Genomic DNA, 130,270 nt, shown 5'->3' on the forward strand with positions numbered 1-130,270 from the left:
GAATTCGGGGTGATTGGTGTGTGTGTGTATACTGTGAATTCGGGGTGATTGGTGTGTGTGTGTATTGGGTGAATTCGGGGTGATTGGTGTGTGTGTGTGTATACTGTGAATTCAGGGTGATTGGGACATGTTTTGCTATTGAGATGACTTGGAATGGCACGCAAATCATGCGTTGTAACAATCAACCTGAATTCATCCTATCTATGAGTATAATAATTATCATCTGCAGAGCCACAGCACAATTGTTTACCTAAACAATGTTCTTCCGTAAAATGCGTGCAGTTTTGTTTTTTAACTGCTAGAGGGCCAAATGTTATCTTTAGTATTGTTTATATGACTATATTCAGGTAAGTTGTATTGTTTATTGGACCCTCATTAATTTGTAAGTAAAGCAAAATGCATTATAATGAATAAACATTAATTAAATGCTTACCAAAATATATTGATCTTTCTATATTTGCGGGTTTATTTTTATAGTTTTATTAATGTTCTGGGTTGGCTTCTACATTTTTAGATTTCATTTTTAAATATTGCTATTTAGGTTGAAAAAAATGTATTTCCGTTTTAGTTTTTATTTGTTTCCAGTTGATACTTTTAGTTCTTTAACTTCAACATATTCATATAAGTTTATTTCCAAGGCAACATTTAGTTTATATGTATATATATAGGTCTCGAATGTGCACAGACCAGCCTATTGATGAAACAGATCAATTAAAATTCATCACAATTTTAAACAGCAGAAGAAATGTGTGCATGTACGTGTTTTATTCCTGTCAGTGAAGTTCACAAAGATCATGGGAATGTATGATTTTGACAGTATGTAGTTATGTTCGTTCTTCAGCACTAGATGGCGGCACATTATTTATCTATTTTTATTTTAGATGTTGGGCCAGAAAGTGTTTGAAAAGCTTCATCATAGTCACAGTGCTTGCCATTTTCCTTGAAGAAAAGGTTGTGGCTAAATAACACGATATGTATCCGAATATGCTTTATGCATGTGAAAGAAAATAGAGAAATACTTGGACCAGATGCAGGAAAAACGTCATGCAAGTAGACAAGTGGTCAAGTGTAAAGACCACAAGTGTGTGTATTAGGACCGGCCCATTGTGTAAGCACTCATTTCATGCGTCATTGATCAGAAGAGAGGCTTTTGGGAGCGAGTCTGCACGTCACATCCTTATGATTTTCCCAGAAAAACCAGAGTCCCAAGTGAGACTTTCACTTGAGCTTCAGTCGACAGGCTTTTAGACATCGAGAAAGCTCTCGTTTTATCATTTCCATTTCAAGCTGATCACACACTGGTAATACAGTAAGCAATTAATACATGGAAATTCTTATATTATAGCCCGTTTAAAATATAATGTTTTACCATTTTACTGCATTTTTGATCAAATAAACACAGCCTTGATGAGCCCTGGGATCCCTGCCTGGATTTGACCGACTCAAATTGAAAAGCTTCCCACATACAGCGGTCTCTAAATACACAATTTGGGTTTTAAAGGACACCCTTTGAGGAGACATAAACCACTGCTAAAAGTGATACACATGTAAGTAGCGTAAACGTGCCTATTAAGCTCAAGTACCCATTAAAAGGGGTGATGAATTGAGAAATCGACTTTCACTTGAGCCTTTGATATATAAAAGGTCATGGTAATATAAAAATATCCTGTAAGTTTCAGAGCTGAAAACTTCCTTGTTAGTCAAAGAAAAGCTTTTATAGACACCAGGCCCAGAAAACGAGGCTCTTAAATCAACGACGTATTAGAAGAGGAAACTCCGCCTCTACGGATAAATGTGTACGTCTGCTTCTGTAGCCCCTCCCATCTGATCATTTAGCCCCGCCCACCTGTTTCTGTAGCCCCTCCCATCTGATCATTTAGCCCCGCCGACCGACTCGTGCGAAACACAATGCTGTGCTTCTAAGGCCCCATTTACACTGCATGGTTCAAGGGACCCAATTCCGATTTTTTTTCCTCTCATGTGGCTCAGATCGGATATGTTATGTGAACGTGTAAGCAGTAAAAAAGCGAATGAATTCCGATATCCTCAGATCGGATTCAGGCCTCACTCATATGTGGTAATAAATCCGATATGATTCGGATGCTTGCATCAGCGTCTGCCATGTAAGCGATCAAATCGGATATTCCCCAGTAAATGCGAGTCGTACGTCGTTGAAAAAAGGACGGAGGCGAATGACGTCAACTCAGGTGGACACAAACTGCAATCCAGTGTTGCCAAGTCTGCGGTTTTCATGCTAATTGGGCTACTTTAACACAGTTTTGAGTTGCAATTGGGCAGGTTTTGTTGTGAAAACCTGGCAACCCCGTCAAGGGCTCTCCTCTTTTTCTCCGCCTTACGAGAGAAATGTTTTACTGACTTTACTGACAGACAGCAAAACATTGTGCAATCATTTTGTCTGCGTCCATTGCATATCGCGCTGTTTTACTTCCTTTTCTTGTTAAGAGCGTCTTGGGCTGTTTTGCCAGTGTACAGTGTAAATGCAAATATCGGATACGGGTCGCTTTTGAAAAGATGATGTAAGCGGGTCGTCAAAAAAATCGGATATAGTCACCAAATCGAAATTCTGCATCAAGACCTGCAGTGACAATGCAGCCTTAATTGGATCCGACAGGAATGGTGCAGCACACTTATGTAAGCAAAACACGTTTTTATATATGTGATAGTTTTGCATTGTTACAGATCGTATTGATTATGTGTACGTGTCTAATTGAACATATCTAAATATGCTGTCACGGGCTGGAGAATCCTTTATTTGTTGGGTTATTGCGATTCGGGATCAGACGTGTTTGTGTGTGTGTGTGTGTGTGTGTGTGTGTGTGTGTGTGTGTGTGTGTGTGTGTGTGTGTGTGTGTGTGTGTGTGTGAGAGAGAGAGAGAGAGAGAGAGAGAGAGAGAGAAATCAATTGCGGGTGAATGAGAGATAAATCATTGTGTTTGTGCGATAAAGACGTTTTGAGAGCCCTGTGAGAGAATCATTCTGGTTGCAAAAATATTTATCTGATACATTTTTACAGCAGTTTAATTTAGTGGATGTTTGTTTTCATCCCTAACTTAACAGAAGGGGAGTGAATTTGAACAATGCACAAGGGTTACCAGGTTAGTATTCCTGGGAACCCTTGTGCATTGTTCAAATTCACTCCCCTTCTGTTAAGTTAGGGATGAAAACAAACATCCACTAAATTAAACTGCTGTAAAAATGTATCAGATAAATATTTTTGGATGCACTATGGGAAGAAGGCGAGCCGGCGGAGGCAGTGTGATGCTTTGGCCAATGTTCTGCTGGGAAACCTTGGGTCCTCCATCCATGTGGATGTTACTTTGACACGCTCCACCTACCTAAGCATTGCTGAGACCATGTTCAGCCTTTCATGGAAACGGTATTCTGGTGGCTGTGGCTCTTCCAGCAGGATAATGCTCCTGACACAAAGCACAAATGCTTCAGGAATGGTTTGAGGAGCACAACGACCAGTTTGAGGCGTTGACTCGGCCTCCAGATTCCCCAGATCTCAATCCAATCGAGCATCTGTGGGATGAGCTGAACAAACAAGTCCGATCCATGGAGGCCCCACCTCACAACTTACAGGACTTAAAGGATCTGCTGCTAACATATTGGTGCCAGATACCACAGCACACCTTCAGGGGTCTAGTGGAGTCCACGCCTCAACGGGTCGAGAGGTGGACCAACACAATATTAGGAAAGACAAATGCCAAAACTGTTATTGGGTGATGCTTTTCACAGAACCACCTCTGCAAACTTTAGCATTTGCAAGATTTACAGCCAAGCAGTAAAACCCACAAGCCATTTTTAACTTAAAGAACAGTTCTCTTTTTCTGTTTACTAGACTGGCATATGACAACACTTCTGGTTTGATAGTGGGCCTCAACAACCGTGTTTTTCCAGCAAATGGATGACTCCTTAAGCAATCAGTGTTTCCATATATATACTTCCTCTTAAAGGTGCACTATGTAGTATATTTGCAGTAAAATATCCAAAAACCACTAGGCCGGTGTTATATATTTTGTTCAGTTGAGTACCTACAATATCCCAAATGTTTCCATCTAATTGTAAATTGTGAGAAAATTGCTATTTTAACCAATGACCCAGGCTGTGTCAGCATAGCGTCTGAGGGAGTCGCCTGTCAATCGCGTCACATCTGCGTTACCCTCGGTTTTATTCTGCAGAAGCGCTTTACTCTTAGCAGTGTGAACATGTCACAGCAGCGCCGAGCGAACGCACAGAGTAACGTCAGAACATAATTTTTAACACACTTAAATGTATGTAATATGATAAACAGAGCTGCTTTACCTTATAATCATGACCGGAAAAAGCGGAAGTGCGCGCCCCGGCGACTGTGTCCCGTCCCGTCATTATAAAAGTCCCGTTGCTCACGAGCCGTGTGTTTGTATAACAATCGCTCCAACAGCCGTGCTCAGCTCCACAACACTCGCTCCTGCTCTGCTTTACACTACAGTAACGTTAATAACCGCATCCATGAACGTGATTTCTGCCCGAGTCCTATTTTCCACCAGCTGTGAGGTGAAGACCACATGTCCCAAGATGCTGCGCTCACACTTGGCGTCATCAAACTACGCCTTTTTTTTTTTTTGAATAGGCGCCCTCCAGTGGACGGAAAGTTGCATAGTGCACCTTTAAACTCAAATTAGACTCATTCTTATGTACCATATACGTTTTGAGCAAGCACTGTTTTCAGCAATGATGAAAAAATGTTTCTTGGGCAGGAAATCCTAATATAACAATAATTAGTGAAGGATCATGTGACACTGAAGACTGGAGTAATGATGATAAATTCAGCTTTGACATCAGAGGAATAAATTGCACTTTAAAATGACTGGTGTGCATACGTTTATTAAAGAATCTTACAGACTGCAAACTTTTTTTTCAAACCAAATTTCAGGTTTAAACTTTGAATGGAAACCTACATCTTGATGATCTAAAGCTGCAATGATCTTTGAATTCCAAGAAAAAGGCTTTCCTCAGACTCCCGATAGCCTTCGCAAACAGACATTTTGATCAGTTGGGAAATAAAACTTTTTTTTTTTATTATTGCTGTGGCATGACAGATGTTCAGTCAAACTCGAAAGAAGGAAGATCATCTTGTGCTGACATGCTGCAGTGCATTCCCAAACCAAACATTTCCCACCAAACCAGTCAAAGTTGGCATGAAAGGGTCTATAGTGTGACAAGTGAAATGTTTCTGGAACAAGATTAAAATATAGGGCGGGCTTGATTTTGAATGGAGGCTGAAATGTCTTTATATGTCGTGCACACATTATTTATTCAATTAGTGGTGAAGAACTAATATACAAGTAATGAAAAAATGTCTGTAGTGAATATGTATGTTTCTAATATACTCAGTTTATAAACTTCGAGAATGCAAACTTTGTAAAAAAAAAAAAAAAAAAAAAATTTGATTAAAGTCAGTAATCCGGATTGGATGCACATGGACATTCATTGATGAAAATGCGTGTGAACCCTGAGTATGCAACATTGCATTTGACATTTGAGTGCGTCAGCTGATTCCTGTTGAACTGTACCTGACCGGCTTTAACCAGCGCTTACAGAGAGCAGGCTATAGATCTGCCTAACTAAACCAGCACAATGTTGAAGTTTATTTTATAATAATGCATGCAGAAAGTACATCAAAGAGTAAATCTACACATAAAAGTTAGATATACATTTATATACAGTCACTAAAAGTAAAAAAAAAAATGTTTTTTTGTTGGTTTAACTTAAAAAAGTAAGGAACCTGGTTGCCTTAAAATTTGTAGTTTATTGAAATAAAAAAAATTGAGTTTTGATACAATAAAGGAAATTTGTTTAATAAATAGAAATAAAAAATGTATATGAACCACATAAAAAATTGATAAATCATGAAAATAGCACTATTTGGCATGCTTCACTGCGTCATCAGAAATAAAACACAATTACCCAATATGCTTACAAAATCTTTTAATAATCTTTTAATAAAGGCTGTCGAATCTCAAAACATTTTCATTGTATTAACTCAAAATTTTAATTTCAATGAACTCAAAATTTTAAGGCAACCAGGTAATTTTTTTTCTTAATAATTTTTTACTGTGTATACACACAATTTAAAACGTATCATAATCTGTTTTCAGTAATTCTTGCGTTCAGATTGACTGAAAGTGGTTTTGGGAACCCTTTATGTGTGGCTATTTGCAAATGAATTGGTTTACTGTAAAAAAAAAAGTTGTTTTTTGTTGGTTTAACTTAAAAAAGTACATTACCTGGTTGCCTTAAGCTTTTGAGTTTATTGAAATTAAAAATGTGAGTTGATACATTGAAGGAAATGTGTTTAATAAATAGAAACTCAAAATATGATTGTATCTGAACCACATTAAAAATTTGATAAATCATGAAAATAGCACTATTTGGCTGCGTCATCAGAAATAAAACACACAATTACCCAATATTCTTACAAAATCTTTTAATAATATTTTAATAAAGGTTGTCAAATCTCAAAAAAAAAATTAATTGTATTAACTCAAAATTGTAATTTCAATGAACTCAACATTTTAAGGCAACCAGGTAAAAAAAAATCTAAATAATTTTTTACAGTGTTGGAGATTAATATTTCAATATAAGCATTTTAGTGAAATATAATTAATGTCAACCACCCACCCACCATTATAATGTGTTTGACATGGATCACACCGTGTGCTTGAGACAGGAAGCTAAATCAGGTCATGTCACTAAAACCCAAAGCAACCAGTGAGTGGGACAAACCTGAGCTTATTGGAAACTGCGTGGGTGTTTGTTATCCACCTCCCCAAAAGTAAATGCACCCATGAACATATAAAGAGACTCAGCCGGTTTCCAAATCGCAAGTTTAAATTTTCAGCCGATGCATGATTTGTGGGCCGAGTGCCAGGATCATACTGTCCCCGCTTCATCTGGAGTGAAGTGCTCTATAAATGATTGAAGTGAAGTTGCTTCAGACAGCACCTTATTCATGATAAATGCTCTTCATGCCGCAATCTGTCCTACTAACCTTTAACTCTGAGACTTACATCAGTAAATCAATGAGAAACACTCATGCTTCTGATGCTCAAACATGCGTGCATGCTGTTTAACATGCGTGCACTACCGGACAAAAGTCTGGAATAATTAAAGATTATTCAATGTTTTTGAAAGTCACCAAAGCTGCATTTAATTGTAAAAATTGTGAAATATTCCTCCAGTGTAAACCAGCTGTTTTCTATGTGACTATATAGTAAAGTGTGATTTATTCCAGTGATCAAAGCTGAATTTATCATCATTACTCCAGTCTTCAGTGACACATGATCTGACTTGCACTGTATTGTCAAAAGTTTTGTGACGTCTGCCTTTACACACACATGAGCTTAATCCTGTGGGTTTAATATGGAGTCGGCCCACCCTCTCTAACAGCTCCAGCTCTTCTGGGAAGGCTTTCCTCAAGGTTTAGGAGTGTGTTTATGGGGATTTTTGCCCATTCTTCTAGAAGCTCATTTGTGAGGTCAGGCACTGATGTTGGACGAGAAGGCCTGGCTCTCAGTCTCCGCTCTAATTCATCCCAAAGCTGTTCTATCGGGTTGAGCTCAGGACTCTGTGCAGGCCAGTCAAGTTCCTCCACACCAAACTCCTCATCCATGTCTTTATGGACCGACGCTTTGTGCACTGGAGCGTAGTCATGCTGGGACAGGAAGGGGCCGTCCCCAAACGGATCCCACAAAGTCAGGAGCGTGAAATTGTCTAAAATGTCTTGGTGAAGCATTAAGAGTTCCTTTCACTAGAACTAAGGGGCCAAGCTCAACCCTGAAAAAGAACCCCACCCCATAATCCCCCCTCCACCAAACTTTACACTTGGCACAATGCAGTCAGGCAAGTCCTGTCAATGGCTTCCACTTTGTTCTAATCCCACTATCAGTTGAGCGTGGAATATTTAGCAGTGAGGAAATGTCAGGAATGGACTTATTGCACAGGTGGCAACCTATCACGGCCCCACGCTTGAGTTCACTGAGCTCCTGAGAGCGACCCATTCTTACACTAATGTGTGTAGAAGCGTCTGCAGGCCGAGAGCTGGAGTTATACACCTGTGGCCATCGGTGCACGATGATGTGATTATTTTTCATTTGTGTTTTCTCTTTTGTCTGTGACTACACATAACTCGCTGCTTCCCAACGTTGTTTGTGGAGAACTATCTTCATCCGAACACCTTGAATGTAACCGCTCAAGTGAAACAAATCACTATTGCAACATCTGTAGTGGTAACAGTGGTTTTCTCTCATCCGCGCTAAAGGGGAAATTACTGTGGGCTTACATTGACGTGAAAGCGAAATTTACTTGGAACTGCTCTTCTCAGATAGGAACATTTATTTGATTGGTTATTTTATATTGTTACAAAGTAGGTCATCACTTACACTCTTTACAGTTTTACACCCCTTTACTCAATGCATTGCATCACTGAAAGACATTAAAATCAGGTTGCACAAGTGTTTAACCTTCAAGCACAAAATTCAGTGCAAAATCCTGTGTCCCATTGAACAACGATGTGTAATCTAGTTCAACCTGTGATTATACAGACCAGCTCTCACAGCGCTGCAATTCACCCTCAGCTAATTCCTTCAGAGAGCTTCTGAAACTCGACATTTGAAGATGTGAAATGAAGAAACAATCGTTCATCTGTCGTAATGCTGGGTGATTAAAAGGCTCATTCCACGAGAAATCAGATTTAAATTATGACATAATTCAAAATGCTTTAAATTGGCAAATCGAAATTGACATACTGAGTTCTGACAATAAAAAGTTGAAATTATAACATGCTTAAACATAATTAAAAGATCGACAAAAAGTTGTTCAAAAACGTTTTTTATAATTGTGGTGGATATGGGCTTCCTTTTAAAAATCTCATTATTAAAAAAAAGCATTTATTAAATCAAGCCTTTAAAAACAGATATAGGATATTAAGGTCATTAGCAAAACACTGCATCCGTCAATAGCTGTACACCATTGCACCATAAGCTCTGCCTACTGGATCACCATAAGCTCCGCCTGCTGGCAATGTATAAGGTCTGCCCACTGGCACACAAGCCCCAACCACTGGAACACATAAGCCCCAACCACTGGAACACATAAGCCCCAACCACTGGAACACATAAGCCCCAACCACTGGAACACATAAGCCCCAACCACTGGAACACATAAGCCCCAACCACTGGAACACATAAGCCCCAACCACTGGAACACATAAGCCCCAACCACTGGAACACATAAGCCCTGCCCACTGGAACACATAAGCCCCAACCACTGGAACACATAAGCCCCAACCACTGGAACACATAAGCCCCAACCACTGGAACACATAAGCCCCAACCACTGGAACACATAAGCCCCAACCACTGGAACACATAAGCCCCAACCACTGGAACACATAAGCCCTGCCCACTGGAACACATAAGCCCTGCCCACTGGAACACATAAGCCCTGCCCACTGGAACACATCAGCCCCAACCACTGGAACACATAAGCCCTGCCCACTGGAACACATAAGCCCCAACCACTGGAACACATAAGCCCCAACCACTGGAACACATAAGCCCTGCCCACTGGAACACATAAGCCCTGCCCACTGGAACACATAAGCCCTGCCCACTGGAACACATAAGCCCCAACCACTGGAACACATAAGCCCCAACCACTGGAACACATAAGCCCTGCCCACTGGAACACATAAGCCCTGCCCACTGGAACACATAAGCCCTGCCCACTGGAACACATAAGCCCCAACCACTGGAACACATAAGCCCTGCCCACTGGAACACATAAGCCCCAACCACTGGAACACATAAGCCCCAACCACTGGAACACATAAGCCCTGCCCACTGGAACACATAAGCCCTGCCCACTGGAACACATAAGCCCCAACCACTGGAACACATAAGCCCCAACCACTGGAACACATAAGCCCCAACCACTGGAACACATAAGCCCTGCCCACTGGAACACATAAGCCCTGCCCACTGGAACACATAAGCCCTGCCCACTGGAACACATAAGCCCTGCCCACTGGAACACATAAGCCCCAACCACTGGAACACATAAGCCCTGCCCACTGGAACACATAAGCCCTGCCCACTGGAACACATAAGCCCTGCCCACTGGAACACATAAGCCCCAACCACTGGAACACATAAGCCCTGCCCACTGGAACACATAAGCCCCAACCACTGGAACACATAAGCCCTGCCCACTGGAACACATAAGCCCTGCCCACTGGAACACATAAGCCCTGCCCACTGGAACACATAAGCCCTGCCCACTGGAACACATAAGCCCCAACCACTGGAACACATAAGCCCCAACCACTGGAACACATAAGCCCTGCCCACTGGAACACATAAGCCCCAACCACTGGAACACATAAGCCCCAACCACTGGAACACATAAGCCCTGCCCACTGGAACACATAAGCCCTGCCCACTGGAACACATAAGCCCTGCCCACTGGAACACATAAGCCCTGCCCACTGGAACACATAAGCCCCAACCACTGGAACACATAAGCCCTGCCCACTGGAACACATAAGCCCCAACCACTGGAACACATAAGCCCTGCCCACTGGAACACATAAGCCCTGCCCACTGGAACACATAAGCCCCAACCACTGGAACACATAAGCCCCGCCCACTGGAACACATAAGCCCTGCCCACTGGAACACATAAGCCCTGCCCACTGGAACACATAAGCCCTGCCCACTGGAACACATAAGCCCTGCCCACTGGAACACATAAGCCCTGCCCACTGGAACACATAAGCCCTGCCCACTGGAACACATAAGCCCTGCCCACTGGAACACATAAGCCCCAACCACTGGAACACATAAGCCCTGCCCACTGGAACATAAGCCCCAACCACTGGAACACATAAGCCCCAACCACTGGAACACATAAGCCCCAACCACTGGAACACATAAGCCCTGCCCACTGGAACACATAAGCCCTGCCCACTGGAACACATAAGCCCCAACCACTGGAACACATAAGCCCCAACCACTGGAACACATAAGCCCCAACCACTGGAACACATAAGCCCTGCCCACTGGAACACATAAGCCCTGCCCACTGGAACACATAAGCCCTGCCCACTGGAACACATAAGCCCTGCCCACTGGAACACATAAGCCCCAACCACTGGAACACATAAGCCCTGCCCACTGGAACACATAAGCCCTGCCCACTGGAACACATAAGCCCTGCCCACTGGAACACATAAGCCCCAACCACTGGAACACATAAGCCCTGCCCACTGGAACACATAAGCCCTGCCCACTGGAACACATAAGCCCTGCCCACTGGAACACATAAGCCCTGCCCACTGGAACACATAAGCCCTGCCCACTGGAACACATAAGCCCTGCCCACTGGAACACATAAGCCCCAACCACTGGAACACATAAGCCCCAACCACTGGAACACATAAGCCCTGCCCACTGGAACACATAAGCCCCAACCACTGGAACACATAAGCCCCAACCACTGGAACACATAAGCCCTGCCCACTGGAACACATAAGCCCTGCCCACTGGAACACATAAGCCCTGCCCACTGGAACACATAAGCCCTGCCCACTGGAACACATAAGCCCCAACCACTGGAACACATAAGCCCTGCCCACTGGAACACATAAGCCCCAACCACTGGAACACATAAGCCCTGCCCACTGGAACACATAAGCCCTGCCCACTGGAACACATAAGCCCCAACCACTGGAACACATAAGCCCTGCCCACTGGAACACATAAGCCCTGCCCACTGGAACACATAAGCCCTGCCCACTGGAACACATAAGCCCTGCCCACTGGAACACATAAGCCCTGCCCACTGGAACACATAAGCCCTGCCCACTGGAACACATAAGCCCTGCCCACTGGAACACATAAGCCCTGCCCACTGGAACACATAAGCCCCAACCACTGGAACACATAAGCCCTGCCCACTGGAACATAAGCCCCAACCACTGGAACATAAGCCCCAACCACTGGAACACATAAGCCCCAACCACTGGAACACATAAGCCCCAACCACTGGAACACATAAGCCCTGCCCACTGGAACACATAAGCCCTGCCCACTGGAACACATAAGCCCCAACCACTGGAACACATAAGCCCTGCCCACTGGAACACATAAGCCCTGCCCACTGGAACACATAAGCCCTGCCCACTGGAACACATAAGCCCCAACCACTGGAACACATAAGCCCTGCCCACTGGAACACATAAGCCCCAACCACTGGAACACATAAGCCCCAACCACTGGAACACATAAGCCCTGCCCACTGGAACACATAAGCCCCAACCACTGGAACACATAAGCCCCAACCACTGGAACACATAAGCCCTGCCCACTGGAACACATAAGCCCTGCCCACTGGAACACATAAGCCCCAACCACTGGAACACATAAGCCCCAACCACTGGAACACATAAGCCCCAACCACTGGAACACATAAGCCCTGCCCACTGGAACACATAAGCCCTGCCCACTGGAACACATAAGCCCTGCCCACTGGAACACATAAGCCCTGCCCACTGGAACACATAAGCCCCAACCACTGGAACACATAAGCCCTGCCCACTGGAACACATAAGCCCTGCCCACTGGAACACATAAGCCCTGCCCACTGGAACACATAAGCCCCAACCACTGGAACACATAAGCCCTGCCCACTGGAACACATAAGCCCCAACCACTGGAACACATAAGCCCTGCCCACTGGAACACATAAGCCCTGCCCACTGGAACACATAAGCCCTGCCCACTGGAACACATAAGCCCCAACCACTGGAACACATAAGCCCCAACCACTGGAACACGTAAGCCCTGCCCACTGGAACACATAAGCCCCAACCACTGGAACACATAAGCCCCAACCACTGGAACACATAAGCCCTGCCCACTGGAACACATAAGCCCTGCCCACTGGAACACATAAGCCCTGCCCACTGGAACACATAAGCCCTGCCCACTGGAACACATAAGCCCCAACCACTGGAACACATAAGCCCCAACCACTGGAACACATAAGCCCCAACCACTGGAACACATAAGCCCTGCCCACTGGAACACATAAGCCCTGCCCACTGGAACACATAAGCCCCAACCACTGGAACACATAAGCCCTGCCCACTGGAACACATAAGCCCTGCCCACTGGAACACATAAGCCCTGCCCACTGGAACACATAAGCCCTGCCCACTGGAACACATAAGCCCTGCCCACTGGAACACATAAGCCCTGCCCACTGGAACACATAAGCCCTGCCCACTGGAACACATAAGCCCCAACCACTGGAACACATAAGCCCTGCCCACTGGAACATAAGCCCCAACCACTGGAACACATAAGCCCCAACCACTGGAACACATAAGCCCCAACCACTGGAACACATAAGCCCTGCCCACTGGAACACATAAGCCCTGCCCACTGGAACACATAAGCCCCAACCACTGGAACACATAAGCCCTGCCCACTGGAACACATAAGCCCTGCCCACTGGAACACATAAGCCCCAACCACTGGAACACATAAGCCCTGCCCACTGGAACACATAAGCCCCAACCACTGGAACACATAAGCCCCAACCACTGGAACACATAAGCCCTGCCCACTGGAACACATAAGCCCCAACCACTGGAACACATAAGCCCCAACCACTGGAACACATAAGCCCTGCCCACTGGAACACATAAGCCCTGCCCACTGGAACACATAAGCCCCAACCACTGGAACACATAAGCCCTGCCCACTGGAACACATAAGCCCTGCCCACTGGAACACATAAGCCCTGCCCACTGGAACACATAAGCCCCGCCCACTGGAACACATAAGCCCCGCCCACTGGAACACATAAGCCCCGCCCACTGGAACACATAAGTCCTGTCCACTGGAACACATAAGCCCCGCCCACTGGAACACATAAGCCCTGCCCACTGGAACACAAGCCCCGCCCACTGGCACACTATAATCTCCACCCACTTATACAAAATAAGCCCCACCCACTGGCATACCATAAGCCCCATCCACTTGCACACTATAAGCTCCACCCACTGGTACACTGTAAGCTCCGCCCACTGGCACACATAAGCCCTGCCCACATGTTTCCGTGACGTGTCTCTGTACAGACTTGTAAGGATGTAAACTCAATGTATTGACCCCTTTAACATACACTCACCTAAAGCATTATTAGGAACACTATACTAGTCCTGTGTTTGACCCCCTTTCGCCTTCAGAACTGCCTTAATTCTACGTGGCATTGATCATCAAGCTGCTGAAAGCATTCTTTAGAAATGTTGGCCCATATTGATAGGAGAGCATCTTGCAGTTGATGGAGATTTGTGGGATGCACATCCAGGGCACGAAGCTCCCGTTCCACCACATCCCAAAGATGCTCTATTGGGTTGAGATCTGGGGACTGTGGCGGCCATTTTAGTACAGTCAACTCATTGTCATGTTCAAGAAACCAATTTGAAATAATACAAGCTTTTTTGACTGTAACAGGGTTCTTAGATGGAAAAGAAGGAGGCGGGAACCGGCGAACATTCAACAAACTTTAATTTCAAAATAAATAAACAAAACAAAAGTAAACCGCAGGCAGCCCGACTGCCCACAAACACATAACAAAACATAAATAAAACTCAACGTAAAGTCCAGGCCTGGTCCTCTCTCGTCCTTGACTGGTGTCGCTCGTCCTTAAATGCCTCCGAGCTCCCTCATGAGAGGACTCGAGACCGGTGTGGCTCTCAGGTGACACTCTTTCGCAATCACGTCCCCGGTCTCACTCGCTCCTCCCATGTCTCACTCTTTCACCTCTCCACAGTGACATGGTGCATTATCCTGCTGGAAGTAGCCATCAGAGGATGGGTACATGGTGGTCATAAAGGGATGGACATGGTCAGAAACAATGCTCAGGTAGGCCGTGGCATTTAAACGATGCCCAATTGGCACTAAAGGGCCTAAAGTGTGCCAAGAAAACATCCCCCACACCATTACACCACCACCACCAGCCTGCACAGTGGTAACAAGGCATGATGGATCCATGTTCTCATTCTGTTTACACCAAATTCTGACTCTACCATCTGAATGTCTCATCAGAAATCGAGACTCATCAGACCAGGCAACATTTTTCCAGTCTTCAACTGTCCAATTTTTGGGACCTCGTGCAAATTGTCGCCTCTTTTTCCTGTTTGTAGTGGAGATGAGTGGTACCCGGTGGGGTCTTCTGCTGTTGTAGCCCATCCGCCTCAAGGTTGTGCGTGTTGTGGCTTCACAAATGCTTTGCTGCATACCTCGGTTGTAACGAGTGGTTATTTCAGTCAAAGTTGCTCTTCTGTTAGCTTGAATCAGTCGGCCCATTCTCCTCTGACCTCGAGCATCAACAAGGCATTTTCTCCCACAGGACTGCTGCATACTGGATGCTCTTCCCTTTTCACACCATTCTTTGTAAACCCTAGAAATGGTTGTGTGTGAAAATCCCAGTAACTGAGCAAATTGTGAAATACTCAGACCGGCCCGTCTGGCACCAACAATCATGCCACGCTCAAAATTGCTTAAATCCCCTTTCTTTCCCATTCTGACATTCAGTTTGGAGTTCAGGAGATTGTCTTGACCAGGACCACACCCCTAAATGCACTGAAGAACCGCCATGTGATTGGTTGATTAGATAATTGCATTAATGAGAAATTAAACAGGTGTTCCTAATATCATCATGGTTTAAGGTTCATGCACTGCTGGTTCCTCAGGAAGCCATATTAAGGCAGTTTCACAAACCACCACCGAGCTTCTCGTTTACCGACCACAGAGCACAATAGAGGTTTAATCCTACTGGCTTTCAAGCCGCTCGTTTCTGGAACAAACCAGTAATTCTTTGGGTACAAACAACAACAACCTCATTATCCTACTTTGTGAGGAATTATAGAGCTTTTTGACACAGAAAATGAGAACGTTTAGAAACATGTTGAGACGTTCACATTGAAACAAATTCTGATAAAGTGAACAGAAATGTAAGTATATAACACTGAAAATATAATGGATTGATCTGTGAGGTGGAAAAGAGATTTGGGGTTTTCATTGCTGTGACACTGAACCGAGGATGAAGGTTATTCATCAGAACTGTGACACAAACCCACAAACTCCTGCCCGCTTTCCTCCAAGCTGAGGAAATGTTCTCAGAAGCAAATGCAACGCAAAGATTTGACATCAGTCTGAGATGGTGTGAGATTTCAACAGCTTGATAACCACTCAGGAAATTTATTTCATAATTAGTGCATACAAGTCATATTTTTTATGCATTGACGTCAGGGGTGCCGTCAGAAATTCTGGGCCCTATGGAAAACAAAATTTCTGGGCCCCCTACAATTTTTACAGATAAAATTTAACCCAATAAACATGCCCTGTATACGATACTTAGCACATTGCATTGTTAAAATGTCTAAAGATGAGTACAAAGCCTACAAAAACAAGAAAAAAATATAGAAAGATGTACTTTTTTACATAAAAGGGAGAACATTTATTATCTCAATTGCAATTGCAAGCACAACAGAACATATTGTACACATATTGACATATACTTTACATGAACAAGCTTTAGCTGGGTCAAACTGCTCTATCAGGAAACATCAGCTAGAACTAACCCACAATTTAATCAGTCAAGGAATAAAACTAGCTAGGCCAAAAGGGCTCAAAATCAAGACACACCAGAAGTAATGCCAGGTGTGTCTTGGCATTACTCATTCAACCTATTGTAAGTCAATGTATGTAGTTGATGTATGATGTATGCTTTAAAGCAGCACTAGGTAACTTTTCAACCTTCATAATATATTTTCAAGACTCTTGTGACGATACATCGACTTACAATAGGTTGAATGACACGTCTGCCATAGCCTGATGGGGTCTGTATCGTTTTGGCACGCGATCCGAATCATGAATCGATACACTGAATCATAACCATTTGAATCTTTATTTGAGGACTTATAGCAAACAGGGAAGAGAAGCCAATGCTGAATAAAGTCGTAGTTTTTGTTATTTTTGGACCCAAATGTATTTTGGATGCTTCAAGAGACTCTAATTAACCCACTGATGTCTCATATGGACTACTGTGATGATGTTTTTATTCCCTTTCTGGACATGGACAGTATAGTGTGCATACACTTGCATACGCTCTCGGACTAAATATAAAATATGTTAAACTGTGTGTGGAGGTCTTACGGTGTGGAACGACATTAGGGAGAGGAGTTAATGACATACATTTCAATTTTGGGTGAACTAACCTTGTAAGATGCTTTATGTGTTTATCCAGTCTAATCGAACTCTCCCCTGACTTTCCCAACAAAAATCCCGCCACTTTCAGAAAATATATAAAACTGACATTACTGAGCTATAGGCGTTAAAAAGTATAGCCTATTCAAATGGTACAATGGCATTGCTCAGTTCAATGTGTTGGGAAATCGCACCCACTCATTTTGGATCAACCTGTGCATCACTGCTTTCCATGGCCGAGCTGCTCATCCAAGCCTTACATCACCAAGAGCAATGCAAAGCGTGGGATGCAGTGGAGTAAAGCAGCCGCCACTGGACTCTAGAGCAGTGAGACGTGTTCTCTGAGCGACCAATCACGCTTCAGTCTGACAATCCCATGGACGAGTCTGGGTTTGGCGGTTGCCAGGAGAACAGGACTTGCCTGACTGCATTGTGCCAAGTGTAAAGTTTGGTGGAGGGGGGTAATAGGGTGAGGTTGTTTTTACAGGGGTTAGACTCGGCCCCTTCCTGTCCCAGCATGACTGCGCTCCAGTGCTCAAAGCGTCGGTCCATAAAGACATGGATGAGGAGTTTGGTGTGGAGGAACTTGACTGGCCTGCACAGAGTCCTGAGCTCAACCCGATAGAACAGCTTTGGGATGAATTAGAGCGGAGACTGAGAGCCAGGCCTTCTCGTCCAACATCAGTGCCTGACCTCACAAATGAGCTTCTAGAAGAATGGGCAAAAATCCCCATAAACACACTCCTAAACCTTGAGGAAAGCCTTCCCAGAAGAGCTGGAGCTGTTAGAGAGGGTGGGCCGACTCCATATTAAACCCTACGGATTAACAATGGGAAGCTCATGTGTGTGTAAAGGCAGGCGTCACAAAACTTTTGGCATATATCTGCACTACTGAATGTGTATAAATGGACTGATAATAACTACAATTAATAATTTAAAATAATGAATAAAAATATATAAATTGATAATTAAATTCTACTACTACTCGTGTAAAAATAATTTTAAATAAATTAATAAATCATTTTAAAGCTACACTTTGTTATTTTCCCCCATCTAGCGGTGTAAAGGTATATGACCATCCAGTGAATAATAGTTTCTGTTCCTCTCAATTCTGATTTCGTTTTAACTCCTACGGTGGCCAATTTAGTCCAAGATTAACATGGCAATCCCCCTCTTCACATTCGACACGGTGCCATCGAGTGTTAAAACGCGAAAGGCGAAGCTTGAATTTACGGGTATGTCCCTCTTTGGCTACTGTACTTTCAAGATGGAGGAGCAACATGGCGACCGGCATTCGAACCCCTCACCCGTATGTATTTTCAATGGCATATTATAAACTTACGAGAATACTTTATTACTTAAAAGAAGTAAATATACATTAATGAGCACATATATTTTTGAAAGAACAGTGTTTATACTCACACTGCTCACACACACCAAACGTTCTGCTCATATTTCCCCAATTCTGCATGATCTTCACTGGCTTCCTGTGTCGTACCGTATTAAATTCAAAATTCTTCTTCTCACTTTTAAGTCTCTGCACGGCCTTGCTCCCCCTTACCTCTGTAACTTGCTTCTCCCCTTCAACCCTACTCGCTCTCTACGATCTGCTGATTCCAACTTTCTCGTTGTCCCTCGGCATCGCCTTGCTTCAATGGGGGGCAGATCATTCAGTGTAATAGCACCCAAATTATGGAACTCTCTACCCCGACCACTCCGTTTTGTTGCCACGATCTCTGATTTCAAATCCATGCTCAAAACACACCTCTTTTCTGAATGTTATAGGTCTTAAAGATGTTTTTTTTTTCTTTTTTTTTTTTTTCTCCCTCTCTCACTCCGATTTCTGTATTATTATACTTGCACTCTCAATTGCCTACTGTTGTTCTGTCTACTCTGTTTGTCACTTGGCTTTATTGTTGTTTGTTTATTGTAAAGCGTCCTTGAGCTCTGGAAAGGCGCTATATAAATAAAACTTATTATTATTATTATTATTATTATTATAGCTAAGAATAAACTAAAAAAGTTACACAGTGTAGCTTTAAATTGGTTAAGCTGAAATATCTGAGCTTCAGTATGTGTGGTTTACAGTATCAGCAGCTATCTGTGAGTGTTGACCTTTAAAATAAATCATAATAGTTTCTTTATATATGATCAGAATCAGAAAGAGCTTCATTGGCAGATATGTTTACACACATGAGGTGTTTGTTTGGACAGTGATAAGACACAGATAATAAAAAGTACAAAAATACAGAGTAAGTAAATAGAAAATAACAAACAAACAGAAGGTGTAACGATATGTTATGCACAAATGCAAGGAAATGTAAAAAAGTATGGTGTGTTAAACAAATAAATAAATGTAGAGTTGTGTATTGCACGTTTATGGCTAAGTTGGACATTAACAGAGAAAGTGTGTGAGGGCTCCGGAAGGATTTAGGAACTCAATCTCAGTTTAGAGTTGCTAACTCAGTAACACACTTCGTTCGTCTCCATGTGGTTACACCAACCCAAGCATACAGTGTCAGCTCATTTACAGCCGTCTGCCATTTTCTTCTGGTTTAGTGACTGATATCTTTCCTTCCTGTGCGTTGGTTTGCAGAAATTTCCCCACTCGTACCGATGGAAGAAAGTCCACCTGTGCACTCATGTCCCTCTGAAGGTGTGATTTGTGCTTTGGCTTCAAGTCTATTAGGCAGGAAGCCGCTCCTTGCATCATTCCTTTAACTTTCTAGTTCTTGTAAATGCCGACGGCATGATGAAACAATAGGTCGGAGAGTTATTAAATAAAGTTCATGTTCATTTTTTTCAGTTCCAGGAATCTGAAACCAACCGTGAAAGTGCTTCTGTTTAGCATGCATTTGATTGATTTAATCTTGAGCTTCAAGTCAGATTTATTTACATTTATGCATTTAGCAGACGCTTTTATCCAAAGCGACTTACAACTTAGGAGAACAGGAAGCGATCCGTCAAGAAGAGGCAAAGAAACACAAAACGTGCCCCAAATACCAAGATTTGTACTTAGAGTAGCAAAAACCAGAAAAGGGAAGAAGAAAAAGAAAAATAGGGGAGGAAGTGTTTAGAAGGATTTTTTTTGTTTTGTTTTTTATGATAAGATTAAGTGCTCATGGAAGAGATGAGTTTTTATTTCTATTTCTAGTGCTTTATACAGAATGATTTAAATATTAATAAACCTGGAATCACTAATGCATACTTCATCAAATTCAGGCATGCATGATATATATATATATACAGGGCCTTCTCAAAAAATTAGCATATTTGTGATAAAGTTCATTATCTTCCATAATGAAATGATACAAATGAAACTTTCATATATTTTAGATTCATTGCACTCCAACTGAAATATTTCAGGTATTTTATTGTTTTAATACTGATGATTTTGATCTAAAAAAAATTAGCATATTTCATCCGACCAATAACAGTCAACAAAAAAAGTCAACCTTCAAATAATGATGTTCAGTTCTGCACTCAATACTTGGTGGGGAATCCTTTAGCAGAAATGACTGCTTCAGTGCGGCGTGGCATGGAGGCAGGGCTGGACTGGTAATCTGGCATACCGGGCATTTGCATTTTTTTTTTTTTTTGTACCACTGACAACATGCCCATTGGTTTGTCTTCTGAATTGATAAGGCGAAGCAAGAGAGACCTCCCCTCCATATTAGGCGTTTTTTTCTATTTATTTATTTATTATTTGAGCACATGGAACTGCAAAAGGCGAATATCCGCACAGCGCAGCCGCTGCGTTTAAATACTGCTCTATGAACGGCACTTTGTTTTATACAATCGTGTGATATGGAAACATTACAGTTCTGCGGTTCTGCAGTTGGTTATTATTGCTGAAAACAGCAGCGAGCATGTAGGCAATACACACAAACGTTTCACTTTAGCAGAACCACAACTTACTCTTCAGCTATTAACAGTGAAGAAATATGGTGTTTTGGAAGAAACATTTATTAAAGATGTTGCTATATTACATAAATTAATATTGCAAAATATAAAGCACTTTTATAGAGGCTGTTTTCGTATTTTCTACAGGTGTTTACTTTTTTTTACTTACAAATATAATAGTTTATTATATATGTTTTATATAGTTTTAGAAACCATATAGCCATATAATGAGGAGCAAGGTTTTTTACAGGCTATGTTTTTTACCCTGTGACTACCATGATCTTACATTTAAATGAAACTGGCCTACAGTTAAACTATAGTCTATAGAACAGCTTTACGTCTAGATCCCATGAATTAAGGACAAAGCTTTTTTTCCTCTTTAAAAGTTTTAATAACTTTTTTTGAATAGATTTAATTAAATTTAATAGCCTCATGAAACATAGATATCAGTGTCTTACTGAAATTATGTGTTAACTCTTGAAAAATATGATTGTTCAACCCAAAAATGTGATCATTTACTCACCCTAATGTCATTCCAAACCTAAATGAATTTATTTCTGTGTAGCATAAAATAAAATAATTTGAGCCTGTTTTTTTGTTCATACAATATTCAAAAGGTAGCTAACCAAAAAGGCTTGGTTGCCAACATTCTTCAAAACATCTTATTTTGTGTTTCACTTATTTTGTGTTTCACAGAAGTCATGCAGGTTTGGAAGGACACGAGAGTGAGTAAATGATGACAGCATTTAAAAGCAGTAAATTTACTGCATCCTAGCTCAAAATCATCAGTGCTTTACTGCCAAGGGCATTTCTGTGTGACGAAAAAAAGCAATATTAAGTTTATCTGCATTTGCAGCAAATTCGATAATATCTATCATTATTTGTCCTTGTCGTAGTTTTATTTATATACACAAATTTAAGGCCCCAACCCCAGCAAAAACATTCACGGGGACCTCATGGGCCGGATGTGCTGGGTATACCAGAGCCGAATTTTAGCCCCAGTCCAGGCGATCAGCCTGTGGCGCTGCTGAGGTGTTCTGGAGGCCCAGGATGCTTCGATAGCGGCCTTAAGCTCATCCAGAGTGTTGGGTCTCGCGTCTCTCAACTTTCTCTTCACAATATCCCACAGATTCTCTATGGGGTTCAGGTCAGGAGAGTTGAGCACAGTAATACCATGGTCAGTAAACCATTTACCAGTGGTTTTGGCACTGTGAGCAGGTGCCAGGTCGTGCTGAGAAACCAAATCTTCATCTCCATAAAGCTTTTCAGCAGATGGAAGCATGAAGTGCTCCGAAATCTCCTGATAGCGAGCGGCATTGACCCTGCCCTTGATAAAACACAGCGGACCAACACCAGCAGCTGACATGGCACCCCAGACCATCACTGACTGTGGGGACTTGACACTGGACTTCAGGCATTTGGGCATTTCCTTCTCCCCAGTCTTCCTCCAGACTCTGGCACCTTGATTTCCGAATGACATGCAAAATTTGCTTTCATCCGAAAAAAGTCCTTTGGCCCCCTGAGCAACAGTCCAGTGCTGCTTCTCTGTAGCCCAAAGTGTCTTGACCTGGGGAATGCGGCACCTGTAGCCCATTTCCTGCTCACGCCTGTGCACGACGGCTCTGGATGTTTCTCCTCCAGACTCAGTCCACTGCTTTCGCAGGTCCCCCAAGGTCTGGAATCGGTCCTTCTCCACAATCTTCCTCAGGGTCCGCTCACCTCTTCTCGTTTTTTGCCACACTTTTTCCTTCCCACAGACTTCCCACTGAGGTGCCTTGATACAGCACTCTGGGAACAGCCTATTAGCTGTAGTTAACATTGTAAACACAATGAACATGTTTTAACAATATGTTAATATTATTATTTTGCTAGCATGATGCTAACATAAATAGCATGTTGTTAACACAATTAGCATGTTTTAGAAAGATGTTAAATGATTAGAATGTTGTTAGCATTATGCTAACATAATAAACATATTTTTATCAAGATGTTAACACGATTAGCATTATGTTAACACAATAGGTAAAGTTAATAAACATAATTTCGGGAGGAGTACGCCCATCTAATCTTTCAATTAACACCAAGGTATAAAACCAGCAGCTTACCTCTTCCCCTTTTTGGTTCCTGAAGCATCCCTCCTCCTCCCCTGCTCCTCCTTTTGTACACTGCATTGGTGGTGGTTGAGGAGAGATCCCTGACACGAGTGTAAAGCGCTTTGGGTGTACAGTAGTACATATGAAAGCGCTATATAAATGACTCATTCATTCATTATTTTATTCATTCAATTTGCCTGTTATAGGGGGGCAATCGGAGCTCGGGTAGAATATCCTCTCCAAGCCCCTCTATAGCAGACAGTAAGCCAAATCTGTTTACCACTTTCACTAAGATTATATGGGCACACAAACTCGTGAATTTATTATTAACACAAGTAGCATGTTTTAACGAGATGTTAACTAGATTAGCATTTTGTTAGCACGATGTTAAAACAATTAGCATTTTGATAGCATAATGTTAACACAGTTAGCATGCTGGTAACATGATAGGATATTAACACAATTAGCATGTTTTAGCAAGATATTAACATTTTGCTAGCATGTTGTTAACACAAATAGCATGTTGTTAACATTATGTTAAGACAATTAACATGTTTTAACAAGATGTTAACATTATTAACATTTCAGTAGCATGATGCTTACAAAATTAGCAGTTTGTTAGCATAATGTTAACACAATTAGCATGTTGGTAACATGAAAGGATATTGTTAACACAATTAGCATGTTTTACCAAGATGTTAACATGATTAGCATTTTGGTAGCATAATGCTGACATAATTAGCATGTTAACATTATGTTAACACAATTAGCAAGATGTTAAAGGGATACACCGCTTTTTCATATTAAACTGTTATTCCCTTAACTAAGATGAGTTGACACACACCTCTCTCGTCTCAGTGTGTGCTCTTAATCTCTCTGACGCGCGGTGACGATCTGATAGCATTTAGCTTAGCCCACTAAGCCCAGTTCTCAGAAGTGCTTTTCCGCTATACATTATAGTTCTCCTTTTTAATCCGCTTAGAAATGCGCCACGTTTTATTTTATGTCACCATACTTGATCGTTCAGCTATTGGTGTAACTGTATTTAAATAGAGAAACCGTGGAGGTGTTTGGTCGCTTCTAACTTGATCTCTGTTTGGTACCATAGTGAATGAACTGGGCTTAGTGGGCTAAGCTAAATGCTATCAGATCGTCACCGCGCGTCAGAGAGATTAAGAGCACACACTGAGACGAGAGAGGGATGGATCAACTCATCTTAGGTAAGGGAATAACAGTTTAATATAAAAGCGGTGAAGTATCCCTTAAACAGAATTAGCATTTTTCTAGCATAATGTTAGCATGTTGTTAGCATTATGGTAACACTATTACAATGTTGCTAGTGTGTTTTTAACAAGATGTTAACACAATTAGGTGTACACTGTTAGCCTTTTTGTTAGCATAGTGCTAAAACATTTGACTTGTTTTTATCATGTTTTAACCCTAAACTAATTGCTATTAGCATGTAGCTATTCACTGCAAGCATGTTGAAAGTCCAGTTTGTTAGTATTAGTCAAAAGTTGTCTTCTCATCTGATAATCTGGTTTCATGTTGACTTTAAGAGAAGCTGCTGATGCTTCACGTTTCTCTGGACAGGACTTTATCACACTTTAGGTCAGCACGGAGAACTCATCTGGAGTTAATGTGTGACCTGGCCTTCTTACAGCGGTTGTGAAACGCCTAGCAATGACTGGCCTTGAAGTGCGTCTGGGAGGGTTTTCCTGCAAAAGCAGCTTATCTCAGCGGAGATTGTGGTATAAATGCAGAGTTCAGCTGGAGAGTGTGTGTGGATATGAGCCTTCATCGTCCGTCTGCACTCTTCTGATCAACATGGGTGTGGCATACAGCGTGGGAGAGTAAGTATCTCAGACTTTTAAATTACACTTTCGTCGCTGAATTTGAACCGTGATGAACTTTAGCATCTATTGAACCTTTGCATTGCCAGAGCTGGACAGTAACTAAGCACATTTACTTGAGTGCTGTACTTAAGCACACTTTTTGAGTATCTGTACTTTACTTAAATATAATTTTTCTGTAAACGTATGACTTTAACTTCACTCCATTTGAAAGAGAAATATCGTCCTTTTTACTCCACTACATTTCTATCAAGGTCCTCGATGTCGAAAGTCGTTTCTGTCGCAGCTTTGAAAGTCAGTGGATGATTTTTTTCTTCTTTAAAAGGTGTTTGGGTTTTTGCAGAAAGCCTTTCAGGAATCACTCTTGTAGAGTCTCGTGAAGTTCAATGATTTCACAGCATTTATTAAACACTGATTTATAGTTTAGAGCAAAATGGAGGAAGACGGATGTCCAAATGCTCATTTAGTGGAGTATTCACATAAACAAAGTTGATTCTGTCTTCAGTGAAGGTGAACAGTGTGAGAATATCAGATGTGTATCAGTGTATTGGATCCGTGCATTCGGCCTTAAAGTGACAGCAGCTTTGTAACTTTTCTACAAGTATTTAAATGAGTTTAAGTTAGTCGTCTGCTAGTGTGTCAGATGGAGCGTCACTGACTGGCTTAAACCATGATGGCATAATGTGCATTTACACAACTATAATACAATAATGCAGTGACATAAAGAAGGAAATTTACTTTTGATACTGAAGTACTTTTGAAAAAAAATACTTCTGTACTTTTACTAAAGTAAAAATCTGTTTTTACAACTTTCACTTGTAATGGAGTAATGTTTGACCAGCAGTACTGTTACTCAAGAAATGAAGTTGTGTACTCTGAAGATTGAACTAATGAAGATTCATCATGATTAATAGATTAAGTAATATATGTGTTGCTATTAATTATGACATAATGTATACATTCCCTAATAACAAATTATATTAACTAATAATGTAAATGAATGGATTAATTACCACAGTGGGTCAAAGCCATTAATTTCCTTAACTTCCAGTTGTCTGCTTTAATTAATCATTACCTAATGATTTGCAAATGTTTCATTATGTTATGACTTTACTTGTTGAGGCACATGACTATAAACTAATTATTAAGTAATATGTCATTGTGGTTTTCTGGTTTTGAATTCATTTTGAATTAGTTAATAGTGATGCGCCTGAAGTCAAAACATAATGAAACCTTTGTAAATCGTAAGCTAATGATTAATTAAAGCAGACAACTGGAAGTTAAGGAAATTAATGATTTACGCATGAATTAACACATTAATTTACACTATTAATATATATATATATATATATATATATATATATATATATATATATATATATATATATATATATATATATTATATAATTAATACAATATGACCCATTTAACAAATAACTATTTAATGATTATTTAATCTATTAAGTTAGGGATAATGTCCACCCAGCCGGTTGTTATCGCAGAATAAACCCCTTCAGAGTGATCAGGACCCCGAGGCGAAGCGGAGCGTCACTCTGAAGGGGTTTATTCTGCGATAACAACCGGCTGGGTGGACATTATCCCGCTTATTACACGGCTACTAGTCTCAAATAAATTAGACACAAAATATTGTCTTGAGATTAAATATTTTATTAGCTCTTACGCAAAGCTTCCATGAAGAAAACCAGTTCCAACCTGCTTTAAGCCTTTATCTATTGCTGCTAAATGTTGAGAATGAATGCTGAAAGGGTTAGTTCACCCTAAAATGAAACCAAGCCTATGATTTACTCTCCCTCAAGTCATTATAGGTGTTTATGACATTCTTCTGTCAGACAAATACAATCAGAGTTATATTTAAAAAGTCCAGGCTAACGTTAATCCCAGCAGTAGTTGGAGCTGTTTCTGAAGTCCATAAAAAATGCAGCTGTCCGTCAAATAACGTGCTCCACACGACTCCGATGGGTTAATAGAGCCTTCTGATTCGACTCGATGCGTTTGTGTCAGAAAAATATCCATATTTAAAACTTTATAAAGGAAACCCGCCTTGAAGTCTTCCATTGTAACCCACGGCTGTTTAAGCCACAAGATGGCGCCAGCGTTAAGCACAGAAGTAGAACCGGTCAAGATAACTCGTAGTACCCGTATGAGCGGTGTGTGTTATCTGGAAATAACATACCGCTGGAATGAGCGATTGACCAATCAGAATCAAGTATTTCACAGAGCCGTGTAATAATCATGTAGAATTTGTATTAGTTACTGATGCAGTAATCATTAATAAATGGGTTAGTTCTTCATGAGTCATACATTAACTTGTGATTATTAGTTAAGCATGAATTAATGCATATTAGTGCACCCGCATTGAAGGTTTTACCAAAGGTCCTTAATTCATGAAGAAACTTTAACACCATAGAAGAGCCATTCTTGGTTCCCCAAATAATTTTTTCATCATCTGAACCACTTTGAATCTTTTTTGCAATGCAAAGGTTTATAACATGTACTTGACCCTGTTTACACCTGATATTAAGAGGCGTGTTGGTTGATACACGAGTAAACGAAAAACATTCAGCTTAAACCTGGGGTTTTAATTATGACCCACTTGCAATAGTTGTGGGTCAAATTTCGTAATCATACATTTTAAGTGCTCTGAACTTTAAATATTTGGGTAGCTAATTCACAAAAGTACAATGTAATCGCAAATTTTTTGTAGTGGAAACTTGACTAGCATTAAGCAGCTAATTTAATAAATGCCACCTTGCTAATTGGTAACACAATAGCATTAACATAGCTGATGAATATAATACATTTAAAAAAATTAAAACATAATGAACAGAAACTCTTCTAAACTAGCATAACAAAAACAAAACATTAAACATACTAAATCTCCCACTTAACATTAATCTTGCACAAAAAAAATATATTACACTTAATTTTGCCATTACTTTCTCTTTTGAGTGTCATGGCAAAGCATGCTGGGAAATATAAATCCCAGCCCAGTTTCGGTTAAATTTAAGTTAGTCTAAATTAGAAGAAACAAGTTAAAAAAAATTAAATCAATGAAACAATTTGGATTACTTAAAATGTGTCTGTTTTGAGAACTCAACCAAAACTCAACTAGCTTTTAACCCAATTAAATTCTTTTATCACAAAAAATAAATAAATAACCCAGTGATGTTTAAATGACTGATAAAAGAAGTAACCCACATCTTGGCACCTTTCAACCAACTGTGGTTATTTTAGGTTATTTTAACCTAATTAATTGGGTTAAAAGCCAGTGGAGTTTTGTTTTGTACTAAAAAAAAGAAAAAAAACAATGTTAAAATGACCCAACATAGTGGGTTGGTACAGCACCTACCCAACAGTGGGTTATTTTATAGGGATGTCCCGATCAGGTTTTTTTTGCCCTCGAGTCTGAGTCATTTGATTTTGAGGATGTACTGATACCGAGTCCCGATCCAATACTTCTATAAAACATTAAAAAAGAATAAGGAAGTGTGAAAAACAGATCCAGAATGTTCCTTATTTTTTATTTATTTCACCTTATTTTTACATTCAACAACTCTGATAACAAATAGAGCACTTCCATAAACAGAAGAAATCCCGGGTTCTCTACACAGGCGAATGGCAGGTCACTCGTTGCCATCATTTGTGCGATCTTGGCTGGGATGTCCTACGCCTTCGCTGTGTTTGTTTTTGAGGTGTCGTATCAAGTTTGCTGTGTTAAATGTGGCCTTTTCCTTTCCACCTCTTGCAATCCCAAGTTTACATATCTCACAGTTTGCTATTGCATTTGCAATGTTGTTGTCATCAACTTTATAATACCTCCAGACCGCAGACATACTCGCGCTTTTCGCTTCAAGCTGCTTCCGTTTTCTACTTTGCCAGCATTTAACCAATAGCGTCTCTGCAACAAACTGATGTCTTGCCATTATTGAAATAATAATGAGAATACGCATACACTGTAAAAAATTATTTAGAAAAAAAGTTTCCTGGTTGCCTTAAAATTTTGAGTTAATTGAAATTAAAAGTTTGAGTTAATACAATGAACATTTTTTGAGATTCGACAACCTTTATTAAAATATTATTAAAAGATTTTGTAAGTATATTGGGTAATTGTGTGTATTTTATTTCTGATGACGCAGTGAAACATGCCAAATAGTGCTATTTTTATGATTTATCAAATTTTTTATGTGGTTTAGATACAATAATATTTTGAGTTTCTATTCATTAAACAAATTTCCTTCATTGTATCAACTTTAATGGGTTACTTCAGCGATTAGCATATGGCTTTGTATCAGTAGAAACCCTGGAGTATATTTAAATGATCGTGCTCCCCCCTCTTATATCCCCCTGAGACGAGAGATTTATGCATTTTACTTCTGGAAAAATTCCTCTCGTGACGCAAATTGACGATATTTACGTCACGAGAGGAATGTTTGCCCAGAGGCTAAAGACTACAGCCAGCAGAGGGAGCCATTTCCGCATGTTTTCAACTCGTGCATGGGGAATGGAGATCACACTTACAGCACAGCTCAGCTACAGGCACTCATTTAAACGGATGCTAAGCAATGTAAGTGTTTTAACTTCTCAAATTAATTTCTATGAAAGTTAAGCTTCCAAAGGCATGAACTGAAAACGCGTTGTGAATGTATGCCGCGAATGTTGTCAAGATTACCTCAGCTCTCATCACGAGAGCTCATCAACTCATTTATGACGTTAAATGTAATCGGACTCCTAATCCCAGTCTGCTGTGAGACTCACGCGGCAACTCGATCGTTATATTGAACACACACGTTCAGTATTTAATTGTACTTTCTGAACTCAGTCACTGTAATCCAGTAGCGGTGGCTTTGGGAATGGCCTCACAGGGCAGCGAAGCATTCTGGGAATTGTAGTCTTTAATCCCCATGAGACAAAAATACATTTTCTGTCTTTTCTCAGTCTAGAAGGCACCAAATTCAAAAATAATTTCACATTTCTACTACATTAATGACCCAGTTTAAATACAGATTCATCTTCCCAGCGCTGAAGTACCCCTTTAAGTTAAACCAACACATTTTTTTTTATTACAGTGTATATCCAAGTCCTGCACTGTCAAAAAAAAAAAGGCAAATTGTGAACTTTTGCAGTAAAATCGACTTGGCTGTTTAAGTTATTTCAACTTAAATTATGTTAAACTGACTTTAAAAATGAGTTACATCTTGTATAACTAATTAAAAAAAGTTTAACATTTCTTAACTTATTTTGATCAGTTAAAACAATGTAAAAACCATAGACTTTAAAAAATATAGACGTAGTATCCGTGACGTCACCCATAGGATTCTGAAGAGCCGTTCTGAAGTGTAAAGTAGAGACGAGCTGGGCGTCGCCATCTTGTGAGCGAGTCATTGCACGTCACTCTCGGATAACAGAAGATGGGCAAAAAGGCGGGATGTGGGCGGAGCTTAGATGACACAATGACTATAGACGGCGGATAAATGGCTATCCGCCTGTAACCACGCCCTTAATTATGCATAACTTTAAGGCTTTAACATAGGGGTCAATGAGATTCTGCTCCTTCTGGAGCCGCTCTAGTGGCCAGTCGTGGAATTGCAGTTTACATTACTTCCGTATTGGCTTCAAGAGAGATCGCGGGAGGGTGCCGCTTGGTAACAACATATGTTGTCATAAAATATTGAACATATAATATTGTACGTATAATTTTTTACAGCGTGATCGGGAGGTAATGTCCAATCCCGATCGAGTCTGAGCGCACCTGACTGCACACTTGAGTTTTGGTTTTTACTTTTTAAAAAAACACCAACAAAAAAAAACAAAGATGTTAAAATGATACAACGTTTTTGGAAAATAACCCAACAATATTAAAATGACCCAGCATTTTTGAAAAATGAAAATAAAATTGAAATTGAAAAATAACCGAACATAGTGACCCAATATGTGTAACTCGACGTTTGCATAAATGAAACTAAGTTTAGAGAAAATTGTACTTCACAAGCTTCTTAAATTCCCTGCAACACTTTCTTTCATTTCTTGTTTTAAAATCCTTCCTTTGGCACTATGAAGAAAAGCCTAGGATGAATGAATGAATGAAGGAAAGAAGCGTTCACGTTTTTATAACGTGCTATTGTTCACCCAAAGCGCTTTACGGTCACGTCAGGATGCATTATGTTGGCTCTCTGCCCAAAGCCCTTATTCTCTCAGACGGGTTTCCAGTGAAGTCCTCAGTTACTGTATCTCACGCAGTCTGGATTCATTCCTGGCAGTCTGGATTCATTCCTGGTGTGCACGTGCCAAGGAAAGCAGTTTTAATATCGCTTCCAGATGTGCCTGTGCTCTAATAGCAGCACGACTTGAGGAATGCTCCTGCGAGACCAGAGTCTGCCGTTGACATCACAAGCAATTACTGTAACTTCCAGGAATTGCATCTTTTTATAGTCAGTGCATTACAGTCTGTTAGACCGATGGAGCTTCTGTGGGTCAGTATGCCCAACACACATTTACATGCAAATGAGTTACAGTCAGAGGCGGACCGAGTACACAGCTTCATTACTTGAGTAAAAGTACAGTATAAACGATCTTTGCCGGTGTTGTAAAACAATGAATTTAATGATTAAAAAAGAGTTTAATGATACACAGAGCACTTACCAACACGATCATCATTTCAGAGAGAAATAGTGACGGTGATGCAGATACGAACAAGTTCTCCGTTTAGGATTTGAACAAATTCAACTCAAGCCCCTTTGATGACGTGATGATTAGGGTACTGTTGATCATCTGTCCGTCATCGGCTAAAGCCCGCCCTGATGATCTCATTGGTCAGTGTCTGTTGATCATCTGTCCGTCATCGGCTAAAGCCCGCCCTGATGATCTCATTGGTCAGTTTCTGTTGATCATCTGTCCGTCATCGTCTAAAGCCCGCCCTGATGATCTCATTGGTCAGTTTCTGTTGATCATCTGTCCGTCATCGGCTAAAGCCCGCCCTGATGATCTCATTGGTCAGTTTCTGTCGATCATCTGTCCGTCATCGGCTAAAGCCCGCCCTGATGATCTCATTGGTCAGTTACTGTTGATCATCTGTCCGTCATCGCCTAAAGCCCGCCCTGATGATCTCATTGGTCAGTTACTGTTGATCATCTGTCCGTCATCGGCTAAAGCCCGCCCTGATGATCTCATTGGTCAGTTACTGTTGATCATCTGTCCGTCATCGGCTAAAGCCCGCCCTGATGATCTCATTGGTCAGTTACTGTTGATCATCTGTCCGTCATCGGCTAAAGTCCGCCCTGATGATCTCATTGGTCAGTTTCTGTTGATCATCTGTCCGTCATCGGCTAAAGCCCGCCCTGATGATCTCATTGGTCAGTTACTGTTGATCATCTGTCCGTCATCGGCTAAAGCCCATCCTGATGATCTCATTGGTCAGTTTCTGTTGATCATCTGTCCGTCATCGGCTAAAGCCCGCCCTGATGATCTCATTGGTCAGTTACTGTTGATCATCTGTCCATCATCGTCTAAAGCCCGCCCTGATGATCTCATTGGTCAGTTTCTGTTGATCATCTGTCCGTCATCGGCTAAAGCCCGCCCTGATGATCTCATTGGTCAGTTACTGTTGATCATCTGTCCGTCATCGGCTAAAGCCCGCCCTGATGATCTCATTGGTCAGTTTCTGTTGATCATCTGTCCATCATCGGCTAAAGCCCGCCCTGATGATCTCATTGGTCAGTTACTGTTGATCATCTGTCCGTCATCGGCTAAAGCCCGCCCTGATGATCTCATTGGTCAGTTTCTGTTGATCATCTGTCCATCATCGTATAAAGCCTGCCCTGATGATCTCATTGGTCAGTTTCTGTTGATCATCTGTCCATCATCGTCTAAAGCCCGCCCTGATGATCTCATTGGTCAGTTTCTGTTGATCATCTGTCCATCATCGTCTAAAGCCCGCCCTGATGATCTCATTGGTCAGTTTCTGTTGATCATCTGTCCATCATCGTCTAAAGCCCGCCCTGATGATCTCATTGGTCAGTTACTGTTGATCATCTGTCCGTCATCGGCTAAAGCCCGCCCTGATGATCTCATTGGTCAGTTTCTGTTGATCATCTGTCCGTCATCGGCTAAAGCCCGCCCTGATGATCTCATTGGTCAGTTACTGTTGATCATCTGTCCATCATCGGCTAAAGCCCGCCCTGATGATCTCATTGGTCAGTTTCTGTTGATCATCTGTCCATCATCGTCTAAAGCCCGCCCTGATGATCTCATTGGTCAGTTACTGTTGATCATCTGTCCATCATCGGCTAAAGCCCGCCCTGATGATCTCATTGGTCAGTTACTGTTGATCATCTGTCCGTCATCGGCTAAAGCCCGCCCTGATGATCTCATTGGTCAGTTTCTGTTGATCATCTGTCCGTCATCGGCTAAAGCCCGCCCTGATGATCTCATTGGTCAGTTACTGTTGATCATCTGTCCATCATCGGCTAAAGCCCGCCCTGATGATCTCATTGGTCAGTTTCTGTTGATCATCTGTCCATCATCGTCTAAAGCCCGCCCTGATGATCTCATTGGTCAGTTTCTGTTGATCATCTGTCCGTCATCGGCTAAAGCCCGCCCTGATGATCTCATTGGTCAGTTACTGTTGATCATCTGTCCATCATCGTCTAAAGCCCGCCCTGATGATCTCATTGGTCAGTTTCTGTTGATCATCTGTCCGTCATCGGCTAAAGCCCGCCCTGATGATCTCATTGGTCAGTTTCTGTTGATCATCTGTCCATCATCGTCTAAAGCCCGCCCTGATGATCTCATTGGTCAGTTTCTGTTGATCATCTGTCCATCATCGTCTAAAGCCCGCCCTGATGATCTCATTGGTCAGTTTCTGTTGATCATCTGTCCGTCATCGGCTAAAGCCCGCCCTGATGATCTCATTGGTCAGTTTCTGTTCAGGCATAATTACTCCTCTATGGATCAAGTCCAGACCGAACTACCCGAGCTCAAATGTTGAGGCTACTAAAGTACTGTACTAATAGTAAATGTACTCCGTTACAGTTCCCGTGAATGCTTGTATAATATGCATCTGATTTGACCTCAGCTTTTGTCTTTGGCTTCCTTAGAGTCGACCATCTGTACACCTTCTTTGTCCAGTGGACTCCGGAGACGATCTACAGTAAACACAGCAGCAAGCAGGATTTCCTCAAGGTCCATCCAGAAGCCCTCAGTGTGATCGACACACTGCTGAGTAATTCGGCAGCCAAAAACTGGAAGGTAAGTGGCGAATGTTGCACACAATTCCAGTTTGTTCTGTATTAACATGGTCAAAGTACACTGCACTTTCTAGAGAAATAACCCAACTAGCTTTTAAACCTGAGAAATAAAGATTAGAAGATACTCAAAACATTTAATATAAATAAAGTACAGGCCAAGAGTTTGGACTGATTGATTGATTGATTGAAAGCTTGATTTCTGAAGGATCATGATCACTGAAGACTGGAGGAACCATCCTGAACATTCAGCTCTGATCACAGAAATAAATCAGCATTTAAAGTAGAATACATTGAAAACCAATTATTTTAAATTGTAATAATAGATCACAATATAAAAAATAAATAAAAAAATCTGTATTTTTGATCAAATAAATGCAGGCTTGTTGTGTCCAAACTTTTGGCCTGTACCAGTCGTGTTAAATGAGGTTTTATTTATTTTTATAAACATTTTATTATTATTGTTATTATTATTAAATTGTAAAACATATTATTGGTTTAACTTTAAAAAAAAGTAAGTAACCTCTTAAAAAATGTAGTTTATTGAAATAAAAAAATTGAGTTGATACAATGAAGGAAATTGGTTTAATAAACAGAAACTCAAAATATTATTGTATGTGAACCACATATTTTTTTAATAAATCATAAAAATAGCATTATTTGGCATGTTTCACTGCGTCATCAGAAATAAAACACACACAATTACCCAATATGCTTACAATATCTTTTAATAATATTTGAATAAAGGTTGTCGATTCTCAAAAATGTTCATTGTATTAACTCAAAATTTTTAATTTCAATGAACTCAACATTTTAAGGCAACCAGGTAACTTATTTTAAAATATTTTTTTACAGTACACAAAAAAATTAACTTTTATTTTTATAAATAAAAATGATTTTATAAATAAATATAAAATTTCACCCAATGGGGTGAGAAAAATAACCTTGTTTCTGTTCGGAAACAAGATTTCAATCAGAAATAAGATTATATTTCTCACCCCATTGGCAGATCATTTTACCTGTTTTAAGCAAAAACTCACTTCATTTTGATTTTATTTTTAAGAAAACAAGGAAAAATATCTAATGCGTTTTACTGATCTAGTAAATGCTTTTTGATTTAAGAATTGTTAGATATTTAGACTGGAAACAAGACAAAATTACATTTTTTGCAGACAGGTTTTCCTGTGGGTGCACCTTTCCTGGATTCTCAAGCGAGCAGAAGCATGCTTTTATTTTCTGACCATATTTGTCAAAGCTTCCTCTTCCTCTTCTGTGAGGTTTTATCTAAAACGAAACTAAGCATGAAATGTGAGATGGGTGGGTGGAGAAATGTGGTATAAACGAACCGCTCACAGCTGCTCACAGAACACACTCAGAAGAAATCACTGAACATGAGGCCAGTGCAAGAGAGCATTAAGATCCTTTACTTTGCCAATGGGTCAGAGGAGCCGTTTGTGGAGGTGAGCTTTGGGGACGAGTAGAGCACCTCACTGTAACTCACATTCAGTCACTAATGCTTCACATCTGTTTGTTTTCCTCCAGATCGTGACTGTAAATCAGCAGAAGCGGCGTCCGAGTGTTTACAGCTCCTCAGATTCGGAGTCTGCGGAGCTGCTGCCGGTTTTAATAGACCACGGTCAGATCATGAACGAACACCATCTTGAACAAGTAAGTGCGCTTTTCTGATCCAATCACGCACGTGCTTTAGATGCTAGCACTGATGTAAATGTGGATCTCCACAGCTGGCGAACGTTTTATAATTCCCATTTCTGAAGTCGTGATTACGAGCTTATCACATTCAAATTTTGCATTCACATCCGTGTGCAATTTTTTACCTACACTGCAAAAAAATGCTTTTCTTACTTAGTATTTTTGTCTTGTTTCTAATCCAAATCTCTAAAAATTCTTAAAACAAGAAGTATTTACTAGACAAGCAAAAGTAATTGCCTTGCTTTGGGAAAAAATAACTCAAAATGAAGAGAGTTTTTGCTTAAAATACGATAAATAATTTGCCAATGGGGTGAGAAAAATAATCTTCATTCAAACAGAAAACAAGATTATTTTTCTCACCCCATTGGCAGATTATTTATCTTATCTTAAGCAAAAACTCTCTTCATTTTGAGTTATTTGTTCCCAAAACAAGACAATCATGGTAAATGTTCCTTAATGTAAGATTTTTTTAGAAATTTAGACTAGAAACAAGACAAAAATACTAAGTAAGAAAAGCATTTTTTGCAGTGTAGATGCAATTTAGAAAAGCCCAATCAGGGACAGGAGTTGAGAATTAGCATAACTGCAAAAAATGCTTTTCTTATTTAGTATTTTTGTCTTGTTTCTAGTCTAAACATCTTAAAATTGTTAAAGCAAGAAGTATTTACTAGACAAGCAAAAATTATTGTCTTGCTTTGGGAAAAAAATAACTCAAAATGAAGAGAGTTTTTGCTTAAAATAAGCACAATAATCTGCCAATGGGGTGAGAAAAATAATCTTCATTCAAACAGAAAACAACATTATTTTTCTTACCCCATTGGCAGATTATTTATCTTATTTTAAGCAAAAACTCTCTTCATTTTGAGTTATTTTCCCTCAAAACAAGACAATAATTTTTACTTGTCTAGTAAATGTTTCTTAATGTAAGATTTTTTAGATGTTTAGACTAAAAATAAGACAAAAATACTAAGTAAGAAAAGCATTTTTTGCAGTGTAGAGAAAGGTATTTACGAGAGCAGCATTAGATGCGAGCACTAGGCCTGTCACGATAACTACTTTTTGTTTCACGATATATCGTCCCATAAATAATTGCGATAAGCGGTATTATTGTCATTTTAAGACTATTTTATGCCACTGAATATATAATCCTCATATAATAAACAGCAAATGAATGCAAGTAGACCTACACTCTTTCAAATGACAAACTTTTAATTCTTTAGATCATGGAAATTAAGGGTAAAAAATATATTATCCGAGATAAAAAATGTTTTTTTTAATAGATAGTAAATAAACATTTTCCTTTGTAAAACGGTTTTAACTCGTCATTCTGCGTTGACTTTTATCCTCTTAAACTCCGATGGACCCTGTACTGGGAGGGTAATGACATTGTCATGTATATACTTTCTAGCAGGCCTAGCAAGCATTAATGTAAATGTGGATCTCCACAGCTGATGAACCACATTCCGGCTCGGACTCGAGGTTATCCGTGGAGGCTGGTTTACAGCACGGCTGAGCACGGCACAAGCCTGAGGACACTTTACCGGAAGATGGGAGAGTTAGACAGACCGGTGCTTATGGTCATCAAGGACACGGACAACCAGGTGAATTCACAGCTGCATATGTGTAAAGTTAAAGAGTTAAAGGGATAGTTCACCCAAACATGAGCCTGTTATCTGCTGACCCCCAGTGCATCCAACATGTAGGTGTGTTTTTTTTCTTCACTAGAACATAAATTAAGATTTTTAACTCACCCGTTGCTGTGTGTCGGTCATAAAATGCATGTGAATGGGTAACAATTCAATGAGAGCAAAAAAAAAACATGCTTAGACAACATGCACAAAGAGCCCTGTGGCTCATGACCACACACTGATATCTTGAGACACGAACTGATCAGTTTGTGTGAGAAATCGAGTCGTATTTATATCATTTTTTACCTCAAATACAACCCTATATACAACAGAACACGCTTCACTTCTGGTAAGGTCAATAATACATGATCTGGATATATGACCTTACCGGAAGTGAAGCGCATAATCGTAAACAAATATATAAATACGGCTCGATTTCTCACACAAACTGATCAGTTCATGTCTCAAGATATCAGTGTGTGGTCATGAGCCACAGGGCTCTTTGTGCATGTTGTCTAAGCGTGTTTTTTTTGCTCTCATTGAATTGTTACCCATTGACATCATTATATGACCGACACACAGCAATAGTTGAGTTAAAAATCTTCATTTGTGTTTGACTGAAGAAACAAACACACCTACATGTTGGATGCACTGGGGGTCAGCAGATAAACATCACAGGCTCATTTTTGGGTGAACTATCCCTTTAATGTGATAGTTCACCCAAACATTACAATTACCCCATGATTTACCAGTGAATGCATTAACTGATTAAATGTCTACTTTGAATGCATTTGAGCGTTTGGCACATGCATCAATGCAATGAAGTTAAGATCTATTTTATGCAAATGGAAGTCATAATATAATTGCTTGGTATTAAAGAGTTAGTTCACCAAAAAATGTAAATTGTGTCATTAATTCCTCCTGTGGTTGGACAGCCGTCAGACCTCTGTTCATCTTCACACACAGATGAAGATATTAGTGTTGAAATCCGATGGCTCAGAAAGGCCTTCATTGACACCAATGTCATTTCCTCTCTCAAGACCCATAAAGGCACTAAAGACGTCGTTACAAAGCCCATCTCACTACAGCGGCTCGACAATCATTTATGAAGAGGCCAGAATAGAGTTAGTGCGCAAAAAAACGAAATAACGACTTATATAGTGATGGCCGATTTCAGAACAAAGCTTCGAACCGTTATGAGTCAGTGAATCGATTCATGATTCAGATCGCATGTCAAACTGCTGAACATTTCCTGGCTAGAGTAGGATACCGAACTGTACTTTTAAGGGCACAGATCGAATAACTTCAGTTCTAATGAGTACAGTTTAATTTACCACACACACACGCACGCTTGTTTCCATCACATTTGGACATAAATGCATGAACTTTATCTCCAGAGCCGCTCTGAGAGTCACTTCATGAGGATTTTACCATTTCATTTGAGAAAAACTACCGTCATATCATAAACACACAGACTCAAAGGTCGTAACGGCAAGATGAGCTGTTTAATTTACCCCATACACACACACACACACACACACACACACACACACACACACACAATCACTCGCGAGTGTTTCCATCTCATTTGGACATGGATGCATGAACTTAATTTCCGGGGCAGCTCCGAGAGTCACTTAATCAGCATTTTACTGTTTCATTTGAGAAAAACTCCCGTCATATCATAAGCACACATATCCTAAACACACATATCATAAACAATCATATCATAAACACACATATCATAAACAATCATATCATTAACACACATATCATTAACAATCATATCATTAACACACATATCATAAACAATCATATCATTAACACACATATCATTAACAATCATATCATTAACACACATATCATAAACAATCATATCATTAACACACATATCATAAACAATCATATCATTAACACACATATCATAAACACACAGAAACTTACGGCAACCCGTCAAAAAAGTTCAGTTTAACTTGACAAATATATCACTGTTGTACAGTAGAATTTAGACACTTCTCAATGTGATATTAATACTAACACTAATGTAATCATAATAAATTATCAAAATTACATTTCAAGTAATAAATCGTAATAAAGTAGTAAAGTAGTAAGTAAGTTCGGAGAAGTCGAAGACAAATTTCCACTAAGGTGGACAATAAAGTCGAATGAATGAATGAATGAATCACAATATAATTTAAACAGTATTAAGATTGATCAAAAAGCTTAATTAAATTAAAAGATGAATTAAATTCATGTTTTATGTCTTAATTTAATTACCAGAAAATACACAAAACAGAGTTGGTGGGAGATCTTTTTTTTTAATAGAAATTGAATAAAAATAAAAAGGTTGTTTTTATGAATTCAGTTAATTAAGTAGCTAGTAGTCTAATATATACAGGTGAACAGTAAACAAACAGACAGAGACAATAATGTCAATAACACTTCTATAAAGGACAGTTTCTTTACAGTTATTGGTGTAAACACCCCTGGTTTTACCTGTTAACGGTAGCCAACCCTAGTCCTGGCTAATCCATGCTTTATAATGTATAATCACTGCCATTATAATTAGCCAGGACACTTTTTTTTTTCAGGCAATTATATTATGACCTCCATTTACATGAAATAGATCTTAACTTCATTGCATTGATGCATGTGGCAAACGCTTAGGTAACTTGCATTGAATTCAAAGTATAATCCGTTCATGCATTCACTGGGAATCGAACCCTTGACCTTGGATGGATTGAGCTTGTTTCATAATGGATGAACTTTACTCCGTTATTGAACCGAACTGATGTACACTCAAAAAAATGACTTGTTTAATTTACTTTAAAAAGCAGCATCAAGTGGTTCCACACAACTGAATTGAGTAATTTTTACAAATAACAATTTAGTTATATGAACAACAAAAAAATCAAGTAAAGTTGACAATTTCTTTGAGTAAATCCAAACCATTTGAATTTGTCACTGTTATATAATATTTATATGTGCAGTTTACTTAATAATGTAACATTTTATAAAAATGTATTATATAAGGTGAACACGGTTATCGGTTAAATTTACCTTATTAAATTAACTATTTGCTCTACAATTGTTAGTGGAAATTGTTTAAATATCAAGCATATTTAAAAAAGAAGAAGAAGAAAAATAAAGAAAAATAAATCATTGTTCACAATTTTATTGAGGACAGGAATTCCATCCAATAAATATGCGTATATGAGTGCCTTAAACATAGCCCCAAAATTACAGAAACTCCTCTAAATGTCAAACATAACTGAACATTAAACACCAACATAAACTAACACCATCTTTCCCTTTGCTGAAAAACACATAAAATAACACTTTAATCCTTAAATTTTCTCTCCAAATGCAGTCCCTTGCAAAGCATGCTGGGAACTGCTGGGTACAGATCCACTGCCCAGTTTGTTCATTTTACTCCGCAATGTTAAGTTGACCGAACAAACACTGACAACACTCATTTTTAGTTGAAACAACTCAGTAAATTTAAGTTAATGTAGTTAGTTACATGAGTTTTTTAAGTAATGTGATCAAGGATGATTTGAGTGCAACCAGAGGTGCACAAAGTACAACTTCATTACTGGAGTAAATTGGTGATTTTTACTTAAGTAAAAGTACAGAAGTATTAGTTTTCAAAAAAATACTTAAGTATGAAAAGTAAATTTCCTTCTTTATGTCAGCGCATTATTTTATTATTGTTGTATAAATGCACATTATGCCATCATGGTTTAAGCCAGTCAGTGACGCTCCATCTGACACACTAGCAGACGACTAACTTAAACTCATTTAAATACTTGTAGAAAAGTTACAAAGCTGCTGTCACTTTAAGGCCGAATGCACGGATCCAATACACTGATACACATCTGATATTCTCACACTGTTCACCTTCACTGAAGACAGAATCAACTTTGTTTATGTGAATACTCCACTAAATGAGCATTTGGACATCCGTCTTCTTCCATTTTGCTCTAAACTATAAATCAGTGTTTAATAAATGCTGTGAAATCATTGAACTTCACGAGACTCTACAAGAGTGATTCCTGAAAGGCTTTCTGCAAAAACCCAAACACCTTTAAAAGAAGAAAAAAATCATCACTGACTTTCAAAGCTGCGACAGAAACGACTTTCCACTTCGAGGACCTTGATAGAAATGTAGTGGAGTAAAAAGGACGATATTTGTCTTTCAGATGTAGTGAAGTTAAAGTCATAAGTTTACAGAAAAAATATATTTAAGTAAAGTACAGATACTCAAAAAGTGTGCTTAAGTACAGTACTCGAGTAAATGAGCTTAGTTACTGTCCAGCTCTGAGTGCAACTAACAACAGTGAAAGTCATCATTGATTCTGCTGTGTATCGGCTGCTTTAAAGCCATCTGTACTGCAAAGCTAAAAACAACCTTTTTGTGTAAATCCTCAGGTGTTTGGAGCGTTTTCCTCCGAGCCGTTCAGAGTGAGCAGCTACTGCTACGGGACGGGAGAGACGTTCCTCTACAGCTTCAGTCCGGAGTTTCAGGTACCCGTCGCTCCGCTCTCATCCCGAAACCTCCCGTCGGATCGCATACACGAGCCAGTTTTGACCTGTTGTTTTGGTTCTTGTGCAGATTTTCCGCTGGAGTGGAGAAAACTCCTACTTTGTGAGAGGATTTCTCGACTCGCTCCAGATTGGAGGAGGAGGGTAAGCCATTATTATCAGTCTTTTATTGCTTTATTACATTTCCACCTGCAGCCGCCAGTTTTGAGAACGTGTCGTTTGTTTCGTCTTTACCACACTAAAAAATTATTCAGAAAAAAAGTTACCCAGGTTGCCTTAAAATTTTGAGTTTATTGAAATTAAAATTTTGAGTTAATACAATGAACATTTTTTGAAATTCGACAACATTTATTCAAAGATTATTAAAAGATATTGTAAGCATATTGGGTAATTGTGTGTTTTATTTCTGATGACGCAGTGAAACATGCCAAATTGTGCTATTTTCATGATTTATCAAATGTTTTATGTGGTTCAGATACAATAATATTTTGAGTTTCTATTTATTAAACACATTTCCTTCATTGTATCAAATTAAATTTTTAATTTCAATAAACTCAAAATTTTAAGGCAACCAGGTTACTTACTTTTGCATAGACTGCAAAAGAATATGGAGGTAGTGTCCGTGACGTCACCCATAGGATTCTGAAGAGCCGTTCTGAAGTCGTAAAGTAAAGATGAGCTATAATTGCAGCAGAAAATGTGCAAAGAGGCGGATGTGGGCGGAGCTTAGGTGACATCATGACTAACAGACAGCAGACAAACGGTTATCCACCTGTCACTCAAAGTGGCCACGGCCTTAATTATGCAGAACTTTAAGGCTTTATATAATGTAAATGAATGAGTTATAATGTAAATGAAAAATCACCCCCCTCACAGTCGTCAAAATTAGCCGTATAGACCAAAACCACAATTTGTACCAGACTTTAAACATGTTTTATTCTGCTGTAAAGTTTTTTTTTAAATGAAGCTCAATAAGGTTCTACTCCCTTCTGGAGGAATTGCAGTTTAAAGGGATGGCTCACCCAAAAATGAAAATTCTGTTGTTCCAAACCTGTATGAGTTTCTTTCCTCTGCTGAAGACAAAAGAAGATATTCGGAAGAATGTTTGTAACCAAGCAGAGAGAACAACCATTCACTACTATAGTATTTTTTCTCCTACTCTGGTAGTGAATAGTTGTTCTCTCTGCTTGGTTACAAACATTCTTCCGAATATCTTCTTTTGTCTTCAGCAGAGGAAAGAAACTCATACAGGTTTGGAACAACAGGGTGAGTAAATGATGACAGAATTTTCATTTTTGGGTGAACTGTCCCTTTAAGTCACTTGCGTATTGGCTTCAAGATGAACTGGGGGAGGTTACCATGTGGTCTTTACTCATAATGATGAAACTTTTGAAAAACCGTTAAAAAAAATCTCGAAATTATCCATGATCCAAACAATTCCCCATGGTCAAACGCATTTCCATGCATTGGGAAACCCCTTTTCTTCATAGCTGACAGGTGTGTTTAGATGAATTATGCATCTGTATTCACGGCCATTGATGCAGACTAAAGAGGAAGTTGTTTTATTTTACACTACTACAGTATCTGGAGCTTCTGCTTTTTGATTGTGGAAGTGAGGAGAAGATCTGTTATGCAAATGATTCCTCCTTTATCCTCTGTGAAACATTAGATCATGCCTGAGCTTCTGCTTCATTTAAAACTGAGATTGATGGTGATGATGAAACACGAAACCTGTGGGAAAAGGGCTTTCACGCTGTTTGACTTATAGTGCTTTTATGGTGCAAAAATGCATTTTTATCATTTATACGTTCAGGCTCATATTTCATTGAAGACATAAATGGTGTGTTTTGATGAACGGATCATCAGGATTCGTGTGCTTATGATTCATTGTCAAATGAATAATTGTGATTAATTACAATAGGCCCGTATTACTTACATTTCAATGATAATTTAGTAAAAATTACAATTGGATTGTGTAATTTTACATTTTAATGTAATATTTATATGATATAATAATAAATGTAATAAAATAGGCCTGTATGATTGTGTTATACCGTTAATATTATCTGATTATATTTCAGATAATATTCTGAAAATTAATTAATAAAAATAATATATATCTATACGATAGATAGATAGATAGATAGATAGATAGATAGATAGATAGATAGATAGATAGATAGATAGATAGATAGATAGATAGATAGATAGATAGATAGATAGATAGATAGATAGATGGATGGATGGATGGATGGATGGATGGAACGGGGAATAAACAGACGGCAGGCAGAGAAGCAGGATCCAAATGCAGGGGAAATTTAATAACCAAAACATTCAAAAATCAGGAACAAAATAACACTGAGCAAACGAAAAGAAAACACGGGGAACCGAGAACTGAGAAATACCCGCATAACAGCAAACAATGATCGACAGAGAACAACTGAATCACAGAGGTATAAATACACACCAGGGAACAAGGCTAACAAGACAACAAGGGGAGTGGTAAATGGGAAATACCTGGGAAAGCTAATCAACATAAAAAACTACAAGAACTACAAACTCCACAGGAAACAGGACACAGAACAATACACAGATACCGTCAACATAAAAGTCCTACAGAGTGCCAGACACTGAACAGATGTGACAGATAGATAGATAGATAGATAGATAGATAGATAGATAGATAGATAGATAGATAGATAGATAGATAGATAGATAGATAGATAGATAGATAGATAGATAGATGGATGGATGGATGGATGGATGGATGGATGGATGGATGGATGGATGGATGGATGGATGGATGGATGGATGGATGGATAGATAGATAGATAGATAGATAGATAGATAGATAGATAGATAGATAGATAGATAGATAGATAGATAGATAGATAGATAGATAGATAGATAGATAGATAGATAGATAGATAGATAGATAGATAGATAGATAGATAGATAGATAGATAGATAGATAGATAGATAGATAGATATTGTAAAAATAGGCCATATTATTTACATTTTAAGGATAATTTAATAAGCATTATAATACATTTTGATTGCATGATTTACATTTTAATCTTGTGAAAATGATTAATATTTTTAGTATGATTTGTTTTAATGTTGAGAAAATTAATAATATAATTAATGTATATATATATATATATATATATATATATATATATATATATATATATATATATATATATTATGTGTGTATGTGTGTGTGTGTGTGTGTGTGTATAATAATGCAGTTTGATTAAACCCCCTTTTGATATAAAGACCGTTGACTATCTTTGTGTATTTTTTTTTATATACTTCAATCTTCTTCTTCTTTCGGCTGTTCCCTTCAGGGGTCGCCACAGCGAATCATCTGCCTCCATCTATTTCTATCCTATACTTCAATATCTGACTAAAACTAGGACACGATATTGCACATCTGATGGCAACTCATGGAAGAGTTTTTAACGATTGTGGTTGTTTGTGTGACAGGGGTCCGTTTGGTCTGTGGCTGGACGCCGACCTGTACCGCGGGGCCAGTTATTCCTGCGACACTTTCTGCAACCGGCCCCTCAGCCTCCACCACGACTTCACCATTCAGGATCTGGAGGTCTGGACGTTCGTCTGAGCAAAAAATGGCTCTAATTCGTTATCACCGTTTCATCTGTCTAACCAGCCCAACTCGTCCGTGTACAGAACTTGTTCCTCACTTGTAAGCGGCTTCAGATAAAAGCTTCTGGTAAATGAACCACAATGTCATTTTAAAGCAAACAAGTTGAGGCAGGATTTGGGTGTTCAGTTCCTGTTTTCTGTAAGAGTAACTGCCTGACGGGTCCTAAACGGCATGCGAAAGATGCCACGCTTCAAGCGCACATGCTCCAAATTATGTTGGCAACACAGCACACTAGTTTTGAGACGAAGCCCGTGAGAACTACTGACTTTACTTTAAAATGCACTTACCGAGAACTCATAATGTGTCCGACTACTAACTATCCATGAAAAAGGATTTGAAAAGGTGCACTGTATGATTGTGATTTTACTATGCTATTTTTTTACTGTATTTAAAGAAGTCTGTGATGACTGTTAATGTGTTGAATTGTGTTTATGATGCAGTGCTGGCGCTGCGTCTGGGATTTTGGAGGTCTAATAAAACACGTTGTTTTTTGGGAAACTGTGTCTTCTTTCCATCAGTAAATCACACTACATCAGAACGGAGGAGCGCGGGCCGCCCGTGCATATACAACAACACTTAAATACAAATCACTGTGTAATATTCATCTCATAGTCACTGTATACCCGGAAGAATATGTATACTGTAACCGAGTAGGCATAACATTATGACCGGTAAAGTGAATAACACTGATGATCTCTTCATCACCTGTTAGTGGGTGGGATATATTAGGCAGCAAGTGAACATTTTGTCCTCAGAGTTGATGTGTGTGAAGCAGGAGAAATGGGCAAGCGTAAGGATTTGAGCGAGTTTGGCCAGATTGTGACGGCTAGACGACTGGGTCAGAGCATCTCCAAAACTGCAGCTCTTGTGGGCTGTTCCCGGTCTGCAGTGGTCAGTATCTATCAAAAGTGCTCCAAGGAAGGACCAGTGGAGAACCGGCCACAGGGTCATGGGCGGCCAAGGCTCATTGATGCACGTGGGGAGCGAAGGCTGGCCCGTGTGGTCCGATCAAACAGACGAGCTACTGGAGCTCAAACTGCTCCAGAAGTTAATGCTGGTTCTGATAGAAAGCTGTCAGAATACACAGAGCAGCTCAGTTTGTTGCGTATGGACCAGTCAGGGTGACCTCTGACCCCTGACCCCGCCGAAAGCACCAGTGGCACGTGAGCATCAGAACTGGAGCACAGATGGAAGAAGGTGGCCTGGTCTGAGGAATCACGTGTTCTTCTACATCACGTGGATGGCCGTGTGTGTGTGTGTGGCTTACCTGAGGAACACATGGCCCCAGGATGCACTATGGGAAGAAGGCGAGCTGGCGGAGGCAGTGTGATGCTTTGGCCAATGTTCTGCTGGGAAACCTTGGGTCCTCCATCCATGTGGATGTTACTTTGACACGCTCCACCTACCTAAGCATTGCTGAGACCATGTTCAGCCTTTCATGGAAACGGTGTTCTGGTGGCTGTGGCGTCACTTGCAAGCTACAGACTGGACCGATTAAACTTACAATGATTAGTCTACAATTTTAGCATGAGTTTGTTCACCAAACCCCATAATAAACCGCAAGAGCAATTGGAATATAAGACACATAATGCATGAGATAATTCTGTGATACTTTTGTGTCTTTTTAAATAGCTTGACTTTGACATTATATGGACTTTTTTTTTTTAAACTTCTCCTTTTGTGCTCCAAAAAAGAAAGAAGGGGCTGTACGGCATCACAACAACACCAGGGTGAGTAAATGATGACTTCATTTTTTTTAGGGCGAACTGTCCCTTTAAATGCTTGCGCTCTATAAAACAAGATGGATTCTGATTGGCTATCTGTTTGTTCTGACTATCATTTATCTAGCAACCACCCAGAACACACTAGTAACCGTAGCAACTACCCAGAACATCCTAGCAACCGTGTAGCAACCACCCAGAAAACCCTAACAACAACACAGAACACCCTAAAAACGGCATAGCAACCACCTAGATCACCATAGCAACCACATAGCATCCAAACATATAGCTACCACCCTGAGCACCCTAACGAAACCCTATCAACCACATAGCAACCACCCCAAGTACCTTAGCAACTGCATAGCAAACACGTTAGCAACCAATCCAAGTACCCTAGCAACCACCCTGAGTACCCTAGAAACTGCATAGCAACTACCTGATTACCATAGCAACCACCCAGATTACCCTAGCAATAACCCTGAGTACCCTAGAAACTGCATAGCAACTACCTGATTACCATTGCAACCACATAGGAACACCCAAGCAACCACCTCAAGTACCATAGAAACTGCATAGCAACCACCTGAGTACCCTAGCAACCATGTAGAAAGAGCTTTGCAAACCACCCTGAGTACCATAGCAACCACCCGAGTACCTCAGCAACCACATAGCAACATCCTAACCCCCCCCAAGTACCTTAGCAACCGCATAGAAACACGCTAACAACTACTCCAATTACCCTAGCAACCACATAGGAACACCTAAGCAACCACCCCAAGTACCTTAGCAACTGCATATTAACATGCTAGCAACTACTCCAAGTGCCATAGCAACCACATAGGAACACCCAAGCAACCACCTCAAGTACCGTAGAAACTGTATAGCAACCACCTGAGTACCCTAGCAACCATGTAGAAAGAGCTTTGCAAACCACCCTGAGTACCCTAGCAACCATGTAGAAAGAGCTTTGCAAACCACCCTGAGTACACTAGCAACACCCTAGCAACCACCCTGAGTACTCTAGCAACCAAACAACAATATATCTATCAAAACTACTAAAAACCAAAACTTAAACTATTTAAAATCAAAATATTTTAAAACTATTTCAAACTTTCTGGCTAGGCTTTTTCAAGCCTACTTAAAGTTTGTATTTTTAATCTATTCTAGTTATTATTATATCATTCTTCTTTTTATTTCGGTTATTATTATGATCTTGAAAAAATTTTTATGGTTCATTTTTAATGTTTTGGCCACCACTGAAAGTTAAGATACCATGTAGTAATAATAATATTGACAATATTATATATACAATATATATGTTTTAACTATATCAACTAGGCAAGTTTGCTATCATCATCTCAAAATTACCATAATTACATTCACTATTTTATCCTTTATCTAATGTTTCCATTAGTTTAGTTTCGTATGGTCTTGTTTGAGATGATATTATCGATATCACACGAGCAGTTTCATGTGTGTCGTGCGCCACCGTGCGGCGAGCTGCTGTAACTGCAGCACAGCCACGACCTGAAATAACCAGCCACGGAACGCCCACACAATCACGAACGTCTTTCTTTATCACCAAAACAAAATAATCTTTTCGGATTTATGAGCGAACGATCGCAACGCGACTCAACGCCGCCTGGCTCCGAGCGCGCCGCGCTGTTTCCGCCGGAAGTCGAGTCAGCAGAGAAGAAGCACTTCCTGGAGAGTGTTTATGCTGCTAGTTTATCTGGTTCATTGTGTCGCGTTTGTGTGTTTGTTTGTTATTAAACCTCTCCGAGCCCGTGTTTTAACTCTATCATGGTGAATAGCTGCTGTCCGAACTGACTGCTGTCTGGTGAGTCATTATTATATTAATATATGATATATTTGACAGGAAACATCAGCAGATGAACATAAACACGCCAGTTTGACAGATGAAGCTTCGCTGCTGAAAAACACATTTTGCTCTTCATTCCGTGACAGTTTTCCTCTCATAATCTAAATATTTCATTTGATGCGTTATTATTTCCATCTACTTAGTTTTATTCCAAACTGTCGCTTGTTTTCTGCTGCTTTCTGTTTCAGTTTGTCAGAATAGCATCTGTTTATTAAAAGTCCCGTCGAACTGACACTTCAGTTTTATTTTAATATTAACATTTATATTAAAAAAGGTTTTGTAATGTAATCATATATGACATGTTGTCAGTAATATTATATATGACGATTGGTTCCACTTTAGCAATACTGTGTTATAGTATTAACAAATATTATAGCATTTCTATAATAAAAAAATAATATATATATATATATATATATATATATATATATATATATATATATATATATATATATATATATAAAATTTCACATATTGAAGTATTTGCCAGCGATAGTAATACCAATAATATTAATAAACTTATTGTAATTATAGCATTGTTATGGAATTTAATATTATTATGTTAATATTTGTACAGTTATATATATATATATATATATATATATATATATATATATATATATATATATATATATATATATATATATATATATATATATAATTAAATTTATATAATATTAATAAAATATTATATATTGTATTAAATTAAGAAGTAGTATATTCATTTAACAAGTATTATTTTATTAAATATATTATTATTAAATTATTATTATTTTATTACATTAACTCTTTTTAATTATTAAATATTATTTTATTTAGTTATTACATTATAACCATTATATTATTATATTATAACCATTATATTAAATATAAATATTTAATCAATAAAATTAATATTAAATATATTGAATAATAACAATGATAATATTATTAAATTAGTAAATACCATATTAAGTATTTTTATATTGTAATTGTTATTATATTAGTAAATCATTTATTAAATAATAATAGTTATTATTATTATTATTATTATTATTATTATTATTATTATTATTATTATTATTATTATTATTAAAGTTACTAGTACAATTTTATATAATTTTACTAAAATATAGTTTAAATACTTAAGGCATGTTTTCCACACTGTCTCTCAGTACATTCACACAGTGAATAATGATATTTTTTATTATTTATTTAACAATACATAATCATAAATAGAAATATTTATCCTAATATACTTTTACTAAAACAGTTTGATACACGAGAATTGACACATTGAGGCCGTGATGTAAACAAATCATTAAATCACTGACCTTTTAAAATAATCTGATAACATCGCTGCTTTCTCCAGAACGACTGCACAGCCAGATCAAATTTTTTTGCAGTATTTTCCTGTTTAACACTGTGAAGCTGCTTTGAAACAATCGGCTTGACTTAAAATAATAATTTACTGTGCATTAAATTAATAATAGTACTAACAAAAAATAATAATATAGTGTATCAATATTGGCTATATATATATATATATATATATATATATATATATATATATATATATATATATATATATATACAGGTCCTTCTCAAAAAATTAGCATATTGTGATAAAGTTCATTATTTTCCATAATGTAATGATAAAAATTATCATTACAAAAATCAACTAATTAACTCTAAACACCTGCAAAAGATTCCTGAGGCTTTTAAAAACTCCCAGCCTGGTTCATTACTCAAAACCGCAATCATGGGTAAGACTGCCGACCCGACTGCTGTCCAGAAGGCCATCATTGACACCCTCAAGCGAGAGGGGAAGACACAGAAAGACATTTCTGAACGAATAGGCTGATCCCAGAGTGCTGTATCAAGGCACCTCAGTGGGAAGTCTGTGGGAAGGAAAAAGTGTGGCAAGAAACGAGAAGAGGTGAGCAGACCCTGAGGAAGATTGTGGAGAAGGACCGATTCCAGACCTTGGGGGACCTGCGGAAGCAGTGGACTGAGTCTGGAGGAGAAACATCCAGAGCCGCCGTGCTCAGGCGTGAGCAGGAAATGGGCTACAGGTGCCGCATTCCCCAGGTCAAGACACTTTGGGCTACAGAGAAGCAGCACTGGACTGTTGCTCAGTGGTCCAAAGGACTTTTTTCGGATGAAAGCAAATTTTACATGTCATTCGGAAATCAAGGTGCCAGAGTCTGGAGGAAGACTGGGGAGAAGGAAATGCCCAAATGCCTGAAGTCCAGTGTCAAGTCCCCACAGTCAGTGATGGTCTGGGGTGCCATGTCAGCTGCTGGTGTTGGTCCGCTGTGTTTGATCAAGGGCAGGGTCAATGCCGCTCGCTATCAGGAGATTTTGGAGCACTTCATGCTTCCATCTGCTGAAAAGCTTTATGGAGATGAAGATTTGGTTTTCCAGCACGACCTGGCACCTGCTCACAGTGCCAAAACCACTGGTCAATGGTTTACTGACCATGGTATTACTGTGCTCAACTCTCCTGACCTGAACCCCATAGAGAATCTGTGGGATATTGTGAAGAGAAAGTTGAGAGACGTGAGACCCAACACTCTGGATGAGCTTAAGGCCGCTATCGAAGCATCCTGGGCCTCCAGAACACCTCAGCAGCGCCACAGGCTGATCGCCTCCACGCCACGCCGCACTGAAGCAGTCATTTCTGCTAAAGGATTCCCCACCAAGTATTGAGTGCAGAACTGAACATAATTATTTGAAGGTTGACTTTTTTGTATTAAAAACACTTTTCTTTTATTGGTCGGATGAAATATGCTAATTCTTTGAGATAGGAATTTTGGGTTTTCATGAGCTGTGTGCCAAAATCATCAGTATTAAAACAATAAAAGACCTGAAATATTTTAGTTGGTGTGCAATGAATCTAAAATATATGAAAGTTTAATTTTTATCATTACATTATGGAAAATAATGAACTTTATCACAATATGCTAATTTTTTGAGAAGGACCTGTATATGTATATATATGTATGTGTGTGTGTATATATATATATATATATATATATATATATATATATATATATATATATATATATATATATATATAGCAACTTTCATACATAAATGCAGCTCAAAGTAATTCACAAGGTGTGAGTGTGTGTGTGTGAGAGTGTGAGAGTGTGTGTGTGACATGGTTAGGTTTCGGGGCAGTGTAGGGGCATTACACCTATGGATAGTCCCAACAACTCACAAAAACCTAACGTGTGTTTGTGTGTGTGTGTGTGTTCAGCTGTGGTATGGAGTCTCCAGCCGTGGACGATGACATCTGTATCCTGAAGCATGAGACGTATGGGCCGACGGAGAGCCCGGTGTCCGTGTGTGCCGGAGACGAGTCCGTGGCGTCGCACTTCGCTCTGGTCACGGCGTACGAGGACATCAAGAAGAGGCTGCGAGACACGGAGAGAGAGAACGGGCTTCTGCGGAGGAGAGTCAAACAGCTGGAGGACAAGGTCCGTTTCAGCTCCGACAATAATCACACATGATTGATTGAATGAATTAGGCATTTATATAGCGCTTTCATATGTACTACTGCTGCAGGGGTTTTCAAACTTTATGATGCCAAGGATTCCCAATTATGATGAACCTTTATGATGGACCCCCTTCCTAAAATCTATCTCTATATATTTTTTTATCTCTAAGTCACAGTAAGTGTTAGCCTGACAAGCTAGACCCACATCAAGATGTTTGGTCTGGAAACTCCCCATTGACAGCTCAATCTGAGGGGCGGATAAACGGCTGTCTGTCAAACTCCCTCTGCATGCGATAGGATAGCGCTACACCAACCAGAGCAACGAAGGTGAAGCGGAGTCGCTGACAGATTAAACTTTCACCGTATCCGGTCGGCTAAACTCCGAACACATCTTCCCTTCTTAAGAATGACTTCAGTGCCGTTCTTTGTTCTTTTCTCAAAGAAAAGCTTAACTCCAAGTCTTCCAGAGTCGCGGTCAACGCTGATTCGAAAGACCACCGTTCGCCCGTTTCTGTGTTAGAAGCACGCAAGCGCAACTCGGCCATCATTATGTTAAGCCTCGCCCACCGACTCTATACACGATGTGATTGGCCTGACCAGAGTTTGGTTTTTACAGCTCAGACGTGTATTGAGAGTTGCTAGACGACACTCGCAGGCAGATTAGATTTGCTGCCGCTAGGGTGCGTCTAGATTTCTAGGCTAAATGTGACATTATAAATACAATATATTGTTTCCAAACTTAAACTGGCTATATTTAATGTTGGATGTATAAACCTGAAGAACATTTTCAATTAAAAATTATTTGAATAAGCAACTTTCGCAATAAATGCATGTAAACAAGCTTTCATTCTGCGTTAAGAATTCTGCCTTACAGCCCCAGTGAGGGAGATAAAGGGAGAAAAACTCACTATAAAGGGTACAAGACAAACATATACAATTCTGGACAGTATGTTTAAGGAGAAAGAAACATTTAGAAAATGAAACTGAAAGTTTATCCATTTTTGCTTTGTCTTTTTATTTCCGTGAAATTGGACCCTAGTTTGAAAACCCCTGTACTACTGTACAACCAAAGCACTTTACACTCATGTAGGGCTGTCACTTTTTATTCGAATATGCATCCGAACATGACGTGAAATATCCGTAATCAAACTATAATTAAACTCTCCGGTTTTTAAAGTGCCATGTAGCGCAATTTTTTACAGTCAGGTGTGTTTACATGGAGCACTGTAATCGGTTTAAAAGTCCAATATGAATGAAAATGCTCCATATAAACACCTCAGTCGTAATAAAAATGCCCAAACTGAATGAAATCTTTTCATGAATCGATCAAACGAAACATTTCACCATGTACACGACATGACCGGATTACTTTTGAGTGTGTGTCCTTATATGACGTACACAGAGCGTGCCGCGCTCACATGCGAATAAAAAACCATGTAGGAACACCCTAGCAACCACCCTGAGTACCCTAGCAACCAGATAGCAACACCCTAGCAACTGTCCTGAGTATCGTAGCAACTTTTGAAAACTTTCCAATTAGTGCTTTTCAAGCCAACTTAAAGATTGTCCACAAACTTTTTAATTAAGTTATTGTTTTATGTGATTATATCATTACAGCATTTCCGGCCCGAAGCGCCTCCATCTGAAGGGCCGCAGTACATGAACAAAGCCTTCAGCGCGTACCGCGGCATTTACATCGAGAAGGAGGACCTACAGATGGAGCTGAATAAAGTGGTACTGCCCGTCGGCTGCTCACTCCGCCCTTTAGCCTCTTTATGCGGACCTAAAGTGATTCCTGTGCTCTCTCTTCCAGAAAAAGGAGAAGGTGGATGTGGAGCGTGTTCTGACGGAGCAGCTGCAGGCCAAAGAGCTGGAGCTTCTGCAGCTGAGGTCAGAGATGGAGACCAGCCAAGGTGAGACTCTTCCCGGCCTTTACCAACCTGGATAATAAAGCTACAAATGCTTGTTGTTTTAAAGTCGGCATGAAACGAAAGTTGACATCGTCTTTTTCTCCTTATTGCATACCTGTCAACTTTTGGGTATCAAAATCCGGGTGAGATGTTATGGGGGGGACTATAAATCCTCACATAGACCCATAATAATAATACTTTTAATTTGTACCTGGGCACTTCCTACTTGTATAACAACTTAACAAGTGGGAAATATACTTGTTATCAGTTTGCACTGCATAAGTTATGAATTATATATAGATTAATCCTTATTAAAGGTACTGAAGTTATTTAGTCAAGAGCAGAGCATATTTAGTGAGCAATTACTTTAGTTCTTTACATTGTCATTATAAGTGGTTACTGTCACTTTAAAAGATCTTCCGCTGTCACACATGGGGCCCTATTTTAACGATCTGAAACGCAAGTGTCAAAGCGCGGAGCGCAAGTAACTTTGTGGGCGGGTCTCGGCGCTGTTGCTATTTTCCCGGCGGGATAAATGGCTCTTGTGCCCGGCGCAAATCTAAAATGGGTTGGTCTGAAGTAGCTTCATTATTCATAGGTGTGGTTTGGGCGTAACGTGAATAAACCAATCAGAGCGGCATCCAACATTCCCTTTAAAAGCAGCTGCGCAAGTTCCATTATGGGTCGCTATTATTATGGCGTATTTACCAGGCGCACGCCAGGAGCGGTTCACAGCCGAGGAGACTGATGTTCTTGTAGAGCAGTGAAAGACAGAGGAGCTGTGTTGTATGGGGATGGGAGAAACACAATTTAAGGAGGAAATAGCCACAATTTTTTCACATCTTCGTGGCACACCACAATGATTTCCGTCATCTCGTGTTAATATTTTTTTAGTGTAACAATTTATGATTTGCAAAAATAACTGTTGCATCTGTGTAGATTTCATGAGCAAAGTGTATGCGCCACTGACTTTAGACTGGGTTTTTTCTGGTCAGTGGCGCAATTGTTTAATGGAACAGCAAAATAGCACTAGGGATTGTTTGCTGGATACTTGACAGGTATGCCTTATTGTGACGTATATCCGAGTGAAAAGGCCTTGATTTCGTCCTTCGGGAACTGATTGGAAGTTGGCTGTTGCTAACAAAATGGAGGCAGATTTCAATGGCCTCAGCGACAGGCGTCTGAGAGGCGGAGCAGAAACGAGACTGAGTGCGATATCCCGTTATGAGTCAGTGAATCGATTCATGATTCAGATCACGTGTCAAACTACTGAAATCACGTGACATTGGCGATCCGAATCATCAATCGATTCACTGACTCATAACCGTTCGAAGCTTTTTTTCTGAAATCGGCCATCACTATATAAGTCGTTATTTAGGTTTTTTTGCGCATAAAAACTATTCTGGCCTCTTCATAAATGATTGTAGAGCCGCTGTAGTGAGATGGGCTTTGTAACGACGTCTTTAGTGCCTTTATGGGTCTTGAGAGAGGAAATGACATTGGTGTCAATGAAGGCCTTTCTGAGCCATCGGATTTCAACACTAATATCTTCATCTGTGTGTGAAGATGAGCGGAGGTCTGACGGCTGTCCCACCACAGGAGGAATTAATGACACAATTCACATTTTTGGGTGAACTAACCCTTTAACGTCTAGTTAGTCTCTAATCCACCTGCGGACTCTCTGTTGAAGGAGCAAACGTGCACTTCTGAGGCTTCCTTATGTTTGTACAGGAAACCTTTGAGTTTCCTGAGAAAATCTCAGCTAAAAAAGCAGCTGCATTTGTTGGTCCTCCATCTTAGACAGCAGATTTAGTCTGAAAGCAAAGCTCGCTGAGAGCCGTGGCTGATGTATTTATTCTCTATAAAAGCCCGGAGTCGGGGCTTAGGGTTAGTAGATAAACCTGGGGGTTAGTAGATAAACATCACAGGCTCATTTATACATTATTGATATATACCTGACATTTCTAAACCACAGAGATTTGAAAGTAAATAGTACAATATTATTACATTATTTTAATACTATTATGGTTTTACATTACTAAACAATTATGATATTATTAAATAAATAAATATATATAACTCACTATTATTATTGTATTAAATATTATGCTGTTGAGCTTTTAAATGAATACTATTTTATTCAATTATTATATTTTAAATGACTGAATAAGTATAATATTATAAGTATTTAATATTAAAATATAATATTGTTATTACATGATTACCATAATGCTTTTCAGACTTCAGTTGTTTATATATATATATATATATATATATATATATATATATATATATATATATATATATATATATATATATATATATATATATATAAAATTACATTGAGGAATTATTAAATTATTATTATATTAAGTATTGTTTATATAAATTACTAAATATAATTGCTTTGAGTTATTACATGATTACTATTATTTACAATTATTAAATGATTAACAATTATATTAATTCATAAATACATTTTATATTAAATTACGTATTTTTATATAATGAACATTATAAATTATTATATTACATTTATTAAATTATTAACAAATGTATCTTCCTTTATCATCAATTATTGTCATATTATTAAAAGTTACTAGTAATATATTACATAATATAATAATACCTAAACACAGTTAAAATATAGTTAAAATAATTAAGGCATGTTTATCATTGTAATGCCACGCCAGCAGAGGGAGCCCTCACCTGAATTCTGACTGTGTGCCACTGTCTCTGCTCACTCTACAGTCACTTCCTGTTTGGCAGCCATTTTAAGCATGGCATGGCCAAACAGACCTTGCGAAGTATTGCCAGTCTTACTGCCTTACTGAGCGTTTATCCATTGTCTGCTTGCCTTGCGTTTGACCAATTGCCTGTTTAGCTTGATCATTGTTTCTGGACTACCCTTTGGACTTGTTTGCCTGTTTGGATTGTTTATTGTGTTTGACCATTCTGCCTGCCTCTCGACTACTGCCTTTTGGATATTCCTGTGGCTTGTTTTCCCATTAAAACTTCTGCACATGGATTCAATCCCAGCCTCAGCCTCTTCCTTACAGAATACTTCGCCACCAATGAACCCAGCAGAAGTTTCTGAGCTGCAAGCGGCTTTTGCTTATCAAAACGAAGTACTTAAAGGATACCAGGAACAACTCGACAAACTTCAGTCTGCCAATGAATATCTGACCCACTACATTCGATCGCTTCCTCCACCCATGCCACAAACAGTAAGTTTTTCAATGCCTGATAAGTTTGATGGTTCAGCTGAACAGTGTAGAGGGTTTATTCGCCAAGTGGAGAACTTTTTTGATAACCAGCAGGACAAATTTAATTCTGACGAGAAAAAATGTGCTTTCCTAATGACACTTCTCTCTGGTAATGCAATTGATTGGGCTGCAGCGGTATGGGATACTGATTTGAGGTTTAGAACTACATATGATTACTTTATTCGTCAGCTACGGAATGTGTGTGAGTATCCCGCAGGGGGAAAAAATGTATCAACTCAGCTGCTTCAAATGTCTCAGGGCAGTCGTACCGCTGCAGAGTACGCTATTGAATTCAGAACGCTTGCAGCACAAAGCGGAAATAACGATGTGTCATTAAAGGCTGTGTTTCAACAAAGTCTGAATCCGGATCTACAAACTGAATTGGCCTGTAAGGGTGAAAATTCTTCATTTTCTGAGTATGTGACACTTGCAATCAGAATTGACAACCTGATGAGAAATGCTCCTAAGAAGAGGTCTACTCGATGGTCACAGTCAAGCACTCCTACCACACATCAGTTTCACCATGTTCCTCAGCTCACCACAATACCTGAATCAAAGCCAAGTCAAGAACCAATGCAACTGGGCTTCTCCAGACTCTCTGAGGAAGAGAGAATTCGAAGACGGAAGCTTAACCTTTGCTATTACTGTGGGGAAGCACGCCACATTATCATGGAATGCCCTCACAAGCCCAGGAGAACAACCAAGACTGCCACCCGAGTAAATATTGACCAATTTTCTTTCCTTCCTATAAAATCATTTACTTTTCCTGTTCGACTAGCTACTGAAAATATCTCTGTTGATGTAACAGCGCTGATTGACTCTGGAGCAGCCTTGAACCTCATTCACAAGGACCTCATCACAAAATTCAACATTCCTACTCAGCCCTGTAAACCACCTATCAAGATCAGTGCTGTTAACGATGCACCCATTGGAGCTGGGATTACTCAGCAGACACTACCCCTACAACTCTACATCGGATTATTCCATCAAGAGGCTATCTCTTTCTACGTCATTGACTCACCTAGGCATGACATCATCCTGGGCTTTCCCTGGTTATCTGTTCATGATCCAGTTATCTCCTGGCATTATGGTGAGCTGACTCATTGGTCTCAATTTTGCCTTAACCATTGCATGCACTTGAATGTAGTCCCACCATGTTTTACTACAAGTATTGAAAGCCCTGACACCAAGCAAACCACAAGGATTCCACACTGTTATAATGACCTTGCCGAAGTGTTTAGCAAAACTAAAGCCACACAACTCCCACCTCATCGACCATGGGACTGCGCCATTGATCTGTTGTCCGGCACCATGCCCCCTAAAAGCAAAGTGTATTCTTTGTCCCGTAGTGAAACTCAAGCTATGGAGGAGTATATAGAAGAAGCTCTGACCTTTGGGTTTATTCGCCCATCCACTTCCCCAGCTGCTGCAGGATTCTTCTTTGTAGAGAAGAAGGGTGGAGGCTTACGCCCCTGTATTGACTACAGGGGATTGAATAACGTCACAGTCAAGTTCCCTTACCCTCTTCCACTGGTTCCTGTGGCCCTGGAACAACTGCGTGAAGCCAAAATCTACACAAAACTTGATCTCAGAAGTGCATATAATTTGATTAGAATTCGTGAAGGGGATGAATGGAAGACGGCCTTCCTCACCACTAGGGGGCACTATGAATATCTTGTCATGCCCTATGGACTTGCTAACGCTCCTGCAGTGTTTCAGGCCTTCATCAATGAGATATTTCGTGATCTCTTGAACCAGTATGTAGTGGCATATCTTGATGACATTCTAATATATTCCAAGTGTGAAGCCGACCACATTAACCACGTCAAGACTGTGCTGACACGTCTATTGGAGAACCAGCTGTATGTTAAGGCTGAGAAGTGCGAGTTTCATGTAAAACAAACAACCTTCTTGGGATATCGCATCAGCCACCAAGGCGTAAAGATGGATGAAGCCAAAGTCCAAGCAGTCACTGAATGGCCCCGACCTACCACAATAAAGGAACTGCAGAGATTCCTAGGCTTCGCAAATTTCTACAGACGCTTCATTAGAAATTACAGTCTGATTGCTTCTCCGCTGACATCCCTTTTGAAAGGAAAACCTGCTAAGCTTAAATGGTCCGAAGAAGCCACTAGGGCTTTCACTAAGCTCAAGGACAGGTTTACCACAGCTCCCATTCTCAAGCATCCTGATCCCAATATTCCTTTCGTGGTTGAAGTCGATGCCTCAGATTGTGGAATTGGAGCCGTACTCTCACAACGTCACGGCCAGCCAAGCAAGCTTTACCCCTGTGCGTTTTTCTCAAGAAAACTGACTTCAGCCGAGCGTAACTATGATGTAGGAAATAAGGAACTGTTATCAATGAAGGCAGCTATTGAAGAGTGGAGACATTGGCTGGAGGGGGCCATTCATCCCTTTCAGGTTATCACAGATCATAAAAATCTGGAATACATTAAGAGTGCCAAACGCCTGAACCCTCGTCAAGCTCGCTGGTTTCTTTTCTTCACTCGCTTCCATTTTACAGTCACATACAGACCAGGCAGTAAGAATAGTAAGGCGGATGCTCTGTCCAGACGCCATGATCCTCCTGCAGAAAATGTCTCACCTGAATCTATTCTTCCTCCAACAGTCATTATAGCCCCAATTTCTTGGGACCTAATGGAAGAGATCCAGCAAACCCATCAACAAGAACCACCGCCTGTTAACTGTCCTCCAAACAAACATTATGTACCACAAACTCTTCGTCAAAAGGTCATGCAATGGGTCCACACAGCTCTAAGCTCAGGTCACCCTGGAATTTCTCGTACACTCCGTCTTCTACAAAATTCCTTCTGGTGGCCATCAATGATTAAAGATGTAACAATCTATGTTAAGTCCTGCCAGGTCTGTGCACAGTCTAAGACCCCTAAGGAGTTACCCTCAGGCCTCCTCCAACCACTTCCAACTCCTCACCGTCCTTGGTCACATTTGTCCATAGACTTCGTCACTGACCTGCCCCTCTCAAATGGTTTCACGACTATCCTGGTCATCATCGATCGCTTTTCTAAGTCCTGCCGCCTAGTTCCACTAAAAGGGCTCCCTACAGCCATGGAGACAGCACAAGCCCTATTTCATCATGTCTTCCGGATCTATGGCATCCCAGATGATATTGTAACTTACAGAGGAACCCAATTCACATCTCAGGTTTGGAGAGCCTTTTGCAGACACCTGGATATCAACGTGAGCCTCACCTCAGGGTATCACCCGCAATCTAATGGACAGGTGGAACGGCTAAACCAAGAGCTTGGCAGATATCTCAGAAGTTATTGCAGTCGTGAACAACATCGCTGGGTGGAATTCCTCCCGTGGGCTGAATATGCCCAAAACTCCTTGACCCACTCTTCCAATAGCATGACTCCTTTCCAATGTGTCTTAGGATACCAGCCCCCCTTGTTCCCGTGGTCTGGTGAACCCTCATCAGTCCCTGCTGTGGATGACTGGATCAGGCGTAGTGAGAGAGTGTGGGACAGTGCCCATGTCCGTTTACAGAGAGCCTTCCGCACACAGGAGCTCCAGGCCAACAGACGGCATCGCTCACACCCTCCCTACCAACCCGGACAACAGGTCTGGCTCTCCACAAGGGACCTCAAGCTGCGGCTACCAAGCAGGAAGCTCAGCCCCAAGTATGTTGGCCCATTCAAGATTCTCAGACAGATTAATGAAGTCACGTACCAGCTTGACCTTCCTGCTCATTATCGTATTTCTCCCTCCTTCCATGTCTCGCTCCTCAAACCGGTCCACCCGCACCCTGACCCCAATGCAGAGGGCCAAGAGCCACCGCCACCACTGGATGTAGATGGATCACCAGCATATAAAGTAAAAGAGTTGCTAGATTCAAGGCGCAGAGGGGGTCAGATCCAATACTTGGTAGATTGGGAGGGCTATGGGCCTGAGGAGAGATCCTGGGTAGCCGCCCGCGACATCTTAGACCCATCTCTCATTGAGGACTTTCATCGAGCCAGACCTGATCGGCCAGCACCATGACCACGGGGACGTCCATGTAAAGCGCCAGGAGGCGCTCCTAGGAGGGGGGGGGTTCTGTAATGCCACGCCAGCAGAGGGAGCCCTCACCTGAATTCTGACTGTGTGCCACTGTCTCTGCTCACTCTACAGTCACTTCCTGTTTGGCAGCCATTTTAAGCATGGCATGGCCAAACAGACCTTGCGAAGTATTGCCAGTCTTACTGCCTTACTGAGCGTTTATCCATTGTCTGTTTGCCTTGCGTTTGACCAATTGCCTGTTTAGCTTGATCATTGTTTCTGGACTACCCTTTGGACTTGTTTGCCTGTTTGGATTGTTTATTGTGTTTGACCATTCTGCCTGCCTCTCGACTACTGCCTTTTGGATATTCCTGTGGCTTGTTTTCCCATTAAAACTTCTGCACATGGATTCAATCCCAGCCTCAGCCTCTTCCTTACAATCATGTTGTTTCTCAGTAAATTAACACAAGGAATAATAGAATATTTAATTATTTATTTAACAATACATAGTCATTAATGGCAATAAATATCCAAATATATTTTTCTAAAACATGAAAAATGACACATTGAAGCTGTGAATCATTGAATCCCAGTCAGGGTGGGAAATCAACTTTTTTGCCCACTAGCCACAGTGGCTATATTTATTTAATATTTAATATTTATTACCTACCACTTTGTCCAGAATTCAAATTTATAAAAGAAAGTACATTAGAATAGTATGGGGTGAATTTGGGTTGATTGGGACACTTTTTCCCAGTCATTTCAATGGCAAAAACAGTCGACAAATGTGCATTCACTGCAAAAAATGCTTTTCTTATTTAGTACTTTTTTTTTATGTCTAGTCTAAATATCTAAAAATTCTTAAATCAAGATGCATTTACTAGATAAGTAAAACGACATAGGATAGTTTTGCTTGTTTTCTGGGTTAAGATATCAAAATGAAGTGAGTTTTTGCTTAAAACAAGCTAAATGATCTGCCAACGGGGTGAGAAAAATAATCTTATTTCTGTTCGGAAACAAGAAACAAGATTTCAATCAGAAATAAGATTATTTTTCTCACCCCGTTGGCAGATCATTTAGCTTGTTTTAAGCAAAAACTCACTTCATTTTGATATCTTTACCCAGAAAACAAGCAAAAATATCTTATTTTATTTATCTAGTAAATGCATCTTGATTTAAGAATTGTTAGATATTTAGACTGGAAAGAAGACAAAATTACTGAGTATAAAGCACTTAATTGTTTAGTATTAAGTATTAAATAATTTCCCACCCTGATCCCAGTATATCATGAATGGTCACCATCGCCCTTGCATTGCAATAAGCTTTTCCTCCGTGTGTTTTTTCTGTGTCAGTGATGAGGAGTCTGACGGATGCAGGAGATTACTGGCAGGTGGACCGAGGCAGCAGCGAGATGAAGATCCACTCACTGCAGGAGCAGCTGGACCGCTTACAGCTGGAGAATAATGCACTGCACGAGCTCTGCAGGGCTGGACAGGTGCGTCTCATACAATGATCAGGCATAACATTATGACGTCCTTATATTGTGTTGGTCCTGACCCGTTGAGGCATGGACTCCACTAGACCCCTGAAGGTGTGCTGGGGTATCTGGCACCAAGATGTTAGCAGCAGATCCTTTAAGTCCTGTAATTTGCGAGGTGGGGCCTCCATGGATCGGACTTGTTTGTTCAGCTCATCCCACAGATGCTGGATTGGATTGAGATCTGGGGAATCTGGAGGCCGAGTCAACGCCTCAAACTCGTCGTTGTGCTCCTCAAACCATTCCTGAAGCATTTGTGCTTTGTGTCAGGAGCATTATCCTGCTGGAAGAGCCACAGCCACCAGAATACCGTTTCCATGAAAGGCTGAACATGGTCTCAGCAATGCTTAGGTAGGTGGAGCGTGTCAAAGTAATATCCACATGGATGGAGGACCCAAGGTTTCCCAGCAGAACATTGGCCAAAGCATCACACTGCCTCCGCCGGCTCGCCTTCTTCCCATAGTGCATCCTGGGGCCATGTGTTCAAACAGGCTTTCCTGTAGCTCAAACAGTAGAGCGTGGCGCTAGCAACGCCAGAGTCATGGGTTCGATTCCCAGGGAAAGCAAGAACTTACAATATTGTAAAATGTATACTTTAAAATGCAGTTGTAAGTCGCTTTGGATAAAAGCATCTGCAATGTAATCACTCCTTGCTCACTGATATCAGAAACACTGCTCCATCTTCACTCCGAGGAAATTTGTGGCTAAAGTATTTAAGTAAGCTCTGCAAAATCACAAAAGTTTAGTTTATAAAATGCATCAAAAAAAAACAAACAATAGATGGTTTCAACATGGTTTATTGCAACAATAAAAATTCCTACCACAAGCTCATTAGGCTTTATCAGCATTGAAAGTTAAACTTCATTGCTGCTTTTGCAGTGCAAATGTTGTTTGGAAAGATGAAAATAGTATGTTTTCATCGGTTGTTTTATCTACGGGTCCCATTACAGATTTCTGCTCATTTAAAATCCGATGCAGATAACTGTACGCAGATAAGCACTATAAGATCACATTTGTTTGAATGCATTAAAGAGAGCGATTGCATGTGCGAATAAGTGCTGCGTGTTTAAAATGTGCTTTCACCCGATCATATTCAGTATGTAGAAGGTACAAAAAAATTACTTGAACTATAACATCCCGCTCATGTCCATTGCCGTCATCATCCTGTACAATCTTTCTGATTTGAGTGATCGGTCTGAATTGAGCAAGTTAAATGTGTTTAATGTGTGAGTTCTGGCTACAAATACTGTTATATTATGGGCTGTTGCCATAAATTGAACTCGTGATGGAGCGGTAGTGGAGCGCATGATAAACCACAACGCTACGACTTTTAAAAAACCTGCTCCTCACTCCACACTGCAAAAATGCTTTTATTAATTAGTATTTTTGTCCTGTTTTAAGTCCAAATATCTAAAAATGCTTAAATTATTCAGCATTTACTACATAAGCAAAAAAAATTGTCTCGTCTTGGTGGAAAATAACTCAAAATGAAGAGAGTTTTTGCTTAAAATAAGCAAAATAATCTTCCAATGGGGTGAGAAAAATAATCTTAATTCAAACAGAAAACAAGATTATTTTGTTTACCCCATTTTTTGCAGTGCATTCAAAATCACGTCACTCCACTCACGTACTTGTCTGTTTGATCGGACCACACGGGCCAGCCTTCGCTCCCCACGTGCATCAATGAGCCTTGGCCGCCCATGACCCTGTGGCCGGTTCTCCACTGTTCCTTCCTTGGAGCACTTTTGATAGATACTGACCACTGCAGACCGGGAACAGCCCACAAGAGCTGCAGTTTTGGAGATGCTCTGACCCAGTCATCTAGCCGTCACAATCTGGCCCTTGTCAAACTCGCTCAAATCCTTACGCTTGCCCATTTCTCCTGCTTCTAACACATCAACTCTGAGGACAAAATGTTCACTTGCTGCCTAATATATCCCACCCACTAACAGGAGATGAAGAGATCATCAGTGTTATTCACTTCTCCTACACTTTGTCATAATGTCGTGCCTGGTCGGTGTGTGTATATATATATATATATATATATATACAGTCTTGTTCAAAATAATAGCAGTACAATGTGACTAACCAGAATAATCAAGGTTTTTAGTATATTTTTTATTGCTACGTGGCAAACAAGTTACCAGTAGGTTCAGTAGATTCTCAGAAAACAAACAAGACCCAGCATTCATGATATGCACGCTCTTAAGGCTGTGCAATTGGGCAATTAGTGGAATTAGTTGAAAGGGGTGTGTTCAAAAAAATAGCAGTGTGGCATTCAATCACTGAGGTCATCACTTTTGTGAAGAAACAGGTGTGAATCAGGTGGCCCCTATTTAAGGATGAAGCCAACACTTGTTGAACATGCATTTGAAAGCTGAGGAAAATGGGTCGTTCAAGACAGTGTTCAGAAGAACAGCGTACTTTGATTAAAAAGTTGATTAGAGAGGGGAAAACCTATAAAGAGGTGCAAAAAATGATAGGCTGTTCAGCTAAAATGATCTCCAATGCCTTAAAATGGAGAGCAAAACCAGAGAGACGTGGAAGAAAACGGAAGACAACCATCAAAATGGATAGAAGAATAACCAGAATGGCAAAGGCTCAGCCAATGATCACCTCCAGGATGATCAAAGACAGTCTGGAGTTACCTGTAAGTACTGTGACAGTTAGAAGACGTCTGTGTGAAGCTAATCTATTTTCAAGAATCCCCCGCAAAGTCCCTCTGTTAAAAAAAAGGCATGTGCAGAAGAGGTTACAATTTGCCAAAGAACACATCAACTGGCCTAAAGAGAAATGGAGGAACATTTTGTGGACTGATGAGAGTAAAATTGTTCTTTTTGGGTCCAAGGGCCACAGGCAGTTTGTGAGACGACCCCCAAACTCTGAATTCAAGCCACAGTACACAGTGAAGACAGTGAAGCATGGAGGTGCAAGCATCATGATATGGGCATGTTTCTCCTACTATGGTGTTGGGCCTATTTATCGCATACCAGGGATCATGGATCAGTTTGCATATGTTAAAATACTTGAAGAGGTCATGTTGCCCTATGCTGAAGAGGACATGCCCTTGAAGCGGTTGTTTCAACAAGACAATGACCCAAAACACACTAGTAAACGGGCAAAGTCTTGGTTCCAAACCAACAAAATTAATGTTATGGAGTGGCCAGCCCAATCTCCAGACCTTAATCCAATTGAGAACTTGTGGGGTGATATCAAAAATGCTGTTTCTGAAGCAAAACCAAGAAATGTGAATGAATTGTGGAATGTTGTTAAAGAATCATGGAGTGGAATAACAGCTGAGAGGTGCCACAAGTTGGTTGACTCCATGCCACACAGATGTCAAGCAGTTTTAAAAAACTGTGGTCATACAACTAAATATTAGTTTAGTGATTCACAGGATTGCTAAATCCCAGAAAGAAAAAAAAAAATGTTTGTACAAAATAGTTTTGAGTTTGTACAGTCAAAGGTAGACACTGCTATTTTTTTGAACACACCCCTTTCAACTAATTGCCCAATTGCACAGCCTTAAGAGCGTGCATATCATGAATGCTGGGTCTCGTTTGTTTTCTGAGAATCTACTGAACCTACTGGTAACTTGTTTGCCACGTAGCAATAAAAAATATACTAAAAACCTTGATTATTCTGGTTAGTCACATTGTACTGCTATTATTTTGAACAAGACTGTATATATATATTTATGTATATGTAGTCCATGCGTATTATTCATGATGTTCTTCTCGTCACAGGATTCCTCTGAAAACTGTGTAGTTCATAATGATCAGTCCCATGAAGCAATGACAGACTTCAGGTATTTATGATTGAAAAGCTATTTATATATATATATGTGTGTGTGTGTGTGTGTGTATGTATGGGCAGTGCTGCAGGCGTCCACTAGAGTGCGACATTGTATCAGTTGTAAGATGGATCAATGACAGTACATTTACCAGTCACATAATTGAACAGGTTACAGTTTCACAAATGTAAATCAAGCGGCAGGTTTTCATTGTTATGGAAATCAGGAAATATTAAAACTTCTGTTTTTATAATGAAGACACATTTCTCCTGTGCTCAAATATTTTATATGTAGCCAGTATGGACGGGTCATAATTGCCTGCTAGTTAGTAGATAGTTTTGATATTATGTCTTAGTTTTGCACAGTAAATCTCTCAGGAAGTTTTCGTCTCATCCTCTTTGAAACTTCCCGCATGCAATTTATAGGGTTAGTTCACCCAAAAATGAAATGTCTGTCATTAACTCCTCACCCTAATGTCGTTCCACACCCGTAAGACCTCCGTTCATCTTCACACACAGTTTAAGATATTTTATATTTAGTCCAAGAGCTTTTCTGTTTCTTCAATGAAAGTGTATGCACACTATACTGTCCATGTCCAGAAAGGTAATAAAAACATCATCAAAGTAGTCCATATGTAGTAGTCCATATTTTCAGTCCTCAAACAAATATTTGAACGGTTATGAATCAGCATATTGATTCATGATTCGATTCGTAACCGTTCAAATCTTTATTTGAGGATTGAAAACAAACCCAGAAGAGAAGCCAATGCTGAATAAAGTCGTAGTTTTTGTTATTTTTGGACCCAAATGTATTTTGGATGCTTCAAGAGACTCTAATTAACCCACTGATGTCTCATATGGACTACTGTGATGATGTTTTTATTCCCTTTCTGGACATGGACAGTATAGTGTGCATACACTTGCATACGCTCTCGGACTAAATATAAAATATCTTAAACTGTGTGTGAAGATGAACGGTGGTCTTACAGGTGTGGAGCAACATTAGAGTGAGTAAATAATGACATAAATTAAATTTTTGGGTGAACTAACCCTTTAAAAATAAAGGACATTTTTGATCAAACGATGATGGTGTGTGATGCATATGCCGGTGTGTGTTTGTATTTAGGACGATGGCCATCGTACAGTCATATCAGGACGTCCTCAGTGAAGTGTCACGTTTGCACTCAGCCGTCCGATCGCAGTCAGATCTGATGAGAAAGCTGAGAGAGAGGCCAGTGCCGCACATTCTCAGAAGAGGTGAGTCTGACAGTGCATTGGAGCCATAGACTGTAAAAAAATATAGACGTAGTGTCCGTGACGTCACCCATAGGATTCTGAAGAGCCGTTCTGAAGTCGTAAAGTAGAGACGAGCTGGGCGTCGCCATCTTGTGAGCGAGTCATTGCGTGTCACTCTCGGATAACAGAAGATGGGCAAAAAGGCGGGATGTGGGCGGAGCTTAGGTGACGCAATGACTATAGACGGCGGATAAATGGCTATCCGCCTGTAACCACGCCCTTAATTATGCAGAACTTTAAGGCTTTATATAACGTAAACGAATGAGTTATAAAAAAATTCACCCCCCTCACAGTTGTCATGTCCAACACTTATTTTATTTTCATTAGATTTTATTTTTTGTAGGTTTTTTTTTTATAAATCGCCATACTCTTTCATTGTGTCCTTTATGAAAGCTATTTTCTACCATGGAAATAAAAAATTTAAATGAGTCATTGCAAGTTTTTACCTCTCAATTGCAAGTATAAACTTATGACTGCATCTCACAATTTTAACTTTTTTCCCTCAGAGTTTACATCTTGTAATTCAGACTTTTTTCTTTATAACGAATAACAATTTTTATAGCGAGCTATTATTGTAATAGCGAGTTTGCATCTCAGAATTTTTACTTTATTTTCCATATTCTGTTTACGTCTTGCAATTGTTTACATTTCTCAGAATTATCTCACAATTCAATTTGTAATAGTTTGCATTTCACAATTTAGACTTTTCTTCGTAATAACAAGTTTACATCTCTTAATTTAGACTGTTCTTTGTAATAACGAGTTTACATCTCGCAATTTAGGCTTTTCTTCGTAATAACGGGTTTACATCTCGCAATTTAGACTTTTCTTCGTAATAACGGGTTTACATCTCGCAATTTAGGCTTTTCTTCGTAATAACGGGTTTACATCTCGCAATTTAGACTTTTCTTCGTAATAACGGGTTTACATCTCGCAATTTAGACTTTTCTTCGTAATAATGAGTTTACATCTACCAATTTAGACTTTTCTTCGTAATAATGAGTTTACATCTACCAATTTAGACTTTTTTTGCAAAAGCGAGTTTACATTATACTATTCAGACTTTTTTCGTAATAGCGAGTTTACATCTCGGAATTTAGACTTTTTTCATAATAGTTTACATCTCCAAATTGAGGCTTTTTCTGTAACAATGAGTTTATATCTCGCAAAAAAACTTTTTGTAATAGTAAATTTACATCTAGTAATTTTGACTTTTTTCATAATAGTGAGTTTACATCTCGTAATTCAGACTTTTATAATAGTTCGTTTACATTTCGAAATGTAGATTTTTTTCGTAATGTTAGTTTATATCTCACAATTCAGATTTTTCTTAGTAGTTTACATCTCAAAATCTAGACTTTTTTCATAATAGTTTAAATCTCACATTTCAGACTTTTTCTTAATAGCTCGTAATCTCGTAATTGTTGCTTTTTTGTAATAGCAAGTTTACATCTCGCAATTCAGAAATGCATAATAATTCATTTCTATCTCGAAATTTTGACTTTTTTTCTTAATAGTTTACATCTCAGAAAATGTAGACTTTTTTGTAATAGCTAATTTACATCTCGGAATGTAGACTTTTTTAAAAAAAAAGTTTACATCCTGTAATTTTTATTTTTGTAACAGCAAGTTTTCATTTCACAATTTAGACTTTAATGATGATTAATTTACATCTCAAAATTTTTACTTTTTTCATAATAGCGAGTTTACATCTCGGAATTTAAACTTTTTTCATATTAGTCAGTTTACATCTGAAAATGTAGAATTTTTTCATAATAGGCAATTTAGACATTTTTCGTAATAGCAAGTTTACATCTCGCAATTCAGACTTTTTTGTAATGGCGAGTTTATATCAAGGATTTTGTACTTTTTGTAATAGCAAGTTTTATGTCGCAATTCAGACTTTTATAATAGTTAACATCTCGGAATTTAGCCTTTTTTTTACAATAGTGAGTTTACATCTAGTAATTTTAACTTTTTTGTAATAGGAAGTTTACATCTCAAATTGTTAACTTTTTTCGTAATGATAGTTTATATCTCGCAATTCAGACTTTTTTCATAATAGTTTACATCTCGAAATTTAGACTTTTCGTGATAGTTTGTTTACATCTAGTAATTTTTACTTTTTTATAATAGCAAGTTTACATTTCACAATTCAGACTTTCATAATAGTTAGTTTACATCTCGAAATTTTGACTTTTTATCTAGTAATTGTAATTTTTACGAGATTACATCTCAGAATTTAGACTTTTTTTGTAATGTTAGTTTATATCTTGCAATTCAGACTTTTGTCACAATAGTTTGGATCTCAATTTAGACATTTTTAGTAATAGCAAGTTTACATCTAATTTAGACTTTTTTTGTAATAACGAGTTAACATCTCGCATTTTTTTTAAAATATATTTTCAGAATATGTAAAACAATTATCCATCATACCCACAGTTTCCTGATGTGACTATTTACGTTTACATTAATGCATTTGGCGGACGCTTTTATACAAAGTGACTTCCATACCAGTCAAACTATACATTTGTTTTTTAAGTTTGTGAATCAAACCCTTGACCTTACGTAACAGATATAAACAATAACAGACAGAAATAGCTTTATTTCTACCACGCTTAACACAGGTTGTTTCAAAGCATCTAATTTTTAGGAATCAGTTCAAACTGTTAAAATGAATAAGTTTAGAAATCTGATTCAGCAATTCAGTCATTCAAATGTTCATGAAAGTATTACAATATTTTAGTGAAAATGGATTGTTATACTGGACCTATAAATAAATAGTTATTTGAGAGTAAATGCATGATATATACATCATAAAATGCCAGGATGATTTACAGGCGTACACTACAGTGCTTTTAAAACAATAATAAGATATTAAACAGAAATGTTTTACACTTTGAGTAAGTGTGAATGTGGGCATTAGATAATAATTTCTATTACCTGTCTGTATTAATTATATATATCTAGTTAAATGAGATCATATCCCAGCTGAACGTGTAGATTCAGATTCTCAGCTTGTGCAGATTTAAATGTTTCTATGATAGTCACATCAGGTCAGCTGTAAATCATCAGTCCTTTATATTATTTGACAACGTGTGAATATGAACTGCGTGTTGTTTTTGGGTTATCGTTGCTTTGGGTTTGTTAGTATTCCCTGTGTGTTGCAGAGGAAAAGCAAAAGGTGCAAATTAGAATGAGTGTTAAAAATGAGGAAGAGCTCCATGTTTACTTCAGCGAATCTGCGAGAGGCGGGCGGCAGCGTGTAAGAAAATATGTCTTTTTTTCTTTAAGATATACCCCATATATTCCTCTGAGAGATCAGCAACATAATCAGTTTTCAAATGAGCCCCTCATTGTTTCTTTAGATGAGAAACGGGGAGAAAACAGAAACCTAGTGAGCTGAAGGAAACGCGTCCCCTGAGGCGCGGCCGTACGCTAATGCATGGGTTATTTATGTTACGAGCTCAATGCCATCTGTGCGGGTAAAAATAGTGTTCGGACTCTGTGGTGATCTGGTTTGATTTCAAACTTTATGTCCAGGTGAGTCTCAATAAACACTTGAACATCATTTCATCCCAGAATAAAAAAGAGGGAATTTTATTTCCATTGTTTTGTTTCCATATATATATATAATAATAATAATAATAATAGATTTTATTTATAATGCACTTTTCATTCCGAAGAATCTCAAAGTGCAACAAGGGGGGTGGGGGGGGGGATAACAACAAAAAATGAATAACAAGTAAAAATATAGAATACTACAAACAATCAACCAACACAGAAAACAGAACAGAAACAGAGCTGATGGTGAACAGAAACAGAGCTGATGGTGGACAGAGACAGAGCTGATGGTGAACAGAAAACAGAGCTGATGGAGAACAGAAACAGAGCTGATGGTGAACAGAAACAGAGCTGATGGTGAACAGAAACAGAGCTGATGGTGAACAGAAAACAGCTGATGGTGGAAGTCTCTGTTAGCTCCACAGCACACTGTGGTCCACTCCATGTTTCAGATTTCTCCCAGCGGCAGTGTCCCGATGACATCGCCGAGGCACGACAGCTGAAGACCAGATGATGGGTCTTCTTCATGATGATTCAAACGATGGGGATCGCTGCAGCACCATGCAGGAGGCAGAACATTCCTCCGGGCACTTCTGTGGACACACCGGGGCCGGCGCAGATGTCGCTCCACGGTCGCAATGCAGGACGGAACAGCGGCGCAGCCGAGAAGCAGAACATCCCAACATCATGCCGGACGCCGACGACGAGAGCCCGGATGACGCTAGCCCGGTGCAAACTTCAGCCACCATGCAGCTTAAGCCCAAGGGAGACCACCAGTGAGCACCCGCAGCGAGAAACATCAAATGTCCTCCAAACCAGAAACCAACCGCAGCAATTCAAACGTAAACATTAGAGAAGCGGTTGAAAACGGCGAAACGACGAACAACGACCTCTCAGTGGCTGCCAGCAATCAGCAACAGTCCCAATTGTAGCTCTGACTGTTAGACTAGTCACAAACATAAGGAAATAAAATAAAATGTAAATCTAATAGTACATTAACATGATTTGTTGTGGGTGGAGAAGCGGCGAACAGACAACGCCAGCGTCCTCTCCCCCACGTTGCCTAGCCAACACTGTATGTATATGTATGTGTGTGTATATATATATATATATATATATATATATATATATATATATATATATATATATATATATGTATATATATATATATATATATACAGTCATGGTCAAAATTGTTGGTACCCCTGGTAAATATGATCAAATATGGCTGTAAAAATAAATCTGCATTGTTTATCCTTTTGATCTTTAATTACAAATTTCACAAAAATCTAACCTTTCATTAAAGTAAAAGAATTGGAAATGGGGGGTAAATCACATTATGAAATAAACACGTTGGCCACAATTGTTGGTTCCCCATTTAGTAAATTCTTTTTGCAACCTCCTTTTCCCAAGATAACAGTTCTGAGTCTTCTTCTGTAATGCCTGATGAGTTTGGAGATCAGAGACTGTTCCTCCATACTGACTCTCTCCATATCCGTCAGATTCCCAGCTCTATGCTGGTGCTTCTTCTCTTCAGTTCAGCCACACTTCTATAGGGTTTGGGTCAGGAAACTGGGATAGTCATAGCTTCATTTTGTGCTCAGTGACACGTGTGTGTTGATTTTGATGTTTGTTTTGGATTATTGTCCTGATAGGAGAACCAGTTACGGCCTGTTATAAGATTTCTAGCAGAATCCATCAGGTTTTGATTTTTTTATCTTTTGGTATTTGCTAGAGTCCATAATACCATATATCTGAACAAGATGTCCAGGACCTCCAGCAAAAAAATAGGCCCACAACATTAAAGATCCAGTGGTATTTTTAGCCGTGGGCATGGGGTACTTTTTATCCCTGTTTGCACCAAACCCATCTGGTAGATTTGCTGCCAAAATCTATTTTATAGTTTCATCTGACCAGAGAACCAGGACCCTTTTGACTTTCCAGTCATGTCTGACAACTGAATATGCTGGAGTTTGTTTCTGGATGAGCGAGGAGGATTTTTCTTGAATCCCTCCCAAACAACATGTGGTGATGTAGGGGTTGTTTGAAAAAAAATGTAGGCTTTCTGACCCCAAGACTCAACTAATCTCTGCGATTCTCCATCTGTGATCCTTGGAGAGTCTTTGTGCACTCAAACGTTTCTCCTCGCCGTGCGTTAGGACACTATACACACACGTCCTCTTTCAGGCCGATTCGTAACATCTTTAGTTAAATGGAGCTTCTTAATTATTGTCCTGATGGTGGAAATGGGGATTTTCAATGCTTTAGCTATTTTCCTACAGCCGCTTTCTATTTTGTGAAGCTCAACAATCTTTTGCTGCACATCAGAACTATAATCTTTGGTTTCACTCATTGTGATAAATGATTAAGGGAATTTGGCTTTTATGCCTCCTTATATTCATACTCAAGACATCATAGCTGGACAATTACATGTTCCTTGTCACCCTGGTGTGCTAAAAAATATAAATATTAATATAAATATACTTCAGAGATATTTTACTCATTTAAAATTCTAGGGGTGCCAACAATTGTGGCCAACGTGTTTTTAGAGAAAAGCATTTATTTCATAATGTGTGTTCTGCCCTTTATCTCAAACGCCTTGCTTGAGTATGCAGTCAGATAACGCCTCCCAAAGACAACAGACACAGGGATTGATTTTCAAGCTTTACTGTTGCCCAAGGAATAACGTAAAACTGTAGAAATACAAAATACAGAATTCTACTGTAAATGTAAAGCGTCTACATGTTCATATAACACAATGAAGGCTATTTACATCACATAGTTAGCATCAACTATATCAGAAATTGGTCTTACAATTCACAAAATAAAGAAGAAATCCACATTTGACATATTATATAACAATTTAAAGTAAATATGCATAGAAATAATGATGTAGCATCATGTACATACCGAAAGTGCCTTCAAAACAACTTAAATTTGAGGAGCGATAGAAGCCATGACCGCATGCTCTTCTCTGCTGCTGCTGAAACTAGGCTCACGTTTGTGATGTCATCATATAAGGACAATATTATGTGCAGTACCCAACTTTGAACAGAAGGGGTCACTTTACGACCACTTATTAAAAGAACCATAAAATAAATGCTGAATGTTCATAGAGAACAGCACACTCCCCGTCTGGTATTCAGGAAATACCAAACCTTCTGACTTGAGTTAATCCTGAATAGCCTATTCAGAATCTTCGTGAAGGAGGAGTACTATCTCATTGATAGGCCTCGGAAACAGTTTAGGTCCATCTTTCCCAATGATTTTCACTTGTACTTTTCGTACTCGCCCATCTTGGCTGGGGTAAGTTTCTGTTATGATGCCGAGGGGCCAATCATTCCGTTTAGACTGAGAGTCCTTGAGCAGAACTATGCATCCTCTGGAAATGTTGGGCTTTTGATGTTGCCATTTTCGTCGATGCTGAAGGGTTGAAAGGTACTGTTTACGCCATCTGTCACAGAAGGTATTTGCGAGGCTTTGCACTGTACGCCACTGTTGTTTGTACAGGTCAGGCTTTCCGAAGTCCCCAGGTGGAACTGAGCTGGTACCAGTCTTTTGGGTAAGTAATGTGGCAGGTGTGAGGATGAAAGGATCTGCTGGATCGGTTGACACAGGTATCAGTGGTCTATTGTTTATAATGGCAGTGACCTCTGCCATGAAGGTGGAGAGTACCTCATGTGTGAGTTTAGAGGATGTCATCTGAAGAAGCATAGAATCCAAGATCTTGCGAGCAATGCCAATCATCCTTTCCCATACGCCACCCATATGCGACGAATGTGGAGGGTTGAATGTCCATAGGCAGCTGTGATCTGACAGGAATTGTTTCACTGCCTTTTCATCCACATTGGAAGATATTTGCAAGTCCTTACAGGCTCCAATGAAATTGGTCCCTCTGTCGGAGCGAATATGTTTCACTGGACCCCGAATTGCCAGAAACCTCCTTAACGCATTAATGAAACAGGAGGTATCCATGGACTCAATCACCTCGATATGAATGGCTCTGATACTTAGACATGTAAAGAGCACTGCCCATCTTTTGCTTTCTGCATAGCCACCTCTTGTCCTACGAGCAGATACTGACCAGGGCCCAAACACATCTAATCCCACATGTGTGAAGGGAGGCTCCATGCCGAGCCTGTCAGCTGGCAGATCTGCCATCTTTTGAGTCTCGCAGCCCCTCCTGAGTCTACGGCATAGAACGCAGGAATGGATGAGACTGTTCACCCGTCTTTTGACTCCTATTATCCAGTAGCCGGCGGATCTTATCGCTCCCTCTGTGAAGTGGCGACCCTGATGATGCGTTTGCTCGTGAAAGTGCCGTGTTAGAAGTAATGCTACATGGTTCCTACCAGGTATAATGAGGGGTCTCTTTTCTTCAGAACCTAGTTCCGCTTTAACCAGACGACCTCCGACCCTCAACAGTCCGCTCTGATCAATGAAGGGATCTAGTTTTCGAAGTGTGCTGGTTTTGGGAAGTGATTTGTTTAGTTTGAGGCACTGCAGCTCGTCAGCATACGTTTCCTGTTGTACTGCTCGAATGACGACTTCTGTGCTCTGAAGTATTGTATCAGCACTAAGAGGAAGATCGCAACAGTGCCATCCTTTGCATGCCTGAGGGGGGTTGTTTTGGTCCTGCTTATAAGAGCGTGCAATGTGAATCAGCTTTCCAACAGCTCTGATCAGTCGGCTCCATTCCGAAAAGCGTTCAAAACGTTTTGAAACCCTGGTATACAACACTGTTACTTCTGGACGAACTTCTGAATCTCGATCAGGATCAACAAGTGCAAAGGGTTCTCTAGGGGATGTCTCTCTTTTTGGGTGTTGCAAGAATGCCGGTCCACTGAACCAGATGGTGTCCTGCAATTTGGTTGGAGCTACTGGTCGGGTTGCAACATCAGCTGGATTATGCTCTGAGCTCACATAATGCCATTGTTCCGGATCGGTGCTGTTCCGGATTCTCTGTACACGATTGCTTACATAGACATGAAATCTACGTTTCTCATTGTAGATATAGCCAAGGACCACTCTACTATCTGTGTAGAAGGTAATCTCATTGAATTTGACAGCCATCTCCGCAGTGATCGTTTCCATCATGTTCACAGCCAAGACAGCCGCACAGAGTTCCAGACGAGGTATAGTGTGCTCTGGTTGTGGCGCTAGCCTTGCTTTGCCTGTGATAAACCCCATATGACAGTTACCATCTGAGTCAATGGTTTTGAGGTAAGCAACTGCTGCAATTACTTTCTCAGAAGCATCAGAAAAAACACAGAGCTCCTTGAATTTGGCGCCTGACACTGATGTAGGCCCGTAGCTTCTTGGGACTGGTACATGTTGCAGTTCTTGCAAGGAATCTCTCCATTCCTCCCACACCTCTTGTTTGTGCACAGGTAAGGGTGCATCCCAGTCGGTAGCATTCTCAGTTAGTTCCCGCAGTAGTACTTTGCCTTGAACTGTGATTGGGGCCACTAATCCCAGTGGGTCATACAAACTGTTTATTACAGACAGCAGTCCACGCCTAGTGTAAGGCCTTTTATCCTTCTGGACATGGAAGTTGAAGCAGTCTGTGTCCAGATTCCAAAGCAAGCCGAGACTGCGTTGCATTGGAAGTGAGCTGGCACCTAAATCCAGTTCTTTCAGTGAGTTTGCATAATCTTCAGACGGAAAAGCTTTCATCACTTCCTTGCTGTTTGAAGCTAATTTATGCAACTTCAAATTAGATCCAGCCAGCATGTTCTGTGTCCTTTTTAACAGGTCGATTGCCATCTCTGGGGAGGGTACGGATTTCAATCCATCATCCATATAAAAGTCTTGCTCCACAAACTGTCGGGCGTCTTGACCGAATTCCTCTTCTCCTTCTTGAGCTGCACGACGAAGACAATAAATGGCCACTGCTGGAGAGGGACTGTTCCCAAACACGTGCACCTTCATACGGTATTCTGTGAGCTCATCCTCTGGGTTATTTTCATGAAACCAAAGGAATCTGAGGTGGTTTCTGTCTGCAGGTCGAACTTTAAAGCAGTGGAACATTTGTTGAATGTCTACCATGAAGGCGACAGGCTCTTTGCGAAAACGCATGAGGACTCCAAGGAGACTGTTGTTGAGGTCGGGACCAGTCAAGAGAACCTTGTTCAATGACGCACCTTTGCATTGAGCGCTTGAGTCAAAGACCACTCGGATCTGGGATGGCTTTTTTGGATGATATACACCAAAAGACGGTAAGTACCAACGCTGTTCATTGGTACCAACTGAAGGAGCTATTTCTGCATGATCATTTTGGAGTAGCTTCTCCATAAAGGCTACAAAGTCTTTCTTCATCTCAGGCTTCCTCCTGAAAGATCGTAGAAGGGAATTGAAGCGTTCCACAGCTTGTGGGCGATTGTTTGGAAGATATTGCCTTGGCTTCTTGAATGGAAGTTGGGCAACCCAGGAATTTTCCTCGTCTTTATAGACTTCTCTGTCCATGATCTGCAGAAAGAGTCTGTCCTCTATAGACGGAGCTGTTTTCTCGTCGTCTTTTGTTCTCTGGAATACATCCCATTCTGCTAGACTTTGAGTCCCCTCCTTGATGAGGGGCATGCTTTGGAATCTATTCTTAACACTGTAATTGTTAGGACAAGGATGAAAGTAGGTAGACCGACCATTCTCCATAATGGTGGTGTGGTAAGTTTGAACAGAGGTAGGTTTATGAACTTTCCCAAGACACATGTCTCCAATGATTACCCATCCTAAGTCCAACTTTTGCGCGAAGGGAGCATTTGGTGGCCCGTTCACTTGCTTATGGGCTTTGTGGACTCTGATTATATCTCTGCCTAACAGGAGAAGAATGGGAACATGATGATCTGGCTCTGGAATGTACCTCGCAAGATGTTTTAGATGGCTGTGGTTACTGACCACTCCTGGAGTGGGGATTTCAGAACGATTGTCTGGAATTTCGTTACACTCAAGTAGCACTGGTAAGGGTAAAACTAAGCTTCCGTCAAAGGATTCCACTTGAAAGCCTCGTGCTAGCCTGCCTTCTGTTTCGACTGTCCCAGCGCATGTTTTGAGAGTGTAGGCTACGTTACACTCTGTAATGCCAAACAGATCGAAGAATTCTGATCTTGCAAGCGATCTGTTGCTTTGATCGTCTAGTATCACATATGTTTTGACCGCTTTCTCTGGGTGGCCTCCTGGAAATACTTTCACGAGACATACCTTGGAGCATGAGCGTGGAAGTTGACTGGTTCCACATACCTCTGTACAAGCTGAGGAAACCTCGGATTCCATGGGTATGTCCTCATTCACATTGTGATCCTCCAGTGTCAGGGATCTCGGTTCTTTCACCCATGGTGCTGGGCCTGGATGGAGCGCTGCCATGTGGGTAATGCTGCCACATTCTGAACACTTAACATCCTGATCACAGTTTTTTGCCATGTGTAATACAGAGTTGCAACATTTGAAGCATATACCTTGATGTTTGAGCAATGACTTCCTCTCTTCCATAGGTTTCATCCTGAATCCTCTGCATCTGGACAGAGGGTGAGGCTTATTGTGTAGAAAGCAGTGTTTTGCTGGGTTTACCTTATTTTTGAGTTCACTGAAAGCTGATGACTTTTCAGAGGAGACCTGAGTCTTGTGTGTGATGACAGCTCTGGGAAAAACAGGTTTGTTTAACTGTTTGTTTGGTCTGCGAGATTCGTCCTGTACAGTTGTGAGAAAGAAACTTGGATCATTGCGCATCTTAGCTTGCTGACATACAAAGTCTACTAGGAACTTGAAAGGTGGGAAGGAAACCCTGCAGTCCTCTTTGTACTTAGACCCCACTGTGAGCCACTTTTCTTGTAAGCTGAACGGCAATTTCTGTATTATCGGATTTACTCCCCGTGGAGTATCTAGATAGGAAAGACCCATTAGATCGCCATCCTGCTTAGCTGCCTGAATCTCCATGAGCAAATCTCCTAGCTCCCGCAGTCTTTGACTTTCTCTGTTTGATATTTTTGGGAAGTTCTCCAATTTCCTGAATAGTGCACTTTCTACCATTTCTGGCGAGCCATACGTTTCATAAAGTCTCTCCCAAATCAGACTGAGCCCTTGTAGTGGATGGTTAATGTGCACAGCTCTGATTCGTTTTGCATGCTCAGCTGACTCACATCCCAGCCATTTTACTAGCAAGTCCATCTCCTCACTAGGTGAGAGATTAAGGTCTTTAGTGGCATTTATGAAAGACGCCCTCCATGCTCTGAAAGTCTCTGGATGATCGTTAAACTGCGTAAGGCCGGTGGACACCAATTCACGTCTTGCGATAAACTTCACAACATCAGACATTTGATTATTTGTATACTGGTTACCTTTATCTTCCCCAGCTTGTAAAGGTGAAGCTGACTGAGTCTGAAAAAAGCCGAGCGGCAACTGCCTGTCCACACTCCTATCCTCACAGCTCTGAAATGCTGCAGAATGTTGGCGATATACATCGTGGGATGACCTGAAGAACGCCTCATGCTGAACGGGGTGTTTAAACCGTACATCCATGGACTGAGAAATGATAGGGTACTGTCTACCCTCTGCATGGGTAGGCTGAGACTTGGGTGGTGTGGCATAAAAACTATGCTGACCCTCCTGCTGCAAGCACGATTCAGTAGTCTGTGTTGGTTGTACTTCTGAAATGTTTATGCCTCCATTATCATGAAACGGGCCGTCCATTACTGGCATTTGTGAATCCACGACACTATCTGCCTTATTTGATAAGTAAGCCTGTGTGCGTTCTGTTGAATCTTCTATAGGTAGCTCTATTACACTCAAATTCCCTCTACTTTCCTGCTCTGCTGCTGTCTCTAAAGCCTCTGCCTTCGCTTGTATTGCTGCAGCTCTCTTTTCCAGTCTTAAAGTCTCTAGTGATACCTCAAGCTGGGCTTTCTGTATTTTCAGTTCGCTCTCTTTCTTAGCAAACGCTACTTCTGCTTTAGCCGCTTCGGCCTCTGCTCTAGCCATTGCAGCGGCTCGGGTTACAGCTGATGAGCCTCTCGAGTGTCGTGACGAACATGATGCATTAGATACTCGCCTCAGTGATCCAGATTTGGAGCTTGACTTTGACATTGTTGAAAGAAGATCACCTCATGAACTTGCTTGCTCCCCGCCGTGGAGTTAGAACATAGAAGTTGGTCATCGAAGATTTTCGTTTTACTGTTCTGCCCTTTATCTCAAACGCCTTGCTTGAGTATGCAGTCAGATAACGCCTCCCAAAGACAACAGACACAGGGATTGATTTTCAAGCTTTACTGTTGCCCAAGGAATAACGTAAAACTGTAGAAATACAAAATACAGAATTCTACTGTAAATGTAAAGCGTCTACATGTTCATATAACACAATGAAGGCTATTTACATCACATAGTTAGCATCAACTATATCAGAAATTGGTCTTACAATTCACAAAATAAAGAAGAAATCCACATTTGACATATTATATAACAATTTAAAGTAAATATGCATAGAAATAATGATGTAGCATCATGTACATACCGAAAGTGCCTTCAAAACAACTTAAATTTGAGGAGCGATAGAAGCCATGACCGCATGCTCTTCTCTGCTGCTGCTGAAACTAGGCTCACGTTTGTGATGTCATCATATAAGGACAATATTATGTGCAGTACCCAACTTTGAACAGAAGGGGTCACTTTACGACCACTTATTAAAAGAACCATAAAATAAATGCTGAATGTTCATAGAGAACAGCACAATGTGATTTCCCCCCCCCCCCCCCCATTTTCAATCATTTTACTTAAATAAAAGGTGAAATTTTTGTGAATTGCTTTAATAAAAGACCAAAAGGATAAACAATGTAGATAATTTTTTTATAGCCATTTTTGATCATATTTACCAGGGGTACCAACAATTTTGACCGTGTGTGTGTGTGTTTGTGTGTGTGTGTGTGTGTGTGTGTGTGTGTGTGTGTGTGTGTGTGTGTGTGTGTGTGTGTGTGTGTGTGTGTGTGTGTGTGTGTTAATAAATAATCAAGATATATTGAGATATATATATAAAATAACAGATTTATTTATTTGCATTTTTACATTAACATTTATTTATTTTCTGATATTACAATATTACAATATTTTCAGTTTTATATATTGTTATTTATATATATATATATATATATATATATATATATATATATATATATATATATATATATATATATATATATATATATATAACGATATATAACAATTGTTTCATATAACAATATATAAAACTGAAAATATCGTAATATTGTAATATCAGGAAATAAATTAATGTTAATGTAAAAAAGCGAATAAATAAATCTATTGTATTTCAAATCTACATATATATTTATACATACATATCTTGATTAATTATTATGATAGATAGATAGATAGATAGATAGATAGATAGATAGATAGATAGATAGATAGATAGATAGATAGATAGATAGATAGATAGATAGATAGATAGATAGATAGATAGATAGATAGATAGATAGAAAATTAAAATATAATAAAATATATATTATGAATAGGAATATATATTATATGTGTGTACATATGTATAAAATAATAACAACATGTATATGTGTATATAATATTATTATTAGTAGTAGTAGTAGTAGTATTGTTGTATATATGATGATAATATTATTATTATTATTATTATTATATTTATTATATTTTTATTTCTTTTTATTTTCTGTGTTGAAATGATATTCATACGTTTAGTGAGACTGACCCGGGCATAAAGCTTGAAATCAAACCAGATCCAAACATTATTAATATGTAAAATAAAATACAACAAAAATAGGAGCTGTATGAGTTTGTGCGATGTGTAATAAATCCGATGGGTTTCAGCTGCTTCAACTGTCCCAGTGCAGTGTCTGGAGGACATGGAGCGGATCCGCGAGCCCACGCCTCGCCCCCCCAGCGCACCGCCGCTGCCCTCACAGGACCTGAAGGAGAGCAGCCTGACGGATCCGCCGTCCATCCCGCGTCCGGCTCCGCTCGGCAGCCCCGGTGTTCGGGTCAGCGCTCTCCAGCGGATGGGCTCGCTGGACGACAGCTCCTGGTCGTTCCCCAGCCCGCCCAGGCCCAATGACGCGCTATTCTGGGACCAGTCCAAGTCCAAAAGCCCGGCCAACGATTGGACCCAACCATACTGAGTCACAGTCACATGACACCTGACCTGCCTTAACACGCCCCTCTCTGGATGAGCAAATACCTCGAGCAAACCGGACTGTCTGAGGAGCGGGAAACCAAGAACGCTTTTAGGCCGCAGGTCTTGATGCACAATTCCGATGGGATTTTTTTGTCGACTCTCTTGCATTATCTTTTAAAAGCGACCTATATCTGATATTTGCATTCACTGCAAAAAATGCTTTTCTAACTTAGTATTTTTGTCTTGTTTCTAGTCAAAATAGCTAAAAAGTCTTACATTAAGACACATTTACTAGACAAGTAAAAAGTATTGTCTTGTTTTGGGAAAACAACTCAAAATTAGGAGAGTTTTTGCTTAAAATAAGATAAATAATCTGCAAATGGGGTAAGAAAAATAATGTCAAAACAAGATTAATTTATTTTACCCCATTGGCAGATTATTGAAAGCATTTTTTGCAGTGTTTATACGCTGGCGAAACAGCCCAAGACGCTCTTAACCGCACTGCAAAATGCTTTTCTCACTTTGTATTTTTGTCTTGTTTCTAGTCTAAATATCTAAAAATTCTTACATTAAGAAACATTTACTAGACAAGTGAAAATTATTGTCTTGTTTTCTGTTTGAATTAAGATTATTTTTCTCACCCCATTGGCAGATTATTTATCTTATTTTAAGCAAAAACTCTCTTCATTTTGAGTTGTTTTTCCCAAAAAAAGACAATTACTTTTACTTGTCAAGTAAATACTTCTTGTTTAATTTTTTTAGATGTTTGGACTAGAAACAAGACAAAAATACTAAGGAAGAAAAGCAAATTGTGTAGTGCGGAAAAGAAAGTAAAACTGCGCGATATGCAATGGACGCTGACAAAATGATTATTCAGTGTTTTGCTTTTCACACTTTTCCACACATCTTTAAAGGTCAGTAAGGCGGAGAAAAAGAGGAGAGCTCTTGATCGCAGTTCGTGTTAGTTGACGTCATTCGCCTCCGTCCCCTTTTCAATGATGTACGACTCGGGTTTACTGGAAAATATCCGATCTGTGCCACATGAGAGGAAAAAATTGGAATTGGGTTATTGGGCCGCATTTACACTGCATGGTTCAAGTGACCCAATGTCGATTTTTTTAGTTTTTTCTCTCGTGTGGCACAGATCGGATATGTACGGAAGAGGATTAGGGCCAAGCAAAAAAAAAAAAAAAAAGCATCTCGAGATTAAAGTCATTATAATGCGAGATTAAACTCGTTAAATTTCGAGAAAAAAGTCAAGATACAATCTCGAGAATAAAGTCATTAAATATCGAGAATAAAGTCGTTGTGTTTCGAGAAAAATCTTGTTATATTTCGAGAAAAAAAGTCGAAATGAAATCTTGAGAATAACGCATTCGCTCAGTGTTCATTGCATAGCATACTGATAGAGGACATGGCAGAGTTGGATCACTTAGTCAAGCTATATTTCAGACTTTCTTTCAGTAACAAAGAAATACTATCAACTTTAACTAATTATGACAAAATTATATTAATGTCCTCTATCAGTATGCTATGCAATGAACACTGAGCGAATGCGTTATTCTCAAGATTTCATTTCGACTTTTTTTCTCGAAATATAACGAGATTTTTCTCGAAACAGAACGACTTTATTCTCAATATTTAATGAGTTTATTCTCAAGATTTTATTTAGACTTTTTTCTCTAAATATAACGAGATTTTTCTCGAAACAGAACGACTTTATTCTCGATATTTAATGAGTTTATTCTCGAGATTGTATCTCGACCTTTTTTCTCAAAATTTAACGAGTTTAATCTCGCATTATAATGACTTTAATTTCGAGATGCTTTCTTTTTTCTTTTTTTTTTTTTTGCTTGGCCCTAATCCTCTTCCGTAGTTATGACATGAACGTGAAAGCAAGAAAAAAAACATGCATTACGATATCCTCGGATCGGATTCAGGCCTCACTCATATGTGGGAATAAATCCGATATGATTTGGACATGTGCATTTGCGTCTGCAATGTGAGCGGTCAAACCGGATATTGTCGTACGTCACTGAAAAAGTTACGGAGCCGAATGACGTCAACAAACACGAACTGCGATCAAGGGCTCTCCTCTTTTTCTCCGCCTTATGAGAGAAATGTTTTGCTGACCTTTAAAGATGTGTGTAAAAGTGCCGAAAGCATAACATTGAATAATCATTTTGTCTAAGTCCATTGCATATCGCACCCTTTTCCACACTGCGAAAATGCTTTTCTTACTTAGTATTTTTGTCTTGTTTCTAGTCCAAACATCTAAAAATTATTAAAACAAGAAGTATTTACTAGATAAGTAAAGATAATTGTCTTGTTTTGGGAACAAATAACTCAAAATGAAGAGTTTTGCTTAAAATAAGCACAATAATCTGCCAATGGGGTGAGAAAAATAATCTTCATTCAAACAGAAAAAACAAGACAATAGTTTTAACTTGTCTAGTACCTGAAAATGTTTCTTTATTTTTTATTAAGAAATTAATTTTAAAAATGTGCAGTGCGGTTAAGAGCGTCTTGGGCTGTTTTGCCAGTGTATAAATGCAATAATAGGTCGCTTTTAAAAGATGATGTAAGTTGGTCATCCAAAAAATCAGATATAGTCACCAAATCGTAATTGTGCATCAAGACCTGCAGTGTAAATGCGGCCCAAAAGACCCAGAGCTGGACGTTTATACGGACACGTGTGTGTGTGTGTTTGTGTGTTGGTCCCCAACATATATTTGTGATTTCACTATAGCCGGCCGTCAGTAAATCCCACACACTTCTGTTCATCTCCTGTGAACGGTGGTCGTAGAGCAGTGAAGGCACACACTCCGTTATATTAAACCTTCAGTGCATCGTGTCTGTATTATGAGTGTATAAAGGGAAAGTTTTAGTAGTTCAAGCACTCCTCACACTGGACGAGGACGAGAGGTTTGTTTCTTTAGAACAAAAAAGAAACGTTTGTCGTTTGTTTATGCCCATACGGTACTGCTGTTCAAACCCATCGAATAAATCAAAGAAAACTTTCTTTTAGTGTTTAGATTTAGTTAATAAATGAAGGAGTTAATCTGTGGGGAACAGGTTTGTGTTGATTATTTAGCTTTAAACAGGGTCCCATGATCAACCTGGAAATATCGGGGAAATTTTAGGATTGAATGCATGCATGAATGTTTGTATGTAGGAAGTTCTGTATGTAGGTATGATTGTATGTATGAATGAATTTCTTTATGTATGATTGTATGTATGAGTGTTTGTTTGTACACTGTAAAAAATTATTTAGAAAAAAAGTTACCCTGGTTGCCTTAATTTTGAGTTCAGTGAAATTAAAATTTTGAGTTAATACAATGACAATTTTTTGAGATTCGACTACCTTTATTAAAATATTGTTAAAAGATTTTGTTAGCATATTGGGTAATTGTGTGTTTTATTTCTGATGACGCAGCCAAATAGTGCTATTTTCATGATTTATCAAATCTTTTATGTGGTTCAGATACAATAATATTTTGAGTTTCTATTTATTGAACAAATTTCCTTCATTGTATCAACTCAAATTTTTTATTTCAATAAACTCAAAATTTTAAGGCAACCAGGTTACTTACTTTTTTAAGTTAAACCAACAAAAACCAACCAATTTTTTTTACAGTGTAGGCATGTATGTATATATGTATGAACTTCTGTATGGATGTACAGTATAGGCCAAAAGTTTTGGAAATGTTTTTGAAAGAAGTTTCTTCTGCTCATCAAGCCTGCATTTATTTGATCAAAAATACAGGGGAAAAAATGTAATATTGTGATAAATGATTACAAATGTAAAATTATTGGTTTTCAGTGTATTCTCCTTTAAATGCTGATTTATTTCTGTGCTCAGAGCTGAATGTTCAGGATGGTTCCTCCGGTCTTCAGTGATCATGATCCTTCAGAAATCATTCTCAGATGAGGATTCATTAGGAGTGTTGGACACAGTTCTGCTGACGTATATATGCTCATAACCTGTGATACTTTTTTATAATACTTTGATGAATTAGAAAAAGAAAAAAGAAGCAAATGTTTTAAACATAGAAATCTTTTGTACCAACAATACACTCTACTGGTCAGTCATTTGGGGTCAGTCTTTTTGTTTTTTTTGTTTTTTTGAAATAAATCAATAATTTTATTCAGCAAGGATGTGTTAAATTGATAACAATTGATAGTAAAGGAGATTTATATTATTTGAAAATATGTTTTTATTTTGAATAAATGCAGTTCTTTTCAACCTTTTATTCATCAAATATATTAGTGAGCAGAACTGTCTCCAACACTCATACACTCTAAAAAATTCTGAGTAAAAAACAACCCAATGGTGGGTCAAATATGGACTAACCCAACAGTTGGGCTGTTTTAACCCAGCGACTGGGTTGTCTTGAGCAAATATTTAACCCAACCGCAGAATTTAAACAACCCAATTGCTGGGTTAGTCCATATTTGACCCAACATTGGGTTAAAACAACCCAGCATTTTTTTTTAGAGTGTAATGAATCCTCATCTGAGAATGATTTCTGAAGGATCATGATCACTGAAGACTGGAGGAACCATCCTGAACATTCAGCTCTGATCACAGAAATAAATCAGCATTTAAAGGAGAATACATTGAAAACCAATCATTTTACATTGTAATAATATATCACAATATTAATCTTTTTTTCTGTATTTTTGATCAAATAAATGCAGGCTTGATGAGCAGAAGAAACTTATTTCAAAAACATTTCAAACAGTAATGAGTCCAAACTTTTGGCCTGTACTGTATGTATGTATTATTGTGTGAATTATGTATGATTGTATATGTGTATGAATATACTGTATGTATTAAAGAATTTCCCTATATATTTAAATATATAAACTTATTTATAGAGCTAGGATTTGTTCATATATACTTAATATATTTAAATAACTAATATATAATATTCTTTGTAATATTATATACACGTTATAAAATATTTAAATATATATATAATTTATCATTTTTTAAATATATGAACATGTTTAGGGTTATGTTTTACATTTATATTATATATAAAATCAGAAACTTATGTGGGAATCCTGTTTAAAGTCAGCGTGAATCAAGCCATTTTTCTTCTGTAATCTGATGCATTTCTGAGTGAAACTCGTTGGGAAAATCTTTTTATCTTTGAAATCTGATTTTATCCATCAGGAATTGATCAGATCTGGATTGTGAAAAGGGTTTCTTCTAAATCTTGTGTTGGTGAAAGATCACAAAAACAAAGGCTTTCTCTTTCTGTAGAATAACATCCACTGAGGAATCATTTTTGAGTTCATGTTGACTTGTTTTTATCAAAGATGCTTGTAAAGAATCAATGGTCATAATATAATGCTAAATTGAGACAAACTGTTAACTGCCATAAAGGCTTTAATAATGTACAGCGGCTTAATAATGACGGACGACATCACAAAAAATGATTGTGTTGAGACCAACTGCGTTCTGTCCTGTTTAAAGAAACATACGTGAAGCACAAAGACGATAAAAACTCTATTGTGTGTATAAAACATTTACCCTCGTGATACAGGCGCGACTTTGAGGAAAAATATGTTTGTTTAAAAGCTTGTAATGCATTTGCTCATTTGATTTATCTAAAGAAAACTGTCACATGACCACAATCTTCATCTGCTGACGAGGGTTTGTGTAACTGGAGCGGTTTTGAGTTTTGATTTGACATAAACATGTTCCACTCGATTGTAACAGATATGTGAACCAAAATGCAATGTACAGTAGATTATTTTTTAGGATTATCAATCCTGAAAAGTTTGTAAATATTCAATAAATTAATTCATGTGAACTTTTTTTGCTCAAGTCAGGTTGTTAAAAATGGATCACGCTGGTGGGATTTTTCATGGTCTTTTCCAACATAAATTCTGTAATTATTAAAACTGCATTTAAAGGATGAATGTAAATTGTAATCGAATTAAATGTAAGATATTTAGTGTTTATAACCCTCGGAAAAGGCTATTGTGTCTTGTTAAATGATCCATGTAGGAATTATATATATATATTTATATATATATATATATATATATATATATATATATATATATATATATATATATATATATATATATATATATATATATATATATATATATATATATATATATATAATATACAGTCTTGTTCAAAATAATAGCAGTACAATGTGACTAACCAGAATAATCAAGGTTTTTAGTATATTTTTTATATATTTACCTCTCTGGTTTTGCTCTCCATTTTAAGGCATTCATCCTTAAATAGGGGCCACCTGATTCACACCTGTTTCTTGACAAAATTGATGACCTCAGTGATTGAATGCCACACTGCTATTTTTTAGTATTTTTTTATATTTTGGTAACTTGTTTGCCACGTAGCAATAAAAAAAATACGAAAAACCTTGATTATTCTGGTTAGTCACATTGTACTGCTATTATTTTGAACAAGACTGTATATATATATATATATATATATATATATATATATATTAGGGCCGGGACTCGATTAAAAAAATTAATCTAATTAATTAGAGGCTTTGTAATTAATTAATCGAAATTAATCGCATTTTAATCGCATATAAATATTTTACCTGAGAACAATGAGAAGTAATTTTTCACATGTATTTTTAGTATACCATTGAATAATGACTGAATACATAAGCTTAATCAACAAAATATTGTTTATTTATTTCAGTCCAGCAGACCAGTGCAATGTTTGCCATTAAGTGTAGCAAAAGCATATTTGTGATATTTGAGGCTCGATGTGCTGCGGTGATACGCTAATTCCTTGTTGTATAGCAGGGGTGTCCAATCCTGCTCCTGGAGGGCCACTGTTCTGCTGAGTTTAGCTCTAACCCCAATTAAACACACCTGTACCAGCTCATTAAGGTCTTATTAGGCATACTAGAAACTTTAGCAGTGTATTGAGGCAAGCTGGAGCTAAACTCTGCAGGACGTCAGTGGCCCTCCAGGACCGACTTTGGATACCCCTGTTGTATAGCTTGCACACAACCATGCTCTTGTCGACGCTTCCATCATTTCGTTTTTTAAAACTAAATTTCCCATCCACGGGGCCAAGCAAAGCGGTCTCATCAGCTTCTTCGTTCATGTTCACTATGGTTTGTTGTTTTCATGGTTGTTGTCGTGACTCATGAGCGCTAGTTGGTGTTCCAGTATAATCGGTCCGTCAAAACTCATTCATTGAAAAACGTTCCGCGGGGCAAAAATAAGTGCGATTAATTTTTTTTTTTTTTTTGCGTAATTAATTAACGCGTTAAAGTCCCGTAGTTAATTAATCTTAATTAACGCGTTAAAGTCCCGGCCCTAATATATATATATATATATATATATATATATTTTTTTTTTTTTTTTTTTTTTTTTTTTTTTTTTTTCACTGATCAGGCATAACATTATGACTTCCTAATATTGTGTTGGTCCTGACCCGTCGAGGCATGGACTCCACTAGACCCCTGAAGGTGTGCTGTGGGATCTGGCACCAAGATGTTAGCAGCAGATCCTTTAAGTCCTGTAAGTTGCGAGGTGGACCGGACTTGTTTGTTCAGCTCATCCCACAGATGCTCGATTGGATTGAGATCTGGGGAATCTGGAGGCCGAGTCAATGCCTCAAACTGGTTGTTGTGCTCCTCAAACCATTCCTGAAGCATTTGTGCTTTGTGTCAGGAGCATTATCCTGCTGGAAGAGCCACAGCCACCATATCTATTTGGTGTATATATATATATATATATATATATATATATATATATATATATATATATATATATATATATATATATATATATATATATATATATATATATATATATATATGCACGTATGAATTCATTAATTTGTGTATGCATGTATATGTATGAATGAAGTTATGTATGTATGCATGCATTTATGAATGTATGAATGAATTTATAGGCCCTACTTTATATTAGTTGTCTACATGTAACTAACATGTACTTACATGAAAAAAAGTACAATGCACTTAAAGTTATACACAGGTGTGGTGGTGTGGGTAAGTTTATGGGCAGAAGAAACTTCTTTCAAAAACATTACAAATAGTAATGAGCCCAAATATATATATGTATGTATATATATATATATATATATATATATATATATATATATATATATATATATATATACACATATATATATATATATATATATATATATATATATATATATATATATATATGTGTGTGCGTGTGTGCTGAAAGCATTCTTCAGAAATGTTGGCCCATATTGGTAGGAGAGCATCTTGCAGTTGATGGAGATTTATGGGATGCACATCCAGGGCACGAAGCTCCCGTTCCACCACATCCCAAAGATGCTCTATTGGGTTGAGATCTGGGGACTGTGGCGGCCATTTTAGTAGTCAACTCATTGGCATGTTCAAGAAACCAATTTGAAATAATACAAGCTTTTTTGACTGTAACAGGGTTCTTAGATGGGAAGGAAGGAGGCGGGAACTGGCGAATATTCAACAAACTTTAATTTCAAAATAAATAAACAAAACTAAAGTAAACCGCAGGCAGCCCGACTGCCCACACACACATAACAAAACATAAATAAAACTCAACGTAAAGTCCAGGCCTGGTCCTCTCTCGTCCTTGACTGGTGTCGCTCGTCCTTAAATGCCTCCAAGCTCCCTCATGAGAGGACTCGAGACCGGTGTGGCTCGCTGGTGACACTCTTTCGCAATCACGTCCCCGGTCTCGCTCGTTCACCTCTCCACAGTGACATGGTGCATTATCCTGCTGGAAGTAGCCATCAGAGCCATTCCTCCCTGGCCTGACCCTCCAGTTCCTCCCTGGTCTGACCCTCCCGTTCCTCCCTGGACTGACCCTCCAGTTCCTCCCTGGCCTGTCCCTCCCGTTCCTCCCTGGCCTGACCCTCCCATTCCACCCTGGACTGACCCTCCAGTTCCTCCCTGGCCTGTCCCTCCCGTTCCTCCCTGGCCTGTCCCTCCCGTTCCTCCCTGGCCTGTCCCTCCCGTTCCTCCCTGGCCTGTCCCTCCCTATCCTCCCTGGCCTGTCCCTCCAGCTCCTCCTTGGTCTGACCCTCCCGTTCCTCCCTGGACTGACCCTCCCATCCCTCCCTGGCCTGTCCCTCCCGTTCCTCACTGGCCTGTTCCTCCAGTTCCTCCCTGGTCTGACCCTCCCGTTCCTACCTGGTCTGACTCTCCCATCCCTCGCTGACTTGACCCTCCCATCCCTCCCTGGCCTGACCCTCCCGTTCCTACCTGGTCTGACCCTCCCGTCCCACTCTGATCTGTCTCTACCATCCCTCCCTGGTCTGTCCATACCGTCCCACCCCGATCTGTCTTTACCGTCCCTCCCTGATCAGTCTCTACCGTCCCACCCTGATCTGTCTCTACCGTCCCTCCCTGGCCTGTCCCTCCAGTTCCTCCCTGGACTGACCCTCCAGTTCCTCCCTGGTCTGACCCTCCAGTTCCTCCCTGGTCTGACCCTCCCGTTCCTCCCTGGACTGACCCTCCAGTTCCTCCCTGGTCTGACCCTCCCGTTCCTCCCTGGACTGACCCTCCCGTTCCTCCCTGATCTGCCCCTCCCGTTCAAAACTTTGGATTCTGATAAAGGGCGCTGAGATATAGACAGGAGTTCAAGTCTGGTGGCCCTAGAGCCTTCAAGAGTTGAACGGGAGCAAAAAACACAGACATACAACTTCCCATTTATTTAGAGCTGCCAGATAACCGGTCCGAAGATAATGTTTATAGATTATATTTCACATTTAATATACATTTTCATTGGAAATATGACATGGATGAAACTGATAACAGGGTGGATGAAATGATAGCAGAGTTGAGTAATGATAGCAGGGTAGTTTAAATAATAACAGGGTGGATGAACTCTGCAGGCCGCCCCGGCCTCTTGACCTTTCTGTCCCTCCAGTTCCTACCTGGACTGAGCCTCCCGTTCCTCCCTGGCCTGACCCTCCAGTTCCTCCCTGGTCTGACCCTCCCGTTCCTCCCTGGACTGACCCTCCAGTTCCTCCCTGGCCTGTCCCTCCCGTTCCTCCCTGGCCTGACCCTCCCATTCCACCCTGGACTGACCCTCCAGTTCCTCCCTGGCCTGTCCCTCCCGTTCCTCCCTGGCCTGTCCCTCCCGTTCCTCCCTGGCCTGTCCCTCCCTATCCTCCCTGGCCTGTCCCTCCAGCTCCTCCTTGGTCTGACCCTCCCGTTCCTCCCTGGACTGACCCTCCCATCCCTCCCTGGCCTGTCCCTCCCGTTCCTCACTGGCCTGTTCCTCCAGTTCCTCCCTGGTCTGACCCTCCCGTTCCTACCTGGTCTGACTCTCCCATCCCTCCCTGGCTTGACCCTCCCATCCCTCCCTGGCCTGACCCTCCCGTTCCTACCTGGTCTGACCCTCCCGTCCCACTCTGATCTGTCTCTACCGTCCCTCCCTGGTCTGTCCATACCGTCCCACCCTGATCTGTCTTTACCGTCCCTCCCTGATCAGTCTCTACCGTCCCACCCTGATCTGTCTCTACCGTCCCTCCCTGGCCTGTCCCTCCAGTTCCTCCCTGGACTGACCCTCCAGTTCCTCCCTGGTCTGACCCTCCCGTCCCACCCTGATCTGTCTCTACGTCCTTCCCTGATCTGTCTCTACCGTCCCACCCTGATCTGTCCCTACCGTCCCTCCCTGGTCTGTCCCTACCGTCCCTCCCTGGTCTGTCCCTCCTGTCCCTGCCTGGTCTGTCCCTCCCTGGTCTTTCTCTACTGTTTTCTTGTGATTAATTTTTGCTATGTTTGAGTTGTGTTTTGTTATTTCTGATTGTGTATTTTCCCTCTGTGGGTTTTTGTTTTAGTGTTTGTTTATTTTATTAATAAATATACTCTTTCTAAACTTGAGTCCTCAAATCACTTTTTCATTACCCTGAACGTAACATGTAGTGGCCGCCAGATAACTGACTCCAGGACACAGTGTTTATAGATATTTTACATTTAAAAACAATTTTTATGGATGAAAAACCTCTACTGTACTGGACAGACTAAACCGAACACAGTCATCTAACTTTAAGTGATTCGGGGCCTCCAGCTGATACAAAGGGGAGCCGGAAACGCAAAGATGTACAGCTTCCCATACATAATTACCGCCAAAATAACTGACTCCTGGACACAGTGTTTACTGGATATTTCACATTTAAAATACATTTTTATGGATGAAAACACCTCTACTGTGCTGGGCACACTCGAACAAACAAATCCATCTAACTTTCAGGTGATTTGAGCGCATAATTTGCATAGAAAAGGCAGTTCTTGTGGACCTGTTATTTGGGGGCCACTACGTAAATGAGAGCTGGTACGTATTTGTGTTTTGGGCTCCCGTTTAGCTCTGGAAGGCTCTAGGGTCACCAGACCTTCGCTCCTGTTTATGTCTCAGCGCCCCCTCTCTGATTCCAAAGTTTGGAGAAGATCAGAGAAACTTGGAAAATTTCCCCCAAAAAACACAAAGGGGTACCACTTATTGTTTTTTTGGGTCAGAAAATAAAATTTCTCAGATCTTCTCAAAACTATGGATTCTGATAAAAGGCGTTGAGATATAGACAGGAGTTCAAGTCTGGTGGCCCTTGAGCCTTCAAGAGCTGAACGGGAGCAAAAAACACAGACATACAACTTCCCATTTATTTAGAGCTGCCAGATACCTGGTCCGAAGACAGTGTTTATAGATTATATTTCACATTTAATATACATTTTCATTGGAAATATGACATGGATGAAACTGATTACAGGGTGGATTAAATGATAGCAGGGTAGATTAAATAATAACAGGGTGGATGAACACTGCAGGCCGCCCCGGCCTCCTGAACTTTCTGCCCCTCCCGTTCCTCCCTGGCCTGTCCCTCCAGTTCCTCCCTGGCCTGTCCCTCCAGTTCCTCCCTGGCCTGTCCCTCCCGTTCCTCCCTGGACTGACCCTCCCGTTCCTCCCTGGACTGACCCTCCCATCTCTCCCTGGCCTGACCCTCCCGTCCCTCCCTGGCCTGACCCTCCCGTCCCTCCCTGGCCTGTCCCTCCCGTTCCTACCTGGCCTGACCCTCCCGTTCCTCCCTGGCCTGTCCCTCCAGTTCCTCCCTGGCCTGACCCTCCCGTTCCTACCTGGTCTGACCCTCCAGTTCCTCCCTGGCCTGACCCTCCCGTTCCTCCCTGGACTGACCCTCCCGTTCCTCCCTGATCTGCCCCTCCCGTTCCTCCCTGATCTGCCCCTCCCTATCCTCCCTGGCCTGTCCCTCCAGTTCCTCCCTGGTCTGACCCTTAAGTCACTTGGAAAATTTCCCCCAAAAAACACAAAGGGGTACCACTTATTGTTTTTTTGGGTCAGAAAATAAAATTTCTCAGATCTTCTCAAAACTATGGATTCTGATAAAGGGCGTTGAGATATAGACAGGAGTTCAAGTCTGGTGGCCCTAGAGCCTTCAAGAGCTGAACGGGAGCAAGAAACACAGACATACAACTTCCCATTTATTTAGAGCTGCCGTTCCTCCCTGGACTGACCCTCCCGTTCCTCCCTGGCCTGTCCCTCCCGTTCCTCCCTGGCCTGTCCCTCCAGTTCCTCCCTGGACTGACCCTCCAGTTCCTCCCTGGCCTGACCCTCCCGTTCCTCCCTGGACTGACCCTCCCGTTCCTCCCTGATCTGCCCCTCCCGTTCCTCCCTGGCCTGTCCCTCCCTATCCTCCCTGGCCTGTCCCTCCAGTTCCTCCCTGGTCTGTCCCTCCCGTTCCTCCCTGGACTGACCCTCCCATCCCTCCCTGGCCTGTCCCTCCCGTTCCTACCTGGCCTGACCCTCCCGTTCCTCCCTGGCCTGACCCTCCCGTCCCTCCCTGGCCTGTCCCTCCCGTTCCTACCTGGACTGACCCTCCCGTTCCTACCTGGTCTGACCCTCCCGTCCCACCCTGATCTGTCTCTACCGTCCCTCCCTGGTCTGTCCATACCGTCCCACCCTGATCTGTCTCTACCGTCCCTCCCTGGTCTGTCCATACTGTCCCACCCTGATCTGTCTCTACCGCCCATACCTGGTCTGTCCATACCGTCCCACCCTGATCTGTCTCTACCGTCCCTCCCTGGTCTGTCCATACCGTCCCACCCTGGTCCATCCCTCCCGTTCCTCCCTGGTCTGTCCATACCGTCCCACCCTGGTCTGTCCCTTCCGTTCCTACCTGGCCTGACCCTCCCGTTCCTACCTGGTCTGACCCTCCCGTCCCACCCTGATCTGTCTGTACCGTCCCTCCCTGGTCTGTCCATACCGTCCCACCCTGATCTGTCTCTACCGTCCCTCCCTGGTCTGTCCATACTGTCCCACCCTGATCTGTCTCTACCGCCCATCCCTGGTCTGTCCATACCGTCCCACCCTGATCTGTCTCTACCGTCCCTCCCTGGTCTGTCCATACCGTCCCACCCTGGTCCATCCCTCCCGTTCCTCCCTGGTCTGTCCATACCGTCCCACCCTGGTCTGTCCCTCCTGTCCCTGCCTGGTCTGTCCCTCCCTGGTCTTTCTCCACTGTTTTCTTGTGATTCATTTTTGCTATGTTTGAGTTGTGTTTTGTTATTTCTGATTGTGTATTATCCCTCTGTGGGTTATTGTTTTAGTGTTTGTTCATTTTATTAATAAATATACTCTTTCTAAACTTGAGTCCTCACATCACTTTTTCATTACCCTGAACGTAACATGTAGTGGCCGCCAGATAACTGACTCCAGGACACAGTGTTTATAGATATTTTACATTTAATAACAATTTTTATTGATGAAAAACCTCTACTGTACTGGACAGACTAAACCGAACACAGTCATCTAACTTTAAGTCATTCGGGGCCTCCAGCTGATACAAAGGGGAGCCGGAAACGCAAAGATGTACAGCTTCCCATACATAATTACCGCCAAAATAACTGACTCCTGGACACAGTGTTTATTGGATATTTCACATTTAAAATACATTTTTATGGATGAAAACACCTCTACTGTGCTGGGCACACTCGAACAAACACATCCATCTAACTTTCAGGTGATTTGAGCGCATAATTTGCATAGAAAAGACAGTTCTGGTGGACCTGTTATTTGGGGGCCACTACGTAAATGAGAGCTGGTACGTATTTGTGTTTTGGGCTCCCGTTTAGCTCTGGAAGGCTCTAGGGTCACCAGACCTTCGCTCCTGTTTATGTCTCAGCGCCCCCTCTCTGATTCCAAAGTTTGGAGAAGATCAGAGAAACTTGGAAAATTTCCCCCAAAAAACACAAAGGGGTACCACTTATTGTTTTTTTGGGTCAGAAAATAAAATTTCTCAGATCTTCTCAAAACTATGGATTCTGATAAAGGGCGTTGAGATATAGACAGGAGTTCAAGTCTGGTGGCCCTAGAGCCTTCAAGAGCTGAACGGGAGCAAGAAACACAGACATACAACTTCCCATTTATTTAGAGCTGCCGTTCCTCCCTGGACTGACCCTCCCGTTCCTCCCTGGCCTGTCCCTCCCGTTCCTCCCTGGCCTGTCCCTCCCGTTCCTCCCTAGCCTGTCCCTCCAGTTCCTCCCTGGACTGACCCTCCAGTTCCTCCCTGGCCTGACCCTCCCGTTCCTCCCTGGACTGACCCTCCAGTTCCTCCCTGATCTGCCCCTCCCGTTCCTCCCTGGCCTGTCCCTCCCTATCCTCCCTGGCCTGTCCCTCCAGTTCCTCCCTGGTCTGACCCTCCCGTTCCTCCCTGGACTGACCCTCCCATCCCTCCCTGGCCTGTCCCTCCCGTTCCTACCTGGACTGACCCTCTCGTTCCTACCTGGTCTGACCCTCCCGTCCCACCCTGATCTGTCTCTACCGTCCCTCCCTGGTCTGTCCATACCGTCCCACCCTGATCTGTCTTTACCGTCCCTCCCTGGTCTGTCCATACTGTCCCACCCTGATCTGTCTCTACCGCCCATCCCTGGTCTGTCCATACCATCCCACCCTGATCTGTCTTTACTGTCCCTCCCTGGTCTGTCCATACCGTCCCACCCTGGTCCATCCCTCCCGTTCCTACCTGGTCTGTCCATACCGTCCCACCCTGGTCTGTCCCTCCTGTCCCTGCCTGGTCTGTCCCTCCCTGGTCTTTCTCTACTGTTTTCTTGTGATTCATTTTTGCTATGTTTGAGTTGTGTTTTGTTATTTCTGATTGTGTATTATCCCTCTGTGGGTTATTGTTTTAGTGTTTGTTTATTTTATTAATAAATATACTCTTTCTAAACTTGAGTCCTAACATCACTTTTTCATTACCCTGAACGTAACATGTAGTGGCCGCCAGATAACTGACTCCAGGACACAGTGTTTATAGATATTTTACATTAAATAACAATTTTTATGGATGAAAAACCTCTACTGTACTGGACAGACTAAACCGAACACAGTCATCTAACTTTAAGTCATTCGGGGCCTCCAGCTGATACAAAGGGGAGCCGGAAACGCAAAGATGTACAGCTTCCCATACATAATTACCGCCAAAATAACTGACTCCTGGACACAGTGTTTACTGGATATTTCACATTTAAAATACATTTTTATGGATGAAAACACCTCTACTGTGCTGGGCACACTCGAACAAACACATCCATCTAACTTTCAGGTGATTTGAGAGCATAATTTGCATAGAAAAGGCAGTTCTTGTGAACCTGTTATTTGGGGGCCACTACGTAAATGAGAGCTGGTACGTATTTGTGTTTTGGGCTCCCGTTTAGCTCTGGAAGGCTCTAGGGTCACCAGACCTTCGCTCCTGTTTATGTCTCAGCGCCCCCTCTCTGATTCCAAAGTTTGGAGAAGATCAGAGAGACTTGGAAAATTTCCCCAAAAAAACACAAAGGGGTACCACTTATTGTTTTTTTGGGTCAGAAAATAAAATTTCTCAGATCTTCTCAAAACTATGGATTCTGATAAAGGGCGTTGAGATATAGACAGGAGTTCAAGTCTGGTGGCCCTAGAGCCTTCAAGAGCTGAACGGGAGCAAAAAACACAGACATACAACTTCCCATTTATTTAGAGCTGCCAGATACCTGGTCCGAAGACAGTGTTTATAGATTATATTTCACATTTATTATACATTTTCATTAGAAATATGACATGGATGAAACTGATAACAGCGTGGATGAAATGATAGCAGGCTAGATTAAATAATAACAGGGTGGATGAACTCTGCAGGCCGCCCCGGCCTCCTGAACTTTCTGTCCCTCCCGTTCCTCCCTGGCCTGTCCCTCCAGTTCCTCCCTGGACTGACCCTCCAGTTCCTCCCTGGTCTGACCCTCCAGTTCCTCCCTGGTCTGACCCTCCCGTTCCTCCCTGGACTGGCCCTCCCGTTCCTCCCTGGCCTGTCCCTCCAGTTCCTCCCTGGCCTGTCCCTCCCGTTCCTCCCTGGCCTGTCCCTCCCGTTCCTCCCTGGCCTGTCCCTCCCGTTTCTCCCTGGCCTGTCCCTCCAGTTCCTCCCTGGTCTGACCCTCCCGTTCCTCCCTGGACTGACCCTCCCGTTCCTCCCTGATCTGTCTCTACCGTCCCTCCCTGGTCTGTCCATACCGTCCCACCCTGGTCCATCCCTCCCGTTCCTCCCTGGTCTGTCCATACCGTCCCACCCTGGTCTGTCCCTCCTGTCCCTGCCTGGTCTGTCCCTCCCTGGTCTTTCTCTACTGTTTTCTTGTGATTCATTTTTGCTATGTTTGAGTTGTGTTTTGTTATTTCTGATTGTGTATTATCCCTCTGTGGGTCATTGTTTTAGTGTTTGTTTATTTTATTAATAAATATACTCTTTCTAAACTTGAGTCCTCACATCACTTTTTCATTACCCTGAACGTAACATGTAGTGGCCGCCAGATAACTGACTCCAGGACACAGTGTTTATAGATATTTTACATTTAATAACAATTTTTATGGATGAAAAACCTCTACTGTACTGGACAGACTAAACCGAACACAGTCATCTAACTTTAAGTGATTCGGGGCCTCCAGCTGATACAAAGGGGAGCCGGAAACGCAAAGATGTACAGCTTCCCATACATAATTACCGCCAAAATAACTGATTCCTGGACACAGTGTTTATTGATGATATTTCACATTTAAAATACATTTTTATGGATGAAAACACCTCTACTGTGCTGGGCACACTCGAACAAACACATCCATCTAACTTTCAGGTGATTTGAGCGCATAATTTGCATAGAAAAGGCAGTTCTGGTGGACCTGTTATTTGGGGGCCACTACGTAAATGAGAGCTGGTACGTATTTGTGTTTTGGGCTCCCGTTTAGCTCTGGAAGGCTCTAGGGTCACCAGACCTTCGCTCCTGTTTATGTCTCAGCGCCCCCTCTCTGATTCCAAAGTTTGGAGAAGATCAGAGAAACTTGGAAAATTTCCCCAAAAAAACACAAAGGGGTACCACTTATTGTTTTTTTGGGTCAGAAAATAAAATTTCTCAGATCTTCTCAAAACTATGGATTCTGATAAAGGGCGTTGAGATATAGACAGGAGTTCAAGTCTGGTGGCCCTAGAGCCTTCAAGAGCTGAACGGGAGCAAAAAACACAGACATACAACTTCCCATTTATTTAGAGCTGCCGTTCCTCCCTGGACTGACCCTCCCGTTCCTCCCTGGCCTGTCCCTCCCGTTCCTCCCTGGCCTGTCCCTCCGGTTCCTGCCTAGCCTGTCCCTCCAGTTCCTCCCTGGCCTGACCCTCCAGTTCCTCCCTGGCCTGACCCTCCCGTTCCTCCCTGGACTGACCCTCCCGTCCCTCCCTGGTCAGTCCCTCCTGTCCCTGCCTGGTCTGTCCCTCCCTGGTCTTTCTCTACTGTTTTCTTGTGATTCATTTTTGCTATGTTTGAGTTGTGTTTTGTTATTTCTGATTGTGTATTATCCCTCTGTGGGTTATTGTTTTAGTGTTTGTTTATTTTATTAATAAATATACTCTTTCTAAACTTGAGTCCTAACATCACTTTTTCATTACCCTGAACGTAACATGTAGTGGCCGCCAGATAACTGACTCCAGGACACAGTGTTTATAGATATTTTACATTAAATAACAATTTTTATGGATGAAAAACCTCTACTGTACTGGACAGACTAAACCGAACACAGTCATCTAACTTTAAGTGATTCGGGGCCTCCAGCTGATACAAAGGGGAGCCGGAAACGCAAAGATGTACAGCTTCCCATACATAATTACCGCCAAAATAACTGACTCCTGGACACAGTGTTTACTGGATATTTCACATTTAAAATACATTTTTATGGATGAAAACACCTCTACTGTGCTGGGCACACTCGAACAAACACATCCATCTAACTTTCAGGTGATTTGAGAGCATAATTTGCATAGAAAAGGCAGTTCTTGTGAACCTGTTATTTGGGGGCCACTACGTAAATGAGAGCTGGTACGTATTTGTGTTTTGGGCTCCCGTTTAGCTCTGGAAGGCTCTAGGGTCACCAGACCTTCGCTCCTGTTTATGTCTCAGCGCCCCCTCTCTGATTCCAAAGTTTGGAGAAGATCAGAGAAACTTGGAAAATTTCCCCAAAAAAACACAAAGGGGTACCACTTATTGTTTTTTTGGGTCAGAAAATAAAATTTCTCAGATCTTCTCAAAACTATGGATTCTGATAAAGGGCGTTGAGATATAGACAGGAGTTCAAGTCTGGTGGCCCTAGAGCCTTCAAGAGCTGAACGGGAGCAAAAAACACAGACATACAACTTCCCATTTATTTAGAGCTGCCAGATACCTGGTCCGAAGACAGTGTTTATAGATTATATTTCACATTTAATATACATTTTCATTAGAAATATGACATGGATGAAACTGATAACAGCGTGGATGAAATGATAGCAGGCTAGATTAAATAATAACAGGGTGGATGAACTCTGCAGGCCGCCCCGGCCTCCTGAACTTTCTGTCCCTCCCGTTCCTCCCTGGCCTGTCCCTCCAGTTCCTCCCTGGACTGACCCTCCAGTTCCTCCCTGGACTGACCCTCCAGTTCCTCCCTGGTCTGACCCTCCAGTTCCTCCCTGGTCTGACCCTCCCGTTCCTCCCTGGACTGGCCCTCCCGTTCCTCCCTGGCCTGTCCCTCCAGTTCCTCCCTGGCCTGTCCCTCCCGTTCCTCCCTGGCCTGTCCCTCCCGTTCCTCCCTGGCCTGTCCCTCCCGTTTCTCCCTGGCCTGTCCCTCCAGTTCCTCCCTGGTCTGACCCTCCCGTTCCTCCCTGGACTGACCCTCCCGTTCCTCCCTGATCTGTCTCTACCGTCCCTCCCTGGTCTGTCCATACCGTCCCACCCTGGTCCATCCCTCCCGTTCCTCCCTGGTCTGTCCATACCGTCCCACCCTGGTCTGTCCCTCCTGTCCCTGCCTGGTCTGTCCCTCCCTGGTCTTTCTCCACTGTTTTCTTGTGATTCATTTTTGCTATGTTTGAGTTGTGTTTTGTTATTTCTGATTGTGTATTATCCCTCTGTGGGTTATTGTTTTAGTGTTTGTTTATTTTATTAATAAATATACTCTTTCTAAACTTGAGTCCTCACATCACTTTTTCATTACCCTGAACGTAACATGTAGTGGCCGCCAGATAACTGACTCCAGGACACAGTGTTTATAGATATTTTACATTTAATAACAATTTTTATTGATGAAAAACCTCTACTGTACTGGACAGACTAAACCGAACACAGCCATCTAACTTTAAGTCATTCGGGGCCTCCAGCTGATACAAAGGGGAGCCGGAAACGCAAAGATGCACAGCTTCCCATACATAATTAACGCCAAAATAACTGATTCCTGGACACAGTGTTTATTGATGATATTTCACATTTAAAATACATTTTTATGGATGAAAACACCTCTACTGTGCTGGGCACACTCGAACAAACACATCCATCTAACTTTCAGGTGATTTGAGCGCATAATTTGCATAGAAAAGGCAGTTCTGGTGGACCTGTTATTTGGGGGCCACTACGTAAATGAGAGCTGGTACGTATTTGTGTTTTGGGCTTCCGTTTAGCTCTGGAAGGCTCTAGGGTCACTAAACCTTCGCTCCTGTTTATGTCTCAGCGCCCCCTCTCTGATTCAAAAGTTTGGAGAAGATCAGAGAAAGTTGAAAAATTTCCCCCAAAAAACACAAAGGGGTACCACTTATTGTTTTTTTGGGTCAGAAAATAAAATTTCTCAGATCTTCTCAAAACTATGGATTCTGAAAAAGGGCGTTGAGATATAGACAGGAGTTCAAGTCTGGTGGCCCTAGAGCCTTCAAGAGCTGAACAGTAGCAAAAAACACAGACATACAACTTCCCATTTATTTAGAGCTGCCGTTCCTCCCTGGACTGACCCTCCCGTTCCTCCCTGGCCTGTCCCTCCCGTTCCTCCCTGGCCTGTCCCTCCCGTTCCTCCCTAGCCTGTCCCTCCAGTTCCTCCCTGGACTGACCCTCCAGTTCCTCCCTGGCCTGACCCTCCCGTTCCTCCCTGGACTGACCCTCCCGTTTCTCCCTGATCTGCCCCTCCCGTTCCTCCCTGGCCTGTCCCTCCCTATCCTCCCTGGCCTGTCCCTCCAGTTCCTCCCTGGTCTGACCCTTAAGTCACTTGGAAAATTTCCCCAAAAAAACACAAAGGGGTACCACTTATTGTTTTTTTGGGTCAGAAAATAAAATTTCTCAGATCTTCTCAAAACTATGGATTCTGATAAAGGGCGTTGAGATATAGACAGGAGTTCAAGTCTGGTGGCCCTAGAGCCTTCAAGAGCTGAACGGGAGCAAGAAACACAGACATACAACTTCCCATTTATTTAGAGCTGCCGTTCCTCCCTGGACTGACCCTCCCGTTCCTCCCTGGCCTGTCCCTCCCGTTCCTCCCTGGCCTGTCCCTCCAGTTCCTCCCTGGACTGACCCTCCAGTTCCTCCCTGGCCTGACCCTCCCGTTCCTCCCTGGACTGACCCTCCCGTTCCTCCCTGATCTGCCCCTACCGTTCCTCCCTGGCCTGTCCCTCCCTATCCTCCCTGGCCTGTCCCTCCAGTTCCTCCCTGGTCTGTCCCTCCCGTTCCTCCCTGGACTGACCCTCCCATCCCTCCCTGGCCTGTCCCTCCCGTTCCTACCTGGCCTGACCCTCCCGTTCCTACCTGGCCTGACCCTCCCGTTCCTCCCTGGCCTGACCCTCCCGTCCCTCCCTGGCCTGTCCCTCCCGTTCCTACCTGGACTGACCCTCCCGTTCCTACCTGGTCTGACCCTCCCGTCCCACCCTGATCTGTCTCTACCGTCCCTCCCTGGTCTGTCCATACCGTCCCACCCTGATCTGTCTCTACCGTCCCTCCCTGGTCTGTCCATACTGTCCCACCCTGATCTGTCTCTACCGCCCATACCTGGTCTGTCCATACCGTCCCACCCTGATCTGTCTCTACCGTCCCTCCCTGGTCTGTCCATACCGTCCCACCCTGGTCCATCCCTCCCGTTCCTCCCTGGTCTGTCCATACCGTCCCTCCCTGGCCTGTCCCTCCCGTTCCTACCTGGCCTGACCCTCCCGTTCCTACCTGGACTGACCCTCCCGTTCCTCCCTGGCCTGACCCTCCCGTCCCTCCCTGGCCTGTCCCTCCCGTTCCTACCTGGACTGACCCTCCCGTTCCTACCTGGTCTGACCCTCCCGTCCCACCCTGATCTGTCTCTACCGTCCCTCCCTGGTCTGTCCATACCGTCCCACCCTGATCTGTCTCAACCGTCCCTCCCTGGTCTGTCCATACTGTCCCACCCTGATCTGTCTCTACCGCCCATCCCTGGTCTGTCCATACCGTCCCACCCTGATCTGTCTCTACCGTCCCTCCCTGGTCTGTCCATACCATCCCACCCTGGTCCATCCCTCCCGTTCCTCCCTGGTCTGTCCATACCGTCCCACCCTGGTCTGTCCCTCCTGTCCCTGCCTGGTCTGTCCCTCCCTGGTCTTTCTCCACTGTTTTCTTGTGATTCATTTTTGCTATGTTTGAGTTGTGTTTTGTTATTTCTGATTGTGTATTATCCCTCTGTGGGTTATTGTTTTAGTGTTTGTTTATTTTATTAATAAATATACTCTTTCTAAACTTGAGTCCTCACATCACTTTTTCATTACCCTGAACGTAACATGTAGTGGCCGCCAGATAACTGACTCCAGGACACAGTGTTTATAGATATTTTACATTTAATAACAATTTTTATGGATGAAAAACCTCTACTGTACTGGACAGACTAAACCGAACACAGTCATCTAACTTTAAGTCATTCGGGGCCTCCAGCTGATACAAAGGGGAGCCGGAAACGCAAAGATGTACAGCTTCCCATACATAATTACCGCCAAAATAACTGACTCCTGGACACAGTGTTTATTGGATATTTCACATTTAAAATACATTTTTATGGATGAAAACACCTCTACTGTGCTGGGCACACTCGAACAAACACATCCATCTAACTTTCAGGTGATTTGAGCGCATAATTTGCATAGAAAAGGCAGTTCTGGTGGACCTGTTATTTGGGGGCCACTACGTAAATGAGAGCTGGTACGTATTTGTGTTTTGGGCTCCCGTTTAGCTCTGGAAGGCTCTAGGGTCACCAGACCTTCGCTCCTGTTTATGTCTCAGCGCCCCCTCTCTGATTCCAAAGTTTGGAGAAGATCAGAGAAACTTGGAAAATTTCCCCAAAAAAACACAAAGGGGTACCACTTATTGTTTTTTTGGGTCAGAAAATAAAATTTCTCAGATCTTCTCAAAACTATGGATTCTGATAAAGGGCGTTGAGATATAGACAGGAGTTCAAGTCTGGTGGCCCTAGAGCCTTCAAGAGCTGAACGGGAGCAAGAAACACAGACATACAACTTCCCATTTATTTAGAGCTGCCGTTCCTCCCTGGACTGACCCTCCCGTTCCTCCCTGGCCTGTCCCTCCCGTTCCTCCCTGGCCTGTCCCTCCAGTTCCTCCCTGGACTGACCCTCCAGTTCCTCCCTGGCCTGACCCTCCCGTTCCTCCCTGGACTGACCCTCCCGTTCCTCCCTGGCCTGACCCTCCCGTTCCTCCCTGGACTGACCCTCCCGTTCCTCCCTGATCTGCCCCTCCCGTTCCTCCCTGGCCTGTCCCTCCCTATCCTCCCTGGCCTGTCCCTCCAGTTCCTCCCTGGTCTGTCCCTCCCGTTCCTCCCTGGACTGACCCTCCCATCCCTCCCTGGCCTGTCCCTCCCGTTCCTACCTGGCCTGACCCTCCCGTTCCTACCTGGCCTGACCCTCCCGTTCCTCCCTGGCCTGACCCTCCCGTCCCTCCCTGGCCTGTCCCTCCCGTTCCTACCTGGACTGACCCTCCCGTTCCTACCTGGTCTGACCCTCCCATCCCACCCTGATCTGTCTCTACCGTCCCTCCCTGGTCTGTCCATACCGTCCCACCCTGATCTGTTTCTACCGTCCCTCCCTGGTCTGTCCATACTGTCCCACCCTGATCTGTCTCTACCGCCCATCCCTGGTCTGTCCATACCGTCCCACCCTGATCTGTCTCTACCGTCCCTCCCTGGTCTATCCATACCGTCCCACCCTGGTCCATCCCTCCCGTTCCTCCCTGGTCTGTCCATACCGTCCCACCCTGGTCTGTCCCTCCTGTCCCTGCCTGGTCTGTCCCTCCCTGGTCTTTCTCCACTGTTTTCTTGTGATTCATTTTTGCTATGTTTGAGTTGTGTTTTGTTATTTCTGATTGTGTATTATCCGTCTGTGGGTTATTGTTTTAGTGTTTGTTTATTTTATTAATAAATATACTCTTTCTAAACTTGAGTCCTCACATCACTTTTTCATTACCCTGAACGTAACATGTAGTGGCCGCCAGATAACTGACTCCAGGACACAGTGTTTATAGATATTTTACATTTAATAACAATTTTTATTGATGAAAAACCTCTACTGTACTGGACAGACTAAACCGAACACAGTCATCTAACTTTAAGTCATTCGGGGCCTCCAGCTGATACAAAGGGGAGCCGGAAACGCAAAGATGCACAGCTTCCCATACATAATTAACGCCAAAATAACTGATTCCTGGACACAGTGTTTATTGATGATATTTCACATTTAAAATACATTTTTATGGATGAAAACACCTCTACTGTGCTGGGCACACTCGAACAAACACATCCATCTAACTTTCAGGTGATTTGAGCGCATAATTTGCATAGAAAAGGCAGTTCTGGTGGACCTGTTATTTGGGGGCCACTACGTAAATGAGAGCTGGTACGTATTTGTGTTTTGGGCTTCCGTTTAGCTCTGGAAGGCTCTAGGGTCACCAAACCTTCGCTCCTGTTTATGTCTCAGCGCCCCCTCTCTGATTCAAAAGTTTGGAGAAGATCAGAGAAAGTTGAAAAATTTCCCCCAAAAAACACAAAGGGGTACCACTTATTGTTTTTTTGGTCAGAAAATAAAATTTCTCAGATCTTCTCAAAACTATGGATTCTGATAAAGGGCGTTGAGATATAGACAGGAGTTCAAATCTGGTGGCCCTAGAGCCTTCAAGAGCTGAACGGGAGCAAAGAAAAACAGACATACAACTTCCCATTTATTTAGAGCTGCCGTTCCTCCCTGGACTGACCCTCCCGTTCCTCCCAGGCCTGTCCCTCCCGTTCCTCCCTGGCCTGTCCCTCCCATTCCTCCCTAGCCTGTCCCTCCAGTTCCTCCCTGGACTGACCCTCCAGTTCCTCCCTGGCCTGACCCTCCCGTTCCTCCCTGGACTGACCCTCCCGTTCCTCCCTGATCTGCCCCTCCCGTTCCTCCCTGGCCTGTCCCTCCCTATCCTCCCTGGCCTGTCCCTCCAGTTCCTCCCTGGTCTGACCCTCCCGTTCCTCCCTGGACTGACCCTCCCATCCCTCCCTGGCCTGTCCCTCCCGTTCCTACCTGGCCTGACCCTCCCGTTCCTACCTGGCCTGACCCTCCCGTTCCTCCCTGGCCTGACCCTCCCGTCCCTCCCTGGCCTGTCCCTCCTGTTCCTACCTGGACTGACCCTCCCGTTCCTACCTGGTCTGACCCTCCCGTCCCACCCTGATCTGTCTCTACCGTCCCTCCCTGGTCTGTCCATACCGTCCCACCCTGATCTGTCTCTACCGTCACTCCCTGGTCTGTCCATACTGTCCCACCCTGATCTGTCTCTACCGCCCATACCTGGTCTGTCCATACCGTCCCACCCTGATCTGTCTCTACCGTCCCTCCCTGGTCTGTCCATACCGTCCCACCCTGGTCCATCCCTCCCGTTCCTCCCTGGTCTGTCCATACCGTCCCACCCTGGTCTGTCCCTCCTGTCCCTGCCTGGTCTGTCCCTCCCTGGTCTTTCTCCACTGTTTTCTTGTGATTCATTTTTGCTATGTTTGAGTTGTGTTTTGTTATTTCTGATTGTGTATTATCCCTCTGTGGGTTATTGTTTAGTGTTTGTTTATTTTATTAATAAATATACTCTTTCTAAACTTGAGTCCTCACATCACTTTTTCATTACCCTGAACGTAACATGTAGTGGCCGCCAGATAACTGACTCCAGGACACAGTGTTTATAGATATTTTACATTTAATAACAATTTTTATGGATGAAAAACCTCTACTGTACTGGACAGACTAAACCGAACACAGTCATCTAACTTTAAGTCATTCGGGGCCTCCAGCTGATACAAAGGGGAGCCGGAAACGCAAAGATGTACAGCTTCCCATACATAATTACCGCCAAAATAACTGACTCCTGGACACAGTGTTTATTGGATATTTCACATTTAAAATACATTTTTATGGATGAAAACACCTCTACTGTGCTGGGCACACTCAAACAAACACATCCATCTAACTTTCAGGTGATTTGAGCGCAAAATTTGCATAGAAAAGGCAGTTCTGGTGGACCTGTTATTTGGGGGCCACTACGTAAATGAGAGCTGGTACGTATTTGTGTTTTGGGCTCCCGTTTAGCTCTGGAAGGCTCTAGGGTCACCAGACCTTCGCTCCTGTTTATGTCTCAGCGCCCCCTCTCTGATTCCAAAGTTTGGAGAAGATCAGAGAAAGTTGAAAAATTTCCCCCAAAAAACACAAAGGGGTACCACTTATTGTTTTTTTGGGTCAGAAAATAAAATTTCTCAGATCTTCTCAAAACTATGGATTCTGATAAAGGGCGTTGAGATATAGACAGGAGTTCAAGTCTGGTGGCCCTAGAGCCTTCAAGAGCTGAACGGGAGCAAGAAACACAGACATACAACTTCCCATTTATTTAGAGCTGCCGTTCCTCCCTGGACTGACCCTCCCGTTCCTCCCTGGCCTGTCCCTCCCGTTCCTCCCTGGCCTGTCCCTCCAGTTCCTCCCTGGACTGACCCTCCAGTTCCTCCCTGGCCTGACCCTCCCGTTCCTCCCTGGACTGACCCTCCCGTTCCTCCCTGATCTGCCCCTCCCGTTCCTCCCTGGCCTGTCCCTCCCTATCCTCCCTGGCCTGTCCCTCCAGTTCCTCCCTGGTCTGACCCTCCCGTTCCTCCCTGGACTGACCTTCCCATCCCTCCCTGGCCTGTCCCTCCCGTTCCTACCTGGCCTGACCCTCCCGTTCCTACCTGGCCTGACCCTCCCGTTCCTCCCTGGCCTGACCCTCCCGTCCCTCCCTGGCCTGTCCCTCCCGTTCCTACCTGGACTGACCCTCCCGTTCCTCCCTGATCTGCCCCTCCCGTTCCTCCCTGGCCTGTCCCTCCCTATCCTCCCTGGTCTGTCCCTCCCGTTCCTCCCTGGACTGACCCTCCCATCCCTCCCTGGCCTGTCCCTCCCGTTCCTACCTGGCCTGACCCTCCCGTTCCGACCTGGCCTGACCCTCCCGTTCCTCCCTGGCCTGACCCTCCCGTCCCTCCCTGGCCTGTCCCTCCCGTTCCTACCTGGACTGACCCTCCCGTTCCTACCTGGTCTGACCCTCCCGTCCCACCCTGATCTGTCTCTACCGTCCGTCCCTGGTCTGTCCATACCGTCCCACCCTGATCTGTCTCTACCGTCCCTCCCTGGTCTGTCCATTCTGTCCCACCCTGATCTGTCTCTACCGCCCATCCCTGGTCTGTCCATACCGTCCCACCCTGATCTGTCTCTACCGTCCCTCCCTGGTCTGTCCATACCGTCCCACCCTGGTCCATCCCTCCCGTTCCTCCCTGGTCTGTCCATACCGTCCCACCCTGGGCTGTCCCTCCTGTCCCTGCCTGGTCTGTCCCTCCCTGGTGTTTCTCCACTGTTTTCTTGTGATTCATTTTTGCTATGTTTGAGTTGTGTTTTGTTATTTCTGCTTGTGTATTATCCCTCTGTGGGTTATTGTTTTAGTGTTTTTTTATTTTATTAATAAATATACTCTTTCTAAACTTGAGTCCTCACATCACTTTTTCATTACCCTGAACGTAACATGTAGTGGCCGCCAGATAACTGACTCCAGGACACAGTGTTTATAGATATTTTACATTTAATAACCATTTTTATTGATGAAAAACCTCTACTGTACTGGACAGACTAAACCGAACACAGTCATCTAACTTTAAGTCATTCGGGGCCTCCAGCTGATACAAAGGGGAGCCGGAAACGCAAAGATGTACAGCTTCCCATACATAATTACCGCCAAAATAACTGACTCCTGGACACAGTGTTTATTGGATATTTCACATTTTAAATACATTTTTATGGATGAAAACACCTCTACTGTGCTGGGCACACTCAAACAAACACATCCATCTAACTTTCAGGTGATTTGAGCGCAAAATTTGCATAGAAAAGGCAGTTCTGGTGGACCTGTTATTTGGGGGCCACTACGTAAATGAGAGCTGGTACGTATTTGTGTTTTGGGCTCCCGTTTAGCTCTGGAAGGCTCTAGGGTCACCAGACCTTCGCTCCTGTTTATGTCTCAGCGCCCCCTCTCTGATTCCAAAGTTTGGAGAAGATCAGAGAAAGTTGAAAAATTTCCCCCAAAAAACACAAAGGGGTACCACTTATTGTTTTTTTGGGTCAGAAAATAAAATTTCTCAGATCTTCTCAAAACTATGGATTCTGATAAAGGGCGTTGAGATATAGACAGGAGTTCAAGTCTGGTGGCCCTAGAGCCTTCAAGAGCTGAACGGGAGCAAAAAACACAGACATACAACTTACCATTTATTTAGAGCTGCCGTTCCTCCCTGGACTGACCCTCCCGTTCCTCCCTGGCCTGACCCTCCCGTTCCTCCCTGGCCTGACCCTCCCGTTCCTCCCTGGCCTGTCCCTCCCGTTCCTCCCTAGCCTGTCCCTCCAGTTCCTCCCTGGACTGACCCTCCAGTTCCTCCCTGGCCTGACCCTCCCGTTCCTCCCTGGACTGACCCTCCCGTTCCTCCCTGATCTGCCCCTCCCGTTCCTCCCTGGCCTGTCCCTCCCTATCCTCCCTGGCCTGTCCCTCCACTTCCTCCCTGGTCTGACCCTCCCGTTCCTCCCTGGACTGACCCTCCCATCCCTCCCTGGCCTGTCCCTCCCGTTCCTACCTGGCCTGACCCTCCCGTTCCTACCTGGCCTGACCCTCCCGTTCCTCCCTGGCCTGACCCTCCTGTCCCTCCCTGGCCTGACCCTCCCGTCCCTCCCTGGCCTGTCCCTCCCGTTCCTACCTGGACTGACCCTCCCGTTCCTACCTGGTCTGACCCTCCCGTCCCACCCTGATCTGTCTCTACCGTCCCTCCCTGGTCTGTCCATACCGTCCCACCCTGATCTGTCTCTACCGTCCCTCCCTGGTCTGTCCATACTGTCCCACCCTGATCTGTCTCTACCACCCATCCCTGGTCTGTCCATACCGTCCCACCCTGATCTGTCTCTACCGTCCCTCCCTGGTCTGTCCATACCGTCCCACCCTGGTCCATCCCTCCCGTTCCTCCCTGGTCTGTCCATACCGTCCCACCCTGGTCTGTCCCTCCTGTCCCTGCCTGGTCTGTCCCTCCCTGTTCTTTCTCCACTGTTTTCTTGTGATTCATTTTTGCTATGTTTGAGTTGTGTTTTGTTATTTCTCATTGTGTATTATCCCTCTGTGGGTTATTGTTTTAGTGTTTGTTTATTTTATTAATAAATATACTCTTTCTAAACTTGAGTCCTCACATCACTTTTTCATTACCCTGAACGTAACATGTAGTGGCCGCCAGATAACTGACTCCAGGACACAGTGTTTATAGATATTTTACATTTAATAACAATTTTTATTGATGAAAAACCTCTACTGTACTTGACAGACTAAACCGAACACAGTCATCTAACTTTAAGTCATTCGGGGCCTCCAGCTGATACAAAGGGGAGCCGGAAACGCAAAGATGTACAGCTTCCCATACATAATTACCGCCAAAATAACTGATTCCTGGACACAGTGTTTATTGATGATATTTCACATTTAAAATACATTTTTATGGATGAAAACACATCTACTGTGCTGGGCACACTCGAACAAACACATCCATCTAACTTTCAGGTGATTTGAGCGCATAATTTGCATAGAAAAGGCAGTTCTGGTGGACCTGTTATTTGGGGGCCACTACGTAAATGAGAGCTGGTACGTATTTGTGTTTTGGGCTCCCGTTTAGCTCTGGAAGGCTCTAGGGTCACCAGACCTTCGCTCCTGTTTATGTCTCAGCGCCCCCTCTCTGATTCCAAAGTTTGGAGAAGATCAGAGAAACTTGGAAAATTTCCCCCAAAAAACACAAAGGGGTACCACTTATTGTTTTTTTTGGGTCAGAAAATAAAATTTCTCAGATCTTCTCAAAACTACGGATTCTGATAAAGGGTGTTGAGATATAGACAGGAGTTCAAGTCTGGTGGCCCTAGAGCCTTCAAGAGCTGAACGGGAGCAAAAAACACAGACATACAACTTCCCATTTATTTAGAGCTGCTGTTCCTCCCTGGACTGACCCTCCAGTTCCTCCCTGGACTGACCCTCCCGTTCCTCCCTGGACTGACCCTCCCGTTCCTCCCTGATCTGCCCCTCCCGTTCCTCCCTGGCCTGTCCCTCCCTATCCTCCCTGGCCTGTCCCTCCAGTTCCTCCCTGGTCTGACCCTCCCGTTCCTCCCTGGACTGACCCTCCCATCCCTCCCTGGCCTGTCCCTCCCGTTCCTACCTGGCCTGACCCTCCCGTTCCGACCTGGCCTGACCCTCCCGTTCCTCCCTGGCCTGACCCTCCCGTCCCTCCCTGGCCTGTCCCTCCCGTTCCTACCTGGACTGACCCTCCCGTTCCTACCTGGTCTGACCCTCCCGTCCCACCCTGATCTGTCTCTACCGTCCGTCCCTGGTCTGTCCATACCGTCCCACCCTGATCTGTCTCTACCGTCCCTCCCTGGTCTGTCCATTCTGTCCCACCCTGATCTGTCTCTACCGCCCATCCCTGGTCTGTCCATACCGTCCCACCCTGATCTGTCTCTACCGTCCCTCCCTGGTCTGTCCATACCGTCCCACCCTGGTCCATCCCTCCCGTTCCTCCCTGGTCTGTCCATACCGTCCCACCCTGGTCTGTCCCTCCTGTCCCTGCCTGGTCTGTCCCTCCCTGGTGTTTCTCCACTGTTTTCTTGTGATTCATTTTTGCTATATTTGAGTTGTGTTTTGTTATTTCTGATTGTGTATTATCCCTCTGTGGGTTATTGTTTTAGTGTTTTTTTATTTTATTAATAAATATACTCTTTCTAAACTTGAGTCCTCACATCACTTTTTCATTACCCTGAACGTAACATGTAGTGGCCGCCAGATAACTGACTCCAGGACACAGTGTTTATAGATATTTTACATTTAATAACAATTTTTATTGATGAAAAACCTCTACTGTACTGGACAGACTAAACCGAACACAGTCATCTAACTTTAAGTCATTCGGGGCCTCCAGCTGATACAAAGGGGAGCCGGAAACGCAAAGATGTACAGCTTCCCATACATAATTACCGCCAAAATAACTGATTCCTGGACACAGTGTTTATTGATGATATTTCACATTTAAAATACATTTTTATGGATGAAAACACCTCTACTGTGCTGGGCACACTCGAACAAACACATCCATCTAACTTTCAGGTGATTTGAGCGCATAATTTGCATAGAAAAGGCAGTTCTGGTGGACCTGTTATTTGGGGGCCACTACGTAAATGAGAGCTGGTACGTATTTGTGTTTTGGGCTCCCGTTTAGCTCTGGAAGGCTCTAGGGTCACCAGACCTTCGCTCCTGTTTATATCTCAGCGCCCCCTCTCTGATTCCAAAGTTTGGAGAAGATCAGAGAAACTTGGAAAATTTCCCCAAAAAAACACAAAGGGGTACCACTTATTGTTTTTTTGGGTCAGAAAATAAAATTTCTCAGATCTTCTCAAAACTACGGATTCTGATAAAGGGTGTTGAGATATAGACAGGAGTTCAAGTCTGGTGGTCCTAGAGCCTTCAAGAGCTGAACGGGAGCAAAAAACACAGACATACAACTTCCCATTTATTTAGAGCTGCCGTTCCTCCCTGGACTGACCCTCCCGTTCCTCCCTGGCCTGTCCCTCCCGTTCCTCCCTGGCCTGTCCCTCCCGTTCCTCCCTAGCCTGTCCCTCCAGTTCCTCCCTGGACTGACCCTCCAGTTCCTCCCTGGCCTGACCCTCCCGTTCCTCCCTGGACTGACCCTCCCATTCCTCCCTGATCTGCCCCTCCCGTTCCTCCCTGGCCTGTCCCTCCCTATCCTCCCTGGCCTGTCCCTCCAGTTCCTCCCTGGTCTGACCCTCCCGTTCCTCCCTGGACTGACCCTCCCATCCCTCCCTGGCCTGTCCCTCCCGTTCCTACCTGGCCTGACCCTCCCGTTCCGACCTGGCCTGACCCTCCCGTCCCTCCCTGGCCTGACCCTCCCGTCCCTCCCTGGCCTGTCCCTCCCGTTCCTACCTGGACTGACCCTCCCGTTCCTACCTGGTCTGACCCTCCCGTCCCACCCTGATCTGTCTCTACCGTCCGTCCCTGGTCTGTCCATACCGTCCCACCCTGATCTGTCTCTACCGTCCCTCCCTGGTCTGTCCATTCTGTCCTACCCTGATCTGTCTCTACCGCCCATCCCTGGTCTGTCCATACCGTCCCACCCTGATCTGTCTCTACCGTCCCTCCCTGGTCTGTCCATACCGTCCCACCCTGGTCCATCCCTCCCGTTCCTCCCTGGTCTGTCCATACCGTCCCACCCTGGTCTGTCCCTCCTGTCCCTGCCTGGTCTGTCCCTCCCTGGTGTTTCTCCACTGTTTTCTTGTGATTCATTTTTGCTATGTTTGAGTTGTGTTTTGTTATTTCTGATTGTGTATTATCCCTCTGTGGGTTATTGTTTTAGTGTTTTTTTATTTTATTAATAAATATACTCTTTCTAAACTTGAGTCCTCACATCACTTTTTCATTACCCTGAACGTAACATGTAGTGGCCGCCAGATAACTGACTCCAGGACACAGTGTTTATAGATATTTTACATTTAATAACAATTTTTATTGATGAAAAACCTCTACTGTACTGGACAGACTAAACCGAACACAGTCATCTAACTTTAAGTCATTCGGGGCCTCCAGCTGATACAAAGGGGAGCCGGAAACGCAAAGATGTACAGCTTCCCATACATAATTACCGCCAAAATAACTGATTCCTGGACACAGTGTTTATTGATGATATTTCACATTTAAAATACATTTTTATGGATGAAAACACCTCTACTGTGCTGGGCACACTCGAACAAACACATCCATCTAACTTTCAGGTGATTTGAGCGCATAATTTGCATAGAAAAGGCAGTTCTGGTGGACCTGTTATTTGGGAGCCACTACGTAAATGAGAGCTGGTACGTATTTGTGTTTTGGGCTCCCGTTTAGCTCTGGAAGGCTCTAGGGTCACCAGACCTTCGCTCCTGTTTATGTCTCAGCGCCCGCTCTCTGATTCCAAAGTTTGGAGAAGATCAGAGAAACTTGGAAAATTTCCCCAAAAAAACACAAAGGGGTACCACTTATTGTTTTATTGGGTCAGAAAATAAAATTTCTCAGATCTTCTCAAAACTATGGATTCTGATAAAGGGCGTTGAGATATAGACAGGAGTTCAAGTCTGGTGGCCCTAGAGCCTTCAATAGCTGAACGGGAGCAAAAAACACAGACATACAACTTCCCATTTATTTAGAGCTGCCGTTCCTCCCTGGACTGACCCTCCCGTTCCTCCCTGGCCTGTCCCTCCCGTTCCTCCCTGGCCTGTCCCTCCCGTTCCTCCCTAGCCTGTCCCTCCCGTTCCTCCCTAGCCTGTCCCTCCAGTTCCTCCCTGGACTGACCCTCCAGTTCCTCCCTGGCCTGACCCTCCCGTTCCTCCCTGGACTGACCCTCCCGTTCCTCCCTGATCTGCCCCTCCCGTTCCTCCCTGGCCTGTCCCTCCCTATCCTCCCTGGCCTGTCCCTCCAATTCGTCCCTGGTCTGACCCTCCCGTTCCTCCCTGGACTGACCCTCCCATCCCTCCCTGGCCTGTCCCTCCCGTTCCTACCTGGCCTGACCCTCCCGTTCCTACCTGGCCTGACCCTCCCGTTCCTCCCTGGCCTGACCCTCCCGTCCCTCCCTGGCCTGTCTCTCCCGTTCCTACCTGGACTGACCCTCCCGTTCCTACCTGGTCTGACCCTCCCGTCCCACCCTGATCTGTCTCTACCGTCCCTCCCTGGTCTGTCCATACCGTCCCACCCTGATCTGTCTCTACCGTCCCTCCCTGGTCTGTCCATACTGTCCCACCCTGATCTGTCTCTACCGCCCATCCCTGGTCTGTCCATACCGTCCCACCCTGATCTGTCTCTACCGTCCCACCCTGGTCTGTCCATACCGTCCCACCCTGGTCCATCCCTCCCGTTCCTCCCTGGTCTGTCCATACCGTCCCACCCTGGTCTGTCCCTCATGTCCCTGCCTGGTCTGTCCCTCCCTGGTCTTTCTCCACTGTTTTCTTGTGATTCATTTTTGCTATGTTTGAGTTGTGTTTTGTTATTTCCGATTGTGTATTATCCCTCTGTGGGTTATTGTTTTAGTGTTTGTTTATTTTATTAATAAATATACTCTTTCTAAACTTGAGTCCTCACATCACTTTTTCATTACCCTGAACGTAACATGTAGTGGCCGCCAGATAACTGACTCCAGGACACAGTGTTTATAGATATTTTACATTTAATAACAATTTTTATTGATGAAAAATCTCTACTGTACTGGACAGACTAAACCGAACACAGTCATCTAACTTTAAGTCATTCGGGGCCTCCAGCTGATACAAAGGGGAGCCGGAAACGCAAAGATGTACAGCTTCCCATACATAATTACCGCCAAAATAACTGATTCCTGGACACAGTGTTTATTGATGATATTTCACATTTAAAATACATTTTTAAGGATGAAAACACCTCTACTGTGCTGGGCACACTCGAACAAACACATCCATCTAACTTTTAGGTGATTTGAGCGCATAATTTGCATAGAAAAGGCAGTTCTGGTGGACCTTTTATTTGGGGGCCACTACGTAAATGAGAGCTGGTACGTATTTGTGTTTTGGGCTCCCGTTTAGCTCTGGAAGGCTCTAGGGTCACCAGACCTTCGCTCCTGTTTATGTCTCAGCGCCCCCTCTCTGATTCCAAAGTTTGGAGAAGATCAGAGAAACTTGGAAAATTTCCCCAAAAAAACACAAAGGGGTACCACTTATTGTTTTTTTGGGTCAGAAAATAAAATTTCTCAGATCTTCTCAAAACTACGGATTCTGATAAAGGGTGTTGAGATATAGACAGGAGTTCAAGTTTGGTGGCCCTAGAGCCTTCAAGAGCTGAACGGGAGCAAAAAACACAGACATACAACTTCCCATTTATTTAGAGCTGCCGTTCCTCCCTGGACTGACCCTCCCGTTCTTTCCTGGCCTGTCCCTCCCGTTCCTCCCTGGCCTGTCCCTCCCGTTCCTCCCTGGCCTGTCCCTCCCGTTCCTCCCTGGCCTGTCCCTCCAGTTCCTCCCTGGACTGACCCTCCAGTTCCTCCCTGGCCTGACCCTCCCGTTCCTCCCTGGACTGACCCTCCCGTTCCTCCCTGATCTGCCCCTCCCGTTCCTCCCTGGCCTGTCCCTCCCGTTCCTCCCTGGCCTGTCCCTCCCTATCCTCCCTGGCCTGTCCCTCCAGTTCCTCCCTGGTCTGACCCTCCCGTTCCTCCCTGGACTGACCCTCCCATCCCTCCCTGGCCTGTCCCTCCCGTTCCTACCTGGTCTGACCCTCCCGTTCCTACCTGGCCTGACCCTCCCATTCCTCCCTGGCCTGACCCTCCCGTTCCTCCCTGGCCTGACCCTCCCGTCCCTCCCTGGCCTGTCCCTCCCGTTCCTACCTGGACTGACCCTCCCGTTCCTACCTGGTCTGACCCTCCCGTCCCACCCTGATCTGTCTCTACAGTCCCTCCCTGGTCTGTCCATACCGTCCCACCCTGATCTGTCTCTACCGTCCCTCCCTGGTCTGTCCATACTGTCCCACCCTGATCTGTCTCTACCGCCCATCCCTGGTCTGTCCATACCGTCCCACCCTGATCTGTTTCTACCGTCCCTCCCTGGTCTGTCCATACCGTCCCACCCTGGTCCATCCCTCCCGTTCCTCCCTGGTCTGTCCATACCGTCCCACCCTGGTCTGTCCCTCCTGTCCCTGCCTGGTCTGTCCCTCCCTGGTCTTTCTCCACTGTTTTCTTGTGATTCATTTTTGCTATGTTTGAGTTGTGTTTTGTTATTTCTGATTGTGTATTATCCCTCTGTGGGTTATTGTTTTAGTGTTTGTTTATTTTATTAATAAATATACTCTTTCTAAACTTGAGTCCTCACATCACTTTTTCATTACCCTGAACGTAACATGTAGTGGCCGCCAGATAACTGACTCCAGGACACAGTGTTTATAGATATTTTACATTTAATAACAATTTTTATGGATGAAAAACCTCTACTGTACTGGACAGACTAAACCGAACACAGTCATCTAACTTTAAGTCATTCGGGGCCTCCAGCTGATACAAAGGGGAGCCGGAAACGCAAAGATGTACAGCTTCCCATACATAATTACCGCCAAAATAACTGATTCCTGGACACAGTGTTTATTGATGATATTTCACATTTAAAATACATTTTTATGGATGAAAACACCTCTACTGTGCTGGGCACACTCAAACAAACACATCCATCTAACTTTCAGGTGATTTGAGCGCAAAATTTGCATAGAAAAGGCAGTTCTGGTGGACCTGTTATTTGGGGGCCACTACGTAAATGAGAGCTGGTACGTATTTGTGTTTTGGGCTCCCGTTTAGCTCTGGAAGGCTCTAGGGTCACCAGACCTTCGCTCCTGTTTATGTCTCAGCGCCCCCTCTCTGATTCAAAAGTTTGGAGAAGATCAGAGAAAGTTGAAAAATTTCCCCCAAAAAACACAAAGGGGTACCACTTATTGTTTTTTTGGTCAGAAAATAAAATTTCTCAGATCTTCTCAAAACTATGGATTCTGATAAAGGGCGTTGAGATATAGACAGGAGTTCAAGTCTGGTGGCCCTAGAGCCTTCAAGAGCTGAACGGGAGCAAAAAACACAGACATACAACTTCCCATTTATTTAGAGCTGCCGTTCCTCCCTGGACTGACCCTCCCGTTTCTCCCTGGCCTGTCCCTCCCGTTCCTCCCTGGCCTGTCCCTCCAGTTCCTCCCTGGCCTGTCCCTCCCGTTCCTCCCTGGCCTGTCCCTCCAGTTCCTCCCTGGCCTGTCCCTCCAGTTCCTCCCTGGCCTGACCCTCCCGTTCCTCCCTGGCCTGACCCTCCCGTTCCTCCCTGGACTGACCCTCCCGTTCCTCCCTGGACTGACCCTCCCGTTCCTCCCTGGCCTGACCCTCCCGTTCCTCCCTGGACTGACCCTCCCGTTCCTCCCTGATCTGCCCCTCCCGTTCCTCCCTGGCCTGTCCCTCCCTATCCTCCCTGGCCTGTCCCTCCCTATCCTCCCTGGCCTGTCCCTCCAGTTCCTCCCTGGTCTGACCCTCCCGTTCCTCCCTGGACTGACCCTCCCGTCCCTCCCTGGCCTGTCCCTCCCGTTCCTCCCTGGCCTGTCCCTCCCGTTCCTCCCTGGTCTGACCCTCCCGTTCCTCCCTGGACTGACCCTCCCGTTCCTCCCTGGCCTGTCCCTCCCGTTCCTCCCTGGCCTGTCCCTCCCGTTCCTCCCTGGCCTGTCCCTCCCGTTCCTCCCTGGACTGACCCTCCCGTTCCTCCCTGGACTGACCCTCCCGTCCCTCCCTGGCCTGACCCTCCCGTCCCTCCCTGGCCTGACCCTCCCGTCCCTCCCTGGCCTGACCCTCCCGTCCCTCCCAGGTCTGACCCTCCCGTCCCTCCCAGGTCTGACCCTCCCGTCCCACCCTGATCTGTCTCTACCGTCCCTCCCTGGTCTGTCCATACCGTCCCACCCTGATCTGTCTCTACCGTCCCTCCCTGGTCTGTCCATACTGTCCCACCCTGATCTGTCTCTACCGTCCCTCCCTGGTCTGTCCATACCGTCCCACCCTGGTCCATCCCTCCCGTTTCTCCCTGGTTCGTCCATACCGTCCCACCCTGATCTGTCCCTTCCATCCCTCCCTGGCCTGTCCCTCCCGTCCCTCCCTGGCCTGTCCCTCCCGTCCCTCCCTGGCCTGTCCCTCCCGTCCCTCCCTGGCCTGTCCCTCCAGTTCCTCCCTGGTCTGACCCTCCCGTCCCACCCTGATCTGTCTCTATCGTCCCTCCCTGGTCTGACCCTCCCGTCCCACCCTGATCTGTCTCTACCGTCCCTCCCTGGTCTGTCTCTACCATCCCTCCCTGGTCTGACCCTCCCGTCCCACCCTGATCTGTCTCTACCGTCCCTCCCTGATCAGTCTCTACCGTCCCACCCTGGTCTGTCCATACCGTCCCACCCTGGTCCATCCCTCCCGTTCCTCCCTGGTCTGTCCATACCGTCCCACCCTGGTCTGTCCCTCCTGTCCCTGCCTGGTCTGTCCCTCCCTGGTCTTTCTCTACTGTTTTCTTGTGATTAATTTTTGCTATGTTTGAGTTGTGTTTTGTTATTTCTGATTGTGTATTATCCCTCTGTGGGTTGTTTTAGTGTTTGTTTATTTTATTAATAAATATACTCTTTCTAAACTTGAGTCCTCACATTACTTTTTCATTACCCTGAACGTAACATGTAGTGGCCGCCAGATAACTGACTCCAGGACACAGTGTTTATAGATATTTTACATTTAATAACAATTTTTATGGATGAAAAACCTCTAATGTACTGGACAGACTAAACCGAACACAGTCATCTAACTTTAAGTCATTCGGGGCCTCCAGCTGATACAAAGGGGAGCCGGAAACCCAAAGATGTACAGCTTCCCATACATAATTACCGCCCTCCCGTTCCTCCCTGGCCTGTCCCTCAGCAGTACCAAGCAAAACGGTTTTGCACGTCAGAGTAAGACTAGTGTAACGTTATACAGAACAACAATTGAGTCCGTTAGCGCATTTGACTGACGAAGCACGCGATCGTGTCGTTTACTGATGTTTACTCACGCGACGATAGCCGACAGCACAGACATTTGAAGCAGTTTTACTCACCGGCTGCTTCCAAAGCAGGACTGAACCTTTATCGCTGGGACCGCTCCGTCAAAAACACACTTCTTTGGTATGATTTGGTGAAGTCCTGACAGCAGTGACCGTGGAGATCCGCGATGTTGTGAAGCTTCCCGTAATTTCTGCGTTCAAATGCAGCGCTGCCTTCCCAGAATGCTGTGCTGAAGCGTTGAAGTCACTCGACGTCACCCATAGGAATAAAGTGGAGCGGGAGCGCGACAGCTCGACACTATAACGACAGAAGTGTTCACGGACGACTGGATCTGCAACTGAGTGTGTTTATGGGCGTGCGTTTCCTCTCTCGCTCTAGTCACGCGCGTGCGCACCCTACCGGGAGAAGAGCCCGTACGGCCCATACAAGGACCTTCTGCTCTATAGACGTCAAGTCGGCCCATACTCGAAAAAAACTCAGAAACTTGTGAGAAACCGGAAGGAGTATTTTTAACACAGAAAAATCAAACGTCCAACATTAGTTTTTGAAACGTCCAACATTAGTTTTTGAAACTTTGTCTATGTTTAGGATGGGAATCCAAGTCTTTAACAGTGTAAAAAGCTCAGTATGCAGGAAACAGCATTTCACCGCCCCCTTTAAATTTTTTTGTATTAAAAACACTTTTCTTTTATTGGTCGGATGAAATATGCTAATTTTTTGAGACAGGAATATTGGGTTTTCATGAGCTGTATGCCAAAATCATCAGTATTAAAACAATAAAAGACCTGAAATATTTCAGTTGGTGTGCAATGAATCTAAAATATATGAAAGTTACATTTTTATCATTACATTATGGAAAATTATGAACTTTATCACAATATGCAACTTTTTTGAGAAGGACCTGTATAGCCATATCTACATTTGTAAAAAAAAAACATACATGCATATAAATGTATGAGTCTATACATGTATGCATTTATGAATAGGAATAAAATAATAAATTATATTCACACTGAAAACAGATGCCCATTATTAATTTCTCTTTTGCTGTATTTTTTGATCATATATATGGTACACATTTTTTTATAAACACAAAGTGTTACTGACCCCAAACTTACATTTAATGAAAACTTTATTTTTAAAAGTATTACTATCACCAATTATTTACATTTTTTTTAGTGAAAGAAACAATGACAGACACACATATGTTAATTTCCTGAATTTAAAGCACAAACTCATCCATACAAACACAAGCTTCATGAATAACTCTGGAGTTTGTATTTTAAAACAAAGAAACAAAAGAAAAACATTTGTTTTCACATGATGTGGCAGTAATTCCCCAAGGACAACACATCTGATGTGAATAAAAAAAATTCCCTATGAATTTTGATTAGGCTTTGGTGCTAGTGGTGGTTTATAAGAGCTAATCATGAATATAAACAGCAGCAAAGGCAACATATCCAGAGGACGTCCATCAAAAACAGCCAGCAGTCTCTCAGTCTGACTTTCATGATTCCAGCGGCACGCGTCTGTCTACATGCTGGTGGGAAGCTTCTGCTTCCTGTTTTTGGCTGGAATCCCAGTCTGTTGGAACTCCCGCTTCTCTTTCAGATACTCCTGTTTGCACTCCTCGAAGAACGCTGGATCCTGGTAACTGCAAGAGTGAACAAATCCACAATAAACATTCAAACGCACCCGCCACGTTACAATAACGGCACATCAATTAATGCATTAAAGGGTTAGTTCACCCAAAAATGAAATTGTTAGTGAAATCAGAACACAGTTTAAGATATTTTATATTTAGTCCGAGAGCGTATGCAAGTGTATGCACACTATACTGTCCATGTCCAGAAAGGGAATAAAAACATCATCACAGTAGTCCATATGAGACATCAGTGGGTTAATTAGAGTCTCTTGAAGCATCCAAAATACATTTGGGTCCAAAAATAACAAAAACTACGACTTTATTCAGCATTGGCTTCTCTTCTGCGTTTGTTTTCAATCCTCAAATAAAGATTAGAAATCACGTGACATCGGTGATCCGAATCATTGATCGATTCACTGATTCATAATCGTTTGAATCTTTATTTGAGGATTGAACACAAACCCAGAAGAGAAGACAATGCTGAATAAAGTCGTAGTTTTTGTTATTTTTGGACCCAAATGTATTTTGGATTTCAAATCACCAAAACAAACACGCCCCGACCCCCTAAAGGGTCTCGGCCCTATATTGATAGCTCCGTCCCACACATACGTAACCCAGGCAACGACTACGGCAGAATCTGTGTAACTAATCCAGGTTGAATATTCAATGAAAAAGTCATCCCTTCTATCACAAAAACACAAACCGTTCTCATGAACAACTCGATAGAACACGAGCATGACAGTCCAAATAACGACATATTACCATTATGACCGGATTAGGGTTATATAGATCATGAAAAGAGGAAACAAACATATATTAGGAGTGTAGTATCTTACTTGGAGACATTTTGTGAGCTGAAGCTTGAAGCACACAGTGAGGAGATTTAGATGCTCCATACGGTGTGGAAATGAACGGGTCATTGTCATCGCTGAAGTGAGACACAATACGATCGCAAATGGACAAACAAGCGAACATGACACACGAGCATAGTCAAGCAATAGCAGCTAGTTCTCGGCTAATGTCTGTCCTGTGTGACTCGTGTGTTTTGAATAATGACGCGCACTGAGCCTCTCGCCTCACCATAGACACGCCCCTTACCTGCTGATTGGCTACAAGTTTGTTATTCCACTCAAGCGGCACCCTCCCGCGATCTCTCTTGAAGCCAATATGGAAGTAATGTAAACTGCAATTCCTCGACTGGCCACTAGAGCGGCTCCAGAAGGAGCAGAATCTCATTGAGCCTCATGTTAAAATTCTCAACTTTACAGCAGAAAAAAACATGTTTACAGCCTGGGACAAATTGTGGTTTTGGGCTAATCTTGACCTTCATGACGACTGTGAGGGGGGTGAATTTTTTTATAACTCATTCGTTCGTTATATAAAGCCTTAAAGTTCTGCATAATTAAGGGCGTGGTTACAGGTGAATAGCCATTAATCTGCCGTCTATAGTCATTGCGTCACCTAAGCTCCGCCCACATCCCGCCTTTTTGCCCATTTTCTGTTATCCGGGAGTGACTCGTGATGACTCGCTCACAAGATGGCGACGCCCAGCTCGTCTCTACTTTACGCTTCAGAGCGGCTCTTCAGAATCCTATGGGTGACGTCACGGACACTACAGCCATATTTTTTTACAGTCTAAGGGCCCGAGTCCTTTTTCTAAAACGGTTTTGAAATAACACTTACCCACCTTTTAACTGTGTGTGAAGATGAACGGAGGTCTTACGGGTGTGGAACGACATTAGGGAGAGGAGTTAATGACAGACATTTCATTTTTGGGTGAACTAACCCTTTAACATTAACATTGAGCATGCCAACATGGAATTGTAGCGTCCCTCATTTAAGAAGCATACACAATCGCCTTCGTGTGAGGGGTACAAGGATTTTTTATTTTATATGGAGAGTAATATTTTACAATGTCTAAAATAAAATTGACCAAGGAGCTAGGAGTTAAGGAAACGTCACTTGTCTACAAAAAGTACTTAGGTATAGATATTAAAAACAGTTAATTTATTTAGTTCAGTATGTATTTATTTATTTTGCTTTATTGTTGAATGATATGAAATTGTTTATTTAATGAATTATCTACAATATAATTGATAAATCAATATTGGATGTAGTGGATGTAGCCTGCAATAAGAGAGCTCAAGCTTTGTAAAAAAAAAAAAAAATCTATTTGAATTTCTACTGTAAAACTTAATTAACCCTTAAATGCATGACTGTTTCACCAAACATTCTTACATATTCGGGTCGTTTGCGACCCAGATCTATATTTAACACGGATAGACCTCTAACTGTCATGATAATATATAAAACTCCTAATGTTAGAGTAACACTTACAGAAGAATAAAATAAAACCTATTTCGTTACCTTTTGGAGCTTGGAAGGGTTCAGTTTGAGCAGATGTTTAATACCATCATCATCTGTCCTCGTCAGAGCTGGTTTACCAGTATATTCAGCATCTGCCTCATATTCGCGATCTCACGCATATTCTCCAAACTCATTTTCAATGTCTTCAAAATCAATATTTTGATCACTGACAGCTTCTTGACCACATCCATCATCAAGAGACAGTGACACTAATATTTGATTGTGTTTAGTACTTGCTTTCTGAAGGAAATCACTGAGCCATTTCAAATTTTGCAGATTATAATTATTATTGTTTCGTTTCTGTCAGAGGTAACTATGAGTGAAACGTCACTTCACACCATCATTGGGTATCAGACATTGCCACCTTGTGGAATAAAGGTGAATTGCGTCGTATTTCGTCATTATAGATTCATTTATGATTGTGCAAAAAATATATACGTACTAGGGATGCACGATATTAGATTTTTGCCGATATCCGATATGACGATATTTTTCAGCTCCGTTTGGCCGATACCGATATATGTTTATTTTTTCCCTTTGTTTGGAAACAACACCATTTTGAGCAAAAACTTTTTTTTTTTTCATTCTGGTTTCAGATTTCTGAGGTCTCCTTACTAAAAGGATTCTTGTTGAAGATAAATAAATGTTAATACAGTTCTTTGTATGATAAGAGTATATTAAAAGCCCTGAAAATAACAATAATAAATTGAACCAATAATAAAAAAAATAAAAAAATATTTTTTTACCCCAGATGTAGCTGTAACATAAATATTGTATTTTGGGATTTAGCGTTTGTGCACACCTATTGTAGAGCTCCTTGGATTATTTTTCATCATCCATTTCCTAAAATTTTATTACAGATTAATACACGGTATATAAAAGTATTTAATTTACAAGTGTCAGGCTTGTGATTTATGACATCATTACTGATTCGTTTATTCAGAACAAGAAGAATACACAAATAATTTATTTGTGTATTCTACTTTTCATTGTATAACTGTAACAACAGCGCCCCCACTATATGTATAAATATATAGCGGTCTGGGGGGCGGGCACTAGGACCTGGAGGAGCTTCTGCTGCTGTGGAGGCTGCCGCACGCGCTAGAGAGTGTAGAGACGCGATTGGGCTTGTTTTGGGTTCGTTTTGGTCTAGTTGTTGTGATTTCTGGTATACCAGGCAAATCTGCTGCTGACGGTCAGGTGCATTCTCAAATTTAAGGCAGCATTTAAAAACAGTCAATATAAATCACTGTACATGCAATGTATTAAGTTGTTTTCACTTCAAGAATGACTGCAGTGCTGACATGGTCTCATCACTGTAGCACTCCTTGCACACGTGAGTTATTGCAGGCGCATATCAACACGTTATCATATCGGCAAGGCATATCGGCATAATTTTTTCATTTTGGCCGATGCCGATTTTTATATTTTAAGCGTTTATCGGCTGATTCCGATGTTGTGCCGATAATATCGTGCATCCCTAATACGTACAATCCTACACACCTCGGGTCGAGAGCGACCCTATACAATTTTGACAAAAAACTAGTGAAAAAACAGGCCTTCACTATTATTTTTTTCTTCTTATATTGTGTAAAATCGATTGATTGAGGAATACTAAGAAGGTTGATGTCTAATTTAAAAAAATGAATGAGGAGCAGGGTAGTGAATGACGTCTCGGGTCGCTAAAGACCCGAGGTATGCATTTAAGGGTTAAAAATTAAGAAGTGAATATTTTATATTTTATTTGTAATGCTTTCCGTTCCAATATTTTTAGATCATTTTAACACATTTAAAAGCATTCTGCATAATTCAGAAATCACAAAAAAATTCCACAGATTCTGTTTTGCCCTGACAATGAGTAATACATTTGTTACAGTATTTGGTTACTTCAAAAAATACAGTCGTTCATTGTAAGTTCAATCAGCTCGGGTCTTTTAAATATATAAATAACTTTCAATTAAGCATTAGTAAATGTGTAAAAAAATAACAATAATGCATTACGAAATTAATAAAAGCTTTAAACGTTCTAATGTTAGTCATGAGCTCAAGGCTAGATTATTGTAATGCTCTACTGGGTGGTTGCCCTGCTCGCTTAATAAACAAACTCCAGCTGGTCCAAAACGCAGCAGCTCGAGTTCTTACTAGAACCAGGAAGTATGATCATATTAGTCCAGTTCTGTCGACACTGCACTGGCTCCCTATTAAACATCACATACATTTTAATCACAAACATAAGTTGTGATTTATAATAACAAACTTGATGGGAAAGTTTGCACACCAGCACGCAAACTCTAACCAATGTGTGGAGAGTAGTAATGAAGCAAGAACAATTTTAAACTCTGTTTCCATTTTGATATTCACGCTTACATTAATGCTCTAGTTTCAGTAAAGGATTAGTTCACTTCAGAATGAACATATCCTGATATTTTCCTCACCCCCATCTCATCCAAAGTGTTCATGTTTTTCTTTTCTTTCTTTCTCCATCTGTGTTTGATCATCTCTGACTCTGATCTGGAGTCAGTCTTTCACAAACACCTGATTTTCTCAGCTTTTTGTTCAAAATGTTGCTTTTTATGAAACATAACCATATTCAAGTGTTGATAAGAAAAAAGAATGCATGAAGCTATATTTTTTTTGGCGACTGCCCGTAATGCAACGCGCAATTACATCGTTTCCCAGACTCTATATTACATGCTTGGATATTCATAAGAAATATTCCATGGGCCAATAAAGTTTTGTGAAAATGGTCAAAAACCCTGGCGGTGGCTGAATTAAAACACAATTTGACCTGTGGAAATGAATGAATACTTGTTTTTATGGTTATTTTGATAGACTATATTTCTTTTAAAACATAAAAATAATATTTTCAGCAATGTAACGTGCAAAGCAAAAATGGCATTTATAGCCCGTATCTAAGTTTTTTTTTTTATGTCTAATACCACATGGTGTCACATGGATTAATTTGCATGCAAATTGTATGCAGATGAGGTTATGTACTGGGTGGTTGCTAAGGTATTTTATATGGTTGATAGGTAGTGGCTAAGGTATTCTGGGTAGTTGCCAGGCAGGTGCTAGGGTGTTCTAGGTGGTTGCTAAGTTACTGAGGGTGGTTGCTATGTGTTGCTAGGCGGTTTATAGGGTGTTCTGAGTGGTTGCTAGGCGGTTGCTAAGATATAGGTGGTTGCTAGGGCGTTGCTAAGGTATTCTAACTCTGCATTAGGTTGTGCCCCACTTTTAAATAAAATATTTAACTGCGTTAAAAACTGCATGAATTTCAGCCTATAATAATATTAAAATTTTTGCATAAAATATTGAATTTTTTTATTAATCTCTGCTGGATGAGACCATTTTGTCTCGTAAAAATCTCTATTTTTTGCACACGATTATATCTGATTGAGTGATATGATGAAGAAGCCTTACTGTAGCGTCAGACACTCCTTGAGAGCGGCGTTCTCCTCTCGACACTTGAACACCATGAAGAAGCCGGCGTCTTTACAGCAGTGGTTAAATGCTGGAAACAACAGGAGAAAACATTGAGTTTGAGTCGTTTCTCTCTCAAAACACACACACGAGCCTCATAATCCTAGCCTAGAAATCTAGACGCACCGTAGCTGCAGCAAATCTAATCTGCCGCGAGTGTCGTCTAGCAACTCTCAATACCCTTCTGAGCTGTAAAAACCAAACTCTGTTCGGACCAATCACATCGTGTATAGATTCGGTGGCTTCCTGTGAGTTCACACCGCCGCCGGCGAGAGCGTCAAAATTCGCTCTTGCCGCCCTGCCAACCACTCTGTAGAAAGCTTCGTGGACGCGCTGCCGCTCTGACGTAGATCGAATGATTTTTCTTTTTTTAAACTGTATTTAAAGAGGCCGCAAATCAAACAAGCATTTGATTGATAGACTGACCACAAGTAGGGAATAAATTAACCTCATGAAATCGTTTAAATGTGAGTAAGAATGAATTGCATACCTGCTGAACAACGAGCGTTCTAGCGCCTAAAAAAAAATAGTGTTGCGCGACTTCTTAACAAATTACACATCACTATGAATGATCTCGTCATAAATGATCGGGAAACCCGCACAGCAATGATCAACTTCTTATATTTTGCTTGGGAACCAATGTGGTCGGAACCAAAGTTTACAG

General features: G+C 41.9%; 4 protein-coding genes across 8 annotated transcripts in view; 2 read left to right on the plus strand and 2 right to left on the minus strand.

Moving 5' to 3' along the window:
- The first annotated feature begins 25,062 nt into the window (after positions 1-25,062).
- Positions 25,063-46,490, plus strand: ncoa7a (nuclear receptor coactivator 7a). Of its 2 annotated transcripts, XM_067449490.1 has the most exons (7): positions 25,063-25,188; positions 34,302-34,452; positions 35,991-36,116; positions 37,607-37,759; positions 42,218-42,313; positions 42,402-42,475; positions 45,821-46,490. In XM_067449490.1, exons 1-7 carry the CDS (start codon positions 25,163-25,165, stop codon positions 45,954-45,956), a joined length of 762 nt encoding a protein of 253 aa, XP_067305591.1. In that variant the 5' UTR covers positions 25,063-25,162; the 3' UTR covers positions 45,957-46,490. The 2 variants fall into 2 exon arrangements, with proteins under 2 accessions (XP_067305591.1, XP_067305592.1); XM_067449491.1 differs by lacking the exons at positions 25,063-25,188; positions 34,302-34,452 and adding an exon at positions 35,670-35,908.
- A 2,786-nt stretch (positions 46,491-49,276) lies between these two features.
- Positions 49,277-84,422, plus strand: azi2 (5-azacytidine induced 2). Of its 2 annotated transcripts, none has more exons than XM_067447782.1 (8): positions 49,277-49,562; positions 52,849-53,068; positions 54,706-54,822; positions 54,902-55,001; positions 63,637-63,779; positions 67,568-67,629; positions 68,740-68,870; positions 83,331-84,422. In XM_067447782.1, the coding sequence occupies exons 2-8, from the start codon at positions 52,856-52,858 to the stop codon at positions 83,618-83,620; spliced, it is 1,056 nt and encodes a 351-aa protein (XP_067303883.1). In that variant the 5' UTR covers positions 49,277-49,562; positions 52,849-52,855; the 3' UTR covers positions 83,621-84,422. The 2 variants fall into 2 exon arrangements, with proteins under 2 accessions (XP_067303883.1, XP_067303882.1); XM_067447781.1 differs by having other exon boundaries at positions 49,282-49,562; positions 83,313-84,392.
- Positions 75,056-82,183, minus strand: LOC137082533 (uncharacterized). Of its 2 annotated transcripts, none has more exons than XM_067447775.1 (2): positions 81,973-82,183; positions 75,056-81,755 (listed from the first exon to the last, which is right to left on the minus strand). In XM_067447775.1, the coding sequence occupies exon 2, from the start codon at positions 81,546-81,548 to the stop codon at positions 75,660-75,662; it is 5,889 nt and encodes a 1,962-aa protein (XP_067303876.1). In that variant the 5' UTR covers positions 81,549-81,755; positions 81,973-82,183; the 3' UTR covers positions 75,056-75,659. The 2 variants fall into 2 exon arrangements, 1 of the variants encoding a protein (XP_067303876.1); XR_010906354.1 differs by having other exon boundaries at positions 75,071-75,166; positions 75,384-82,183.
- Positions 84,423-123,228: 38,806 nt separating the features above from the next.
- cmc1 (C-x(9)-C motif containing 1) overlaps positions 123,229-130,270 on the minus strand; it is a 24,911-nt gene continuing 17,869 nt past the window's right edge. For both annotated transcript variants that reach the window (XM_067447763.1, XM_067447762.1), the window contains exons 3-4: positions 129,547-129,637; positions 123,229-123,768 (exon numbers count right to left, since the gene is read on the minus strand). In XM_067447763.1, the coding sequence (XP_067303864.1) occupies positions 123,648-123,768; positions 129,547-129,637 (212 nt within the window). In that variant the 3' untranslated portion in view covers positions 123,229-123,647. The remainder of the gene's footprint in view (positions 123,769-129,546; positions 129,638-130,270) is intronic.

This window comes from Pseudorasbora parva, chromosome 7 (genome assembly GCF_024679245.1).
Source record: "Pseudorasbora parva isolate DD20220531a chromosome 7, ASM2467924v1, whole genome shotgun sequence".
Classification (NCBI taxonomy): Eukaryota; Metazoa; Chordata; class Actinopteri; order Cypriniformes; family Gobionidae; genus Pseudorasbora; species Pseudorasbora parva.

What these genes read in the sequence shown, in the direction of transcription:
- ncoa7a (XM_067449490.1), top strand. Translation starts at nt 25,163, where the DNA reads ATGGGTGTGGCATACAGCGTGGGAGA. An exon ending in GTGGCATACAGCGTGGGAGA is followed by an intron (nt 25,189 to 34,301) that starts GTAAGTATCTCA and finishes TGGCTTCCTTAG; the next exon opens with AGTCGACCATCTGTACACCT. An exon ending in TCAAGGACACGGACAACCAG is followed by an intron (nt 37,760 to 42,217) that starts GTGAATTCACAG and finishes GTAAATCCTCAG; the next exon opens with GTGTTTGGAGCGTTTTCCTC.
- azi2 (XM_067447781.1), top strand. Translation starts at nt 52,856, where the DNA reads ATGGAGTCTCCAGCCGTGGACGATGACATCTGTATCCTGAAGCATGAG. An exon ending in AGAGATGGAGACCAGCCAAG is followed by an intron (nt 55,002 to 63,636) that starts GTGAGACTCTTC and finishes TTTCTGTGTCAG; the next exon opens with TGATGAGGAGTCTGACGGAT. An exon ending in AGCTCTGCAGGGCTGGACAG is followed by an intron (nt 63,780 to 67,567) that starts GTGCGTCTCATA and finishes TTCTCGTCACAG; the next exon opens with GATTCCTCTGAAAACTGTGT.
- LOC137082533 (XM_067447775.1), bottom strand. Translation starts at nt 81,548, where the DNA reads ATGTCAAAGTCAAGCTCCAAATCTGGATCACTGAGGCGAGTATCTAAT.